The sequence below is a fragment of the Notolepis coatsorum genome (assembly GCF_963971535.1).
Source record: "Notolepis coatsorum genome assembly, chromosome: 11".
In the NCBI taxonomy this organism is placed as follows: Eukaryota; Metazoa; Chordata; class Actinopteri; order Aulopiformes; family Paralepididae; genus Notolepis; species Notolepis coatsorum.
Genome location: NC_140175.1, coordinates 111,817,377 through 111,961,555, shown reverse-complemented (window position 1 = coordinate 111,961,555; position 144,179 = coordinate 111,817,377). Strand labels below are relative to the sequence as shown.

The window sequence follows — 144,179 nt, the reverse complement described above, 5'->3', positions numbered from 1 at the left end:
ACTTCTCCATTGAAGGTAAACTAACATGGATGGCATTCACATCACAGCATGAATAATATCACAATATTAAAGACCGAATACTGTAGTATCCTGAATAATATCACAATATTAAAAACAGAATGGCGTATCCTGAATAATATCACAATATTAAAGGCAGAATACTGGAGTACCCTGAATAATATCACAATATTAAAGACAGAATACTGGAGTACCCTGAATAATATCACAATATTAAAGACAGAATACTGGAGTACCAATATCAACCAATAACCTCATCCATCAATCAATACCAACCAATAACCTCATCCATCAACCAATATAATAATAATAATAATAATAATAATAATAATAATAATAATAATAATAATAATAATAATAATAATAATAATAATAATAATAATAATAATAATAATAATAATAATAATAATAATAATAATAATAATAATAATAATAAATACCTATATGTCCTATATGTCCCTATGCCATAAATGTCATGTATGTTGTGTATGTCATAAATGTCTATATGAATTGAAAATGGGGGACCCTGATGTAAACAAGACAAACGTCTTTCTCTGGTCTGCATCCCCTTAACAATTGTGTGTATTGAGCTGTACTGTATTGTACCCGTTCTGCAATCTGTTAAATAAAGTTTTCATTCATTCATTCAGCACCAGCTGACCGATATGACGTCAGCATAAGAGCATTCAAGAGATTAATCGTTCACGACAGTTTAACACCCCCACTTGATCTTATTCTGACAAAGCCTTTGACATACATTTACACATTTGTTGAACTTCCAGCCCCCCGTCCAGAGCCAGGGCCAGCGGGCCGTCCGGACCATGGAGCTGTGGGACCAGTACCTTCCTGTAGGACCGCACCTCGGGCCGTATAGAGGGGACCAGGCATTTACATTTACATTTATATTTAGTCATTTAGCTGACGCTTTTATCCAAAGCGACTTACAAGTTCTGTACGACAAGCCATCAGGAAGGGCACAACTCTATCAGCTGAGCAACAATGTTCATCAAAGTGTTGAGTGCTACAGTGTAGGTTAGTTTATTAGGACAAGTGCATGACAGTACGGTTAGTTAGGGTTAGATTTTTTTTTTTTTTTTTTTTTTTTAATTCAGATAATGGTTGAAGAAGTGCGTCTTTAGTCGACGGCGAAAGATTGGACGTGATTCGGCTGTCCTAACTGGGGTGGGTAGTTCATTCCACCATTGTGGGGCAAGGACTGAGAATAGGCGACTTCTCTTTGATGACCCTCCCGGAGCTTGGATAGGAGTAGGTCTGAGGCGGCCAGAAGATGCAGAGCGTAGGGGTCTTGAGGGTGTGTAGTTAGAGACCATTGACCGGAGGTAGGCGGGAGCGGTTCCCTTTGCCGCACGGTATGCTAGGTCGAGGGCCTTGAAGCGGATTCGTGCAGCAATGGGGAGCCAGTGCAGGTCCCTAAGAAGTGGGGTGACATGGGCCGACTTCGGTAGGTTTGAGATCAGGCGGGCCGCTGCGTTCTGAATGAGTTGAAGAGGCTTAGTGGCAGTGGCCGGGAGGCCAGCGAGCAGTGCATTGCAGTAGTCGAGGCGGGAGATGACTGTTGATTGGACGAGGAGTTGGGTGGCTTCTTTTGTCAGGAAGGGGCGTATCCTTCTGACGTTGCTCAGGAGGAATCGGCAGGTTCTGGTCGTCGCTGCGATGTGAGCAGAGAAGTTCAACTGGTCGTCGAGGACAACACCAAGGTTCTTGGCGGTCGGGGACGCAGTCACAGCTGCATTCTCGACTGTGATTGAAAGGTCGGTTAGGGGGGAGGATTTGGCCGGCAGGTGGAGCAATTCTGTTTTGCTTAGGTTCAGTTTGAGGTGGTTGGACGTCATCCAGGCTGAGATGTCGGACAGACAGGCCGAGATCCGCACAGAGACGTGGATATCTGAGGGAGGGAAGGAGAGGAAGAGTTGAGTATCGTCGGCATAACAATGGTAGGAGAAGCCATGAGACGTGATAATGTTACCCAGTGATTTAGTGTAGAGGGAGAAGAGAAGGGGTCCTAAAACCGAGCCCTGGGGGACACCCGTCCGCAGGGGGCGGGTGGCCGACAGGGTCCCTCTCCATGACACTTGGTAGGAGCGGTCATTGAGGAGGAGGAGGCTGCCAAGAGTGGCTACTCCTGGATGGTGAGGAGGGAGGGAGGGAGGGAGGGAGGGAGGGAGGGAGGGATGGAGGGAGGGAGGGAGGTGGGGAGGGAGGGAGGGAGGGAGGGAGGGAGGGAGGGAGGGAGGGAAAAATTAGTGAAGCAATTCAAACTGTTGTGGTAACCGCCATAAATAAGACCCACATACTAGGGATGGGCGTGAGTAATCGATTACTCGCAGCTATGAGAAAATCGATCTTAAATTTTTTTTTTTTACATATTTGTTTCACATGTATGTGTACGATTATAACTGTTTGTTGGTTTCATTAAACATATACATGAATTAACAAAATTAAGTTTAAAAAAAAGAAATGCAAAAAAAGAAATTCAAAAAATATATATATATTTGTTTTTTTTTCTTCTTTACGAGTAATACACGTCACTCGAGTATAGCATGCGATCAATCAATCAGGATTTTTCTTAAAAATACCCATCCCTACCGCGTCTATATTAATCCCAGCCGAGGAGTGCAAGCGCGCTTCCGCATTCTTCCCCATTCGCCGGTAAGCAATGCGCATTTCCTTTTCCTTCGCCCAGGTGCTCGCCGTGCATGCGCATGAGGTCCTCGCTTGGTTCAGACCCCCATTCAACACGGTTAATCACAGATGCCAGAACGCGCCATATTAAAGCCTTTGGCTCATATTAGCAATGCTGGTCGCAATGCTGGTCAATCACATTAACGCTGGTCAATCACATTAATCACAGAACACGCCATATTAAAGCGATAATACGGTATATATATATGTCACACTGCTATAGTACGTAGCATCAATGGATTTGGAACTCCTATTGTACATTTGACTGCTTTTAATCCTTGCCAACTATTTACTGACTCATTTCTGTCTGTGTGACCCATTGTCTGGCAGTCCTGCTGAATATTTAGCTCTGCAAACACATGTAACTACTTCAGTTAGCTTATTCAATTGGGTTAAAGGGTAAATTGTTAAATGATTGTATTTGTAAAATGACATTACATCTCCATCTGGTAGTCTATATTAATGTCTTGGTTTTACCTTCACGTTATGGCGTTATGAAAGTACAGTTGACAGCTGCGTTGTGTTAATGTACAGCGAAATAACGTTATGGCGTTATGAAAGTAAGTTTGGATAATATGTAACGTTACAATGTACAGGGAAATAACTTTATGGCGTGTTATGGCGTTATGTGGTCCTCGTTTGGATAATATGTAAAGTACAGTTGACAGCTGCGTTGCGTTATCGTTGCAATGTAAGTTTGGATAATATGTAACGTTACAATGTACAGCGAAATAACATTATGGCGTTATGTGGTCCTCGTTTGGATAATATGTAAAGTACAGTTGACAGCTGCGTTGTGTTAACGTTTCAATGTACAGGGAAATAACGTTATGGCGTTGCGAGTGAATCTGGTCCGCGTCGCGGTAATATACATGTATTCCATTTCGGCGTCTGAGCGGGGAAAAAGAAAATGCGCATTTGGAGGGCGTTACCGGGGCCAATCAGGGCAAAATGCGGAAGCGCTCTTGCACTCTTCGGCTGGGATTAATATAGACGCATCCCTACCACATACCTCTTGCCCTGCAGTGGATCCTGGAGGAGAAGGAGGTGGTTTTGATTGATTGATTGAAAACTTTACGTTACCAACGCCAGCTACGGTGGTTTTGATTGATTGATTGAAAACGTTATTAACAGATTGCAGAATGGGGAGAGGAGCGGCTGGTCTGCGATGAAGATGAGTATGCTGACCTTCAAGGCATCATCGATGAACTTTGGGACAATAAGAGTTCTACTGAAGGTAATCTGTCTGTATGTGTGCATGTACATATCCTTACGTCTATTCATCTGATTTGGGGTGTAACACATCAGAGATCTGTAAATCACATGATTTGGAATAATATAGACCCCACCAACAAAAATCCTAATGTCTGTCGTAGTTGTATTGATTCATTACACAATAATTTCCATTACTCATCTGACTTCGCTCCTAATCTGCTCTCTGTCTCCATATCCCTGTATGTCTCTCTCTCTCTCTCTCTCTCTCTCTCTCTCTCTCTCTCTCTCTCTCTCTCTCTCTCTGGAGTGAAGACCCAGTCTCCTGTGTTTCCATGTCCTGCTGAGGGTCAGTACACTTCCTCTGGGACCCCGTCTGCCCCGCCCCCCTGCAAGGTAATTCAATGAAAGAAGGTCATTAGTCAAATAGTATCTGCAATTCATTTAAAGTGTTTGTTTCATCCAGTTTGGAGCACCGGGTATGTGGTTTACAACATGGGACAATACAATACAACCATGACTAGGAATCTGACTAGTTTACCAGTATAACTTTCAGCTTACTTGACAATATCTGAAATATTCTGATCATAATCACCAGCAGTTATCTGGTCCAGGTCCATCATCTGTGGCTTTGTTTCTCTACATGGAACACGGTCAGCTGGCTACTTTTACTATGTGTGTCCACTAGTCTCTTTCAGAGAGCTATTTCTTTCCTGTTGTTTTAAGATGTTACCCACTCTGCCCCTAGTGGTGACCAGGAGACATAGTCTTCTGCTCCTAGCAGTCTGACCCCTCCTTGTTTTCTGTTCCTAGCAGTCTGACCCCTCATTGTTTTCTGTTCCTAACAGTCTGACCCCTCCTTGTGTTCTGCTCCTAGCAGTCTGACCCCTCCTTGTGTTCTGCTCCTAGCACTCTGACCCCTCCTTGTTTTCTGCTCCTAGCAGTCTGACCCCTCCTTGTGTTCTGCTCCTAGCAGTCTGACCCCTCCTTGTGTTCTGCTCCTAGCAGTCTGACCCCTCCTTGTGTTCTGCTCCTAGCAGTCTGACCCCTCCTTGTGTTCTGCTCCTAGCAGTCTGACCCCTCCTTGTGTTCTGCTCCTAGCAGTCTGACCCCTCCTTGTGTTCTGCTCCTAGCACTCTGACCCCTCCTTGTTTTCTGCTCCTAGCAGTCTGACCCCTCATTGTGTTCTGCTCCTAGCAGTCTGACCCCTCCTTGTTTTCTGCTCCTAGCAGTCTGACCCCTCCTTGTGTTCTGCTCCTAGCAGTCTGACCCCTCCTTGTGTTCTGCTCCTAGCAGTCTGACCCCTCCTTGTTTTCTGCTCCTAGCAGTCTGACCCCTCCTTGTTTTCTGTTCCTAGCAGTCTGACCCCTCCTGGTGTCGCTCCTAGCAGTCTGACCCCTCCTTGTTTTCTGCTCCTAGCAGTCTGACCCCTCCTTGTTTTCTGTTCCTAGCAGTCTGACCCCTCCTGGTGTCGCTCCTAGCAGTCTGACCCCTCCTTGTTTTCTGCTCCTAGCAGTCTGACCCCTCCTTGTTTTCTGTTCCTAGCAGTCTGACCCCTCCTGGTGTCGCTCCTAGCACTCTGACCCCTCCTTGTGTTCTGCTCCTAGCAGTCTGACCCCTCCTTGTTTTCTGCTCCTAGCAGTCTGACCCCTCCTTGTTTTCTGCTCCTAGCAGTCTGACCCCTCCTTGTTTTCTGCTCCTAGCAGTCTGACCCCTCCTTGTGTTCTGCTCCTAGCAGTCTGACCCCTCCTTGTGTTCTGCTCCGAGCACTCTGACCCCTCCTTGTGTTCTGCTCCTAGCAGTCTGACCCCTCCTTGTGTTCTGTTCCTAGCAGTCTGACCCCTCCTTGTTTTCTGTTCCTAGCAGTCTGACCCCTCCTTGTGTTCTGCTCCTAGCAGTCTGACCCCTCCTTGTGTTCTGCTCCTAGCAGTCTGACCCCTCCTTGTGTTCTGCTCCTAGCAGTCTGACCCCTCCTTGTGTTCTGCTCCTAGCAGTCTGACCCCTCCTTGTGTTCTGCTCCTAGCAGTCTGACCCCTCCTTGTGTTCTGCTCCTAGCAGTCTGACCAGGGTTTCCGTTAGCCGGTAATTACCGGTATTTGACCGGCAAAATCTGTTGAAGTCCGAATATTTAAATCTCTCCGGTCATAATGTCCGGTGAAAATAATTCCTCTAAGCACAATTTGATTATTTGAATTGTATTAAAATAGGCTAAAATTAAATAGCTTATGCGATGAACGAAACAATCATTACATTTGTTTCATTGTTGCTTCACTCTGATAAAGCGCGGATGGCGCCGCTCAGATATGAATCTTTTTTTGAGCCTGTCTGGCCACCATAACGACAAACAGGTATACGAGCGAATAAATATTTCATGAAACCAAGCACAAGCAGGTCTAATAATAATGACAACGAAGATGAGTCTTCTGAAGTCACAGAGACCGCTGATGCCGTGGTGGCTCCCGCGGAAAAGAAACAAATGTCGAGCGTTCAGGCCCGAGTGGAAAGTCAACGTGCGGTGCTCCATTTCAAATAGCGCTCTAGTAGTCTAGCCTCTATGATGTACGAGAGATAACATTGATTGAACGTACACAAAGTACACTTTATTGATTGAACCACAAAGAGCATCCCCAGTCTGCTGCTACCGTTGCGAGCCTCGCAGACGTCCACCTGTTCCAATGGGGATCTATCAAAGTCAAACCAACCAGACGACCCCGCTGTTCTCACAGGTACAAAACGGATAGGCACAACGAGAGACGGGGTGAGCGAGTGTTGACATTTTTTTATCATATGCAACTGGTTGACCGCCGTGTCATAACATCCAGCAGAGTGAAAAGGTACCCAAATTCTCGGGCAATCTGGATAACGCAGACTCTCCTACCCTGGAAGAATGGATTGAACTGATTGAGAACCATATCCAGTTAAAATCGTCTGAAAAAGAAAAAGCTAATTGTGTGTATAACCATTTAGAAGGGGCGGCCCGGGTAGAGGTTAAATATCTTCCCAAACAAGAGAGAGAGACTGTTGGTGGAATAATTCAGATATTGAGAGAAGTGTATGGATGTTCACACTCTCTAATCTCTCTTCACCTGCCAGCGCGGACTCTCATTGGCGAGGTGTAACGTGTGGGAGGCTCACACTACCCCCGCTATTTCCTGTCTCTGCTGTGCAGGCGTCCCCCAACTGACCTGTAGGAGTCGCTGTCCAGATTACCACCCATCGACTTCCACCCGCTAACTCTGCCAATTGAGCCAGTATGACGGCCGGCCCAAGCCGGAGGCAACGCCGACAGCCAGATTTGAACCCGGTATCTCTTGCGTTGGTGATGAGCACAATGTCCGTTGCGCCACCCAGTCTAACTAATTGTCGGAAATTGGTTTTAAGCCATACATATTGAATCAGATTTTTTTTCTAAAAGTTAATTGAATTGAATTTTTTTTAATCTACTTTTTCTCCATTTTTCTATTTTTCTCCCGTCCCCAATTTCGTATTGTCCAATTCTACCCTCCCCTGTCTCGATCGTTGTTAGGCCCTGCCTCCCACAAGCCGGCTGCAATGTGGACGAAGCCTGACATCACGTGTCCCCTCCGGTACTCGAGGAGGCAGCCGTCTCATCTTTTCACCTGTACAGCGCGATCTCTCAGCGGCGAGGGTCTGCATGGGAGGGACACGCCGCCCCCGTCGCTTCCTGATTCTGCTGCGCAGGCGCACCAACCGACCTGTAGGAGTCGCTGTCCACAACGTCCGATCCCCACCCACCAGCTTCCCACCCCCTAATACTGCCAATTGTATTAGTATGAACGACCAGCCAAGCTGGTAGCAACGCCGAGAGCTGGGCTCGAACCCAGCATCTCCGGCGTTGGTGGCGAGCGCCTTGCCCACTGCGCCACCTAGCCGCCCTTGAATTTTATTTTTTAACCCTTCTGCCTTGTTAGGTAACTGACAAGAGTTGGCACATCAGTGCATGAAAAGATTGCATCACGTTCAAGGTCAAAAAACGTAATTTGTAATATTTCGTTCCAATAATTTTTTTATGAATACCACTATGAACCTAACTCAACATATCTATCAAAAGATTCCAAAGATTTCAGAATTGTAACTCCTTATATTCCCGTTTGTGTTAGGGATAGGGTAACCCTAACCCCTAATGGCATGAAATAAACCACTGGGGTCGTTTTGTCCTCTAATATTGGTAACTTTTTTTTGAGAGGTTTTCAAAATATAATCTTCTCAAATTCTGTAAATATATACAAAATAAGCAAACGGACCCAATTTCATGACATAATCATCAACACAGCCACCGTTGTACACACACACACACACACACACACAACAAAAAGGCTAAATACAGGAAATAGTTGCTGGTGGACACTTCGACACACTGCCTGGGAGGTGCGGGAATCGAACCGTGAACCTCCGGATCTACCTCTGACCCACTGTCGCTCACTCACCTGGCTTCTGTGTGTGTTTGTTTGTTTGTGTGCGTCCAGGACGTGGACCTGAGGAAGACGGTGGACCAAGACCACCAGGATCCAGCTACCTTCCACCTGACCACCAGGGGGCCTACAGCCTCTACTTCCACCTGACCACCAGGGGGCCTACAGCCTCTACTTCCACCTGACCACCAGGGGGCCTACAGCCACTACTTCCACCTGACCACCAGGGGGCGTACAGCCTCTACTTCCACCTGACCACCAGGGGGCCTACAGCCTCTACTTCCACCTGACCACCAGGGGGCCTACAGCCTCTACTTCCACCTGACCACCAGGGGGCCTACAGCCACTACTTCCACCTGACCACCAGGGGGCGTACAGCCTCTACTTCCACCTGACCACCAGGGGGCCTACAGCCTCTACTTCCACCTGACCACCAGGGGGCCTACAGCCACTACTTCCACCTGACCACCAGGGGGCCTACAGCCTCTACTTCCACCTGACCACCAGGGGGCCTACAGCCACTACTTCCACCTGACCACCAGGGGGCCTACAGCCACTACTTCCACCTGACCACCAGGGGGCCTACAGCCACTACTTCCACCTGACCACCAGGGGGCCTACAGCCACTACTTCCACCTGACCACCAGGGGGCGTACAGCCACTACTTCCACCTGACCACCAGGGGGCGTACAGCCTCTACTTCCACCTGACCACCAGGGGGCGTACAGCCACTACTTCCACCTGACCACCAGGGGGCGTACAGCCTCTACCGTTACCTGACCACCAGGGGGCCTACAGCCTCTACTTCCACCTGACCACCAGGGGGCGTACAGCCTCTACTGTTACCTGACCACCAGGGGGCCTACAGCCACTACTTCCACCTGACCACCAGGGGGCCTACAGCCTCTACTTCCACCTGACCACCAGGGGGCCTACAGCCACTACTTCCACCTGACCACCAGGGGGCGTACAGCCTCTACTTCCACCTGACCACCAGGGGGCCTACAGCCTCTACTTCCACCTGACCACCAGGGGGCCTACAGCCTCTACTTCCACCTGACCACCAGGGGGCCTACAGCCTCTACTTCCACCTGACCACCAGGGGGCCTACAGCCACTACTTCCACCTGACCACCAGGGGGCCTACAGCCTCTACTTCCACCTGACCACCAGGGGGCGTACAGCCTCTACTTCCACCTGACCACCAGGGGGCCTACAGCCTCTACTTCCACCTGACCACCAGGGGGCGTACAGCCACTACTTCCACCTGACCACCAGGGGGCCTACAGCCTCTACTTCCACCTGACCACCAGGGGGCCTACAGCCTCTACTTCCACCTGACCACCAGGGGGCCTACAGCCACTACTTCCACCTGACCACCAGGGGGCCTACAGCCTCTACTTCCACCTGACCACCAGGGGGCGTACAGCCTCTACTTCCACCTGACCACCAGGGGGCCTACAGCCTCTACTTCCACCTGACCACCAGAGGGCGTACAGCCACTACTTCCACCTGACCACCAGGGGGCCTACAGCCTCTACTTCCACCTGACCACCAGGGGGCGTACAGCCTCTACTTCCACATGACCACCAGGGGGCCTACAGCCTCTACTTCCACCTGACCACCACCAGGGGGCCTACAGCCTCTACTTCCACCTGACCACCAGGGGGCCTACAGCCTCTACTTCCACCTGACCACCAGGGGGCGTACAGCCTCTACTTCCACCTGACCACCAGGGGGCCTACAGCCACTACTTCCACCTGACCACCAGGGGGCCTACAGCCTCTACTTCCACCTGACCACCAGGGGGCCTACAGCCACTACTTCCACCTGACCACCAGGGGGCGTACAGCCTCTACTTCCACCTGACCACCAGGGGGCGTACAGCCTCTACTTCCACCTGACCACCAGGGGGCGTACAGCCTCTACTTCCACCTGACCACCAGGGGGCGTACAGCCTCTACTTCCACCTGACCACCAGGGGGCCTACAGCCTCTACTTCCACCTGACCACCAGGGGGCCTACAGCCTCTACTTCCACCTGACCACCAGGGGGCGTACAGCCTCTACTTCCACCTGACCACCAGGGGGCCTACAGCCTCTACTTCCACCTGACCACCAGGGGGCGTACAGCCTCTACTTCCACCTGACCACCAGGGGGCGTACAGCCTCTACTTCCACCTGACCACCAGGGGGCGTACAGCCACTACTTCCACCTGACCACCAGGGGGCCTACAGCCACTACTTCCACCTGACCACCAGGGGGCCTACAGCCTCTACTTCCACCTGACCACCAGGGGGCCTACAGCCTCTACTTCCACCTGACCACCAGGGGGCCTACAGCCTCTACTTCCACCTGACCACCAGGGGGCCTACAGCCTCTACCTCCACCTGACCACCAGGGGGCCTACAGCCTCTACTTCCACCTGACCACCAGGGGGCCTACAGCCTCTACTTCCACCTGACCACCAGGGGGCCTACAGCCTCTACTTCCACCTGACCACCAGGGGGCCTACAGCCTCTACTTCCACCTGACCACCAGGGGGCCTACAGCCTCTACTTCCACCTGACCACCAGGGGGCCTACAGCCTCTACTTCCACCTGACCACCAGGGGGCGTACAGCCTCTACTTCCACCTGACCACCAGGGGGCCTACAGCCTCTACTTCCACCTGACCACCAGGGGGCCTACAGCCACTACTTCCACCTGACCACCAGGGGGCGTACAGCCTCTACTTCCACCTGACCACCAGGGGGCCTACAGCCTCTACTTCCACCTGACCACCAGGGGGCCTACAGCCTCTACTTCCACCTGACCACCAGGGGGCGTACAGCCTCTACTTCCACCTGACCACCAGGGGGCGTACAGCCACTACTTCCACCTGACCACCAGGGGGCCTACAGCCTCTACTTCCACCTGACCACCAGGGGGCCTACAGCCTCTACTTCCACCTGACCACCAGGGGGCCTACAGCCACTACTTCCACCTGACCACCAGGGGGCGTACAGCCTCTACTTCCACCTGACCACCAGGGGGCGTACAGCCTCTACTTCCACCTGACCACCAGGGGGCCTACAGCCTCTACTTCCACCTGACCACCAGGGGGCCTACAGCCTCTACTTCCACCTGACCACCAGGGGGCCTACAGCCTCTACTTCCACCTGACCACCAGGGGGCCTACAGCCTCTACTTCCACCTGACCACCAGGGGGCCTACAGCCTCTACTTCCACCTGACCACCAGGGGGCCTACAGCCTCTACTTCCACCTGACCACCAGGGGGCCTACAGCCTCTACTTCCACCTGACCACCAGGGGGCCTACAGCCTCTACTTCACCTGACCACCAGGGGGCCTACAGCCTCTACTTCCACCTGACCACCAGGGGGCCTACAGCCACTACTTCCACCTGACCACCAGGGGGCCTACAGCCTCTACTTCCACCTGACCACCAGGGGGCCTACAGCCTCTACTTCCACCTGACCACCAGGGGGCTCACAGCCTCTACTTCCACCTGACCACCAGGGGGCCTACAGCCTCTACTTCCACCTGACCACCAGGGGGCGTACAGCCTCTACTTCCACCTGACCACCAGGGGGCGTACAGCCACTACTTCCACCTGACCACCAGGGGGCCTACAGCCTCTACTACCACCTGACCACCAGGGGGCCTACAGCCTCTACTTCCACCTGACCACCAGGGGGCCTACAGCCTCTACTTCCACCTGACCACCAGGGGGCCTACAGCCTCTACTTCCACCTGACCACCAGGGGGCCTACAGCCACTACTTCCACCTGACCACCAGGGGGCGTACAGCCACTACTTCCACCTGACCACCAGGGGGCCTACAGCCTCTACTACCACCTGACCACCAGGGGGCCTACAGCCACGACTTCACCTGACCACCAGGGGGCCTACAGCCTCTACTTCCACCTGACCACCAGGGGGCCTACAGCCACTACTTCCACCTGACCACCAGGGGGCCTACAGCCTCTACTTCCACCTGACCACCAGGGGGCCTACAGCCACTACTTCCACCTGACCACCAGGGGGCCTACAGCCACTACTTCCACCTGACCACCAGGGGGCGTACAGCCTCTACTTCCACCTGACCACCAGGGGGCCTACAGCCACTACTTCCACCTGACCACCAGGGGGCCTACAGCCTCTACTTCCACCTGACCACCAGGGGGCGTACAGCCTCTACTTCCACCTGACCACCAGGGGGCGTACAGCCTCTACTTCACCTGACCACCAGGGGGCGTACAGCCTCTACTTCCACCTGACCACCAGGGGGCCTACAGCCACTACTTCCACCTGACCACCAGGGGGCCTACAGCCTCTACTTCCACCTGACCACCAGGGGGCCTACAGCCACTACCTCCACCTGACCACCAGGGGGCCTACAGCCTCTACTTCCACCTGACCACCAGGGGGCGTACAGCCACTACTTCCACCTGACCACCAGGGGGCCTACAGCCTCTACTTCCACCTGACCACCAGGGGGCCTACAGCCACTACCTCCACCTGACCACCAGGGGGCCTACAGCCTCTACTTCCACCTGACCACCAGGGGGCCTACAGCCTCTACTTCCACCTGACCACCAGGGGGCCTACAGCCTCTACTTCCACCTGACCACCAGGGGGCCTACAGCCTCTACTTCCACCTGACCACCAGGGGGCTCACAGCCTCTACTTCACCTGACCACCAGGGGGCCTACAGCCACTACTTCCACCTGACCACCAGGGGTCTCACAGCCACTACTTCCACCTGACCACCAGGGGGCCTACAGCCTCTACTTCCACCTGACCACCAGGGGGCCTACAGCCACTACCTCCACCTGACCACCAGGGGGCCTACAGCCTCTACTTCCACCTGACCACCAGGGGGCGTACAGCCACTACTTCCACCTGACCACCAGGGGGCCTACAGCCTCTACTTCCACCTGACCACCAGGGGGCCTACAGCCACTACCTCCACCTGACCACCAGGGGGCCTACAGCCTCTACTTCCACCTGACCACCAGGGGGCCTACAGCCTCTACTTCCACCTGACCACCAGGGGGCCTACAGCCTCTACTTCCACCTGACCACCAGGGGGCCTACAGCCTCTACTTCCACCTGACCACCAGGGGGCTCACAGCCTCTACTTCACCTGACCACCAGGGGGCCTACAGCCACTACTTCCACCTGACCACCAGGGGTCTCACAGCCACTACTTCCACCTGACCACCAGGGGGCCTACAGCCACTACTTCCACCTGACCACCAGGGTGCTCACAGCCACTACTTCCACCTGACCACCAGGGGGCCTACAGCCACTACTCCACCTGACCACCAGGGGGCCTACAGCCTCTACTTCCACCTGACCACCAGGGGGCCTACAGCCTCTACTTCCACCTGACCACCAGGGGGCCTACAGCCACTACTCCACCTGACCACCAGGGGGCCTACAGCCACGACTTCACCGGGAGCAGTTAGTGCTTCAGGGTCTCTTCGTCGGGAGGAGCCGCTCTACCTCCGGGCTGCTTGTTCTGAGGACTACACCACTCTTATTAAAAGTACCGGAATATTTAATGGTGCTATTTATATATATAACATTCAGTTTTTGTTTGTTACAAATGCATTGTTTGTTATTTAATTATGTTTGTTGCGGTTGGTTCGATTTTCTTCAATGTTTTTATGAAGGCAAAATAAAGTGTTTTTTGAAGTACGTTGGTCTCTGTGCCTGCTCACACAAATACCACAAAAACAACACAACTAGAATTAAATATGAAGAGAAATATAGAAATAAAGTAAATAGAAAATGTAAAATATGAAACGAGTGTAATTATATATAAAGATGTTTTGGAGGTATTGTGTTATTGGACTGAAGAGTGATTTACAGAAGATACAGTAACAGCAGCGTAATAAATACAACAGTGTTTGCAGGGTTTAACCCTTTCACTGCGACAATACACAGAAGGTTAACCCTTTCACTGCCACACAACAGCAGGGTAGTTGATAGTAAAGGGCTAACCTTCTGTAGTGTGCCAGTGAAAGGGTTAAAAGAATATCTTTGCTGTACCGGTGCATCTCAACAAATTAGAATCTTGAGGAAGTATATTGTTTGCCTCTGTGGGATATTTGTGGATATCCTGATGAAGAATGTTCTCAGTCAACCGAGGTTTGGATAATAACAAAGGTTTATTAACCAAACAGATAGTAAGTACATAGAGAGAATGGCTGAGGGCTTCCCCCAGGTGATCAGCTGCAATGACCCAGGTAAGAAGACCCCTATTGTGGTCGGGAGGAGCCCTATATAGTTCAACAAGGGGGGGTGTGTGGTCCCATTTGATAGGTCAATTGGGGGGGGGGGGTACAGGTTTGGGGAGAAAGGGGAGGGGAATGTCTTATTCCACAGAGAGGGGGGGGGGGCACAGGTAAGGGGGATACAGGGGAGGGGAGTATATTTACATGAGGACATTATATTATACCACAATACTCACTTTTCTCTGTTATAATGTGGGTGAGATTAATGTATAATATACCAGGATTGTTTGGAACAGGTAAAAGTGAAACTAGAAAACAATTAAAATAATGAACATTTTGGCCAATGTGATCTGTTGGTTGGCCTAATAGTTTAAAATAGTATTATTTATATACATGATTCATGACATGATCGACTGGACTGCGGTCTGTGTTATTTTGATATCAGAGATGTGGGAATAGATATCACCCTTTTCTTTTATTAATCGCCTAAAATACCTATATCAATGAGTGGTCCTCAACTCTGATATCAAACAACAATTAACATAATCATTAGAAGCTATAGCTGTGCAAATATCTTGGCATACCTTCAGTCGTTCATGTCGTGACTCAGGGGAGCTAATGTGATGGTTGTGCATACAGGCATAGTAATAAAACTATTACATACATGTGAGCACTGTCTCTGTGTGGTCAGAGTGCACAGGGTGAAAAACAAAATTGTGTGCATAATTATTAGGAATAGGATTTACACATAAGGCTAATGTGTACAAAAACATTTTTAACAACCGTTAACCTGGTGGTTAATAAAACTAACATGATTGATTATGGGAAACTGTTCAAAAATATATATATGCACATTTTATAATGATTCTTGATGAAATTACTTAGGATTCAGTTGTATTTAACCTGAGTTTGAGTGTCACTTTCATCTGTGATTGCCTCAGTTTTGTTGGTCTTTACTTAGAATCAGGCAATTTTCTCCATTTCTTCTCTATAAATGAGGAGATAAAACGTCTTATGCATCGCTTCTGTATGTAATTCTAGTGCATATATTATCAACTGTTCACCATACAGGTGCAAAACAACAACGTTACATGTCCTCTTCTATGAGAGAATAAACCAACTGATTCTTTCTTGTCTGACAATACAATTTTGTAACCTAAGTAATTCAAATGTGATGTAATACAGTAACGCAGTAAAATTTAAATAAATACATAATAATGTGGTCAATGGTCCACAGGGCTCTGATGATGTCTCTTCTTGACGATGCAGTCGGGAACATTCACTCCTCCATCATTCAGAGGGGGCCTATAGGAGGTTGTCGTCCACTCCCTGTGTACCTTGTCAAGGGTCACCGGTAGCAGTATACTAGTAGTGGCCTTGCAGACTCTTTTCCTGGAGCCTATGTTGTTCTCCACCACCATCACATGTCTGCCACTGTGCTCACGCTTGACCTTTATCAGGCCTAGAGACATGGCGGTAGGGTGGTCTTGAACGTGCTGTGTGGTGGTTGGTCCCCCGCTCCCCGTCATCGCGGTACCAGAGGGGCGAGGGTTTGCTGGTGTAGTGGCCTGTCTGTAGGACGCTCTCTCTCACACGGATGACAATCTTGTCATGGGAATCCACCTTGATGGTCGGGGACTTCAGTTCCCTTTTGCAGATGGTCTGCCGCGGGTCGCCGGGGTGAGGCTGCATGTCGTCCTTTCTGTCTCTGCTCCCCTTCCTTTGGGGACGTCTGTGTTGTGTGGGCTGGTGGTTCTTCCACGGTTGTTGTCGTCGCCCTGGTTGTGTCCGCAGCTCCTTGGCGGCATCCCTGGTGGTCCTCTGCTGTCGTGGGTCGCTCAGGTCACTGGGTTGTGTTTCTCTTTGCCTGGTCCTGCCGTCGTTCGTGGTTCAGGTCACGCGTTGTCTCACTCGTCCTGTCCTCTCACCAATTTGTGATCTGAGGATGATAAAAACTGCCTTAGAAAACTCCTCACATAAATGATTCAACGCCTTTCTGCTACAGAGGAAAATCATTTAGGGTTAATTCATTTCATTGTGTAATACCATCGTGCATTTGATATCGTTTGGATCCGATCTTTGCATGGAATCAGATAATCTGTGATGTCAAATTTAATTTGATCTTACCTCAGGATGCGTGCGATGGGTGTACCTCAGGATACTTACCTCGTCACGACTTCTCTGGCTTTCCTCACACCTCAGTGTGGCTCGTCATAATTTAGCATGGGGAAAAACATAAATTCTAGGCAGCCAGTTAATTTTGCATGAAATACATCCATTCATTTTCTCGTCTACTCTTAAGTAGTATTAATTTAATTACCTCTAATATACCTTGTGCATTTTGATAATCATTGTGTAAATGATTATCCTGCTTTCAACTGATACAAATTATTCTAACCCTAGCTAACCTTACTGTCATGCATTTGTCCTAATAAACTAACCTACACTGTAGCACTCAACACTTTGATGACCATTGTTACTCAGCTGATAGAGTTGTGCCCTTTTTGATGTCCTGTCATACAGAACCTGTGAGTCGCTTTTGGATAAAAGTGTCAGCTAAATGATCAATGTACCTTTACCTTGTACATTTAGATAATTGTGTTTCAATTTTGGTGGTTGATATTTTGCAGTCATGGAAATGTATTAGTTTGTTAAAAGAATCATGCATGTTATTGGTTATAAGCAGAGAATAGAAGGAGGGGATAGCATGCAAGTTATGTTATTTTGTTAGTATGGGAAATATGGTGCCTTTCATGACTGCAAATTCTTCACCTGTGTCTGATTCATGTTAACTAAGTGGTTCTCTGTTGGTCCACCAAGTCTGTGGTCAGAGTGTAGGCATACCCTGTGGGTTTCAAGTGCCCATCTTGAATAGTGTCTGCTATCGTCTCACAATTGATTTCCCTTTAGCTCCAAACTGCTTTGTTCTAATGTAGATTAACTCAGTCCCTTTCTGTCTCTTGATTGTCTGTTTGCTTCTTGTAAACACAATTTACATGTGGGTGTTTGGATGCAGATTTGTTTTAACTGGTCAATCGATTGTCTTTCAGCTCCACACATGTTGACATGCAAATTGTTGGAGTTTCAGTCTTTTGTGATACAATTTGGGTGTAGGTCTCTGCATCTCGCCTCAGAGCTTGACTGAAAATAAAAACACATGTTAATTTTCCACTCTTAAGACCATTTGAGTGGGTTCTTTGTTGATTGTCTGTGAGCTTAACAAAAACATCAGCTAGTTCTCATCCATCCCATCCTAGGATGTAATGATAGTGTTATCATTTATCAATCATATCGCATATGTACACAAGCATCATTTGTTTAGCTCCCCGTATTGGTCAGTATGACCGGTACGCCCACAGATGTATTATAATTCTGAAACAGACATTGTAATTAGCTTTATGTGACTTATAATGTGTAAATTAAAGCAACATAAACACTCAAGTGATCTGAGATAGTTGTAATTTACTGTAACTGAGATGATAGTTGTGTATGTACAGTTTCTACGTCAAATGTATATACTCCCTTTTCTTGACTCCTTTTGTATCACAACCCGTACTGAATTTGCAAATCTGGTATGTCATAAATGTATAGATGTAGCAGTACTGACTATCTGTATGTCATGTATGTCATATATGTCCTGATGAATTGAAAATGGGGGACCCTGATGTAAACAAGACGAAAGTCTTTCTCTGGTCTGCATCCCCTTAACAATTGTGTGTATTGAGCTGTACTGTATTGTACCCATTCTGCAATCTGTTAATAAAGTTTTCAATCAATCAATCAAAGCATCTATATTTATGATTTTCATACTCACCGGGGAAAGCTGTTGTGTTGATGTCGTATATTATACGTGGATTTCATATACCTTCGGCCTCGGGCATATTAAACCTTACCGTTCGCCCAATGATAGTTTCATATCGCACTTTTGTATGACGTCATCAGTCCATGGGACGTTCACGCGTTCCCATTCATCTCGGAAATAACGCTTTGCAATTCATACAGTATTTTTTTTACGAGCTCTCAATAGCCTGGAATTCCTAAACCAGCGTTTTGTTACCGAATGAACGCGCCTGTGCATATGTGAAACGTAAACAAACTGAAACGATAAAACTATACTTCCCCAAATGGTCGTTCCCGTGGGCCGGTTTTGTTGATTCCGGAAATTACTATCCTAGTTTGTCTCGTGAGTTGCACCTCAATGTTATCCTCTGTATAACGGTACTCGTCTCCCTATGCTCGTCGCGCTATCCGTCGGTTTCTTTACTCAATACAGCACCGCGGCGGGTTCTATACTGTGCACATACAAACGAGACTTAAAACAGACAAACAAACGAAAATACATAAAAGTTAACGTGTGTATATACCTGGTCTGTATTGGATCGCTGTTCGTTTAGTCGACCAGCATTCTGCTGCGACAAGGCATTTATACCCTTGATCTATCTATACATCGTCTTTTAAAAAACATAACGACCGAATCCTGAACTTCGAAATTTAACAGCGATATATTAGATTATATATACCTTTTAATCATACTCTCGGTCCCTTCAACCCGCGACTAATGTCCCGTTAAATGTACATTCACGTACTGCCGAGGCATCGCCGGTCACCTTCCCGCTATCTGTATGATTAATTGGTTAATTCAATCCAAATACATCGTTTTCAGGAATGGAAGAGGTTGTGAGCTTAGTTTGAGGTTGCATCTATGAATATATGACGTTACTCTGTTAAATCTAATTAGATTATAACAGCTTCTCGGTCCTAACTTCCCGCCTCTTTGCCAAAAGAATCACAGAATAGTTTCTAAGAGAGTAGCGTTTTCCAATGATATCACTCTAATAAGCTCACGTATCTCCTTTTGTTGCCTATATTTCAGTCTGAATTAGACTTGGGTTAGCAATCCAACAACCTGTATTGTGTGCCTTAGCTTTTGGTCAGCTCCAACTCGACCTGGAATAGCACTTCAACCTTTGTGCCTAAACTTTTGGGAATAGCACATATAACCCATCCTCTCAGAACCGCCTGATAAGGACCCAGGTGCACGCGCGCCCTGGTAACGATTCTCAATACAGATCAGATATATTAATGCACATTATTCTTACTCAGCCATGATCTCAATATTTGACAACATTCTGTAATATTCACCTGGCACAGAGAAAAGCGGGAAGGTTTTAATTCCTTGCCATACATTTTTGGTCGACCATCTATTATACTCACTTTTCTCTGTATAGCTGAAACAATACAGCACGCCGGGAGGACGCAAGAGTCCGTCACAAGTTCGTAGACGCCAATTGTGGGATATTTGTAGATATCCTGATGAAGAATGTTCTCAGTCAACCGAGGTTTGGATAATAACAAGGGTTTATTAACCAAACAGATAGTAAGTACATAGAGAGAATGGCTGAGGGCTTCCCCCAGGTGATCAGCTGCAATGACCCAGGTAAGAAGACCCCTATTGTGGTCGGGAGGAGCCCTATATAGTTCAACAAGGGGGGGTGTGTGGTCCCATTTGATAGGTCAATTGGGGGGGGGTACAGGTTTGTGGAGAAAGGGGGGGGGAATGTCTTATTCCACAGAGAGGGGGGGGGGGGCACAGGTAAGGGGGATACAGGGGAGGGGAGTATATTTACATGAGGACATTATATTATACCACACCTCCATGCCACATTGATTCATGCAGAAGGAGCTCTGACAAGTATTGAGTGCATAATATACTTTTCAGTAGGCCAGCATTTCTATAATGTATATATTTATTTATTTGAATTATGTAATATTCAAATAGTCTCAGATACTGAATTTGGGGTTAAAGTTCCACCAGTGTGTAAACTTTGTCAATGGAGGAGCTTTTGTCAGGTCACCATTTCTGATGGCTCACAGATTCCGGTGTGATGCCAGTGATGTCACTAACTCGTTCACTCAGTCATTCAAGCAGTCAGTCATTCAATCACACTTAGCCATGTTGCCCCTAGTGGCCAAGTGAGACCAGTGCACGAGCACTCTTTGCATCTATGACACTGTTGTTAGGTCATGTAGCGCTGAGATTGTCACAGATATAAAGTGTGTTACAAATTGAATTTTATTATTAGTTTACAGTCGAGGGGATCCAGCAGAAGATGGAAGGAATAATGTAATTTTAACTGAATGTTTGAAAAATACAGATTTACTAAGAATGATTGTAAAGAAAGGGTTTTTTCAGTTACTGATGTTGACCACTAGATGGTAGTAATGTAACACATCTGGATGTCAACCACCAATACAGAAGAAGAAGCAGAAGCTACAGCAGCCCGCCCTGCCGTCTCTCCCCACCAGGAGGCGCAGCCCACCCTGCCGTCTCTCCCCACCTACTACCCACTTGACCTCTAATAATTACCTGCATCATCGTTGTGCATGCTAGTGGGGAAATAGTACACCCTGCCATAATGTCCATCTCTAGTCTCTGCTATGCATGTTGTAAAATCTGTAGTACTAAAACACATTCTAATATCTTGGAAGTATGCTTTCACCAAGTTTACAATCACCCCTGGCACTCTAAAGAAATCAAACGCACTCCAAATAAGGCTATGTGGTACGGAAACAAATGCATTAGCCAGGTCTACAAATACCACATGTAAATCTCCTTTCTCTATCCTGGCTGATTTCATCTGGTGCAATATCATGCTGGCGTGTTCTACTGTATGCATCCGGCAAACCCTGGGATCCCTGGTTTCTGGACTGTGGTGTCTATGAAACAATTCCCTTCTAGGTAGTTTGCTAGCCTCTGTGCCACTATACTAAAGACAATCTTACTTTCTACATTCAGGGAGATATCAATGCCTACATGCATGTGTCTCAGAGGGAGATATTAATGTCTACATGCATGTGTCTCAGAGGGAGATATTAATGTCTACATGCGTCAAGAGAGATATTAATGTCTACATGTATGTGTCTCAGAGGGAGATATTAATGTCTACATGTGTCAAGAGAGATATTAATGTCTACATGTATGTATGTCTCAGAGAGAGATGTTGAAATACATTCCTAATTCCCCCAGTGGCGAATCCTTATGGAAGCCAACGGAAGCCAGGCCTCCCTATTAAAATATGAATTCATATCAAATATGAAATATGAAAAAAAAATTATATAATTTTTTTTTTAATATAGTTTACATTCTTTTTCATCTGTGTTATATTTTTTTATTTTTTTTTTAAATGTCTCCCTCTTCTCCTTCTCACTCCCTCTAACACACTGTCAGACTCACTGTGCTCACTGCAGCTATAGAGGAGAGGAGGCAGGGGGTAGGTCTCTTTCTCCAGCCTCAACCATGTGATTCATGTATCTAGAGTCCAAAACCGATCCTAGCCAATCAGATTCGAGCTGACTGCCACACCCTAAAAGTTTAAAACGGGGCTGTGAGAAGAATCATGAGTGTGGAATCCCCTCTGCACACCTCCCCTCTGCACTCTGAACATTGTATTAACCCGTGACTGCTCCCACGGGCCGAATATTGCCCCGATCCTCGTGAGATTAAATCCACGGGTACCTCTCGGCGTGCCGAAACTTTTCCTCAATCACTTCCATCATCGAAAACGAGGGGAAAAGGTCGGCTCGCGACCCTGAAAATGTCACGTGATTTTAAAAACGCTGTATTAAGTGAGCCTATTATGGGATCCATGCAAGCTTTCTATCGTGGAAACATCTGGGCGTCCCGCAACTTTTACTCAGTCACATGTAGCCCCGAAAAATGCTTAGAAAAGGAAAGCCGCAAGCGTGGAATAAACTCGCCGAAACGGAAAAGTGTCCCACGGGCGCGCCGTGATTCCGATCCGCGTGAAAATATTCACGGCCATAGAGGAGACCGTGAGTGCCACCGAATATGTGTCTCGAATTTGCTCCCACGTGGCGCGCAAAATCGTGCAAGGAAAAATCGGACCAAAAATGAACCAATGCTCCAGCAGTATTAATGACCCTGATGTAAACAAGACAAACGTCTTTCTCTGGTCTGCATCCCCTTATACAATTGTGTGTATTGAGCCGTACTGTATTGTACCCATTCTGCAATCTGTTAAATAAATAAAAATAAAGTTTGACTGGCCGCCGAGCCATACTGTAGTGTACATGGTGACTGCTTGACTTAAAAAAAATATTAATACAAATATTTAATAATTTTTTTTTTAATACTTTTTTTTTGGCTTCCCCTGTTATTTTACCCACGCGACGCCACTGAATTCCCCTGGCTGGAAGATTGAGAGAAGAGAGAAGGGATCCTAAAAACAAAACAAATAAAAACGATTCAATGCTTTAGCATTTCCTTTTAATATTTTTGAATAAAACAATCACCACTATACCATCAGCTTAATGTCCATATAATAACAGATTCCACTGCTGAACATTTGACAACAAACTGACTGACGGCAGCAAACACACAGCAGAGAGGCTGGAACTGACGGCAGCAAACACACAGCAGAGAGGCTGAAACTGACAAGAGGAGAGTGCTGGTTGCTATGGTGATATGGCCAAGACATCATTGCACTATATTTGTCTTAGTTTTGACAGAATTATGGTATTGACTTTCAAATTACAATGTGATTAAAATGTAAAAAATTGACATTTTATTTTACATATTTTGAAACTGCTGAAAGGAACATATATATATATATATATACAATATGTATATGTTGTGGACGACAGTGTAGTACAGATCGATACCTTTGCATGGATCCATGACAGTATACCTTCATACCTCCCAGCCCTACCTTACATTATAACCACGATATCCTGGTTAAGGTCTTATTACAGTAGGTATAAGGTGTGTAACTGTGTGTACATTAATATTCCAGATACTAGCTAATATCCTGGTTAAGATCTTATTCAGGATAAGGGGCTTATATGTACATTAATATTCCAGATACTAGCTAATATCCTGGTTAAGGTCTTATTCAGGATAAAGTGCATCTTAATATCCTGCTCACCATATTCCTGTATACATGAATAAACAGATTATTATGAATATTACCACTGAAACAGAACTCACACAGATTAAACCCAGTGAAGCCAGATCATATTCAGGTTTCAGGTATCTTGAATAATATCACAATATTAAAGACAGAATACTGTAGGATCCTGAATAATATCACAATATTAAAGACAGAATACTGGAGTATCCTGAATAATATCACAATATTAAAGACAGAATACTGGAGTATCCTGAATAATATCACAATATTAAAGACAGAATACTGGAGTATCCTGAATAATATCACAATATTAAAGACAGAATACTGGAGTACCCTGAATAATATCACAATATTAAAGAGTGATAAAAGACCAAAAATAAATGTATTCAGACTGCAATCTAATAGATAAATGCTTGCTATTGCTATTGTGATGTCATCACACATGTAGCGACGTCACAGGGCACCAATAACAACAGCATACATTTAACCATTAAATGGGATACCATTAAATTAAATATTTGTTTCCCTTCTAAATCAGAGTTAGTGGAGTCCTGCGACGTAGACAGCCTCAAAGACAATCTTTAAAAAGAAGCATTGAAAAATAAATAGTGTAGAAATAGCCGCGTTTACATGAACCATCGTGTATGTTACAGTATTCAGAAGAACAAGTGCCAGTTGTGTCTGTATTGATAAGTTATCTGTACGACAGGAGTTTCACTGAGCCAGTTCCTCTGCCTGCCTCACGGGGGCGCTCACGGGGCGCTACAGGCTCAGCAGGAATAGGTCTTAAACGCACTTCATTTCAATGTTATGCTCCAAACAGCCCATAAACTGAAGAAAGTCACCATATTAGACTAATACGCCACGCAAACATCTTATACGTCACTTGTTTTCTGAAAGCGTTTGCCATTGTGATGTAATACAGTATCATTGTGATGTAATACAGTGTCATTGTGATGTAATACAGTATCATTGTGATGTAATACAGTGTCATTGTGATGTAATACAGTATCATTGTGATGTAATACAGTATCAGGGGAAGAATTCCCTCCTTTTTTTTTAGACATTGTATAAAAAGGCACAATACCATTTTCAGGAAAATAAATGCATGGTATGTGGCGCCTTTCATGGGTTCATGTGGTGTTTAAGACACATTTTCAGATGCAACGGAAGAAAATAACAGATGAAAAAAAAGAAGGGCACCTTGATTTTTGTATCAACGCAACACTGACTTGGAACCCGCGTGTCAAAAAGACTGGCCTGGTCCTTTAAGAAGAATGACTCGACTACTCCCTGGTCTCATCTCTCAGCCCACGGAAGGTCCGAGTCGTTTCAACTAGAATATCCGCTTCTTCAACAGCCTGTGGTCTGGCCGGCCAGTTTGCTCACGATCCACTCTGACTCGACAGATGAGCCTCGCTGCTTGCCGTAGAACGGAGCCCCCCCCCCCCCCTCTTCACTGAGCCACGTCTCCACGCCCGTCTCCCAGGGAGGCTCACTGGTCGATGGCGTCCAGGTTGTCCTTGAGTCGCCGGGTCATGCTGGGGATCATGTCGAGGTGGTCGCCCACGCAGGTGCCCACGCAGCGGTCCATCAGGACTCGAACCTCCGGCTCCTTGGCCCCGGAGTCGAACAGGTCCCTGGCCTTGTCGTTACAGTGCATGGTGCAGCGGGTCAGCCTGTCCTGTAGGGGGCGACACATGCGTGTTACAGAGCAGACAAACACGGACGTGACACAACTCACAGTCTGACCTTCACCCTAACCCACTCGTCTATTCAATGCGATTCAATTAATTTCAATGCGGTTTAAACATCTAGAAACGTCACCAGGCTAACGGGATATAAAAACGTGTTTTAAGTGTAGATTTAATTTACATCCAATTCAACCAACAGTTTCTAATGTGCCTCCTCCTTTTTAACTGCTCAGCTGCTCCATGGCCAGGTGTGTGTTATTCCCTCCTTATTGCTCCTCCTCATTAAGGAGCTAATTTCTAATTAAAGAGTTAATGTCAAGTGTAGTATTTGCATTTGGAATCTGTTGCTGTCAACTCTCAATATGAGGTCCAAAGAGCCGTCACCATCAGTGAAGTAAATGGTAAATGGCTGCTTTTATCCAAAGTGCTTTACAATTTGTTCCTCACATTTCTACCCATTCACTCACACACAGACGGCGGAGGCAACCATGCAAGGAGCCAACCAGCTCAGCGGGAGCAATTAGGGGTTAAGTGTCTTGATCAAGGACACTTCGACACGCTGCCCGGGAGGAGCGGGCCGGGAATCGAACCGGGAACCTCCGGATTACCAGACAACTGCTCTACCTCCTGAGCCACTGTCGCCCCAGTAAGCCCCATCAATAGGACCCAAACAAACCCAATAGAGTAGGGTTGGGTACCTTTCACATTTGAACAGATACCGGTACCTGTGAATCGATACCGGTACCCACCGGTACCTTTTTTCGGTACTTTAGTCTCTAAAAAGTAATCTACCTACCTCAGTTGTAAAAAAAAAATCCAAACTTCAAATTATTTATTATCATATATAATATATAATATTGCAGGGAGTGTTGTCTGCATCTAGCTTTGTAAAGTGTAACAACACCTGCAACCGTTTTCGGCTTGCCATTGCCCCGATTGATTTGTTGTTGAATCAAGTTAAATCCTAGGTAAGCGTATATTGTGCGCGTGAACATGAACGTGCGGCACACTTCATAGTGTGCTGTAAACGAAACATTGACACAGTCTGACACAAAAGAAAAATGCGGCACCGGCGGATCGCACGTGAATCGGTACTCGGTAGTACAGACGTGATTCGGTCGGTACCCTTAACTTTATATAAAAGAACATTGCTGCTGCTGTTGCTGAAGAAATAATATTTATTCATAATATTTATTTATAAAGTTATAAATAATAAAGCAATGTCGATTTTGTTCTTAATTAATTGCATTTCTTTCTTGCAAAATAATTAAAAAATAACCGATAAGAGTATCGATAAAGTACCGAACCGTTAAGCAGTAGTATCGATAAAATCCTAACGATACCTCCACTAAGACTACAGGATGTAATCTATTCCAACACCTCGATTAGAAAATGCCAATTAGGATTTGGTCCCATCATCTCCCATAAACATGGCGGATCTTGTACTATCAAATACCCGTGGCACCTCGACTCCCCAATGTTTCATAGCCAACAATTACTTGTTGGGCATAGACCCATTAACAACCCTCAGTGGGAAAGGAAGGGAGTCTACACTCTGGGGGATGTTTATGATGGAACCGTCCTTCGTGCGTTTCAAGACCTGAGAGATTATTATGACCTTCCCGGAGCACCCTTTTTCAAATAAAATCAAATGTATTTGTAAGGCCCGACAACACACGTTAATGTCCCCATGGGCCGGACACGTCTTCTTTAAACAAGTCAAGAAGAAACATCACAATAAATCAAGAACAAAACAAGAACACCATAAAGTCCAAACATTTTTAAATAGAATAAATGCAACACGTCCCAGACATACCCCACACGAAGGTAAGGAAAAACTCACTAAAACCTAGCAATAGGAAAAAATGCACCGAAACCTGGAGAGAAACCTTAGAAGGGCCATTCAAGGGGGGGGATCATCCCTTCTTAGGTGTCGGTGATAGTTCAAGTTTTCAAGTTTCTTTAATAGTTGTCATACAGAAGTACAGAATACTTTTGTACAAAATGCTTCTTACTGTTGCGCTCCAGAGACTGTGCAAGACAAGATAAGTATGAAATAAAAACATAGTAAAATTAGAAGTAAAAAAAGAGGTCACAGTGTTCAGTTTAGACATATGTACAATGTTCGATGCAGAATAGACGTAGTTACCATACAATATACAATACTGTGCAGTGTACTAATATACAATACTATATAGTGCAAGGCAGAAATGGAGAAATGGGACGAGGTGCAATTTAGGTACAATTCACAGTAGGTGTACGAGTTGTAGTGCAAATCCTTTATCAATAAATATAAAGTGTAAGTGTGTTTGTGTGATCTAAAGTGTGGAGAGTGGGTGCTGCAGTGTGTTGTTTGTTTGAGTGAGTGTGTGCGTGTGGGTGTGTGTGCTGTGTGCATTTGATGGTTGTTGCATAGTGATTATTGTTCGTTTAGCGATTATTGTTCGTTTAGCAGCCTGATGGCCTGGGGATAGAAGCTTCTTCTGAGTCTTTCTGTGCTCGCCTTAAGACTCCGGTATCGCTTGCCTGACCGCAGCAGTTCAAAGAGGCAGTTGTTCGGGTGGCTCGAGTCCTTAATAATTCTCTTAGCCTTCCCCTTGCACCGCTTGATGTAAATGTTCTGGAGGGTGGGAAGCCCCCCTCCAATTGTGCGTTCGGCTGAACGTGTCACTCTTTGTAGTCTGCTACGGTCTTGTGCAGTGCTATTCCCAAACCAGGAGGTGATGTTGCCGGTCAGGATGCTCTCTATTGTACATGAGTAGAAGTTCCTAAGGATCTTCTGACTGACTTGGAACTTCCTTAGGCGCCTGAGGAAGTAGAGGCGTTGTCGTGCCTTCTTCACAACACTGTCAATGTGTGTGGTCCATGTCAAGTCCTCGGATATGTGGGCTCCGAGGTACTTGAAACTGTTCACTCTCTCAACCGGTGCCCCGTCGATGCTGAGGGGGCTGTAGTCCTTGACCCCCGACCTCCTGAAGTCCACAATCATCTCTTTTGTTTTGCTGACGTTCAGGGAGAGGCAGTTCTCCTGACACCACTGTGACAGGTTCTCTACCTCTTCCAGGTAGGCCCTTTCGTCGTTGGCAGAGATCAGGCCCACCACTACTGTGTCATCAGCAAATTTGATGATGGTGTTGTTGTTCCGCTGTGCTACGCAGTCATGTGTGTACAGGGAGTAGAGGAGGGGGCTCAGAACACAGCCCTGGGGGGCCCCTATGTTGAGCGTGATGGATGAGGAGGTGCAGTTGCCGGCTCTTACCACCTGGGGTCTGCCCGTCAGGAAGTCCAAGACCCACTGGCACAGGTCATAGTTCAAGCCCAGGTCCCTGAGCTTGGCTATGAGTTTGGAGGGGACTATGGTATTGAATGCTGAGCTGTAGTCGATGAACAGCATTCTCACATAGTTCCCCTGCCTCTTGTCCAGATGTGATGCTGCTGTGTGCAGCACATGGGCTATGGCGTCCTCCGTGGACCTGTTGGGGCGATATGCAAATTGCAGAGGGTCCAGGTTGATGGGGAGGGAGGAACAGATGTAGCCCTTCACTAGCTTCTCAAAGCACTTCATGGCTATGGAGGTGAGGGCTACAGGGCGGTAGTCGTTGAGGCAAGCGGGCGTAGATTTTTTGGGTACAGGGATGATGGTGGACTTCTTCAGACAGGTGGGGATGACAGCCTGTTCCAAGGACAGGTTGAAGATGTCAGTTAATACCGGGGCCAGTTGGTCGGCACAGACTTTTAGGACGCGGCCGGGGATGCCGTCCGGTCCTGCTGCCTTCCTGATATTCACTTTTTTAAAGATCCGTCTCACCTCATGCTCTGTTACCCTGAACACTGAGTCTCCATCAGCAGACCCCCCCCCCCCCCCCCATTGCCGTGGTTTGTAGGCTGGTGTTGTTATTCACAGCCTCAAACCTCGCATAGAAGGAATTGAGATCATTTGCTAAGGAGATGTCACTGTTCAGTTTGAGGGGGGTTCCTTTGTAGTCTGTCATTGTTCTGAGGCCCAGTAGTGTTGCAACTAAGAGCGGCGCTTAGGGCGCATGGGGTCAGCCACTACATCGACACCCCTTTTTTAGACTCATCTGAGACAGAACAACCTCAAGGGGCTTCGTTTCAGACTTTTATACACTCTTACTCGAGTCCACATACAAGAACCTCCCCTTAAATACAATTACAAGTCCAGGAATCTAATATTAATTTGTGGACATCGGCAGCTGGGAGAATCAATCAGATTTATTTATATAGCACATTTAACATGACGCATGTCAACCAAAGTGCTGTACAGAGGGTAGATACATATAGACAACAATCACAACTCGGGCACACAGGCAAACAGGGCATGAGTCAGTGAACGGGAAATAGGGGAATAGGTAGAAGTGTTTTTTTTTTACTTTTGAGTCTAGATTTGAAGGCATCTATCGAGGGGGCGAGCCTAATGGAGGTGGGGATGCTGTTTCACAGTGCAGGGGCTGCGACAGCAAAGGCACAGCCCCCCCTGAGCTTAAGGTTAGACCTCCGGACTGTCAGGAGCCTCTGATCGGCTGACCTGAGGGACCTGGTGTTGGAATAGGGGGATAGGAGGTCTGAGATGTAGGAGGGGGGGTGACCATTAAGGGCTTTAAAAACAAATAGGAGAACCTTAAAATCTATCCTGTAGCGTACTGGAAGCCAATGAAGGGAGGCAAGGACAGGGGTGATGTGGTCTCTCTTGCGGGTTCCGGTCAACAGTCTGGCAGCAGCGTTTTGTACCAGTTGTAAGCGGGACAGGGAAGACTGGTTAATGCCTATATAGAGGGAGTTGCAGTAGTCTAATCTAGATCAAATGAAGGCGTGGATGACTCTCTGAAGGTCTGCAGGGGAGAGAAGGGCTTTGAGTTTAGTAATGGTGCGTAATTGGAAAAAACATGCCTTCACCACTGAGTTCACTTGTCTGTCGAATTTAAATTGGGGATAAAAAATTACACCTAGGTTCTTGACATAAGGCTTGACCAGGGAGGACAGGTTGCCAAGGCTGTTGGTAAGGGTGGTGACAGCGTCTGGGGGACCGAATAGGATTTTGTCACATTTGCTTTCATTTAGTTGTAAAATGTTTTGTGCCATCCAACATTTAACATCATCAAGGCAGGACATGAGACTGTTAAGTAAAGACTGGTTGTTAGGTTTCACAGAGACATAAAGCTGTGTGCCATCAGCATAACAATGAAGAGATGTTGTGCTTCTGAATGATTGAACCCAGGGGTAGCATGTAAACAGGGAGAACAGGATCGGGCCAAGGATGGACCCTTGCGGGACCCCACAGGAGAGGGAGGTTGAGGGGGAGGAGCAGTTGGCGATGTTGACAGCAAAGCTTCTATTTGTGAGATAGGAGGAGAACCATGCTAGTGCAGTGCCACTGACACCAACCCCATGTTGGAGACGATCTAGTAGAATGGTGCGATCAACAGTGTCGAAAGCTGCGCTGAGGTCAAGCAGCATTAACACTTTGGATGCCACGCCATGTTTTCCTTTTTACCCCCTTGATGCCCAAACCCACTCCAATGTTAACACTATGGGTGCCGGAGGTTAAATTCATGCTATACCATGGGTTGCCAGCTCTATTTGTCTATGGAGAAGTTCCCCTTCTTTGCATGGCTATAACTTTTTTAATTCTATTGCTACATTGCCATTATTAGGGCCCATTCAAAGTCCTATATGTATTGTTCATTGTGTAGCAACGTTAAACTTTTTCATTCACATATTCATAGTAAAGTATGGTCTAATGCAGACCTGGGCATTGTACGGCCCGCGGGCCGCATCCGGCCCGCGGGATGATTCTGACCGGCCCGCGAAAGATTACATGATAATAAAAAAAAAAAAAAAAAATTTTTTTTTTTTTTTTTTTCATGTCAACGTTCACACGCACAATATACGCTTAGGAGACATGCTCAGAAGATGTTGGTTCTCTTTGGATCCACCTACATATGTGAACAGACATTCTCATTCTCGTTTACCAAGTCCAGGTACAGATCCTCTCTCACTGATGAACATCTGGCAGCTGTGCTTCGCATCTCCACCTCAGACATGCAACCTGACTTTGATGGACTTGTTAAAGCTCAACAGAGACTGGATTTCTCACACTGAATGAAACAAAAAAGAACTGAAGAACACTAAAATGTGGAAATATAACAAGTGAAATGGGACACTTGATATTTTTTTTTCTTAAATGTTTAATATAGGCATGTAAAGTAAAAAAGGCTACAAAACTGGGACACTTTTCTTTACACAGTTCAGTGACATGTCTTGTTTATTTTTGCTATAAGATGAAGTGATGTCTTTAGAAAGCTAAGAAAATCCTTGTTTCAATAGTATATGAAACTCAAAATGCCCTTTGTTATTAAAGTTTCACATTTTGTTTATCATTTTGGAAATAAATTCTATTTGAATAAATTCTATTTTTGAAAGCTAACCTCACCTTTTAATTGCCAAATAATAACATACATTCTTACCAGGGGTCAAAACAATGCCATTTACTGCTTTTTATATAGAAATAAAATGTATATTATGCATAATTGAGTTTGGAATTTTGGCCCGGCCCCCCAACATATTTTCAGTTGCTCATTCGGCCCCCCGGGAAAAATAATTGCCCACCCCTGGTCTAATGTATAAGTATGTTTTCATCTCTTTCTGCAGCTTTCTCCAGAACGTGATCTATAGCCCCAAATGCATTATATTGATGATGAAATACAGTTTGATGGCAATCGGGGCGATATAATAAAAAATTTCAATTGGACGTACTTCTAGAATGATCTACGTATGATCTGATGATGACCGGATGGGCGGGGGATCGTTTATAATTCCGTGGGCAGCGTTATATCATTCATCTAGTGTGGGTCATATGTTCATCATAACAGTTTATATGGAACACGTTCAAGAATAACGCTGAATCTCACCGGATCTTCCTCGCGCCGTTGGACGATCAGCGTGGTGTAGACAGTTTTCGATTATGGGATGTTTATCCTGATGAACCATTTCCAGCTTGTATAATACTATATACGTCCAAATCATGTTGTTTATCGAGTTATTGGCAATGGATCGCTATTATATTGTGACGAGCGAGTGCCGGCAGCCAAACCGAGTGCCCGGAAGTAATATGGCCGACCAGCACAACCTCCATAGCACTTCCTGTTTGGCGATTGCGCCGATCGGCCACCAGATGGCGCTCCTGAACCGCCAGAGAGCTCAGTGGGTCCTCCTGGTGGATATCAGGCCAGCGGAGGGGAAATATGAATCCGATCACAGATTTTTGAAATATTGATATTAAAGACGCTGTAAAGCGTCCTTCGGCAACTTGAGCATGGCCGGGAATGACGCTGTAAAGCGTTTCCCGGCAGTTAAAGTGTTAACTTAATATCGCCTAATCTATGTTTTAAATTATGGCTAATCTATGTTTTAAATTATGGCTATGTGTCTAATCTTCCCGTCACTTATCAAAGACTCATTTTCCAGTTAACATTGTCAAGGCAGATTGTTTTTTTATCGCTTCATTTCCGTTTGATAGCATTTTGAAAATCACTAGTTTTCGCGGAAAAAACAACCCTATGATGATAATCGTCTTTTACTGGAATATTCCAGAACGTTGTCATTTGTCTGCCTATTTATGAATCGTTTTCAAATAAACGCTAGATGATTGATAGTATATGTGTGCGCACGCACGCTCGTGCCGCGCGCTGATAATCGCTGCTCTTATTTCCTGATGGAAACAGGAAATACAGTGAAACAGCAATATCACATATAGTGGAAACGCTTATATCTCCGTGAAAACGAGTCCGATTGTCCTAAGACTGATAACACAGATTCCTTACCTGACATCAGATGGTATCCAAATGGTTTATTCCAATTTCCGATCGCCATTAGAAAAAATCAATAATTGTATTGATCCATCGTGTGTACAGTAGAACACATATTCGCCGTGGCACCAAGGTTCCAGAATTAACTCTGGTAGACCCCGGTCACATCAGTGAGAAGTAAAATGTGGAGTCAGAAATCCATTCTCCCATTCACTTTCATTGAGTCCACTCCAAAAGGGTGATTTACCATCTGGGAGACGATAGGGGCGCTTTTTTCCACATCTGAGCGCCGGCGGTGCCTGGATATCCAACGGTAGGCTCGCTTGATGCAATATGATTTCAGAACGCTAATACATTTTTTATTTTATTTTTAAACAGAAATCTCGTGATGGGCATTCAACGGTCGGAGGTAAACCCGAGAAATCTCGGGTGTGGCATCCAAAGTGTTAAAACAGAGCAGTCACGGTTGTCAGCGACGAGGAGTAGGTCGTTTGAAACTTTAGGGAGGGCTGATTCTGTGCTATGGCCAGTCCTGAACCCTGACTGAAATGTCTCCAGGATGCTGTTCTGGTGCAGGTAGGGAGACAATTGGCACAGAACGACCTTTTAGAGTATTTTTTGACAGAAAAGGAAGCTTGGAAATGGGCCTGTAATTACTGTGCTGGGTGGGTGGGGCATGGTTTGTTTTTTTCAATAGGGGCTGGACTACTGCATGTTTAAAGCAGGATGGAACAGTACCAGTTGCCAGGGAGCTGTTAATAATAGAGAGGATGCTGGGACCGGTTGTGTGAAAAACCTGTTTCAGGAGAGCAGTCAATCAGATGTAAAAGGCTAACACCATAGGCTTGGAAGGGCAGCACACATGAATGTTAAAGTCACCAAGGATCAAAGCTCTGTCATGTTTTGACATAATATTAGAGAGAAAGTCCGAAAATTGTAAAATAAAGTTCTTATAAAGTTCTTATAGCATAAAGTCCATGGTCTAGGGGCGGGCGAGGGGTACCGTCTTTTAGTATTTTCATAATTTCTTTTACATATTTAATTTTTATATATATCTTTTGTATTTTTATAAATTATATTGTCTTGTGACCTTAGGTGTTATTGTTATATATTTTTTTTTTTATTCGATTGCTCTTTCGTTCTTTATATTATTTATTGTTGGGTTCTGTTATGTCTTGTTGTATGTGATTTTATTTATTTTTTATAATAATAATTTGATCGCAAAAAAAAGGAAAAATATATACGTATATATATTCATTCATCTAAGCAGTCTATGTATGTGTGACGGTGTTCAGACCTGGAACTTCTCCAGCTCGGAGGTGACGAGGGCCTGGGCTCGAGCCAGCGGGGTGTGGCAGCGCTCGATGCACTGGTGGACCTCCGACATGGTGCTGGAAGAACTCCCACAGCAGTCAGCACTGCAGCTAAACATCTTCCCCTGAAACACAACACATACAAGTCAGCACTGCAGCTAAACATCTTCCATGAAACAACATACAAGTCAGCACTGCAGCTAAACATCTGCCCCTGAAACAACACATACAAGTCAGCACTGCAGCTAAACATCTTCCCCTGAAACAACACATACAAGTCAGCACTGCAGCTAAACATCTTCCCCTGAAACAACACATACAAGTCAGCACTGCAGCTAAACATCTTCCCCTGAAACAACACATACAAGTCAGCACTGCAGCTAAACATCTTCCCCTGAAACAACACATACAAGTCAGCACTGCAGCTAAACATCTTCCCCTGAAACACAACACATACAAGTCAGGACTACAGCTAAACATCTTCCCTGAAACAACACATACAAGTCAGCACTAGGGCTGTCTTAAATGCTTCGAAGCTTCGAACGTTCGATTCGATGGCACAAGCTTCTAACATTAAAAAAAAATTGAAGTAAAAAAAATATAAAAATTAATTTTTTTTTCAAAAAAAGTTTTCACTTTTTCTTTTTTTTTTACTTCGATTTGTGTGTGTGTGTGTGTGTGTGTGTGTGTGTGTGTGTGTGTGTGTGTGTGTGTGTGTGAACTACCCATCCCAGTTAGGACAGCCGAATCCCGTCCAATCTAGTCGACTAGACTCACTTCTTCTGAAATGATAAAAAAAAAAAAAAAAAAAAATCTAACCGTGACTAACCTTACTGTCATGCACTTGTCCTAATAAACTAACCTACACTGTAACACGCAACACTTTGATGAACATTGTTACTCAGCTGATAGAGTTGTACCCTTCTTGCTGTCTTGTCGTACAGAACTTGTAAGTCGCTTTGGATAAAAGCGTCAGCTAAATGACTAAATGTAAGTGTGTGTATGTGTGTGTGTGTGTAGGTGTGTGTGTAGGTGTGTGTGTGTGTGTGTGTGTGCGCGCACCTTGTAGAATTCCACACATAAGAAAGAAAGATACTGGGATGAATAAACAAAATAGGAAATAAAATGTAGAAATGCATGCAATACATAAATAAATATGAATCTCCATATATGAAATATAACATTTAGATAAGGTGCTACTGAGATGTTTTGGTGAGTTCTTTGTTTTTTTGTGGAAGTTGCCCTTCTTAAAAATGCATGAACATTCACTGATAATTGGTCTGTAGTGGAGTCTACAAGGTCTACATTGCCGGACCATGTAGAATCCGGACCTTGTAGACTGACATAATTCTGTGCATAGTTTAGTCTACACAGGCCATATTTCAAATAATCAAAATCTTACTTCATTCATCTTAAACATTCTTGATTTGGGGGATTGGTAGTTCCCATGAAATCTGAAGTTGTTCAAACGACAACAGCGATCCACCTTGAATTAAATCACACAGCCGAGTGAAACCTTGTTGGATGCGTCAGTCACGAAAGGGGCTACTTAATTAATTAATCCAACCCACTTTATTTATAGAGCACATTTAAAAACAACAACGTTTACGAAAGTGCTGTACAAGTCCCACAACATAAGATAAAAAAAAAAAAAAAAAAATCAATAAAAAATATTAAAAAAAAATATTTTTTTTAATTTTTTTTTAATTTTTTTTCGAAGCTTCGAATTAAAATCGAAGCTCGGCCCCGAAGCTTCGATTGCCAAAAAAAGCTTCGAAGGTCAGCCCTAGTCAGCACTGCAGCTAAACATCTTCCCCTGAAACACAACACATACAAGTCAGCACTGCAGCTAAACATCTTCCCCTGAAACACAACACATACAAGTCAGCACTGCAGCTAAACATCTTCCCTGAAACACATACAAGTCAGCACTGCAGCTAAACATCTTCCCCTGAAACACAACACATACAAGTCAGCACTGCAGCTAAACATCTTCCCCTGAAACACAACACATACAAGTCAGCACTGCAGCTAAACATCTTCCCTGAAACACAACACATACAAGTCAGCACTGCAGCTAAACATCTTCCCTGAAACAACACATGCAAGTTCAAAAACAAAAGTATACATGAGTATATTTTCTGAAAGTACACATTGTATACCCTGTACCGTACGTATTCAGAACATATACTAAAGTTGTGTTAAATTTAAACCACTTAAGTTGTACTTGAGATGTGCTTAAATATACTGAAATGATACTTTTTTGGGTTACCAAAATGGTAAAAATGTTATGTAAGGTTTACTCCAGTACAACTTAAGTCTCTTATCTTAAAGTGCACTACATGTACTAAACATGTGCTTTGAATTAGTACATAAGTACCAAAAAATACATTGCAAGTATACTCTCAGAAAAGTACATATGCATAGAAATATACTTTATATAAAATGAATATACTTTAGTTTCAGTATGAAGAAATATTATAATTTTTTATTTAGGTAAAAAAAACACTTAATACATTATGCAGTTCTATTCATAATATTCCCAGGATGCATCCCAGCTCAGTTGTCATTCAATGATAATCAACGGTCTATAATGGAATACTATGACATCATCACACTTTTATACATAATGGGTCTGGGTGACATGACCAGGGTAGAGTTCTGACAGTATTTAGTATTCCAGTACAAATTACAATGTGATGACATCTAATTTGTATTATTAACTATGTATTATAATATATATATTAGTGTATCTTGTAGACCAGGCCCATTGCAAGTTGCTGTACTGTCGTCTACTCTAAGCCATCCTAGGTTGTCAAAGTGGGCAGCAGGGGTGAGGTGGGTTCTAGGAGTAAGGTCAAGCAGTAGTCTGACCAGTTTTTTTATGTTTGTTTTGAGGTGCTTTGGTACCATGAGGTGCAAGCATAGAAACCTTGAATGAGTGCTCCCGTTAGAGTCTTCAAGGTTTTATTTACCAGAGGAGATCCTGTAGGGCTGGACGGTATGGTCTAAAATGTATATCACGGTATAATTTGAAGCATAGACGGTAACGGTATATATCGTGGTATATATTAATTTATCTTAAAATGGCTAACGTTAGCCCGTTGCTGCGCTAAAGCAAGTCTCCTCTCAGCCTCCTTAGCCAAATTGAAATGCCCAAACTATATGACAAGGTCTGTGAGCAAGTGGAGAAGTACTGTTAAACACTATGCAACAACCACTGCAAACGTTGAGTGAATCGTCAAGTAACGTCATTGCTACTGCTGTGACTAGCTGCTCTAGTCTACCGGTCACAAGGTATGAAGGTATAATCAAAATCCATACCGTAGCACAAATTCATACCGTTTATACCATCCACCCCTACAAAAAACATGTTCGTTGGTTGACTTTTTTTATTACATTGGTTGCCATTTTGTCACAGGAAAGATTTGCCTCTCAGATTGAGCCCAGGTAGGTAATTTTCATTAACCAGGCTATGATGATAATTAAAGTGGTGGTGATTTTCACTTTGCACAGATCTGTCCAGACACCCCTGGTGTACGTTGATTGATTGATTGATTGATTTGATTGTGGATTAGAGACATCCAAGGGATAAAAACATGATAAAATGCAAGCACTTATTTCCATCATGGTCCCTGGTATTAAAAAACAGGACATACATCAACATAAAACAACATCAAGATACATATACAGTTGAAGATAAAAGAATAATAAATAAAATATGCTACCCTCTCTTTCCTATGCCGATAGCCATGATCGTATATGCTTTTTGAAGCCAGTTAACCCGGGGGCCTGTTTAATGCTGCTGGGCAGGCTGTTCCACAGAACTGCTGCTGAGTAAAGAAAGGTCTGCTGGCTGTAGGAAATGAGTTTGAATTAGGGCTGGGCGATATAACGATAACGATAAATATCGCGATATATTTTAATAATCGATATCGAAATAAAAAAAAAATCGAAAAATCGTTTTTTTTTTTTTTTACTTTTTTTTTTTTTACCTGCAACAGGGCAGTTTTAAAACTTTAAAACAGAGACAGTGGACAGACTTGTCTTTCTTGCCTGCAACTTAAAGTAATGGCTTTGCTTGTCCAAATGACAATACTGACCAAATTCAGATTTCTTTTTCTCTTGTCCATTTATTTTGTTTGCTTTCTAATTTAAAATACATTTTGAAACCGTCTGTACACAGTAGGCTATGTGTGCTAGCAGAACTAGACTCCAGTCACGAGTCACGGTGCACATGTGCGGTGGTTTGTCCACCAAAAAAGCGCCAAAAGATCGAAAATAAACTAGCAGAGCCAGAACTGTTCAACTCCTCTGGAGCCACAGCCAGCAGAGAAGCCGGTTTACTTTAGCTTTTAAACCAGCTGCAGCCTGAGAACTGGAGTGTGAGGGGATGTAACACTAAAGATGGCGGCAATGACAAAGAATTGCTGCAAAATAAACATACATCTGTTAAAAAAAAAAAATAAAAAAAAATGTTTTTTTTTTTTTTTAATTTTTTTTATACTTATAACAATTCGATAATTATCGATATCGAGAAATAAAATAAAATTATCATATCGTTATCGCGATATGATTTTTTTCCATATCGCCCAGCCCTAGTTTGAATCTAAACGGAACTATGTTTGTGTCTCTACCTCTGGTTTCATGGCTATGATTGTTTTGTTTTTTTTACATATTGAAAGTAATTGTGAAGGTAGCTTGGCACCTCCCATTTATAAATCCTATAGACTAGGCATAGTTGTATCATGGATACTCTTGTCCACCCTGAGCCACCCCAGGCTGTTGAAGTGGGGCTGGTCTAGGTGAGTACGAGTGGGGAGCTGCAGGACTATCCTAACTAGCTTGTTCTGGGCAGTTTGAAGTCTAGTTCTCAAGTTGCTGGGGGCACTGTCATACCAGGACAAGCAAGCATAGTCAAAATGACACTGAACCAGCCCATGCAAGTGCTCTAAGAGCTTTCCTGTCCAGGTATTTCGAATTTCTTGCTAGGAATTTGATTCTGTTGTTAACCTTGGCTATTACTTTTTTCGACATGCTTTCCCCTGAGAGTGTGTTTTCTAATGTACACCCAGGGGGCGAAACTAGAGCCCTCCACCCGCCATTGGCGCTCAGTTTTTACGTTTGGCGCCTCCCACTGAGAGGTCTGCCCGCCGTGTGGCGGGCAATCAAATAGTCATGTGAAAACCGAAAATCATGATCCAATTCTGAGCGGAGTTCTCACTCGCTGTCTCAGCACAGACATGCAGTACACCGCGCACTGCTGCTGCTGCTCCTACCCCTACCCGTTTCTGTATGCTGCATGTAAACAGAGGACAGTCACCGTGACTGACGTTAGTCTAGTCAGAGGGACCTCCGTGAGCTGATGTTAGCTACTGTTACAAAATGACCCAGTGAACTATTCACTTTTAGTTTAATACATGAGGCATTGTGTACCGTTATCCAGCTGGCTAGCTACTGATAGCTCCCGACATCAACAACTGCTCCAGCAAGTGTCCAGTGCATAATACCTCCGTTGGCTAGGTAGCTCATGTTAGCTCACTAGTCACTACGAAATGTCCCAGTAAACTAAATAGTTCAGAGGCGTTGTCCCAACGCCATCCAGCAGTAGCTACAGATAGCTCCTGACATCAATGTCCTACAACATGCGTATTCGAGCCCCTGGCTTACATCGCATGAGGGCTGCTGAATAGGGTCGAGGTGCAGCGCAGGAGAATCCTTTCATGCTGAATGTAAGAGTTTAGGGTCCAGCTGCAGCGCCGGAGAATCCTTGCTGGAGCTGGAGGCCACTGAGTATACACACAGACAGTGGAGCTGTTTGCAGACAGCGAGGTGGCGATGTCTCGCAGATAATACAACTACAAGTATGATTATATAATATATATATTTTATTAAAAAAAAATGTATATAAAATAATAATAATAATTTTTTTAATCAAAAAAAAGTTGGCAGGTAAGAAATATGCTTGGCGGGTAGATTCTTCCCATCTACCCGCCACTGGCCGGTGAGTCAAAAAGTTAATTTCGCCCCCTGTGTACACCCTTAGATACACCACTGATTTGGTACTGGTGACCACTGAGCTGCCTAACTGTATCTTGAAACCTTCCTGTTTTTTCTGTTTCCAACCATTTCCTTAGTAGAACATATTATGATTAAACTGTGAGCCTCCTGGTTTGGAAAAGGACATGTATCGTGTTTTAGAGGCTAGAGGTGGACCGCCCTGCCTGGTGAGAGGAGGCAGCACCCTGTACTAGTCACCATCATAGAGACCATGTTGTAAAGAGGTGGACCGCCCTGCCTGGTGAGAGGAGGCAGCACCCTGTACTAGTCACCATCATAGAGACCATGTTGTAAAGAGGTGGACCGCCCTGCCTGGTGAGAGGAGGCAGTACCCTGTACTAGTCACCATCATAGAGACCATGTTGTAAAGAGGTGGACCGCCCTGCCTGGTGAGAGGAGGCAGCACCCTGTACTAGTCACCATCATAGAGACCATGTTGTAAAGAGGTGGACCGCCCTGCCTGGTGAGGAGGCAGCACCCTGTACTAGTCACCATCATAGAGACCATGTTGTAAAGAGGTGGACCGCCCTGCCTGGTGAGGAGGCAGTACCCTGTACTAGTCACCATCATAGAGACCATGTTGTAAAGAGGTGGACCGCCCTGCCTGGTGAGGAGGCAGTACCCTGTACTAGTCACCATCATAGAGACCATGTTGTAAAGAGGTGGACCGCCCTGCCTGGTGAGAGGAGGCAGCACCCTGTACTAGTCACCATCATAGAGACCATGTTGTAAAGAGGTGGACCGCCCTGCCTGGTGAGGAGGCAGTACCCTGTACTAGTCACCATCATAGAGACCATGTTGTAAAGAGGTGGACCGCCCTGCTTGATTGATTGATTGAATGGATACAGTACAGTACAGCTCAATACATACAATTGTTAAGGGGATGCAGACCAGAGAAAGACTTTCGTCTTGTTTACATCAGGGTCCCCCATTTTCAATTCATCATAACATATATGACATACATGACATACAGATAGACAGTACTGCTACATCTATAAATTTATGACATACCAGATTTGCAAATACAGTACTGTTTGTGATACAAAAAGAGTCTAAAAAAGGGAGTCATTTGACATAGAAACTGTACATTGGAGGAGGTTGGGGGGGGGGGTAGGAGGAGTGTGTGGGGCGGGGGACACTGTACAACTGAACAAGCAAAACTGTACATTGGAATATTGACAAGACCATACTTGGTCATTTACTGTACATTGGGGGGGGGGGGTGCTGCCTAGTGAGAGGAGGCAGCACCCTAGCTGTACTAGTCACCATCATGCTGGAGACCATGTTGTAAAGAGGTGGTGCACCAGGGTTCAGAACCACCAACCTGCATCTTGCGGATGTGGTTCTGCTCCAAGTCCTGGACCATCCCCTCCACCACAGCCTGCATGCGCGTCTGGTGAGCTTCCGCCATGATGATGATCAGCTCTGCTCTCTGTTTAAATGTAGATATATTATATTTCTACCATGAATAATAATTAGATTAAAAATAATAATCCTCCGCTCCGGTTCCAGACGACAGAAGGTCACCTCGGACACAGTTCAGCAGCGTGCTCAGCTCCAACACACACGCCGCGCACACACGTCACTTCCGCCTTTCTTCCGGTACTGTTTTTGATCCAATTTCCGGTTCCGTTTACTTTCAGACGTCGAGCCCTTTTTAAATATTATTTATATGTGTAGTTTATTATATAAATTAATATCTGTCTCTTTAATTCACTATTAGATGTCTTACATTATATAAATTCACTAATGGACTCTTAAGTGTAAAAGATAATTAGATGTTTATGAATGAACAGAATAATCCTTTCATCCCTGTAAAGTGTACCTCTGGGGGATTTGTTTTTTCTTTCAGTCTTTTTTGTGTGTGTTTTATTTACTAGTTTTCATGTTGTTCATGTAAACTGCTTAATGTTCTGTTATTGACAGTGATGTCAATAATCCATGATGTCGATATTCCAATGTACAGTCCCCCCCACCCCACCCACCCAACCTCCTCCAATGTACAGTCCCCCCCACCCCACCCACCCAACCTCCTCCAATGTACAGTCCCCCCCACCCCACCCACCCAACCTCCTCCAATGTACAGTGCCCCCCACCCCGCCCACCCAACCTCCTCCAATGTACAGTGCCCCCCACCCCACCCACCCAACCTCCTCCAATGTACAGTGCCCCCCACCCCGCCCACCCAACCTCCTCCAATGTACAGTTTATTCGTCAAATGTATATACACTCTTTTTTAAACTCTTCTTGTATCACAAACAGTACTGTATTTGTAAATCTGGTATGTCATAAATGTATAGATGTAGCAGTACTGTCTATCTGTATATCTGTATGTCATATATGTTATTATGATGAATTGAAAATGGGGGACCCTGATGTAAACAAGATGAAAGTCTTTCTCTGGTCTGCATCCCCTTAAGACAATTGTGTGTATTGAGCTGTACTGTATTGTACCCATTCTGCAATCTGTTAATAAAATGTTCAATCAATCAATCAATCAATATTGTTATATGGAGCGGAGCGCCCTCATGTGGTTTGTTTTGGTGAAGCGCCTATGCGCACTTCCTTTGGGAATTTGGGTGATGAATAATACATTAATTAATTAATAAGAACAACTTCTTGTCTTACAATAGCAATACGGCTACATGCATGACCTTTTGTGACCGTTGTTAAAATGAGTGGGGGATAAAGACGGGGACAGGGACTCTTATTGTGAAGCCTGACAGCTCCACGTGACCGGAAGTGTTTGATTGTGTGGTTGGTTTTCTGAGCGACTCGACTTCATTACAAACTCGGAGAAACTGGACCATCATCATCATCATCATCATCATCACACTCGTAGGTTTCCACCACAAACTAAAGTAACCAGGTTGACCTGCACGTTTTAGACCAACAGACCAACTTTCAACACATCAACCAGCAGAGAGTTTTAACCTGTTAAACATTCAGCCTTCATTCTCAACCTGCTGGATCTGGAAACGGTGAGTTAAACAAACAAAGTGACACACTACAGACACAGACACAGAGCCAACATGACCTCACACTACAGTATATACTACAACACACACATGGTACAATGACAACATGACTCACATACAGTAGACAGGACAACAGACACACATGCTACAGTATATACTACAACACACACACATGGTACAATGACAACATGACCTCACATGCTACAGTATATACTACAACACACACATGGTACAATGACAACATGACCTCACATGCTACAGTATATACTACAACACACACATGGTACAATGACAACATGACCTCACATGCTACAGTATATACTACAACACACACATGGTACAATGACAACATGACCTCACATGCTACAGTATATACTACAACACACACATGGTACAATGACAACATGACCTCACATGCTACAGTATATACTACAACACACACATGGTACAATGACAACATGACCTCACATGCTACAGTATATACTACAACACACACATGGTACAATGACAACATGACCTCACATACAGAACACAGTACAACACAGACACAGACACACATGATACAATGACAACATGACTCACATACAGTACACTTGGACAGCATCGCAAACGTATAGCCTACATATCACTCTCTAATGTATTTATTATTATGTACATTAAACACAGTAGAGTATCACTCTCCATGTATTTAGTATTATGTACATTAAAGTTCTGAGTTTGTCACACCACAGAAAAATGTGTACGGAGTATGGCGTGGTTAGCATTAGCTTAAATGTTTAGCTATAAACTACCAAATCTATCAAATGGACCCTACTTGGTTAGAAAGCTAATTGACTAACTACTAGCAAACTAGGTTCGACCACCCAAATCTCTCTTCTTATTTAACTATACCCTCTGGAGTATGGCACACATTGTTTTAGAAAATCTCATTTCATTTGAACATTTCATTCACATCAAACGTGTCTCTTCTCATGTTTTCAGTAACTATTTTCTAACATGTAATGTGTTTGGAAACACATCTCTGAATTACACAATAGACGGTAGACTATCACTCTGATTATCCATTTATTTAGTAGTTTAATATGTAGCATTGTAGCCTACATCAGACAATAGATAGTAGATACTATTGTCTCACTCTCTGTACAGGACCAGTAATACTACTATTGTCTCACTCTCAGTACAGGCCCAGTAATACTACTATTGTCTCACTCTCTGTACAGGACCAGTAATACTACTATTGTCTCACTCTCTGTACAGGCCCAGTAATACTACTATTGTCTCACTCTCTGTACAGGCCCAGTAATACTACTATTGTCTCACTCTCTGTACAGGCCCAGTAATACTACTATTGTCTCACTCTCTGTACAGGACCAGTAATACTACTATTGTCTCACTCTCTGTACAGGCCCAGTAATACTACTATTGTCTCACTCTCTGTACAGGCCCAGTAATACTACTATTGTCTCACTCTGTGTACAGGCCCAGTAATACTACTATTGTCTCACTCTCTGTACAGGACCAGTAATACTACTATTGTCTCACTCTCTGTACAGGCCCAGTAATACTACTATTGTCTCACTCTCTGTACAGGACCAGTAATACTACTATTGTCTCACTCTCTGTACAGGACCAGTAATACTACTATTGTCTCACTCTCTGTACAGGCCCAGTAATACTACTATTGTCTCACTCTCTGTACAGGCCCAGTAATACTACTATTGTCTCACTCTCTCTGTACAGGCCCAGTAATACTACTATTGTCTCACTCTCTGTACAGGACCAGTAATACTACTATTGTCTCACTCTCTGTACAGGACCAGTAATACTACTATTGTCTCACTCTCTGTACAGGACCAGTAATACTACTATTGTCTCACTCTCTGTACAGGCCCAGTAATACTACTATTGTCTCACTCTCTCTGTACAGGACCAGTAATACTACTATTGTCTCACTCTCTGTACAGGCCCAGTAATACTACTATTGTCTCACTCTCTGTACAGGCCCAGTAATACTACTATTGTCTCACTCTCTGTACAGGACCAGTAATACTACTATTGTCTCACTCTCTGTACAGGACCAGTAATACTACTATTGTCTCACTCTCAGTACAGGCCCAGTAATACTACTATTGTCTCACTCTCTGTACAGGCCCAGTAATACTACTATTGTCTCACTCTCTGTACAGGCCCAGTAATACTACTATTGTCTCACTCTCTGTACAGGACGAGTAATACTACTATTGTCTCACTCTCTGTACAGGCCCAGTAATACTACTATTGTCTCACTCTCTGTACAGGCCCAGTAATACTACTATTGTCTCACTCTCTGTACAGGACCAGTAATACTACTATTGTCTCACTCTCTCTGTACAGGACCAGTAATACTACTATTGTCTCACTCTCCGTACAGGCCCAGTAATACTACTATTGTCTCACTCTCTGTACAGGACCAGTAATACTACTATTGTCGCACTCTCTGTACAGGCCCAGTAATACTACTATTGTCTCACTCTCTGTACAGGACCAGTAATACTACTATTGTCTCACTCTCTGTACAGGCCCAGTAATACTACTATTGTCTCACTCTCTGTACAGGACCAGTAATACTACTATTGTCTCACTCTCTGTACAGGACCAGTAATACTACTATTGTCTCACTCTGTACAGGCCCAGTAATACTACTATTGTCTCACTCTCTGTACAGGCCCAGTAATACTACTATTGTCTCACTCTCTGTACAGGACCAGTAATACTACTATTGTCTCACTCTGTGTACAGGACCAGTAATACTACTATTGTCTCACTCTCTGTACAGGACCAGTAATACTACTATTGTCTCACTCTCTGTACAGGCCCAGTAATACTACTATTGTCTCACTCTCTCTGTACAGGCCCAGTAATACTACTATTGTCTCACCCTCTCTGTACAGGCCCAGTAATACTACTATTGTCTCACTCTCTCTGTACAGGCCCAGTAATACTACTATTGTCTCACTCTCTCTGTACAGGCCCAGTAATACTACTATTGTCTCACTCTCTGTACAGGCCCAGTAATACTACTATTGTCTCACTCTCTGTACAGGACCAGTAATACTACTATTGTCTCACTCTCTGTACAGGCCCAGTAATACTACTATTGTCTCACTCTGTGTACAGGACCAGTAATACTACTATTGTCTCACTCTCTGTACAGGCCCAGTAATACTACTATTGTCTCACTCTCTGTACAGGCCCAGTAATACTACTATTGTCTCACTCTCTGTACAGGACCAGTAATACTACTATTGTCTCACTCTGTGTACAGGACCAGTAATACTACTATTGTCTCACTCTCTGTACAGGCCCAGTAATACTACTATTGTCTCACTCTGTGTACAGGACCAGTAATACTACTATTGTCTCACTCTCTGTACAGGACCAGTAATACTACTATTGTCTCTCTCTCTGTACAGGACCAGTAATACTACTATTGTCTCACTCTCTGTACAGGCCCAGTAATACTACTATTGTCTCACTCTCTGTACAGGCCCAGTAATACTACTATTGTCTCACTCTCTCTGTACAGGACCAGTAATACTACTATTGTCTCACTCTCTGTACAGGACCAGTAATACTACTATTGTCTCACTCTCTCTGTACAGGACCAGTAATACTACTATTGTCTCACTCTCTGTACAGGCCCAGTAATACTACTATTGTCTCACTCTCTGTACAGGACCAGTAATACTACTATTGTCTCACTCTCTGTACAGGACCAGTAATACTACTATTGTCTCACTCTCTGTACAGGCCCAGTAATACTACTATTGTCTCACTCTCTGTACAGGACCAGTAATACTACTATTGTCTCACTCTCTGTACAGGACCAGTAATACTACTATTGTCTCACTCTCTGTACAGGCCCAGTAATACTACTATTGTCTCACTCTCTGTACAGGACCAGTAATACTACTATTGTCTCACTCTCTGTACAGGACCAGTAATACTACTATTGTCTCACTCTCTGTACAGGACCAGTAATACTACTATTGTCTCACTCTCTGTACAGGACCAGTAATACTACTATTGTCTCACTCTCTGTACAGGACCAGTAATACTACTATTGTCTCACTCTCTGTACAGGACCAGTAATACTACTATTGTCTCACTCTGTGTACAGGACCAGTAATACTACTATTGTCTCACTCTCTGTACAGGACCAGTAATACTACTATTGTCTCACTCTCTGTACAGGACCAGTAATACTACTATTGTCTCACTCTCTGTACAGGACCAGTAATACTACTATTGTCTCACTCTCTGTACAGGACCAGTAATACTACTATTGTCTCACTCTCTGTACAGGACCAGTAATACTACTATTGTCTCACTCTCTGTACAGGACCAGTAATACTACTATTGTCTCACTCTCTGTACAGGACCAGTAATACTACTATTGTCTCACTCTCTGTACAGGCCCAGTAATACTACTATTGTCTCACTCTCTGTACAGGACCAGTAATACTACTATTGTCTCACTCTCTGTACAGGACCAGTAATACTACTATTGTCTCACTCTCTGTACAGGCCCAGTAATACTACTATTGTCTCACTCTCTGTACAGGCCCAGTAATACTACTATTGTCTCACTCTCTGTACAGGCCCAGTAATACTACTATTGTCTCACTCTCTGTACAGGCCCAGTAATACTATTATTGTCTCACTCTCTGTGTACAGGACCAGTAATACTACTATTGTCTCACTCTCTCTGTACAGGACCAGTAATACTACTATTGTCTCACTCTCTGTACAGGACCAGTAATACTACTATTGTCTCACTCTCTGTACAGGACCAGTAATACTACTATTGTCTCACTCTCTGTACAGGACCAGTAATACTACTATTGTCTCACTCTCTGTACAGGACCAGTAATACTACTATTGTCTCACTCTCTGTACAGGGCCCAGTAATACTACTATTGTCTCACTCTCTGTACAGGACCAGTAATACTACTATTGTCTCACTCTCTGTACAGGACCAGTAATACTACTATTGTCTCACTCTCTGTACAGGACCAGTAATACTACTATTGTCTCACTCTCTGTACAGGCCCAGTAATACTATTATTGTCTCACTCTCTGTGTACAGGACCAGTAATACTACTATTGTCTCACTCTCTCTGTACAGGACCAGTAATACTACTATTGTCTCACTCTCTGTACAGGCCCAGTAATACTACTATTGTCTCACTCTCTGTACAGGACCAGTAATACTACTATTGTCTCACTCTGTGTACAGGACCAGTAATACTACTATTGTCTCACTCTCTGTACAGGCCCAGTAATACTACTATTGTCTCACTCTGTGTACAGGCCCAGTAATACTACTATTGTCTCACTCTCTGTACAGGCCCAGTAATACTACTATTGTCTCACTCTGTACAGGCCCAGTAATACTACTATTGTCTCACTCTCTGTACAGGACCAGTAATACTACTATTGTCTCACTCTCTGTACAGGACCAGTAATACTACTATTGTCTCACTCTCTGTGTACAGGACCAGTAATACTACTATTGTCTCACTCTCTGTACAGGACCAGTAATACTACTATTGTCTCACTCTCTGTGTACAGGACCAGTAATACTACTATTGTCTCACTCTCTGTACAGGACCAGTAATACTACTATTGTCTCACTCTCTGTACAGGACCAGTAATACTACTATTGTCTCACTCTCTGTACAGGCCCAGTAATACTACTATTGTCTCACTCTCTCTGTACAGGACCAGTAATACTACTATTGTCTCACTCTCTGTACAGGACCAGTAATACTACTATTGTCTCACTCTCTCTGTACAGGCCCAGTAATACTACGATTGTCTCACTCTCTGTACAGGACCAGTAATACTACTATTGTCTCACTCTCTGTACAGGACCAGTAATACTACTATTGTCTCACTCTCTGTACAGGCCCAGTAATACTACTATTGTCTCACTCTCTGTACAGGCCCAGTAATACTACTATTGTCTCACTCTCTGTACAGGACCAGTAATACTACTATTGTCTCACTCTCTCTGTACAGGACCAGTAATACTACTATTGTCTCACTCTCTGTACAGGACCAGTAATACTACTATTGTCTCACTCTCTGTACAGGCCCAGTAATACTACTATTGTCTCACTCTCTGTACAGGACCAGTAATACTACTATTGTCTCACTCTCTGTACAGGCCCAGTAATACTACTATTGTCTCACTCTCTGTACAGGCCCAGTAATACTACTATTGTCTCACTCTGTGTACAGGCCCAGTAATACTACTATTGTCTCACTCTCTGTACAGGCCCAGTAATACTACTATTGTCTCACTCTGTGTACAGGACCAGTAATACTACTATTGTCTCACTCTCTGTACAGGACCAGTAATACTACTATTGTCTCACTCTCTGTACAGGCCCAGTAATACTACTATTGTCTCACTCTCTGTACAGGCCCAGTAATACTACTATTGTCTCTAGCTAGTAAACGACCTTTGACCTGTATTCACAGAGACACACCCAGACGTTAGTAATGATCTCTCTGTAGGCGTAGAACAATTCAGTCCAATAATAGTTTAAATAACTGTATAGGTTAAAGTGATGTCACATCTTACCTGTGCAATGGTATAGGTTAACATGATGATATCACACCACTTTTACATGTTTTTATGTGTCTATTTTATGTGATGTGTTGTGTTGTGATGTAAAAAATACCTACCCACAACCCCACTTTGGGTCGCGACCCGTAGTTTGAGAACCGCTGCTATAGATGAATTAAATGGATAAACATACATTAATTTAGATAGATGAAGGATTTCAGATCAACGCTAACGTCTTCTCTCATGTTTCTCTCTCTGTGATTGGTCCTGTCTAGATGTGTCTCCCGGCTGCTGCGTGATGATTGGTTCCAGAATGTCCTTTCAGACCCTGCTGGTCTTGGCTCTGTGCCAGACCGGTAGGAGGGGCTTAGCTTCAACTCCACCCCTCCGAGACCCCCCCCGCAGGATTGGTAAGAGAGACCGCTAGAGAGACCGTTGGAGAGAGAGACCGCTAGAGAGAGAGACCGTTGGAGAGAGAGACCATTAGAGAGAGAGACTGTTAGAGAGAGAGACCGCTAGAGAGACCGCTAGAGAGAGAGACTGCTAGAGAGAGAGCGTTAGAGAGAGAGACTGCTAGAGAGAGAGAGACCGCTAGAGAGAGAGACCGTTAGAGAGAGAGACTGTTAGAGAGACAGACCGTTAGAGAGAGAGACCGCTAGAGAGAGAGACCGTTAGAGAGACAGACTGTTAGAGAGAGAGACTGCTAGAGAGAGAGACCGTTAGAGAGAGAGACCGTTAGAGAGACAGACCGTTAGAGAGAGAGACCGTTAGAGAGAGAGACCGCTAGAGAGAGAGACCGTTAGAGAGACAGACTGTTAGAGAGAGAGACTGCTAGAGAGAGAGACCGTTAGAGAGAGAGACCGTTAGAGAGAGAGACCGTTAGAGATACCGCTAGAGAGAGAGACCGCTAGAGAGAGAGACTGTTAGAGAGAGAGACTGTTAGAGAGACTGCTAGAGAGAGAGACCGTTAGAGAGAGAGACCGCTAGAGAGAGAGACCGTTAGAGAGAGAGACCGTTAGAGAGAGAGACCGTTAGAGAGACCGCTAGAGAGAGAGACTGCTAGAGAGAGAGACTGCTAGAGAGAGAGACTGTTAGAGAGAGAGACTGTTAGAGAGACTGCTAGAGAGAGAGACCGTTAGAGAGAGAGACTGCTAGAGAGAGAGACCGTTAGAGAGAGAGACTGTTAGAGAGACTGCTAGAGAGAGAGACCGTTAGAGAGAGAGACTGCTAGAGAGAGAGACCGTTAGAGAGAGAGACCGTTAGAGAGAGAGACCGTTAGAGAGACCGCTAGAGAGAGAGACCGTTAGAGAGAGAGACCGTTAGAGAGAGAGACTGTTAGAGAGAGAGACTGTTAGAGAGAGAGACTGCTAGAGAGAGAGACTGTTAGAGAGAGAGACTGTTAGAGAGAGAGACTGTTAGAGAGAGAGACTGCTGGAGAGAGAGAGACTGCTAGAGAGAGAGACTGTTAGAGAGAGAGACTGCTAGAGAGAGAGACTGTTAGAGAGAGAGACTGTTAGAGAGAGAGACTGTTAGAGAGAGAGACTGCTGGAGAGAGAGAGACTGCTAGAGAGAGAGACTGCTAGAGAGAGAGACTGTTAGAGAGAGAGACTGTTAGAGAGAGAGACTGTTAGAGAGAGAGACTGCTGGAAAGAGAGAGACTGCTAGAGAGACCGCTAGAGAGAGAGACCGTTAGAGAGAGAGAGACCGCTAGAGAGAGAGACCGCTAGAGAGAGACTGTTAGAGATACCGTTAGAGAGAGAGACCGTTAGAGAGAGAGAGACCGTTAGAGAGAGAGACCGTTAGAGAGAGAGAGACCGCTAGAGAGAGAGACCGTTAGAGAGAGAGAGACCGTTAGAGAGAGAGACCGCTAGAGAGAGAGACCGTTAGAGAGAGAGACTGTTAGAGAGAGAGACCGTTAGAGAGAGAGACCGTTAGAGAGAGAGACCGTTAGAGAGAGAGACCGCTAGAGAGAGAGAGACCGCTAGAGAGAGAGACCGTTAGAGAGAGAGACCGTTAGAGAGAGAGAGACCGCTAGAGAGAGAGACCGTTAGAGAGAGAGAGACCGCTAGAGAGAGAGACCGTTAGAGAGAGAGAGACCGCTAGAGAGAGAGACCGTTAGAGAGAGAGACTGTTAGAGAGAGAGACCGTTAGAGAGAGAGACTGTTAGAGAGAGAGACCGTTAGAGAGAGAGACCGTTAGAGAGAGAGACCGCTAGAGAGAGAGACTGTTAGAGAGAGAGACCGTTAGAGAGAGAGAGACCGTTAGAGAGAGAGAGACCGCTAGAGAGAGAGACCGTTAGAGAGAGAGACCGCTAGAGAGAGAGACCGCTAGAGAGAGAGACCGCTAGAGAGAGAGACCGTTAGAGAGAGAGACCGCTAGAGAGAGAGAGACCGTTAGAGAGAGAGACCGTTAGAGAGAGAGACCGTTAGAGAGAGAGAGACCGTTAGAGAGAGAGACCGTTAGAGAGAGAGACCGCTAGAGAGAGAGACCGTTAGAGAGAGAGAGACCGTTAGAGAGAGAGAGACCGCTAGAGAGAGAGACCGTTAGAGAGAGACCGCTAGAGAGAGAGACCGTTAGAGAGAGAGACCGCTAGAGAGAGAGAGACCGCTAGAGAGAGAGACCGCTAGAGAGAGAGACCGTTAGAGAGAGAGAGACCGTTAGAGAGAGAGACCGCTGGAGAGAGAGACCGTTAGAGAGAGAGACCGTTAGAGAGAGAGACCGTTAGAGAGAGAGACCGCTAGAGAGAGAGACCGCTAGAGAGAGAGACCGTTAGAGAGAGAGACCGTTAGAGAGAGAGACCGCTAGAGAGAGAGAGACCGTTAGAGAGAGAGACCGTTAGAGAGAGAGAGACCGTTAGAGAGAGAGACCGTTAGAGAGAGAGACTGTTAGAGAGAGAGACCGTTAGAGAGAGAGACCGTTAGAGAGAGAGACTGTTAGAGAGAGAGACCGTTAGAGAGAGAGACTGTTAGAGAGAGAGACCGTTAGAGAGAGACCGCTAGAGAGAGAGACCGTTAGAGAGAGAGAGACTGTTAGAGAGAGAGACCGTTAGAGAGAGAGACCGTTAGAGAGAGAGACCGTTAGAGAGAGAGACTGCTAGAGAGAGAGACCGTTAGAGAGAGAGACCGTTAGAGAGAGAGACCGCTAGAGAGAGAGACCGTTAGAGAGAGAGACCGTTAGAGAGAGAGACCGTTAGAGAGAGAGAGACTGCTAGAGAGAGAGACCGTTAGAGAGAGAGACCGCTAGAGAGAGAGACCGTTAGAGAGAGAGACCGTTAGAGAGAGAGACCGTTAGAGAGAGAGACTGCTAGAGAGAGAGACCGTTAGAGAGAGAGACCGCTGGAGAGAGAGACCGTTAGAGAGAGAGACCGCTAGAGAGAGAGACCGCTAGAGAGAGAGACTGCTAGAGAGAGAGAGACCGTTAGAGAGAGAGACCGTTAGAGAGAGAGACCGCTAGAGAGAGAGACCGTTAGAGAGAGAGACCGTTAGAGAGAGAGACCGCTAGAGAGAGAGACCGTTAGAGAGAGAGACCGTTAGAGAGAGAGACCGTTAGAGAGAGAGACCGCTAGAGAGAGAGACTGTTAGAGAGAGAGACCGTTAGAGAGAGAGACCGTTAGAGAGAGAGACCGTTAGAGAGAGAGACTGTTAGAGAGAGAGACCGTTAGAGAGAGAGACCGTTAGAGAGAGAGACCGTTAGAGAGAGAGACCGTTAGAGAGAGAGACCGCTAGAGAGAGAGACTGTTAGAGAGAGAGACCGTTAGAGAGAGAGAGCGTTAGAGAGAGAGACTGTTAGAGAGAGAGACCGCTAGAGAGAGAGAGACTGTTAGAGAGAGAGACCGCTAGAGAGAGAGACCGTTAGAGAGAGAGACCGCTAGAGAGAGAGACCGTTAGAGAGAGAGACCGTTCTAGAGAGAGAGACTGCTAGAGAGAGAGACCGTTAGAGAGAGAGACTGTTAGAGAGAGAGACCGTTAGAGAGAGAGACCGCTAGAGAGAGAGACCGTTAGAGAGAGAGACCGTTCTAGAGAGAGAGACTGCTAGAGAGAGAGAGACCGTTAGAGAGAGAGACTGCTAGAGAGAGAGACCGTTAGAGAGAGAGACTGCTAGAGAGAGAGAGACCGTTAGAGAGAGAGACTGTTAGAGAGAGAGACTGCTAGAGAGAGAGACTGCTAGAGAGAGAGACCGTTAGAGAGAGAGACCGTTCTAGAGAGAGAGACTGCTAGAGAGAGAGACCGTTAGAGAGAGAGACTGTTAGAGAGAGAGACCGTTAGAGAGAGAGACCGCTAGAGAGAGAGACCGTTAGAGAGAGAGACCGTTAGAGAGAGAGACCGTTAGAGAGAGAGACCGCTAGAGAGAGAGACCGTTAGAGAGAGAGACTGTTAGAGAGAGAGACCGTTAGAGAGAGAGACCGCTAGAGAGAGAGACCGTTAGAGAGAGAGACTGCTAGAGAGAGAGACCGTTAGAGAGAGAGACCGCTAGAGAGAGAGACCGTTAGAGAGAGAGACTGTTAGAGAGAGAGACCGTTAGAGAGAGAGACCGCTAGAGAGAGAGACCGTTAGAGAGAGAGACCGCTGGAGAGAGAGACCGTTAGAGAGAGAGACCGTTAGAGAGAGAGACTGCTAGAGAGAGAGACTGTTAGAGAGAGAGACTGTTAGAGAGAGAGACCGTTAGAGAGAGAGACCGTTAGAGAGAGAGACTGCTAGAGAGAGAGAGACCGTTAGAGAGAGAGACCGCTAGAGAGAGAGACTGTTAGAGAGAGAGAGCGTTAGAGAGAGAGAGACCGTTAGAGAGAGAGACTGTTAGAGAGAGAGACCGTTAGAGAGACTGTTAGAGAGAGAGACCGTTAGAGAGAGAGACCGTTAGAGAGAGAGACCGTTAGAGAGAGAGACTGTTAGAGAGAGAGACCGTTAAAGAGAGAGAGACTGTTAGAGAGAGAGACCGTTAGAGAGAGAGAGACTGTTAGAGAGAGAGACCGTTAGAGAGAGAGACCGTTAGAGAGAGACCGCTAGAGAGAGAGACCGCTAGAGAGAGAGACCGTTAGAGAGAGAGACCGTTAGAGAGAGAGACTGTTAGAGAGAGAGACCGCTGGAGAGAGAGACCGTTAGAGAGAGAGAGACCGTTAGAGAGAGAGACCGCTAGAGAGAGAGACCGCTAGAGAGAGAGACCGCTAGAGAGAGAGACCGTTAGAGAGAGAGAGCGCTGGAGAGAGAGACCGTTAGAGAGAGAGAGACCGTTAGAGAGAGAGACCGCTAGAGAGAGAGACCGCTGGAGAGAGAGACCGTTAGAGAGAGAGAGACCGCTAGAGAGAGAGACCGTTAGAGAGAGAGACCGCTAGAGAGAGAGACCGCTAGAGAGAGAGACCGCTAGAGAGAGAGACCGTTAGAGAGAGAGACTGTTAGAGAGAGAGACCGTTAGAGAGAGACCGTTAGAGAGAGAGACCGTTAGAGAGAGAGACCGTTAGAGAGAGAGAGACCGTTAGAGAGAGAGACTGCTAGAGAGAGAGACCGTTAGAGAGAGAGACCGCTAGAGAGAGAGACCGTTGGAGAGAGAGACCGTTAGAGAGAGAGAGAGACCGTTAGAGAGAGAGACTGCTAGAGAGAGAGACCGTTAGAGAGAGAGACCGTTAGAGAGAGAGACCGTTAGAGAGAGAGAGACCGCTAGAGAGAGAGACCGTTAGAGAGAGAGACCGTTAGAGAGAGAGACCGTTAGAGAGAGAGACTGTTAGAGAGAGAGACTGTTAGAGAGAGAGACCGTTAGAGAGAGAGACCGTTAGAGAGAGAGACCGTTAGAGAGAGACTGTTAGAGAGAGAGACCGTTAGAGAGAGAGACCGTTAGAGAGAGAGACTGTTAGAGAGAGAGACCGCTAGAGAGAGAGACCGTTAGAGAGAGAGAGACTGTTAGAGAGAGAGACTGTTAGAGAGAGAGACCGTTAGAGAGAGAGACTGTTAGAGAGAGAGACTGTTAGAGAGAGAGACCGCTAGAGAGAGAGACCGTTAGAGAGAGAGACCGTTAGAGAGAGAGACCGTTAGAGAGAGAGACTGTTAGAGAGAGAGACCGTTAGAGAGAGAGAGACCGTTAGAGAGAGAGACCGTTAGAGAGAGAGACCGCTAGAGAGAGAGACTGTTAGAGAGAGAGACTGTTAGAGAGAGAGACCGTTAGAGAGAGAGACTGTTAGAGAGAGAGACCGTTAGAGAGAGAGACCGTTAGAGAGAGAGACCGTTAGAGAGAGAGACTGTTAGAGAGAGAGACCGTTAGAGAGAGAGACCGTTAGAGAGAGAGAGACCGTTAGAGAGAGAGAGACCGTTAGAGAGAGAGAGACCGTTAGAGAGAGAGACCGTTAGAGAGAGACCGTTAGAGAGAGAGACTGTTAGAGAGAGAGACCGTTAGAGAGAGAGACCGTTAGAGAGAGAGAGAGACCGTTAGAGAGAGAGACCATTAGAGAGAGAGACCGCTAGAGAGAGAGACCGTTAGAGAGAGAGACCGTTAGAGAGAGAGACCGTTAGAGAGAGAGACCGTTAGAGAGAGAGACCGTTAGAGAGAGAGAGACCGTTAGAGAGAGAGACCGTTAGAGAGAGAGACCGTTAGAGAGAGAGACCGTTAGAGAGAGAGACCGTTAGAGAGAGAGACTGTTAGAGAGAGAGACCGCTAGAGAGAGAGACTGTTAGAGAGAGAGACCGCTAGAGAGAGACCGTTAGAGAGAGAGACCGTTAGAGAGAGAGACCGCTAGAGAGAGAGACTGTTAGAGAGAGAGACCGCTAGAGAGAGAGACTGTTAGAGAGAGAGACCGCTAGAGAGAGAGACTGTTAGAGAGAGAGACCGCTAGAGAGAGAGACTGTTAGAGAGAGAGACTGTTAGAGAGAGAGACCGTTAGAGAGAGAGACTGTTAGAGAGAGAGACCGTTAGAGAGAGAGACTGTTAGAGAGAGAGACCGTTAGAGAGAGAGACCGCTAGAGAGAGAGACTGTTAGAGAGAGAGACCGCTAGAGAGAGAGACTGTTAGAGAGAGAGACCGCTAGAGAGAGAGACTGTTAGAGAGAGAGACCGCTAGAGAGAGAGACTGTTAGAGAGAGAGACCGTTAGAGAGAGAGACCGCTAGAGAGAGAGACTGTTAGAGAGAGAGACCGTTAGAGAGAGAGACCGCTAGAGAGAGAGACTGTTAGAGAGAGAGACTGTTAGAGAGAGAGACCGTTAGAGAGAGAGACCGTTAGAGAGAGAGACCGTTAGAGAGAGAGACCGCTAGAGAGAGAGACCGTTAGAGAGAGAGACTGTTAGAGAGAGAGACCGTTAGAGAGAGAGACCGTTAGAGAGAGAGACCGCTAGAGAGAGAGACTGTTAGAGAGAGAGACTGTTAGAGAGAGAGACCGTTAGAGATAGAGACCGTTAGAGAGAGAGACTGTTAGAGAGAGAGACTGCTGGAGAGAGAGAGACCGTTAGAGAGAGAGACTGTTAGAGAGAGAGACCGTTAGAGAGAGAGACCGTTAGAGAGAGAGACCGTTAGAGAGAGAGACCGCTAGAGAGAGAGACCGTTAGAGAGAGAGACCGTTAGAGAGAGAGACCGCTAGAGAGAGAGCGTTAGAGAGAGATACCGCTAGAGAGAGAGACCGTTAGAGAGAGAGACTGTTAGAGAGAGAGACCGTTAGAGAGAGAGAGACCGTTAGAGAGAGAGACTGTTAGAGAGAGAGACCGCTAGAGAGAGAGACTGTTAGAGAGAGAGACCGCTAGAGAGAGAGACCGTTAGAGAGAGAGACCGTTAGAGAGAGAGACCGTTAGAGAGAGAGACCGTTAGAGAGAGAGACCGTTAGAGAGAGAGACTGTTAGAGAGAGAGACCGTTAGAGAGAGAGACCGTTAGAGAGAGAGACCGTTAGAGAGAGAGACTGTTAGAGAGAGAGACTGTTAGAGAGAGAGACCGTTAGAGAGAGAGACCGTTAGAGAGAGACCGTTAGAGAGAGAGACTGTTAGAGAGAGAGACCGTTAGAGAGAGAGACTGTTAGAGAGAGAGACCGTTAGAGAGAGAGACCGTTAGAGAGAGAGACCGTTAGAGAGAGAGACCGCTAGAGAGAGAGACTGCTAGAGAGAGAGACTGCTAGAGAGAGAGACCGTTAGAGAGAGAGACCGCTAGAGAGAGAGACTGCTAGAGAGAGAGAGACCGTTAGAGAGAGAGACCGTTAGAGAGAGAGACCGTTAGAGAGAGAGACCGTTAGAGAGAGAGAGACCGTTAGAGAGAGAGACCGCTAGATAGAGAGACTGTTAGAGAGAGAGACTGTTAGAGAGAGAGACCGTTAGAGAGAGAGACTGCTAGAGAGAGAGACCGTTAGAGAGAGAGACCGCTAGAGAGAGAGACTGTTAGAGAGAGAGAGACCGTTAGAGAGAGAGACCGCTAGAGAGAGAGACCGTTAGAGAGAGAGACCGTTAGAGAGAGAGACCGCTGGAGAGAGAGACCGCTTGAGAGAGAGACTGTTAGAGAGAGAGACTGTTAGAGAGAGAGAGACTGTTAGAGAGAGAGAGACCGTTAGAGAGAGAGAGACCGCTAGAGAGACCGCTAGAGAGAGAGACCGTTCTAGAGAGAGAGACTGCTAGAGAGAGAGACCGTTAGAGAGAGAGACCGTTAGAGAGACCGTTAGAGAGAGAGACCGTTCTAGAGAGAGAGACTGCTAGAGAGACCACTAGAGAGAGAGACCGCTAGAGAGACCGTTAGAGAGAGAGACCGTTCTAGAGAGAGAGACTGCTAGAGAGACCACTAGAGAGAGAGACCGTTAGAGAGACCACTAGAGAGAGAGCGTTAGAGAGACCACTAGAGAGAGAGCGTTAGAGAGACCGATATCTGACATCCCTGCCTGGTTGCGACGTCCCTGCCTGTCCCTTTGAGGTCTTCCCCAATAACCAATATTGACATTTATGCTTTAGTTTAGGGAATGAAACAACACCCTGTTCCTCAGGTACATCTTTTAAACATACTTTTAAATATATTTTAAACATACTTTAAATATCTATTAAACATACTCCGCTGCAAAACATCCATGTACTCTCCATATAGTAGAAAATAATTGCTTGATGTTTGTCAAAATATAGCCAAGGCAGTCGCCAAGCTGTTGCCAAGGTAGGCGGGGCTTATGATTGATCAGTTATTAGTAGTGCTGTCAGGCGATTACATTTTTTTATCTAATTAATTACAGGATTTGTAATTAATTAATCGCATAACCATTTTAGGCCTGATATTCTATATTCTATAATCATATTTCAAATGGCATGTGTCCGGATGGCAGAATTCAGTACTGTATCTACAAAACCTTCTGTTTAATCATCTTCCATTTATTCATAGATAGATTAGATTTTTCAGGTCTGGTACATTTTAGCATGGTGTTATTCACAGTCAAAGATTAAAAAAAAAGTTATTGATATTCTCATTTGATTCATTACAATTAGAATTTGCTCAAGCCTAGTAACAGACACAGTATTTCTGACACTGGGAATACATTCCCTGAGATCCATAGATGTCCCTAGAATCAGATGCCAAGAACATGCAAATGGCCATATTAAAATAAAAAAACATTATTATTATTATCTTTTAATGAATTTTGAGTTAATTTTCATAACGCGATAATTTGCTGTGTAATCAATTAATCTAATTATCGCGATAAACTGACAGCCCTAGTTATTAGTATTGGTGCTTTTTCCAGCTGTGGTAGGAGCAGGGATTGGAGGAACAGCAGCCGCCTACTTCCTGCGACAGGAGTTCGGAGCGGCGGTGAAGATCGATGTGTTTGAGCCGGGCAGCGTGGGAGGCCGCCTGGCCACCGTGAAGATCGGAGATGAAGAATATGAGACGGGAGGCGCCGTCATCCACCCCCTCAACCTCCACATGAAAAGCTTCATCGACAGGCTGGGTAAGACGCCCTCTGCTGGCCACTCTGCTCCCGCAGGCAGTTTCTTGTGATGATGAACAGTATTCTGTTTTGGGATGCCATCGTTCTGAATGAGCATGTTTTATTGAACTGTCTTGGTCTCTGTTTATAGATGCAACATTAGTTAAAAGTTAGAGTTAAAGCTTCCCATGACCGAGTCATGGTGTCTCACTATCAGAAGGTCTCATTGAGTCATGGTGTCTCACTATCAGAAGGTCTCATTGAGTCATGGTGTCTCACATCAGAAGGTCTCATTGAGTCATGGTGTCTTTACTATCAGAAGGTCTCATTGAGTCATGGTGTCTCACATCAGAAGGTCTCATTGAGTCATGGTGTCTCACTATCAGAAGGTCTCATTGAGTCATGGTGTCTCACTATCAGAAGGTCTCATTGAGTCATGGTGTCTCACTATCAGAAGGTCTCATTGAGTCATGGTGTCTCACTATAAGAAGGTCTCATTGAGTCATGGTGTCTCACTATCAGAAGGTCTCATTGAGTCATGGTGTCTCACTATCAGAAGGTCTCATTGAGTCATGGTGTCTCACTATCAGAAGGTCTCATTGAGTCATGGTGTCTCACTATCAGAAGGTCTCATTGAGTCATGGTGTCTCACTATCAGAAGGTCTCATTGAGTCATGGTGTCTCACTATCAGAAGGTCTCATTGAGTCATGGTGTCGTCACTATCAGAAGGTCTCATTGAGTCATGGTGTCTCACTATCAGAAGGTCTCATTGAGTCATGGTGTCTCACTATAAGAAGGTCTCATTGAGTCATGGTGTCTCACTATCAGAAGGTCTCATTGAGTCATGGTGTCTCACTATAAGAAGGTCTCATTGAGTCATGGTGTCTCACTATCAGAAGGTCTCATTGAGTCATGGTGTCTCACTATCAGAAGTAGAGATGTTCCGATACCATTTTTCCTTCCAGATCCGATTCCGATACCTAAGCTTTGGGTATCGGCCGATACCGATACTGATCTGATACCAGTGCATACATTATATATATATATAAATTAAATTATAAAACTTTTTCTTTCTTTTTCTTTTTTTACAGCTACAGATACTGTTTTATATATACTGTTTTTTAGTAATAACTAGAAAGTAATGGTATTTATTCAACAACAGGTGATTGATTGTATAGATTAGTATTAGTATCATTAATTGACAACTATGCTCAATGAGGTCACCCACGGAACGGTTGTTGGGACATTGGTTCCGCACGGACGTTATATGTTGTTGCACTTGCTATCCAGGTGCTCCGGTTCAGTTAGCTAGTAGTAGAGGCTCTGTTGTGATTTTTAATGCACAATAAATATTCAACATTCTCTTTTGAGACTCCGCCTCAGACTCTTATCCTTTGGCACTAAAAGCTAAACATTGTCACCGGTATGTATGGCTGTCCGCAACATGTCATTAATTGCGTGCGAGAGGTCGATCAGTGACGACAGTTAGGTTAGCCACGTTAGCGTGAGCTAGATGGAAAGACAATGTAACGTTACTGGTGAAAAAGTGATTTACCTTGGAATACTCCTTTGCCAACTTGCTGTACTTTGCTTGCAGGTCTGCAGCCATTATTGCTGGATTATGAATAGCCCCAACTTTAGCCAAGGTAACGTTAAGCTAAAACTAGCTTTTCAGCTAGCTCTTCAGCTAATGCTAACACCAGCAAGCGAACACATCAGAGCTCCCCGTCACACCGCTCTGTCGGGACGATGGCATTTAAGAAAGTATCTGCTGTTAAAATGACAAACAGCATTGACACTTTAATTCACGGTCGATCAAAAACACGTTTGTTTTATAATGCTCACTCTCAGCAGGAGGATACCGCGTGTTGTTGATAAATTACGTCATATGGGATCGGAGCATAGTATTGACGTATACTCGCCGATACCAGCATTTTAGGCTGTATCGGAGGCATTTCCGATACTGGTATCGGTATCGGAACAACTCTAATCAGAAGGTCTCATTGAGTCAGAGTCTGTTCTGTATTGGAAGTGTCACAGGGAGTTTTATTCTGTGTCACGCTCTTCCATGTTTGTTTGTTATTCCAGCATACGTGCGCTGGGTCGGGAATTACGTCAAATACTGCCGTAAAGCAATTCTGTCGTTTTCTTGCGACAATAGTATTAGAAACGATAGAGGAAAATATCTACCGATAGACATTTTTCTCTCGTCCCACAAATATATAAGATATTTGTTTAATGATCTCCTCTGGGAAATTCGGGCATCTCAATCCTATTGAACATCCAGCCAATCGGAGCTTTGTTCTCAATCAGGTCTGTCCCAGAGGAGGGACGTGCCCGGTAAGATGGCGATCTTCGATGGGAAGGAACTGACTTTTGAGGAGAGCGACTGGTTCATCATCAACTTCCTGCGGCTGCTGTGGAGATACGGCTTCAACTTCCTGCGCATGCAGATGTGGGTCGAGGGAGTCCTGGACAAGTTCATGAGGTCAGTCGTCTCCCGTCAACCTGCCCCAAGAATGTTTTTCCCCTTACCTTTTAGTGTGTTATGTAGCTGTGTTTTCCCCCTTACCTTTAATGTGTTATGTAGCTGTGTTCCCCCCCTTATCTTTAATGTGTTAGGTAGCTGTGTTTTCCCCCTTACCTTTAGTGTGTTAGGTAGCTGTGTTTTCCCCCTTACCTTTTAGTGTGTTATGTAGCTGTGTTTTCCCCCTTACCTTTAGTGTGTTATGTAGCTGTGTTTTCCCCCTTACCTTTAGTGTGTTATGTAGCTGTGTTTTCCCCCTTATCTTTAGTGTGTTATGTAGCTGTGTTTCCCCCTTATCTTTAGTGTGTTATATAGCTGTGTTCCCCCTTACCTTTAGTGTGTTATATAGCTGTGTTTTCCCCTTATCTTTAGTGTGTTATATAGCTGTGTTTTCCCCCTTATCTTTAGTGTGTTATGTAGCTGTGTTTTCCCCCTTACCTTTAGTGTGTTATGTAGCTGTGTTTTCCCCCTTACCTTTAGTGTGTTATGTAGCTGTGTTTTCCCCCTTACCTTTAGTGTGTTAGGTAGCTGTGTTTTCCCCCTTACCTTTAGTGTGTTATGTAGCTGTGTTTTCCCCTTACCTTTAGTGTGTTATGTAGCTGTGTTTTCCCCCTTACCTTTAGTGTGTTAGGTAGCTGTGTTTTCCCCCTTACCTTTAGTGTGTTAGGTAGCTGTGTTTCCCCCTTACCTTTAGTGTGTTAGGTAGCTGTGTTTTTACTGTGTTAAGTAGCTTGTTACGACCCCTGAGGTCTAAGGGTAACAGGGCGGTAACAAAAACATTGGTTGACAGAAAGGATGACCAGGTTTGTAAACAAAAATTATATTTACTGACATACAAGGAAGCACAGGTAACTCAAGGGTGAGCCAAGGTCAAAACAACAAACAAAACACCACTATTCTCCAAAACAAACAAACCTAATCTATGGTAAATAGAAATTACATTCCATAACCTAAAGCCTTACCTAACAAAAACAGGAGAAAACGATACCCAAATGAAATGGCAGCTCACCCCATCAGTGCTTCCTGCAAAGGCGAAAATAACACACATTAACTCAATGGCCGCCAACAACGATTTAATACGTGTTAGTCCGACAATCGTTGAACGCCAACCACGTATATATACGTTATTGGATCGTTATTTCTTTTATTCGCTATTTCCATTCATAAATCATCCAGGCATGCTGTGGTACTGTGTGGCAATCAGTGTTAATTTTGTCAACTAAAATGGTGACGAAAGATGTTCGTCAACGAAGGTTTTTTTCATGACGACAACGAGACGTGTCGTCACGTTATTGAAGACTGTGTGACGCTAACGAGACTAAATAGTTTATTAAATATCGTTGACCACAACTGAGGACACAAATGTAATTTACAAAAACCAGGACGAAATTTCTCTTCATGTATGTTGATATTGTTGACTAAAACAAGACGAGACAAAATAATTATAACTTTTCTTAATGCCATCGTCCCGAGTCAGAGCAGTGTGACGGGGAGCTCTGTTATTAGCATTAGCTGAAGAGCTATTTGAAAAGCTAGTTTTAGTTTAACGTTACCTTGGCTAAAGTTGGGACTATCCAGCTGCAGACCTGCAAGCAAAGTACAGCAAGTTGGCAAAGGAGTATTCCAAGGTAATCACTTTTTCACCAGTAACGTTACATTGTTTGTATTTCCATCTAGCTCGCGTTAACTAGTGGATAACCTAGCTCACGCTAATGTGTGGCTAACTGATCGACCTCTCGCACACAATTAATGACATGTTGCGGACAGCCATACATACCTGTGACAATGTTTAGCTTTTAGTGCCAAATGATAAGAGTCTGAGGCGGAGTCTCAAAAGAGAATGTTGAATATTTATTGTGCATTAAAAATCACAACAGAGCCTCTGCTACTAGCTGACCTAAACGGAGCCTTCTGGTAGCAAGTGCAACAACGTATAATGTCCGTGTGCCAACAACCTTTCCGTGGGTGAAGCATAGTTGTAATTTAATGATACTAATACTAATCTATACAATCACCTGTTGTTGAATAAATACCATTACTTTCTAGTTATTACTAAAAAACAGTATATATAAAACCGTAGCTGTAAAAAATAAAATAAAAAAAAAGTTTTATAATTTATATAATATAATTTATTTTTTAGTACATTAACTAAAAATAGACAAATGTCATCCGTTTTCGTCGACAAAATCTAGACTAAAACAAAAAAGACAAAATTGAGACAAAAACTGACTAAGACTAAAATGCTCAGACATTTAGTTGACTAAAACTGACTAAACGAAAAATAAATGAAGATGACTAAATATGATGAAAACTATAAAAATAGCTGCCAAAATTAACACTGGTGGCAATGTGTCTGAGATTGCAACGGCCCGATACCGCCGCCTGGTGGTATGCGGCTGATGTCGCACTTCCTTTCTGACTGTATGTGGCTGTGCGTTGTGCGTCATTGAAAGTCATCTGGGCGGAATTTTCTTGTAACATGGATCAATATATTCACCCGATCGCATTGAATTGCTTTCGGGACGCCAGATTCATTATGCTGTTGGGGGTTATGGCGTCGGCCAAATGGACATACAATCTAGCAGATGGTAATCAAATAATTGGAATATTCTTTTTGGAGTCTCATCGGCCAGAGGTAAGAGCAATCTAACGTAAATTTCAGCTTGGTTGTCCATTGCCATAATTGCCATCGCCCTGATCAGCGTATGCTGTTGTACTAACGAATGCCATTATTGACAATCAATTAATCAGAAACGACCCCCCCCCCCTTTCATGCATGCATGATGGAACATAATATACCGATCATATGCATTTGAATTTTTTATTGTAGCGTGTATAGGGACGAAATGCCAATGGATTAAGTATAATATGCGTCGCAGGCTATTACTAGCCTCTGCAGGAATGATCCTAGACCACTCTAAAACTATACTTATATTCACCACGGTATAAAACGAGAATGTATGGATGGAAAAAACATTCCTTTTTCACATCTTGAACGATAGATACTCGATGTCAAATGGGCCATAGTATTGCGTATATAGCTATAATATTTAAATAGTTATAGCCCTGCAAACAAGGTGAGCGACTCCATTGGTTTAATGCGTGGCAGGCAGCACATAGTCATATCCGGTTCCCAGCGTGGCAGAGAAAGAGTTAATGATATAATACCGGACAGGATATATATGGCAGGACAGCAAACTACTGCCAACTACACGTATAACAAAACAATATATAACTTCAAGGATACAACGTACATATCATTAAGTCATTCAAGCTCTCTATGGCCACACACGGTGGTACAAACAACTGCTCAACCCTGAGCACATAGCAATTACACAAAGGCACAAAATACAAACAAGCCTCATGCCAGAGAGAGTGAATGAACTGAGCAGCCAGGTTTAAAACAGGGTGTGGTGATCCGGGATTGGGTGGTGGCCGGGTGGCCTGTACGTTAATGCCAAGCAAGCAGTGCAAAAATGCTTCCGCATTCGTCACCGCACGCTAGTGCGGTAAAGCGCCCTTCTTTTCAGACAAATGCTACCGTGCGTGCACCGGCGGCGGCGTGCTCGCTCAGGTGCGTGCGTGCGCCGGCGTGCTCGCGCGAGGTGCCCGCGCATGCGCATGAGATCCCGCCTTGAGCGGAGCTCAATATATATAAGTCACCGCCCCTTATTCAGTATCTACCAATAGCTCAATTGGCAAGGACACATGGCTGTGGATCCTATGGCTTGTTTGCTGGCGAGTTCGAATCCCATCGAAAATATTTTTTAACGTGATTTTTTTTTAACGTGTATTATTTCGCCGGTTAAGGTTATTTCGCCGGTTAAGGTTAGGCATGGTTAAGGTTAAGGTTAAGGTTAGGCATTGTTTCGGAGTTGGTTAAGGTTAGAACGGTTAAGTTTAGGCGCTGTTAAGGAGCTGGTTAAGGTTAGAGTTTGTCAAAGAGAATGGCAATATAATTTCTATGGTTAAGGTTAGGCATGGTTTCGGAGTTGGTTAAGGTTAGAACGGTTAAGTTTAGGCGTTGTTAAGGAGCTGGTTAAGGTTAGAGTTTGTCAAAGAGAATGGCAATAGACAGCCTATTTCCGCGCGACCTGGGCGCTGGGCGGCGGAAAATGAAAGGCGCATTACTGCATGCCACTACGGTAAATTTTTGCACTGCTTGCTTGGCATAAAGCTACACGCGGCCGGGTGATGGTTCAGGATTGGGTGCAGGAATCCTGAAACCCATCCACCAATCGGTGATGTGCTGGATAGTAGTCCACCAATGGAGGGGCAGGACTGGCAGGGACCAATGGTGGAGGACGGGTTCCGACTGAAGGGAGGAAACAAAATGGAGACAAGACAAACACTGGGGAAGCAAATACATTGGGATGTAACCAATGTTCCCTCTAATTTATTTTCGGTCTGAGCAAACACTCAAACCTCCTGAGCAGACATCAGCAACTACTGAGCAACATAAGTCACCTGCCGATTAACCGGTTAGTTGATAAGCGGCAGTTTGTGAAAAATCTGAGCATCTTAATTTCCCTCAATGTCTAACATAAAAATATATACATTTTGCTGATACACAGAGAAATAATACAAAAAGGCATATTATATTCCTTAATCAAATATTTATTTGACCACTAATTGACGATACAGAGCAAAGTCCTTACTTTGGTGTGAGTCGTGTCACTAACTTTTGTCTTTTTAGGAGGCTGACTCGTCATTATTTTATTAAGTGAATTATCATGCGACTTCAAGGGTGACCATATTGTGATTTTTTTTAAAGAGGACACTCTGCCTTCAGCCTCAAGATACTTAATGATACTCAAAGTTTACTCAAAGATGCCTTATCATTATAATATATTTAAAGTATGCCTCCTCTGTATTGATATAAAATTATTGTTTATATAATTTTATAATACAAAATAATATCTCTCTATAACCAAAGTTACTCAACATGCTGTATTATGCCTAAAGTAATCTATCTCACAAATCTCAAGAAAATAACAAAATCAACCTATGACAAAATAATATATATTTTCAAGTCTTACTGGACAAAATAAATAACAAGAAAAATATGAAGTAATGTTCTAAATAATACCTCTTCTGTATTAGAAAATCCAGCTTTAAAAAATATATCTTTGTATCTTTTCAATGTAATGTATATTATAAAACAGTAATCTCACAAAGATACTAATTTAAAAGTGCACTATGCAGTTTCAGATTTGTTGCAATTAGTGTACTAAACTAATTTATTACACACATAATCCTTAGAATGATTGTATCATAAGCATCTTATCAAACCAAAACATCATTTTGAGGCATCAAAATAGTTTTCAATTATTTTCTTTCTCTCTCTATATAGCTGGAGGTGCATGTATGTTGATGTTACGACAAAGTATTCAGGTATTCAGCTTAGCCCCAAGCTCTAGTCGTAACATTGAAGTAGAGTATAGTAGTGGGGAAAAGGCAAGAAAGTAGGACAAAAAGGCTGGTTTTCAATGAACGGAGAAATAATGATGGGTTAACTTACCAGAACCAGCACACAAGGTCTCTGGCCTGGTTTCTCTTACCAGAACCAGCCCACAAGGTCTCTGGCCTGGTTATCTTACCAGAACCAGCCCACAGGGTCTCTGGCCTGGTTATCGTACCAGAATCTTTTTACTGCTCCTTTGCACTCCGGTTAGATGACAACTTCATTTTGTACAACAACAATACATTTAATCTAATCTAATGTAGAACGTCTGCAGAGTTGCAAAGTCCATGCCACAGTTATTCTCTCAGACAGAAATCACTGTTGACTGTTCATACACTCTCTATTTTCCCACCTAAACGGTTTACTAAAATATGTTTCTGACAACATTTTAGGTGAGAAATAAGAAATGTGTTTGATTGATTGAGTGACAGATTGCAGAATGGGTACAATACAATACAGCTCAATACAAACAACTGCTAAGAGGATGCAGACCAGAAAAATACTTTCGTCTTGTTTACATCAGGGTCCCCCAGATCGCTGGTTCTGATCTGCAACTTCTAGTTTTACAGTTTGATCTGCATTTCGTGAACCAGGAAGTGCAGCAGCACAAGAACCAGGAAGTGAACCAGGAAGTGCAGCAGCACAAGAACCAGGAAGTGAACCAGGAAGTGCAGCAGCACAAGAACCAGGAAGTGCAGCAGCACAAGAACCAGGAAGTGAACCAGGAAGTGCAGCAGCACAAGAACCACGAAGTGCAGCAGCACAAGAACCAGGAAGTGAACCAGGAAGTGCAGCAGCACAAGAACCAGGAAGTGCAGCAGCACAAGAACGAAGCAGCTCATTTTCATTTAAAGAGACGGGAGCCAAAAATGGCTGTTTTGAGGCTGACTGCTGAGTGACGCAGCCTGTACAGCTGTAACGAAAGGTTATCCTATAACCTAGTTATATGAATACTGGCTGAGCGTCTCGCTCTTCGCCATAATGAGATATCTCTTATCTCCAGTACCTACTGTACTCATGAACAAAACAATTGCATGACGCCGGACATGGTCACACTCCCCCTTCCTCAGAAAAGTTTCCAACACTGAAAACCCAACCAAGGGACCTCAGGGCGCTAAGAGCGAGACGCTCAGCCAGTATTCATATAACTAGGTTATAGGATAACCTTTCGTTATATCTCATACTGGCCAATCGCGTCTCGCTCTTCGCCATAATGAGATATGGGGCAGAGCAGACGCATGTCTGCTGAAGACCCGCAAGCCCTACTACCAGGGGGGAGGGGAGTCCCATCCACCCGCCCGTCCACGCGCTTAGCGGAGGTGATGGCCAGCAGGAACGCAGTCTTGAAAGACAGCTGCTCCAACGACGTCTACAAGATACACTATACGACCGGGGTGCCCATGTACATGTCAAAATACTTCCCAAAGGTCAGTGAATACCACAACCACTACACCAGAGGAAGCTCAACAAATCATGTTAAACCCAGATTCGGCTCAAACAAGGGACTAAACACGTTTTGCAATTATCACAACAATGTGGAACGCCCTACCCAAAGCTGTAAAGGAATGTGAATCCCTGCCCACATTCAAAACCGCTCTTAAAGAGCACCTACGGGAGGCTGCAATTCGAAACTGGCCACCGTAAATGCCCAAAACCCCCACCACCTCCTAATAGACAGTCTCCTCCCCACCGCATGTATATATTCCCTCCCCGCCGTATGTATATTTCTCTCCCACCCACCCACCCCCTCCTAATGTACAGTCCCCTCCCCATCATATGTATATACTCTGTCAGGATCTAGGGGTAACAGTACTGTATATTTGAATACCGTTTGTCACAAATGTATCAGTACTAAATACCTATACATTTGTGTATGTCATAAATGTCTATATGAATTGAAAATGGGGGACCCTGATGGAAACAAGACAAACGTCTTTCTCAGGTCTGCATCCCCTTAACAATTGTATGTATTGAGCCGTACTGTATTGTACCCATTCTGCAATCTGTTAAATAAAGTGTTCATTCATTCATTCAGCCTGCTCAAGAGGCTCAAACGGGGCCTCAGACAACCGGCCAAGGACCAGTTGGAGGTCCCAACTCGGAGACAGAACGTTCCACCGGCATGAGACGCCGAGCGCCAAGCAGGAAACGTTTCACAAGAGGGTGGCTGAACAACGTAACGCCCTCAAACCCCACATGACAAGAGGATATAGCTGCGGCATATACCCTCACCGTCGAGGCCGACAGTCTACCCAAAATAGACTGAAGGAAGGAAAGGACAGCGTCCAGGGGGCAGGACACCGGGTCCCAGCCCCCCACCTTACACCACTCTAGAAAAGTATGCCACTTACTAGGGGTGGACGGTATGGTCTAAAATTTATATCACGGTATAATTTGAAGCATAGACGGTAACGGTATATATCACGGTATCAGTGTTTCCGTTAGAATAATTTTTTTTGCCTGATAGGCAGGCTATATAAAGAGTGACATCCTCAAGGCATGTAGATTTATAATATTTTAACTTAAAACTAGGTTACTTTTGCGTATAAAGTCATTATATTCCAAATAAAAAAAGTCCCGAGTCCGTGCTGCTCCCATTGCAAACAGCGGGCTGGATGCTGGATTTTGCTAGAAGCATATGTAGCTGCAGAGCCGCAGAGCCAGTGGCGCTTTCAGGTCTGGTCACAGCTTTCAGCCGTTGGGTGGGGGGGGCGCTGTTGAGCGGGCCTGTGAGACCTGAAAGCGCAGCTGGCTCTGCGGCTCTGCAGCTGCATGCTATTCGCAAATCCACTGCTGCAGCCGTCCTCCCGTCCTCTCGTTATCATAACACTACACGCATATCATAATGTTTACAGCAAACTGTAGTTGATCACCAGGTATGTTTTATTAACGTAGAATAATTCATATAAGAAAAACGATAGGGACATCTCTTACCTTTCTCCACTGGTTAAAAATGCCAGGAACTGAAATTGAAACTTGCTGTGCGCCTCGGTGATATGTGTTTATTATGAAATGACAATTGCGTGTTGACACGCCCACTGCGCGAAGCCTCCTAAATAACTTTTTCCAGTTTGCACATATCTATATACGTATACCGTATACCGTTTATACCGTCCACCCCTACCACTTACCCGCGTAAACCGCGATAGTGGAGGGAGCATGCGCGTTTCGGATGGTGTCGACCACAGAAGGGTCAAGACCCATCCCCTCCAGACTCACCCTCTCAACAGCCAAACCATCAGCGGCTGTCCCAGAACAGGGAACAGCCACAGAGATCCGTGTGCCTGAGAGAGGGCCCGCGGTAACCAAGGAACAGGCCACGGCGGGGCTACCAAGAGCTGGATCAGGACCGGGAACCACACAGCCGTGCCCCGGTCAGGCGCGATCAGGATCAAGGTCCTGTGCTCCCGACGTATCCGCTCCAACAGCTGAGCTATCAGATGTATGGGGGGGAACGCGTACAGAATCCCGGGCGGCCATGGATACATCGAGAAGGCATCCACCCCCAAGGGAGGATTGTCCCCCCGACTGACCGAAAACCATAAGGGCACTGGTGAGACTGTCTGCTTGCAAACAGATCCACATGGCTTCCCCGAACCGGTCCCAGACCTGTCTGACTATGTCTGGACGTAGTCCCCATTCGTCGGAACGTGGACCGCCCCGCAACATCGCATCCGCGCCCACATTCTGCTTGCCAGGGATGTGGAGCGCCCTCAGGCTGTGCAGATTGAGAGACGCCCATAGCCAGAGCTTGACCGCCGCCCGGTGCGGACGGATGGAGCGTACTCCACCCTGTCTGTTGATATACGACGCTGTCGTCGTGTTGTCCGTCCTGACCAACACGTGCTCGCCCACCACCAAGTGGCCGAGCCGCTTGAGGACCAGAAGGACCGCCTTCAATTCCAACACATTGATATGCAGTGCAGACCGGGTAGCATGGCACGTCCAGCTGCCCCCTACTGCGTCGGTCCGACATGTCCCCCCCCCCCATCCCGTGAGGGAGGCGTCTGTGAAGACCGTGACGTGTGATAGCCTGCTGCCCATGGAGATCCCGCTGGTGAGGGTACCAGTCCTCCCCCAGTGGTCGAGATCCCCCAGTATTGACATGGGAACCTTCAGTCGTTTCCACTTGCCTCCCACCAGGTCTATTCCCATACTGGAAAACCACCTCTGTATCCTCATGAAGAGGAGGCCAAGAGGGACCACAGAGTGAGCAGATGCCATCATACCGAGTAGGCGCATCACGGACAGCGCCGTAACCGTCCTGCCAGGACGGAGCCCCCTGAGCGCGTCGAGGATAGCCACTCGCCGCCGCTCCGAGAGGGTTGCCCTCATGGGCCTTGAGCTTAGAACCAAGCCCAAGTACTCCACCTGTTGACTGGGAAGAGGAGTACTCTTCTCCCAGTTCACAGCAAAACCCAGACTGGTGAGGAATTCCACCACCAGCCTGGTATGAGACCTGGCGACCTCCTCCGACCGGCTGAGGAGCAGAATGTCGTCGAGATAGAAAATAACTCGTATCCCCTGACGACGTAGAGGCTCCAGCGCGGTCTCTACGCACTTGGTGAATGTGCGGGGGGCCAGAGAGTAGCCGAACGGCAGCCTCTGGTATTCGTACGCCACACCCTGAAAGAGGAAGCGAAGGAATTTCCTGTGAGGAGGGAAGATCGGGATGTGAAAATACGCATCCTTCAGGTCTATGGAGGCGAACCAGTCTCCCACTCTGACGGAGCTTATCAGGTGTTTGACGGTCAACATCCTGAACCGCCTCGTCACAATCAGCCGATTGAACGCAGACATATCCAGAATAGGTCTGACACCTCCCGATTTCTTGGGCACCAGAAAATACCGGGAGTAAACGCCACACATCGCGTCCTCCCTTGGGACCACGACTATGGCTTGCTTCGCTAACGGAGATTGGATCTCGTCAGCCAGAGCTGTCACTGCTGCTGACCCTGACAACAAGGTCTGCACCAAACTTGAAAACGGAGGGTGGGGTAGCGCAAACTGCAACACAAGCCCCCGCCTCAGCATTCTCTCCATCCACCTCGACATACGGCACTGCTGTAGCCATATGTGATGATAATCCCAAAGCGCCCCCGCCGCCACTTGGCGCTGGTCCGCTAGGAACCGTAGATAGGCGGCCCGGTCCCACCCGCTGTGCGTTGCCAACCCTGGACCCGCCAACCGCGCGAGCAGGGTGTCTCTTGCAGTCGGGATAACAGACCCTGACACTACCAACGAGGCAATCGCACCCAAGGGGGGACCCCGACAGAAAGGGCCGGTTTGATATGGGGGAAGCTGACATCACACTGGGTGACAAAAGCTCCCCCACTGAACACCTCGCCAGCATGGATTGCTGAAGAACTGTTCTACAGCTGGACATGCAAGGTGTGAGGCCCCCACACTGCCCGATAGGGTGGGTTCCTACACACCGTAGCCCTGCAGTGATATTACTACCACCCAAATCACAAGCGCCTGCCAGACCACTGCCGGTCATCCGGCCGTGGGAGGCACTAACGTGATACCCGGCCTGGCGAAGGCGAGGTTGGGGGAACCCGTGCTGTGCCTCAAGAGGCCTCGAGCCCCCCCGCTGACAACCTTTGTTGTTGACAGAATCTGATGTAACACCAGGCTCACCAACCACAGACGCAGAACGCGTGGGGTGGGAGCCGCTTGACAGCACAACATTCTCACGGACAGACCCAGGCCTAGCCATCAACTGGGTGTCAGCCCCTGTCCCCATGAGAAGCGAAACGTGGGGCCGCTTGCGCTTCATTGAAAGCACGCGGCACGCAACCAAAGGAAACAAATCAAAGCCCTTATCCCGCTGGTGTTGGGGGGGGGGGGGGGGTGACCGGAGAGCGAGCTAGACACAGCTAGATGGCAAGGTTTTTTTAGGGCGTGCTCATCTAACGTAGCCGATCCCTCGGCCGCCAAGGCTGTCGGCCTTGCGATCACCTGTTTTCGTTGTGTCCAGGGTACCTCAGGCGGGGGAAACATGGCCGCTGGTTGAGGGCCTCGCCACAGTCGTTGACGAGGCTGCGCTCTCACCTCTGGCTGCATGGTGTGAGGCGGTGTGGGGCCCAGGTCATATACCGCCCGCGTTTCCGCGGAAAGACCAAAGAGTCCCTCTGCGGAAAGGGGAGCCCTAAGGAGGAGAAACCTTTTCTCCTCCTCAAGGGAAGACTGCTCCAACCAGAGATGCCTGTGAATAAGAGTTGATAGCATCCTGATCCTCCCTGCGGTTATAGCCTGCGACTGAGTTAAAAGTTCTATAACCCCAAAAACACGTGCAATGTTTTCGGGGGCCGGCTGGCCCTACAGCCCCACTACCCGACACCAATGTGGACAGAAAAACAGTCAACTGAGCAATGACACTGGTCGCTGCTAAATTCCATCCTGTGGTGGTATAAACTTCATCAGCCCATACCGCCACCTGCCGGGCCGACTCGCCCTCAGCCGTCGGCTTCCGGGTGGGACACCGTTCAACCAAGCCAGGGCAAAGGATCGATGCTACCTGGCTCTCAAGCCAGGGCACACCTGCCTTGTGCCCTGTTGTCAGCCCATTCACCCATAAAAAGGGTAAATAAGCCTCAGCAAAACCCCCCCACATTAGCTACCGACTGACCTTCATCAATGAACCGGTTAAGAGGAGGGAAAAGAGGTGACAGCCCACGGCGGGGAACAAAGGAACAGTGACCCAGCATCGTAGCATTAGCCGCAGGCTCCAGGATAGCTGGGAAAACATCCAACTCAGAGTCATGACGACAACGTTTACCCAGATATCCTGCCCCTTGCGCCAATACACAACTCTGTTGTCTCACGGGACAACGAGCAGTATCACAAATGCTAGCATTGATGCCTGGTAGCGCAGGCCCTACCTGTGCGCGACCTAGCCCGACAGCTAGCCGCCGCGCGACGTCCCTCGATCCGCTGTCACGAGACGAGGAAACCCCAGGCCAGGCCCGATGCGCTGTTAGGATGTGCCGAGAAGATTCCAGGGGATAGCGAATCTCCGGCGAAAACCCAACATTGTTTAATTTCTCTCTGCATTTCATAACGACTAGTTCATGGAGTGCACTGCAACGTCCGTGTTGGAAACAAAAAAAGAGGAAGGGGGAGTGTGACCATGTCCGGCGTCATATAGTAGGGCGTGGCCTGGTCACGTGCATGAGAGTGCAATTGTTTTGTTCAGTAGGTACTGGAGATAAGAGATATCTCATTATGGCGAAGAGCGAGACGCTTCTGACCATTAAAACATGCACAGTCGGGTTATCTCGCCAGCGGTTGAGCGCCATACCCGAGTATAGTCGGGTTTTGGCCGTTTTTTCTTTTATTCGATTTTTTTAATTGATTACAGGCTCACGGACCTCTGTGTTACCATAGGAAACCATTCTGAGATCCCGAGAGTGCAATACCGGCCGCATCCTGCTAGGTGGCAGTATCGCCCACCCTTTGAAACCTTATTTCACACTGTGTGTCACATCTAATTTCGTCCGGGCGGAGAATTTAGACCAAGCCAAGTAAATCGCTTCAGCCGAGCACTTGGAAACGTGTTCAGCACACTTGAGGCATATCTTGTGCCACTTCCTGTCAGGGACCCGATCGACATCAATACTGGAAATCGTGATCAGACAATTGGAATATTCTTTTTGGAATAACCCCAATCAAAGGTAAGGACTATCTGACGTCAATTCCACCTTGATCCTACAATGATTTCATATCGATCCAGCCGATCAACGTATGTAGTATTCAAAATGAATGCCGTTGCTGGCGATCAAAGCATAAAAAAACGAAAGATAATACCTATTATATACCTTTGATTTGGAAATGGTAGCGTGTCCAGGCAACGCAAACGCTTTTAGAAAGATTCACATATCGCTCCATAACGCAGTTACCAGGAATTAGCCAGGATCACTCTGAAACTATACAATATTCACCACGGTATAACACGCGGACGTATACATGAGAAAATTTATTCTGTTTCACATGTTGAACGAGGGATAGTTAACACAATGTCTGCCACACAATATACGCATCCTTAGCAGCTGACGCCATCACTGTAAACCAGGGGTCTCAAACTCGCGGCCCGCGGGCCAATTGCGGCCCGCGGGATGATATTTTGCGGCCCCCTACTGGACTTCAAAGTGTAGTGTTAATGCGGCCCGTGCACTACTGTTTGCCGAGTCGTTGCGCGAGAGTTGGAAGTTTTATTTATTTGATCACTTGTAGGCTACCATAGCGCAGGCTCATGACAGCAACGTTATGTTAGTGACTTGGTTGAAACGTGATTCCGGAGTGATATGATATCAAGTAAAGTGGAATCTCTCTCCTCTGCGAGCAGTGCTGCGCGCTGTCCGCCTACACTGCCACCGTCTGTCTGTGTACGAGTCTGTTCCAATCACATACGCGTCCCGTCAGCGTTTTTCCCCCTCACCCACAGTCTGCGAATCAGAGGCAGAGTAGGGGAGTAGGGCGGGTCTTCACGGACTGCATGTCGTCTCTCTCTTTCAGTCGTCGGAGCAGAGTTGACAGCGCTGCGCATCTACAGTAAACTCACTCTCAGTTTTATCTCTGTGAGATAAATGTAGCTATTAGCCTATTTTCGCCAGCAGGCAGCCAGCAGAAAAATATGGCATTTTCAAAGATGGTCAGTAAAAGAAAAGTCGACTGCAATTCAAAGGTGAATTTACGATGAATTGAAAATGGGGGACCCTGATGTAAACAAGACGAAAGTCTTTCTCTGGTCTGCATCCCCTTAACAATTGTATGTATTGAGCTGTACTGTACTGTACTGTACCCATTCTGCAATCTGTTAATAAAGTTTTCATTCATTCATTCATTCATGGACGGAAAAAGTCCCAGCCAGGGGCGTAGCTGGAGATTCTGGGCCCCATGAAAGAATCAATTTGTGGGCCCCCAATCTATTAAAAAATGTGGGGCCCCCAATCTATAAAAAAAATTGGGGCATTTATTTATTGATGAAAACGCATAATATGGTTTTTACCTATTTTTTTTATAAACAGCTTTGTGATAGAATAAAAAAAAAATGCACAGTGCATTTCCATAGCTGTGGATGAGTCCACTGACACCACTGAGAAGCCTGAAGAACCGTTCATGTTCTGAAGAACTGTTCATGTTCTGAAATGTTATTGCTAAAGATTGAGAAGATTGGATCAGTTGTACTTTTTTTTTGAATACTTGAAACCCTTTTTTGTGGAATATTTTATGCGGCCCAGCTCCACCCAGACTCTACCTCCAGCGGCCCCCAGGTAAATTGAGTTTGAGACCCCTGCTGTAAACGGTGGGAGTCGCTCACCTTGTTTGCAGGGCTATAACTATTTAAATATTATAGCTATATATGCAATACTATGGCCCATTTGACATCGGGTATCTATCGTTCAAGATGTGGGAAAGTAATATTTTTTCCATCCATACATTGTCGTTTTATACCGTGGTGAATACAAGTATAGTTTTAGAGTGGTCTAGGATAATTCCTGGAACACTAGTAATAGGCCGCAACGCATATTATACCTAATCCATTGGCATTTCGTCCCATGCATGCAGGAAAGGGGGGGGGGGGTCGTTTATGATTAATTGATTGTCAATAACGGCATTCGTTAGTACAACAGCATACGTTGATCAGAGCGATGGCAATGATGGCAATGGACAACCAAGCTGAAGTTAACGTTAGATTGCTCTTACCTCTGGTCGATGTTGCCATCTGCTAGATTGTATATCCATTTGGCCGACGCCATAAGCCCCAAAAGCATAAATATTCTGGCGTCCCGAAGGCGATTCAATGCAATCGAGTGTATATATTTTTTTTATCTACTTTTTCTCCCCATTTTCTATTTTTCTCCCATCCCAATTTCGTATTATCCAATTCTACCCTCCCCTGTCTCGAACGTTGCTAGACCATGCCTCCCACTGGTCGGCTGCAATGTGGACCAAGCCTTGCATCACGTGTCCCCTCCGGTACACGAGGAGGCAGCTGTTGCATCTTTTCACCTGTACAGCGCGATCTCTCAGCGGCGAGGAGTAACGCGTGGGAGGCTCACGCTGCCCCTGTTGCTTCCTGATTCTGCTGTACAGGTGCACCAACCGACCTGTAGGAGTCGCTGTCCACAACGTTCGATCCCCACCCACCGGCTTTCCCACCCCCTAATACTGCCAATTGTATTAGTATGAACGACCAGCCAAGCCGGAAGCAACGCCGAGAGCTGGGCTCGAACCCAGCATCTCCTGCGTTAGTGGCGAGCGCCTTGCCCACTGCGCCACTTAACCGCCCTCGAGTGTGTATCTTGATCCATGTTACAAGATAACTCCGCCCGGAAGACATTCACTGACGCACAGAGTCAAGCTTCCTTCAGAAAGTAAGTGCAACATCGGCCGCATACCACCAGGCGGTGGTATCAGGCCGTTGCGATCTCAGACAGAGTGCCAAACATTCCCACAGCATAGCAGGATGAATTATGAATGGAAATAGCGAATAAAAGAAATAACAATCCAATAACGAGTTTACTCGTTGTTGGCAGAATTCCATTGGCGGGCTATAACGAGTTAACTAGTTTTTGGCGCAGAAACGGTTAATGTCAAATGAGCCATAGTATTGTCTCCGTAGCTATAATATAGAATATACAGTAGATATAGCCCTGCAAACACCGCAACGCACAGTGAAAACCCCTATCTTTTACAGCAGTGGCCCATTGAGTACAAGGATGGCTAAGACGGCTTGCACTGAAAGTGTTAAACACCATTTTACCACAACAATAATAACAACATTAGCAATAATAAATACAGAACATAAAAACCAACTTGTACTATTACAGATACCACAAAAGACACCACAAAAGACAAAGGACCCCCTCGAAAACGAGATAGCATATCTCAAGGGGTTTATCCTTCTAATGCATTTCTAATTTCCTCCCCCACTCTCACCCCCCCACCCCAGGACCCCCCCACCCCAACCCCGCTCCGCTGCTAGATAGTGGCCTTTACTTTATCGGCCGCTTATATAATATTACAATATTATAGACAGAATACTAGAGTATCCTGAATAATATCACAATAATTAAGACTGAATACTCGAGTATCCTGAATAATATCACAATAATTAAGACTGAATACTCGAGTATCCTGAATAATATCACAATAATTAAGACGGAATACTGGAGTATCCTGAATAATATCACAATAATTACGACAGAATACTGGGTTAGAGCTAGGGTGGTGGTAATGATAATGGTGGTTTATGAAGATGATGAAGATGATGATTGTTTATGAAGATGATGGTGATGATGGTGGTTGATGATGATGAAGATGATGGTGGTTTATGATGATGATGATGAAGATGATGGTGGTTTATGGTGATGATGAAGATGATGGTGGTTTATGAATATGATGATGGTGGTGGTGGTTTATGAAGATGATGATGGTGGTTTATGAAGATGATGATGATGATGGTGGTGGTGGTTTATGAAGATGATGATGGTGGTTTATGAAGATGATGATGATGGTGGTGGTTGATGATGATGATGGTGGTGGTTTATGAAGATGATGATGATGGTGGTGGTTTATGAAGATGATGGTGGTGGTTTATGAAGATGAAGATGATGGTGGTGGTTTATGAAGATGAAGATGATGGTGGTGGTTTATGAAGATGGTGATGGTTTATGAAGATGATGGTAGTTTATGAAGATGATGAAGATGATGATGGTCACTGGTGGTGGTTTATGAAGATGATGAAGATGGTGGTTTATGAAGATGATGGTAGTTTATGAAGATGATGAAGATGATGATGGTCACTGTTGGTGGTTTATGAAGATGATGAAGATGGTGGTTTATGAAGATGATGGTAGTTTATGAAGATGATGGTTTATGAAGATGATGATGGTGGTGGTGGTTTATGAAGATGATGAAGATGGTGATGATGGTGATGATGATGGTGTTGTGTTGTGGCTCTCCAGGATCTACCAGTACCAACAGTTTGGATATTCCTTCTCCTCCGTGGAGAAGCTGCTGCACGCCATGGGAGGAGACAACTTTCTGACTCTGGCCAATCAGACGCTGGAGGAGGCCATGATGGCGGAGGGGTTTTCTCAGGTGTTCCTGAACGACGTTGTGGCACCGATCACCCGCGTCAACTACGGCCAAAGTGTCCGCATCAACGGCTTCGTGGGTATGTAGAGTATAGAGCCATGATGTCACGCAGTCACTCTACCGTTTACAATCCCTTAAGTAAGCAGGGCTTGACATTAACTTTTTGGCTCACCAGCCACTGTGGCTAGTGGTTTTCCAAAGTCATTTTCACCAGCCAAAAATCACACACACACACAATCTATCCAAATATCCAGTTAATTTTTATAGTGTAAAGTTTGGCTACTACTCGCCACTGCCGAATTCTACCCGCAATTTGGCGGGTGTTAATGTCAATCCCTGAATATAAGGTAAGAAGAGTCATAACGGTAATAACCGTTGTAACAAGTAGTAAATACTTTGGCTGAAATTCTCTTATTCTTCATAATTGGTTATTTCCTTTTCTACTCAGACCGCTTGTACCATGTCTGGTCTGCAAATATACCACCAAGTAAAATAATTTAAATGTACTCCGGAAGATGAAAGTGAACTGTGCCAGGAAGCATTACACCAGAAGACGCATGACGTTTAGCTGCAGACCAAGTCTGATGTGGATGGCTACACTGACTAGACTGTGATAACATGGCTCCACAGCAGCAGCTACACTGACTAGACTGTGATAACATGGCTCCACAGCAGCAGCTACACTGACTAGACTGTGATAACATGGCTCCACAGCAGCAGCTGCTACACTGACTAGACTGTGATAACATGGCTCCACAGCAGCAGCTACACTGACTAGACTGTGATAACATGGCTCCACAGCAGCTACACTGACTAGACTGTGATAACATGGCTCCACAGCAGCTACACTGACTAGACTGTGATAACATGGCTCCACAGCAGCAGCTACACTGACTAGACTGTGATAACATGGCTCCACAGCAGCAGCTACACTGACTAGACTGTGATAACATGGCTCCACAGCAGCAGCAGCTACACTGACTAGACTGTCTGTAGGTGTGTCTGGGCCCATGCCGATCTCAAAATGCCAGATATCAGCCTGATTAATCAGCCCGATCAATTTAGCAATATATATAAAAAAATAAATTTAAATGCCATAATTATTTTAAATAACCACTCAAATTGGCAAAGTGAGACTGCTTGTAGCATCGTGTTAACTTTGGCTGAAATGTGGAGTGTGTTGTTGTACTGGACGCAGACTGTGGATTACGTGAGTTGAACTCTGGATGAGAAGGTGGAGACATCTGTCCACTAGGGGTCTGCCACGATGCGATTCGATTCAGGTGCCTGCGATCGATATGAGGCGATATTATGTGCCCATTTAACACAATCAGTCACATTTAGATCAACTAAGAAAAGGCTACGGAAATATCAATTGATGTTTTTATTTTTGAGCTCTTCCAAACATTTAAATGAAAAACAATCTATTGTTTTTAATACAAATAGACCTCCTGTTCACTTTTTATATATTGAGTTTTAAACTTTAAGTAAAATGTTTTGGAACTCGCAACACGCAAGCTAAAACCCCTTCCTCTCCCAAACTTCCTACACTTGTTTTATGTTGCATGATGATCATGAATACATTTATTATGTATTCATGTTTAAATATTATCTGTCCATCCTCAGTAACACACACACACACACACACACACACACACACACACACACACACACAGAATGCCCCTCAACCCAGTCCCCCACAGAAAGGTAGACTGCCCCCACCCCTTCTCCTTCCCAAGTCCCCTCTCCTCTCTCCTCTCCTCTCACGGTTAGCTGCTTAGCTTAGTTAGCTCACGCTAACGCAACGTTAATTTCGGTATTTAACGCGACATGGTCATAAAGGAATGGAGAGGATGGAAAGCATGTTAGATGCATTTGACCCCTTGTGGGGGAAAAAACAACAGGCACTTATTTCGGGCAAAATAGGCAGACTCTGAAGCAATGCTTTCTAACGTCTACACACGCTGAGCTGCACTGAGTTACTGATGTTGTTGTTGCGGCCGGGCGGAAATGCTCACGAGGGGATTTTCAAAATAAGAGCATCGCAATATGAATCGATCTTTTTACGTTGCATCGATCCTATGTCTATACTGAACACTGTGACCTAATTTGTTTTACTTCTAATTTACATGCTATACTATGTTATTTTATTTCATACTTATCTTGTCATGCACAGTCTCTGGAGCGTAAGAAACTTGAAACTATTTGATTATTGATAATAGATCGATATATCGATCTGGATCGATGTATCGTCCCACCCCTACTGTCCAGTATGGAGAACTAACCCTACCTACATACTACATGAGCGCTGAATTAGGGCTGGGCGATATGACCAAAAACGTTATCGCGATAAAATTATAAAATTATTTTCATATAACTCGATATCGATAATTATCGTCGATATAATGTCTGTCAAGTTTAATTAACTTCTTATGCTGCTGCGAATGTCTCGAGTCGAGTTGATGTCGTCATCAGTCCGCGCACGTTAGCAGTTAGCCGACAAGCGGAGTATCTCATGACAATGTAATAAATATGACACTAAAATACTCTCTTCCGCCACAATATATTGAAACGACGTCCACTGTATACCCCACACTACTATAAACGTGGCCTCAGAATTCACGCCACACACATACTCGGCACGTAAATATATAAAACAGCGCCGTGCAAGCTAGTTATCCTAGCCAGCCTGTTGTTTCTAAGCGGTGTATTCCATGACAATGTGCTAAATATGACACTAAAATACTCTCTTCCGCCACAATATATTGAAACGACGTCCACTGTATACCCCACACTACTATAAACGTGGCCTCAGAATTCACGCCACACACATACTCGGCACGTAAATATATAAAACAGCGCCGTGCAAGCTAGTTATCCTAGCCAGCCTGTTGTTTCTAAGCCGTGTATTCCATGACAATGTGCTAAATATGACACTAAAATACTCTCTTCCGCCACAATATATTGAAACGACGTCCACTGTATACCCCACACTACTATAAACGTGGCCTCAGAATTCACGCCACACACATACTCGGCACGTAAATATATAAAACAGCGCCGTGCAAGCTAATTAGCCTAGCAAGCCTTGTTGTTGAGTGAGTCCTACCTCTGGGTCTCCTTCCGGGTCTCCTTCGCTCTCGGCCATCTCCTTCACTGATTGGTTGTTAGTGCGTGTGCTCATATCCAAGCTTGGAAAATCGATATATCGAAACTTTGCGACTAGGGATGCCCCGATCGATCGGCCACCGATCGTTATCGGCCGATACTCAGTATAAATATGCAATCTGTGAATTCCGATAATGAGTCATATTCGCCGATCGCGGAAACCGATCAAGCGAAGATCTCACTCGCTGTCTGTCTCAGACACACACAACCTGCAAACTGCCGCTGCTCCTCCTCCCTAGCCCCGCCCGCCCCCGTGTAGAGTTTGTAAACACTGAGGACTGAGAGGAGGCTCCTCTGCTCGAGTCTGTAGTGCATTCGACCTGAGCTAACGTTAGCTACCTAGCTATCGTTACTGTTTAAACAAAATTACCCAGTCAACTATTCACGTTTAGTAGGCATTGTCTAACGGTATTTAGCCGGCTAGCTACTGATAGCTCCTGATATCAACAAATTATCCAGAAAGTCTAGTAGTCCATGTTCATACCTCCGTTAGCTTGCGTTAGCTGACGTTAGTTCTCTGTTCAAAACGAAATGTCCCATTGAACTAAAGTTCTGTCTTAACGTCATCTAGCCGGCTAGCAGTAGCTACAGATAGCTCTTGATATCAATGTCTTATAACATTGATTTAATGCGTATTCGAGCTGAGGGCTTGCTGAATGTGAAATGACCAAAGAACCGTAACGTTACCAATAGGGTCCAGCTGCAGGGCAGGAGAATCCTTTTTGGAGCTGGAGGCTACTAGAGTACACACAGACAGTGGAGCTGTTTGCAGATAGCGAGCATTTTGACTTGTTGCGTGGTGGCCATGTCTCGCAGATAATACAAGTACAAGTCTAATTATATAATATATATATTTTATAAAAAAAATAAAAAATAAAAATTATATAAAATAATTTTTAATTTCTTTTTAACACTATGGGTGCCGGCCAGAAATCCGGAAAATGACTGTGGATTGCCAGCGCTATTTGTCTATGGAGAAATTCCCCTTCTTTGCAGGGCTATAACTTTTTAAATTCTATTGCTACATTGCCATTATTAGGGCCCATTCAAAGTCCTATATGTATTGTTCATTGTGTAGCAATGTTAAACTTTTTCATTCACATATTCATAGTAAAGTATGGTCTAATGTATAAGTATGTTTTCATCTCTTTCTGCAGCTTTCTCCAGAACGTGATATATAGCCCCAAATGCATTATATTGATGATGAAATACAGTTTGATGGCAATCGGGGCGATATAAAAAATTTCAATTGGACGTACTTCTAGAATGATCTACGTATGATCTGATGATGACCGGATGGGCGGGGGATCGTTTATAATTCCGTGGGCAGCGTTATATCATTCATCTAGTGTGGGTGATATGTTCATCATAACAGTTTACATGGAATACGATCAAAAATAACGCTGAATCTTACCGTATCCTCCTCGCGCCGTTGGGCGATGAGCGTGGAACAGTCATTTACCTATTATGGCAGGGCAGTACAGTGCGATATATATGTCGCACGTGCGACACTGACGTCAGTCTGTGCGATGAAAGGATTGACTTCAATAGCACTGGTGCGATCGCCATTCCTTTATGCCCACATCGCCCGAAATGAACGTTACATTAGCATAAGCTAACAAGCTAATCCTGATCAGAGGCAGAGCCATAGAGACAGTGTGGACTGGGGAAAGGGTGTGTGTGTGTCGAGAGGAGTGGAAGTTTGAAGACAGACTAGATGATGCGGGGGTGGTGGTGAGTTGAAACAGTGTGAATGAATGAAAACTTTATTTAACAGATTGCAGAATGGGTACAATACAGTACGGCTCAATACACACAATTGTTAAGGGGATGCAGACCATAGAAAGACTTTCGTCTTGTTTACATCAGGGTCCCCCATTGTGTGTGTGTGTGTCCCGACTCCCAACCGACCCCACTTCTATGTTTCAATAAATTATTTGCATTTAAAACTATTAACGCTGACTCATTCCTTCAGTCCACTCAAAATTATGCTAATATTCCTTGTTGTTTATGATATTAATTGAAAATAGCATATGAGAGTATTATAGTAATAATAACACATGGCGATATACTAAAAAGCAATTTATAATTTTTGGCTGGTAAAAAATCTGCCTTTTTTAAATCTACCAGCCAAATGGCTGGTAAGTCAAAAGGTTAAGTTTGTTCCCTGACTGCAACTAAATAACACAAATACAATAGGCACATTTGTGACTGTTACAAATATAACACGTTTTATACTTGTGCTACAAGATTTTGGCCAGTGCTACAAAACTATCAACCTCTGTAGCACCAGTGCTATGTGCAAAAAAAGTTAACGTACAGCCCTGTATTATGGTATGTAGAAATATCGGGTCCATTTCCAGCTTGTATAATAGTATATATGTCCAAATCATGTTGTTTATCGAGTTATTGGCAATCGATCGCTATGTATTGTGTCGAGATCGAGTCCCGGGAGCCAAACAGAGTGCCCGGAAGTAATATGGCCGACCAGCACAACCTCCATAGCACTTCCTGTTTGGCGATTGCGCCGATCGGCCACCAGATGGCGCTCCTGAACCGCCAGAGAGCTCAGTGGGTCCTCCTGGTGGATCTCAGGCCAGCGGAGGGGAAATATGAATCCGATCGCAGATTTTTGAAATATTGATATAAGGACGCTGTACAGCGTCCTCCGGCAACTTGAGCATGGCCGGGAATGACGCTGTACAGCGTTTTCCGGCAGTCAAAGTGTTAATCAAAAACAATCGGTATCGGATCGGTATCGGCCGATATGGCTCACGACGATCGGTATCGGTGGCAAAAAACGTGATCGGGGCATCCCTATTTGCGACCACGTTTCATGTTTATTTCGAGGAAATAATTTATCGCAATAGTTATCGTTATCGTTTTATCGCCCAGCCCTACGCTGAATATATAACACATCTGTCCAGTATGGAGAATTAAACCTACCTACATACTACATGAGCGCTGAATATATAACACATCTGTCCAGTGTGGAGAACTAAACCTACCTACATACTACATGAGCGCTGAATATATAACACATCTGCCCAGTGTGGAGAACTAAACCTACCTACATACTACATGAGCGCTGAATATATAACACATCTGCCCAGTATGGAGAATTAAACCTACCTACATACTACATGAGCGCTGAATATATAACACATCTGTCCAGTGTGGAGAATTAAACCTATACCTACATCCTACATGAGCGCTGAATATATAACACATCTGTCCAGTGTGGAGAACTAACCCTACCTACATACTGCATGAGCGCTGAATATATAACACATCTGTCTAGTGTGGAGAATTAAACCTACCTACATACTGCATGAGCGCTGAATATATAACACATCTGTCCAGTTTGGAGAACTAAACCTACCTACATACTACATGAGCGCTGAATATATAACACATCTGCCCAGTGTGGAGAACTAAACCTACCTACATACTACATGAGCGCTGAATATATAACACATCTGCCCAGTGTGGAGAACTAACCCTACCTACATACTGCATGAGCGCTGAATATATAACACATCTGTCCAGTGTGGAGAACTAACCCTACCTACATACTGCATGAGCGCTGAATATATAACACATCTGTCCAGTGTGGAGAATTAACCCTACCTACATACTGCATGAGCGCTGAATATATAACACAGGGACCCACTAGAGAAACCCTTGAACCTCTCCTTTTTTAATGTGTGTGAATGAGTTAATTCTGAATGATGATGGATGGATGAGTCGTAGTGACTGTTGTTGTCTCTGAGGTGAGGTCTGCTAATCAGTCCCTCCTGGTTGTCCCTAAATCCAGGCTAAAAAACAGGGGGGGGCCGTGCATTTACTGTTGCAGCCCCCAAACTGTGGAACGAGCTGCCCCCCCCACATTAGGCTGGCCCCAACGCTCCCAGTGTTCAAGTCTCATCTTAAAACACATTTGTTCTCCCTAGCTTTTAAGAAAATGTAGTCTGCTGCTGTAATTTTGTTTGTAGTTCTGTGTACTTTGTATTGTGTTTGTGTGTGTGTTTTTTTTTTACTAGTATACCGTATTATGGTTTTTACTGTGAAGCACTTTGGTCAACCATGTTGTTTTTAAATGTGCTATACAAATAAAGTTGGATTGGATTGGTTGTCTCCAGGCGCTGTGTCTCTGGCCGGGGCAGACCCAGGCCTGTGGGCGGTGGACGGGGGCAACAAGAGGGTGTGCTCAGGCCTCCTGTACCACAGCAAGGCTCAGCTGCTGCAGGCTACAGTCACCTCCATCTCCGTCAAGACTCGGCCCTCCAAGTCAGGTGGGTGGGCACCAGCCAGAGAGGGCATAGTTATTATATAGATATTATATAGATATTATATAGATATTATATTTATTATATAGAGGGCATAGAGTTATTATATAGATATTATATTTATTATATAGAGGGCATAGAGTTATTATATAGATATTATATTTATTATATAGAGGGCATAGAGTTATTATATAGATATTATATAGATATTATATTTATTATATAGAGGGCATAGAGTTATTATATAGATATTATATGTATTATATAGAGGGCATAGTTATTATATAGATATTATAGTTATTATATAGAGGGCATAGTTATTATATAGAGGTCATAGAGTTATTATATAGATATTATAGTTATTATATAGAGGGCATAGTTATTATATAGATATTATATTTATTATATAGAGGGCATAGAGTTATTATATAGATATTATAGAGTTATTATATAGAGGGCATAGTTATTATATATATGGCATAGTTATTATATAGATATTATAGAGTTATTATATAGAGGGCATAAGAGTTATTATATAGATAGTATAGTTATTATATAGAGGGAATAGTTATTATATAGATATTATAGAGTTATTATATAGAGGGCATAGAGTTATTATATAGATAGTATAGTTATTATATAGAGGGAATAGTTATTATATAGATATTATAGAGTTATTATATAGAGGGCATAGAGTTATTATATAGATATTATAGAGTTATTATATAGAGGGCATAGAGTTATTATATAGAGGGCATAGTTATTATATAGATATTATATTTATTATATAGAGGGCATAGAGTTATTATATAGATATTATAGAGTTATTATATAGATATTATATTTATTATATAGAGAGCATAGAGTTATTATATAGATATTATAGAGTTATTATATAGAGGGCATAGTTATTATATAGATATTATAAAGTTATTATATAGAGGGCATAGAGTTATTATATAGAGGTCATAGAGTTATTATATAGATATTATAGTTATTATATAGATATTATATTTATTATATAGAGGGCATAGAGTTATTATATAGATATTATATTTATTATATAGAGGGCATAGTTATTATATAGATATTATAGTTATTATATAGATATTATAGTTATTATATAGAGGGCATAGTTATTATATAGAGGGCATAGAGTTATTATATAGATATTATAGAGTTGTTATATAGAGGGCATAGAGTTATTATATAGATATTATATTTATTATATAGAGGGCATAGAGTTATTATATAGAGGGCATAGTTATTATATAGATATTATATTTATTATATAGAGGGCATCGTTATTATATAGATATTATATTTATTATATAGAGGGCATAGAGTTATTATATAGATATTATAGAGTTATTATATAGAGGGCATAGAGTTATTATATAGATATTATATAGAGGGCATATAGTTATTATATAGATATTATAGCGTTATTATATAGAGGGCATAGTTATTATATAGATATTATAGAGTTATTATATATAGAGGGCATAGAGTTATTATATAGATATTATAGAGTTATTATATATAGAGGGCATAGAGTTATTATATAGATATTATAGAGTTATTATATAGAGGGCATAGTTATTATATAGATATTATATTTATTATATAGATATTATAGTTATTATATAGATATTATAGTTATTATAGAGTTATTATATAGATATTATAGAGTTATTATATAGAGGGCATAGTTATTATATAGATATTATAGAGTTATTATATAGAGGGCATAGAGTTATTATATAGATATTATAGAGTTATTATAGATATTATAGAGTTATTATATAGATGGTATAGAGTTATTATATAGAGGGCATAGAGTTATTATATAGATCTTATATTTATTATATAGAGGGCATAGAGTTATTATATAGATATTATAGTTATTATATAGAGGGCATATAGTTATTATATAGATATTATAGTTATTATATAGATATTATAGTTATTATATAGATATTATAGTTATTATATAGATGGTATAGAGTTATTATATAGATATTATATAGAGGGCATAGAGTTATTATATAGATATTATAGAGTTATTATATAGATATTATAGTTATTATATAGATGGTATAGAGTTATTTTTTTTCTTCTTGAGGACATAGAAATTCTAAGTATATGTCTGCATATATACATTATTGTATTGTCATTGTCCACTTAGAACAGATAACAACATTAAACAGAAGAAAAGAAAAGAAAAAAGAAAAAACAAGAAAAAAAGTTCAAAAGTAAATAATAATACAAACAAACACTGACTTGGTCGCACGACAGTCGTCTCAAACGTATATCAAATATATAGCACATGTTTAGGTACCCAAATATGCTTCTCCAATGTATATCCGGTATATCAAATAACTCACGTTGAATTAACGTTCACACAGATGAATACCAACAAGCAGCATACAAATTGCTATTCTGGAATAGTATGGAACTGTACATCATCCACAAGTACAAGGAATGAACCCCACATTTTCTTGAACATAGATGAATAACCTCTCAGAGTGCATCTTATCTTTTCAAGTTTGATAAAGTATAGTATGTCTCTAATCCAGTGAAGGTGAGTGGGGGGAGCAGCGGACTTCCATTTAAACAGAATCAGCCGCCTGGCCAGTAGAGTGGTAAATGCCATAACGTGTGCTTTGTGCTTTGAAAGTGATAACATAGGTGGGGAGTATCCAAAAAGCGCTGTCAATACATTTGGTTCAAGATTTGTCTCAATACTTCCCGAGATGGTTTCAAAAATATTTGTCCAATACCTGTGCAAGGAGGGGCATGTCCAAAACATGTGAGTATATGTGGCTGGGGCCGAATGACATCTATCACATATAGGATCGATATCTTCATACATTTTGGCTAATCTGACTTTCGTCAGGTGTACTCGATGAACAATTTTGCATTGTATCAGCCCGTGTCTTGCATAAATAGAAGAATGAACAAGACGTAGAATGTCAACCCAAATGTCATCCGAAATCTCCTCTAAATCCTCCTCCCATTTACTTTTAATATTGTGTATTGTGGTGGGACATAAGGAGAGAATGAGATTGTACATAGTCGATATCATGCCCTTGATGGAAGACATCAGGGTTAAAAAGGAGTCGATGGGTGTTACCTCTGGAAGGTTGGGAAATATAGGGTTAATGCTACAGACATAGCTACGAATCTGTAGATACCGAAATAAATGTCGGCTATGGATTGAATATTTCTCTGATAATTGCTGAAAGGAGGCAAAAATATTATCTATATACAGGTCACCTAGTGTGTTAATACCGAGTGAGGCCCATAAGGAGAATGCTCCATCCATCAATCAGGGGTGAAATAAAGGGTTAGCTGCTATCGGGGCCAAGTGGGATAGAGTTTTAAACCCAAAGTGGCGTCAAATTCTGAATGTAGTTTTAACGATTATATTTTTGAAGTAGGGGGCCAATGGAGAACTAATGGGGGCATGTATAAGACCGGTTAGTGAAGCAGGTTTGACGGATGAGGCTTCGATGTCAACCCACATAGGGCACACCAGAGGTTTGTCTGACTGTAGCCATTGCTGTATGATTCTGAGATTGGCTGCCCAATAGTAGGCTCTGAAGTTAGGTAGAGCCATGCCACCCAGAGATCTACTCCTTTGTAATAGAGCTTTACTAATTCTGGGAACTTTGTTATTCCAAATAAATTTGGACACTAGGCTGTCAATTTTTTTAAAGAATGAGTGGGGAAGAAAGATAGGCAGGCACTGGACAAGATAAGAAAACCTTGGGAGAGAGTTCATCTTAACGCAATTGATACGTGCAGCAAGAGAGAGAGGTAATAATGACCAACGTTCAAAATCTTCCTGAAATCGAGTCAGTAGAGAGCCAAAATTAAATTTGAATAGGTCCCCAAATGTATCCCTAATTTGGATACCGAGATATTTGAAGCCATGGGGGGAAATTTTCAATGGGAAGTTATGCAGTGGATAACTTCGAGCTTCTGCATTCAATGGAAGAAGTTCACTTTTGTCTAAATTTAGTTTATACCCTGAAATACGGCCAAATCGGGTGAATATGTCAAGTGCAGCTGGAATAGATGTGGAGATGTCAGACACGTATAGAAGCAGGTCATCTGCATATAGGGAGGTCCTCTGTCCAACACCCCCTCTGATTATACCTTTTATACGAAGGTCTGATCGAAGTGCGATGGCCAACGGTTCAATGGTAACATCGAACAGGAGTGGGCTCAAATTGCAACCCTGTCTCGTGGAGCGGTGTAGATGGAACTGTGCTGAACGTGTGTTGTTAGTCCTTACTGAGGCAGTGGGAGAGGTGTAAAGTAATTTCACCCAGGCTACAAAGTTATCCCCCAGTCCAAACTTTTTCATGTGTCGAAAAGATATCCCCACTCCACATGGTCAAAAGCTTTGGCCGCATCTAGTGAGATGACAGCCTCCGGGCTAGTTGTGGAGGAAGGGCTATATATAACATTAAAGAGACGCCTAATGTTGGAAAATGAATATCTGTTCTGGATAAAAACCTGTTTGGTCTGGAGAGATGATAGTGGGAAGGACAGGTTCTAAGCGCATAGCTAAGAGCTTTGATAGAAGCTTTAAATCTACCGTCAACTGACTGACAGGACGATAACTTCCACAGGATAGGGGGTCTTTATCTTTTTTTAGCAACAGAGAAATCGAGGCTTGAGTAAGGGATGGGGGTAACTTAAGTGACCTAAATGAATCTGCATACATGTCAATTAAAATGGGTGCCAGTTTATCAAAGAATTGGTATAGTTATTATATAGATATTATAGAGTTATTATATAGATGGCATATAGTTATTATATAGATATTATAGAGTTATTATATAATAATAATAATAATAATAATAATAACTTTATTTGTATAGCACTTTTCATACAGAGGTTGCAGTTCAAAGTGCTTCACAACAGTAAAAAATACAGGCATAAGCGAGCATAAAAATTAAAAATGTAAATACAAAGAGGTAGCAAGGTTATGGGATTGCCCACCAGTTAAGATATTCTGGAAAGAAGTGTCCCAGCAATTATCAAATTTCTTAATTCTGGATATACCTGTACACCCCTCTGTATTGCTGTTGAATGATGTTTTTGAGTTTGCAGTCCCTATACAGCTAAAGAGATTAGTTTTATCTGGTATCACAGCGGCTAAAAAGCTGATAGCATCACAATGGTTTCAACCGGAAAAAATGTGTAGGAAGGTTTGGATTCTTACATATCTCGATGTGATTTATCTAGAAATATCTACAGCAAGGATTTTAGGTGTCAGTGAATCCAAAATTGCAATGTGGTTAGAAGTGGTGGAGAGAATAAAAGCTAGCATATGAATTGTAGTGCCTGGTAAGGAGCGAATGATAATGGATGGATTATCCAAGTGGGGGTCCGGGGGGGGGGAGCGAGCGAGAGCATATTGTTTATTGTTTAAAAGGATCCCCATTAGCTGTCACCTAAGTGGCGAGCTAGTCTTCCTGGGGTCCACATAGAAAGACAACAGAAAACACAAAACATAACAACATGAGATACATATGACAATCACAATTAACAATGATAATCTAAAAACAGTAAAACATTGTAGACATCATTATCTAAAAACATTGTAACATTGTCTAAAAACAGTAAAACATTGTAGACATCATTATCAACATCAGAATATTTTGCTCACATATTTAAGTAGTGCATTCTCAGGTGGTATTTGAAAGACACTTTACTATTCAATTTACTTATGTTCAGTGGGCAGTTATTCCAATGATTGATGGCACGATAAACAACAGTCCTCTTTAAAGCATTTGATTTTGGACGTGGTAACATAATCTGTCCATCATCAGCTGACCTAGTAAAATAAGAATGAACCTGACTGCATACCATATGTGTGTAGGGTATTAGATAGCAAGTATTAGGTATATATCTCGTATAATACATTTATTTAAATGGTGATTTAATTGGATGTGTACTGTTAATTAATGCTTGTATATCTAATTTTATGTTGGTATGTTTATGTTTATGTGTATGTTTAAAAAATAATAAAAAAAAAGAAAATATAAAAAAAAGAGGTAGCAAGGTTAGGCAAATCAGTTCTTCAGCAATACAAATAATAAAATAGAATAGATTAGATAGAGTAAAAAAGTGCGGTTTGATTCAGTTTAAAATAGGCAAAAAATTATAAGATATAACGGACAGTAAAAAGTGTTCAATAAAGAAAAATATATAACAACAGAGCAGTGTATCGCTCTTAGTACTTTGAGTTTCCATCGCTCTTAACACTTCTAAGTTACCTTATAGAACAACAGAGCAGTGTGTCGCTCACAACAACAGAGCATCACTCTAACATCATAGAACCGACATATGAATTTCATTGGAAGTGTATGAAAGTAGGTAGGGTACAGTTTGATTCAGTAATAATACAAATAATAAAAATAGTTTAAAATTATTCAGTTTAAAAATAGTCATCAGTAAGAAGTAAAAAGTGTGATAAAATAGTTCTCTTAAAATTACAGTGCATACAGTAGGAGGTAGTGAGATAAAATTAGCATAGAACCGGCATGAATTTGATAGGCAGTGTATAAAAGTAGGCAGGGTAAGAATAGTGCAGGTAAGTACAATTTGTGTCAGGATATCCCTGATGTTTCTATAATAATATTTCCCCTTGCCACTAGGTGGTAGCAGATATCTATCTTCAAATATTTGCCTGCATTACCCCACAGTGAAATGCCTGAGTCTTTTTTTTTTATCCACTTTTTCTCCCATTTTCTATTTTTCTCCCATCCCAATTTTCATATCGTCCAATTCAACCCTCCCCTGTCTTCAAACGTTGTTTCTTGCCTCCCACAAGCCGGCTGCAATGTGGACTAAGTCATACATAGCACGAGTCCCCTCCGATACTCGAGGTAACAGCCGTCGCATCTTTTCACCTGCGCGGCTCGATCTTTCAGCGTCGGGGGTCTGGGCTTTGGAGGGGCCCCGCCCCCGTCGCTTCTTGATTCTACTGCGCAGGCGCACCAACCGACCTGTAGGAGTCACTGTCCACAACGCCCGATCCCCACCCTTCAGTTTCCCTCCCCGTAATACGGCCAATGTGTATTACTGTGGACGACCAGCTAAACTGAAAGCAATGTGGAGAGCGGGGCTCGAACAGGAGGCATCCTGTTCGAGCCTAGTCTCCAGCATTCGTTGCGAGCGCCTTGCCCACTGCGCCACGTAGCCGCCCGGTTTTAAGCTGTCTTTTAAAGATGTCTAGCGAGTTGGCTTCTCTGATGTGTTGGGGTAGTTTGTTCCACAGTTTAGACTAGAGTGTTGGCGATGTAGCTAGGTCCCTGTCCATTTAGAGCTTTGTATGTAAGGAGAAGGACCTTAAAGTCAATTCTAAATGTTACAGGAAGCCAGTGTAAAGCAGCTAAGACTGGACTAATGTGCTCTCTCCTTTTGGTTCTAGTTAGCAGTCGGGCTGCAGAGTTTTGGATTAGCTGAAGCCTCTCTGTGGTTTTCTTAGGGAGACCTGTGAAATGTGCATTACAGTAGTCTAACCGGCTAGATATGAATGCATGAATTAGCTTCTCAGCATCGTTCTGATTAATAAATGGTCGTACTTTTGCTATATTTCTGAGATGGAAGAACGATGTTTTCGTCACTTTGCTAATATGAGAATTGAAGTTCAGTTCTGAATCTATGATAACCCAGAGACTAGTGACCTCAGATTTGATCCAAGGGGTTAGTCCTCCCAGGTTCTTTATTAATGTTTCTTTTTTAGTTTTGGGGCCGATAATTAGAATTTCAGTTTTGTTCTCGTTTAGTTTCAGGAAGTTCTTACTCATCCATTTATTTATTGCCAGTAAGCAGTCTGTAATGGAGCTAATCGCTGTATTATTTGGTTCAGCAGATATGTACAGTTGTGTTAGTTTAGGTTTGTGTTAACGTTAGATAATGTACAAAATAAACTTATTTCCGCTGCTATAGACGTCGCTCTTTTATTTTGGAACCCCCCCCGACCGGAAGTTATTACCCGCGTTATCTGCTGAGTGTCCGGTTGTTGGTTTTCGTTAGCTACAGTAGCAGCATATCAACACCAGCCATGGGAATACTGTTTTCTAAATTGGGGAGGCTTTTAATCGTCAAGGTAAGAGGATTTTAAATCATGGTATCCATAAACTTCAATCGGTTCGGATCCTTTGAATGAAATGAGAATGTAAACAAACATGGCGTCACGTTAGTAAGTATCACTGCGTTGCGTGAGTGGTTCGGCAAAAAATTGTTCAGAGTATATTTGCTTAGAAAACGTAATTGTCGAATTCAATAATTTTTTATTTCTCCACATGGTAAATACACGGGTCACAACATGTTTACAGGAACGTTTTGGAGTGTATTTCGTGACTGTAGGGCACTGTAGGGAACGTCAGGGTACAGGGCTGACCCACTTCCAGTGATGAAGCTAAGCTCCGCTAACGGAGCGGCTGTTCCCTAAGCCTAATGCACGCACAGAGAAGAAAAGGGTATGTATCTTCTGGTCTAACTCCAGGGAAGATGGCAAATAAGCAAATTTCCCAAAATGTTGGCGTTTTCCTTTAACTGGAGAGGGAAATAGCCTTGGACCTCTCCTATCTCATCAAACCTTGATTCGTTGTTAAAGAGACAGTCAGACTGTAGAAATAGTCTGCTGTAGTCAGACTAGTTTACTAGTTGGTCATATTAAACTAGTCAAGCTGTACAGAAATGTAACACCGATGGATTGGACATACAGTAGATCACATTTCCATTACAGAGACTAGAGAGTGTAGAGTTATTATATGGAGAGACTAATGTGTATCTCTCCTCCCTCTCCTCAGGCTCCACAACCAGCTTCTACGAGCTCAGCTACGTCGGGGAGTCAGGCTCTGCCCACGCCCTCTATGACATCGTGATCGTAGCCACACCCCTCCACCAGGGCAAGTCTGACATTGCCTTCTCGGGTTTCTCTCCACCAATCCCGTCTCAGTTCCCCGGCCGCTTCCAGCAGACCGTGGCGACGCTGATCTCCGGCCGGCTGAACGTCTCCTTCCTGGGGAGCCACGCCCCCGCGGACCACTTCACTGTGTCTGACATCCTGACCACCGACGCCAAGGGCTCCGTCATCATGAGGTCAGTCTGACGGATGGATGGATGGATGGATGGATGGATGGATGGATGGATGGATAGATAGATACGTAGATAGATAGGGAGGGTGGGTAGCTAGGTAGGTAGGTAGGTAGGTAGATATCTAGATATGTAGATATGTAGATATGTAGATAGATATATAGATAGATAGATAGATAGATAGATAGATAGATAGATAGATAGATAGGTAGATAGATATGTAGATAGATATGTAGATAGATAGATAGATATGTGTAGATAGTAGGGGTGGAACGGTTCACAAAATTCACGGTTCGGTTCGTATCGCGGTTTTGGTTTAACGGTTTTCGGTTCAGTTCGATATACGTTTTTTTTCTTTTTTTTGTAACACTCCAAAAAGACCATACATCAGCATAAGATATATAGTCTAATAATCCAACTTTTCAGTTATTCTCAAGGACGTAGTCATGCAAAATCTGAAAGAATGAGGCAGTTTGACACCAGGCACATTATTTTGACAGTGACCGGTTAGAGCTAGGAGAGATGTTGGTACAGCAAGAGGGGCATTGCTGATTTAAACATGCTTCTCATTTATTTGGTAAAAAATAAGGTTTACAGCGGTTTGCCTTAAATACAAAGACTGAACTGGCACACAAAGACCGAACTGACTGAAAAATATAGGCAATAAAAGTATTAACTTAGTGCAAACAAACAAATTAATTCTATTTTTTGTGGCCACATTATAGACAAAGGCCATCAACATAAAGTATTGATTGTTTGAAAATTGTATTAACAGATTGCAGAATGGGTACAATACAGTACAGCTCAATACACACAATTGTTAAGGGGATGCACAGAGGATGCACAGAGTATGCATATGCTCAACAAGCACTAGACTTTCTTATCAAAAAGGAAAAGTCAGTGTTATTTTAAATAAATAAATCATGTGTACTAAATATATATTTACTTTTTAATTGCATAAAACATTATAAAGTATTCTCTTATGCTGTTTTTCACTGCATGGTACCTAATCAACTTGACTCGCTTTTGCTATTTGAGTCTTGCTAGCCGTATTTGAAGTGACATCACACCAGGAAGTAAATAGTCAACAATAACACACATCATTGGAACCTGGAGAAGCCCTTATGATATAATATAAACGAACAGCTAATAAACGTGAAGTTATCTTTAAACCTCTGTTGTCAAGCCTTGTCAATATACCCCCCTTCCCCACTAATGGATCTTGTGTCGTGGAGTCACTTCGCTGTGAGCATTTCCGCGGTTAGCTGGCGGCTAACGTTGGTTAGCTTGTGGCTAACGTTGGTTAGCTTGCGGCTAACGTAACGTTAGCGTAGCTTGCGGCTAACGTTATAACCGAACAATACACACATGCCCCGAACCGTGGAGGTTGTATCGAACGGTGCACGGTTCAAATGCGAACCGTTCCACCCCTAGTAGATAGATAGATACGTAGATAGATGGATGGACGGACACTGATTTATTTTGTCCAAAATCACATTATATTTCAGATTATTATTCATCATTCTTCATAATACAGGAGTACAGGAGAGTGAAATCCTTAGGTTTAACTGCACCAAATAAACTGCACTTTACACACACCGTATCCACACCATTATTACTGTAGTATATTATTTTGTATATTCTATACAGTATTATAGATCATACCCCCTCCGTCGGTGTTACTGACATCAAAACCTCATGAAAGCTGCTCAGCTCCTCCAGTGGGGAGGCAGCGACGTGAGTCATGCTGCTGGGTCTCCTGTTAACACTTTCAATGCCAACAACGATATACTCGTTTGTTCATGCCGACCGTTCAGTGCCAACGACAAGAGATCTCTCCTTTTTCTTTTATTAGCGATTTGAATTCATATTTCATCAATCTAGTCTCACGTTAGTGCTGCAAACTCTCTCTGAGCTCCATTGGGAAAATACCACCCCCTATTGTCTCTCCCTGTGGTACTGCACCCCTTTGGAATGGATTGAATGAAACACATGGGGGGGGGGAAGACTTGTTACTTCTCGGTCAAGTCACCCGAGAGGATCGGATTCATTGCCGAGCCAAAGAACAGCGTGGAATACATATTTCCAGTACCCAGCGTTGGATCACTAAACGCGATCGATATTTGGAATGGCAATCAGGAATTGGAATAATCTTTTTGGAGAACATCTGATCTGAGGTAAGGAATCTATTTTACCAGTCTTAGGATAATCAGAGCTTTTTTCACAGAGATATCAACGTGTGCCCTATGTGTGTGTGTGTGCTGATCAGGAAATGAGAGAATCGATTTTTCAGCTCGCTTCTATAGAGTGCATAAGTATACATATACTACAAAAATGATTATTTTACTAGGTCAGCTGATGATGGACAGATTATGTTACCACGTCAAAATCAAATGCTTTAAAGAGGACTGTTGTTTATCGTGCCATCAATCATTGGAATAACTGCCCACTGAACATAAGTAAATTGAATAGTAAAGTGTCTTTAAAATACCACCTGAGAATGCACTACTTAAATATGTGAGCAAAATATTCTGATGTTGATAATGATGTCTACAATGTTTTACTGTTTTTAGATTATCATTGTTAATTGTGATTGTCATATGTATCTCATGTTGTTATGTTTTGTGTTTTCTGTTGTCTTTCTGTGTGGACCCCAGGAAGACTACATGTAGCTCGCCACTTAGGTGACAGCTAATTGGGATCCTTTTAAACAATAAACAATAAACACATATACTATCGATAATCTAGCATTTATTTGAAAACGATTCATAAATAGCCCGAAAAATTGCCGGCTACGCGGCGTAGTGGGCAAGGCGCTCGCCACGAATGCAGAGACGCTGGGCTTGCCTGTTCGAGCCCAGCGCTCCACATTGCTTTCAGTTTAGCTGGTCGTCCGTACTAATACACATTGGCCGTATTATGGGGTGGGAAACTGATGGGTGGGGATCGGGCGTTGTGGACAGCGACTCCTACAGGTCGGTTGGTGCGCCTGCGCAGTAGAATCAGGAAGTGTCGGGGGCAGCGTGAGCCTCCCACGCGCTACTCCTCGCCACTGAGAGATCGAGCTGCGCAGGTGAAAAGATGCGACTGCTGTTACCTCAAGTACCGGAGGGGACTTGTGCTATGTATGACTTAGTCCACATTGCAGCCGGCTTGTGGGAGGCAAGAAACAGCGTCCGTGACAGGGGAGGGTTGAATTGGATGATACGAAAATTGGGATGGGAGAAAATATATAGAAAATGGGAGAAAAAGTGGATAAAAAAAAAATATTTTTTGTGTATTCCAGAATATTCCAGTAAAGGGCGATTATCACAGAATCTTTATATTTTCCTGAAACTTAAAAAAAAACTAGCGTTTTTCAAAATGGTATCAAACGGAAATGAACCGATTAAAAAAAACAATCTGTTTCGACAATGTTGACTGCAAACAAGTCATTGATAAGCAACGGCCAGATTAGACACATAGCCATAATTTAAGACATAGTTTATGCGTTTGCAAATATGAGAGCTCTATCATTGAAGTGGGTGGTGGCATTCAAGGGGGGTAAGGTGCACCGCATGGCTGGCACTGAGTGTGTTAAGGTCCCATGTTGTGTGGAGTCTCTGCCACAGGCTGCTCAGCTGTGTCTCCATCTTCTCCCTGTATTCCCGTCCGGCTGCTGTGAGTCACGCTGCAGGGATTGTGTTTTGCTTCCTCATCTTCCTCCTCTTCTCTCCTCCTCCTCCTCTCTCCCTCCTCTTCCTCCTCTTCCTCCTCTCCCTCCTCGTCCTCCTCCCTCTCTCTCCCTCCTCTCCCTCCTCTCCCTCCTCTTCCCTCCTCTCCCTCCTCTCCCTCCTCTTCCTCCTCTCCCCTCCTCTCCCTCCTCTCCCTCCTCTTCCTCCTCTCCCTCCTCTCCCTCCTCTCCCTCCTCTCCCTCCTCCTCCTCCTCCTCTCCCTCCTCTCCCTCCTCTCCCTCCTCTCCCTCCTCCTCCTCCTCTCCCTCCTCCTCCTCCTCTCCCTCCTCCTCCTCCTCTCCCTCCTCTCCCTCCTCTCCCCTCCTCTCCCTCCTCTCCCTCTTCCTCCTCCTCTCCCTCCTCTTCCTCCTCTTCCTCCTCCTCCTCCCTCCTCTCCCTCCTCTTCCTCCTCTTCCTCCTCTCCCTCCTCTCCCTCCTCTCCCTCCCTCTCCCTCCTCTCCCTCCTCTCCCTCCTCTCCCTCCTCCTCCTCCTCTCCCTCCTCTTCCTCCTTGCTTCCCGAGGCGAAGGCACCGTCTCTTTCCTTTAGGGGCCACACACACACAGAGCTGTTGACCCTCCTGGGGCCCATGTACCACTGCTGCTTCTCTGTACCGTAACTCTTTGAGTATTTGCTCTATCGAAAAATGATCAGCGCCGTCTGAAAGCCAAGGAGCTGAGCTTTCCTTCTCATACATTGCAAAATACTTCTCATACAAAAACTGTGTGGGAGTTATTGAGGAGGTAAACACAAGTAGAATTCTACCTGCTTCAAGGTCAACCACTAAGGTAAAAATTCCGCCTAGAAGAATGTGAGTAACAATTGGCCTAAAAAGCATAATCTAAAAGGCCAGGATTAAAAAAAAAATTATTGCAGTGGCATAATAGTTCCATGTTCAACATTTACACCTGATAAGCTGAATTGCAGTGTCGGTCTACTAAAAACCTGTAAAAATCCCATTCCGATTTTTTTTTCTTGTCTAATAACAGTTTGATACACACTCAACACATACAGTAAAGTTCAAACAATAACAGACATTGAAAGCTGAAGAAGTTCTGAAAAAAGGGTGAGAAGCACTTATACTCACAGCCAGTGTGCGATCCATAGCATTATCTTTGGGTGAGCCTCGTCGGGGGGGGGCGCCTCTCAGCGGAAAAAAACTCAGAGCGTGTTTTTATAGTCACATATTTGTCATGTGTAGGTGGGTTTTCCAGCAAACTCACCACTCTCGCTGCCGTTGAATTCGTAAGGGCTGCTACCACATAGTAGTACTTGGTGGCATCCGCGGTAATATTCCTGAGAGCGAATTGGGCTTCGGCTTGCGCGAACCAAGCGTTGGCACTCTGCGCAGCTTGAGTGAAACTGCGTTCTGCGATCTGCGTTCTGTTGTTCAGTTGACATGTTCGATATAATCTCCGAAATACGTCCAAGGGTCACAAATGTAGGAATGCAGTAATGATAGCGTAGACTGAGTCGTGTTCCGATGCAAAAACGCTAGTTTATTACGCACTCTACTGTCGCACAAACAACACCCATTCAACTTTCACTGTCTCTCTTTAACTACGTCATCCCCCGCTAAGGGTCATGGGAGATGTAGTAAACACCACAAAAGGCTAGAATGCCGTGAATTATGTCCCAGTAAGTAGCCACTACACGCAAATCATTAATCATACATCCAAAATAGCATACGTTTATTATTATACACGATGATGATACAGCTCCCAGGGGAGCTTTAGAGACCCCCAGGGGAGCTGATGTCTGATCTAGGGGAGCTATAGCTCACCGGGCTCCCCTCGTGGATCGCACCCTGCTCACAGCACATTCTCTGACAATCACACAGCAATAACAACTACATTATTATACCCAGGTGGACTGTTTCAGGCTTAGGCTTAACCCAGCAGTGCAAGTCGTGCAATATTTAGTATGTTAGCAGAAGCATCAGTCAGATCTAGTTTTTATTGACTGTGTGAACGGTCTTCTCTCCTCCTCCAGTCTGAGCTCCATCGACCCGGTCAGTGTCTCCTCAGACTACCGCCGCCCCCCCGCCAGCCAGGCCAAGGTGTGGAAGGTCTTCTCCCCGCTGCCTCTGACCCCGGACATCCTGCAGAGCATGTTCCTCTCCTGGGAGGCCGTGTCGGAGACCCGCTGGCTGGCCTACCCGTCCTACCGGCCGCCCCAACGCAGGACGCCTCCCTTCGTCCTCCACCACCGCCTCTACTACCTCAACGCCGTGGAGTGGGCCGCCAGCGCCATGGAGATGAGCGCCATCTCTGCCAGAAACCTGGTACTGCTGGCACACAACCACTGGACCGGAACCGCGGCCAAGATAGACCAAGAAGACCTGCATACCAGGCTGAGAGGAGAGCTGTGAGGAGGGTGCAGCCTGCAGACACCCCTCTCTCTCTCTCTCTCTCTCTCTCTCTCTCTCTCTCTCTCTCTCTCTCTCTCTCTCTCTCTCTCTCTCTCTCACCCTCTCTCTCTCTCTCTCTCTCTCTCTCTCTCTCTCTCTCTCTCTCTCTCTCTCTCTCTCCCTCTCTCTCACCCTCTCTCTCACTCTCTCTCTCTCTCTCCTCTCTCCCTCTCTCACACACACACACACACAGAGCAGCAGGCATGTGGTGCTATCTGTAGTCTTATCAGGTATGGAGGTAATATTCTGTCTTTCATATTGTGATATTATTCAGGATACTGCAGTATTCTGTATTTAATATTGTGATATTATTCAGGATACTCCTATACTATTTGGTTTATTCATGTATACCGGAATATGGTTATCAGGATATTAAAAGGGAATTCCAGTATTTTTAAGTATAAAATATATATTTAAATATATAATATACGAATAATAGGGATTTGTAATTGTCCGGTATTGAGGGAGATCGCCGCAAAATAAGCTGCAATGTAATCAGACGGGGGCAAACGTGCACTTATTGTTTTGTGTCTGACAACATCATGTAAAGGATCCCTACAGAGAGAGATCTTTGTGTTGACATTGATTGATTGATTGATTGAAAAGTTTATTAACAGATTGCAGAATGGGTACAGTACAGCTCAATACATACAATTGTTAAGGGGATGCAGACCAGAGAAAGACTTTCGTCTTGTTTACATCAGGGTCCCCCATTTTCAATTCATCATAACATATATGACATACATGACATACAGATAGACAGTACTGCTACATCTATACATTTATGACATATCAGATTTGCAAATACAGTACTGTTTGTGATACAAAAAGTGTCCAGAAAAATAGTGTATATACATTTGACGTAGAAACTGTACATTGGGGGAGGTTGGGTGGGTGGGGTGGGGTTGGGTGGGTGGGTGGGGGCTGTACATTGGAGGTGGGGGGGGGGGACACTGTACACTGTACATTGGAATACTGACAAAGCCATACTTGGTAATTTACTGTACAACTGGGTTAGGACATTTGTAGGGGCCAGTTTCGAATTGCAGTCTCCCGTAGGTGTTCTTTGAGAGTGTTTTTGAAAGTGGGTAGTGATTCACATTCCTTTACAGCTTTGGGTAGGGCGTTCCACATTGATGTGGCATAATTGCGAAACGTGTTTAGTCCCTTGTTTGAGCCGAATCTGGGTTTTACATGATTTGTGGAGCTCCCTCTGGTGTTGTGATCGTGGTATTCACTGACCTTTGGGAAGTATTTTGACATGTACATGGGTACCTTGGTCGCGTAGTGTATCTTGTAGACCAGGCCCATTGCAAGTTGCTGTACTCTGTCGTCTACTCTAAGCCATCCTAGGTTGTCAAAGTGGGCAGGGGTGAGGTGGGTTCTAGGAGTAAGGTCAAGCAGTAGTCTGACCAGTTTGTTTTGAGATGTTTGTAATTTTGTTTTTAGCGCCTTTGAGGTGCTTTGGTACCATGAGGTGCACGCATCATGTAAAGGATCCCTACAGAGAGAGATCTTTGTGTTTACATCATGTAAAGGATCCCTACAGAGAGAGATCTTTGTGTTTACATCATGTAAAGGATCCCTACAGAGAGAGATCTTTGTGTTTACGCTTGTTCCGCTCTCTGTTGATCCAGTCCACTGTTTGAGGCCAGGGGCATGTTTACTGATGTTTACAAAATAAGTCGTCAAGGGGAAATAGATCTATATATAATAACTTTTGATACTACTGGCTTACTGGATGATTGTTTATGCCGTTATCCTGCCATGCTTTTGTGTAATACTGATGCCAGGTCAACACAATAAGTGTAGCTAATAACATTACCTCCACTCTGTCTGCAGCAGGTCTCCACTCTTGGAACAGCGTTTCTCTTCAGGAAAGGTAGCTTTGGTCTAGTATTTCTTCTCCTCTTTGACTGGCATCAGGGTCAAAATGATCACTACAGTAGCATAACCAGCGACACTTTCAGCATGACCCTATCTAACTAAGGTAGTCTATGAAAATTGCAAAGTGTGGCATGATACAAACCATTGTTTCATATATTTTAGATAACGTGACGCTTTCTGTACAACGTGAGCTTCCTCACCAACTCACTCAAGTTTCCACTGTAATGTTACTCGTCCTGCCTCACGCCTCGCAGGATTTCAGAACAAGACTTCTGGGCCAGACTGGAGTGAAAGAAATAGAAGAGTCTTCAGACTGGGACTATAACAGTCAGTGGCAGAGAAAAGTGTGATTACATTGCAGCGATCTCCCTCAGTCCTGGACCTGTTACACTGTTGTCCCCGTTATTAATTTAGACCCTGACTTTAAAAGGGTCCAGCTTTAAAAGATACCAGAATTCCCCTTTAACCCTTTCACTACCACACTACAGAAGGTTAACCTTTCACTACCACACTACAGAAGGTTAACCTTTCACTACCACACTACAGAAGGTTAACCCTTTCACTACCATACTACAGACGGTTAACCTTTCACTACCACACTACAAAGGGTTAACGCTTTCACTACCACACTACAAAGGGTTAACGCTTTCACTACCACACTACAAAGGGTTAACGCTTTCACTACCACACTACTGTACTGTAGTGTGGTGGTGAAAGGGTTAACCTTCTAAATAAACATCAACAATTAATGAATCGCTTGTTTTGTTCAGTGATCAATACATATGTTGACATTCCATAATCTCATATTTCACAGTACATTTTCTACAGATTCAAAGTCTAACTTCCCAAAGTAACACAGATCAAACGATGTTGCCAGTCTTCCGGCTGTGTGGTCGTCGTCCAGATGACTCCAGGTGGAGGTTTATGTGCGTAGAGCTACTGTAGACGACTTCTTCTGTTAGTTAGACTCTGTCTCTAGTGTCTTCCTTAAAGCTGCAGGATGTCCGATGTATAGCCTGTATTATGTCTGTGAAATGTAAATGTCTGTAAAGTGTAAATTACTGTAAAATATTGTGATGAATGATGGAACTCTGCTTCGCTGCCGCAAGACTTTTTTAAACATGTGCTGGCAGGTCATCTTAATGCTCCTAAAAACCCGTTCCATGGTCTAAACAGTGAGGACGGCACACAGGGTCTCTGAGCGTCAAGTCGTCTCGTGCTTCTTGCCGTCACCATACTCCAAAGATTCAAAAGGCAGCCATCTGATTGGTCAGTTCTGTCGTCGGGGGCCAGTGGCCTATAACAGCCAGCGGCAGCAAGGTTGGAACTGTCAGCTGACACAACAACAAACAATGTCGTCCAATGAGGCGAGAGCTGCGGCAGTCTCTCCTAGCTTAATGTCCTCACTAACTACTGAACTAGACCACAAATACAGGAGCCAGTAGGGGAGACAATCGGGGAAGTAAGTAAGGGAAACCGAGGGGGGGCAGGGGGCAGGAGAGTAGAGAAGGTAGGGAAGGGGGTGATACCACTCTTCATCTTTCCTCTGAGACAGAATGATCAACAACTCTGTCCCAGAGGCCAGAGCCTGTGATGTCATGGAGATATTACATCTCTGAATGTGGAGTCGCATCATGTCTTCAGAGCCTGCTATGAGCCTCATGTTGCAGATCAAATATGACTCTAAAAATGTTGTCGGAAACATAGTTTAGGTACAACTTTTAGGTAGAAAAGAAGATTTACGTGTGAGGCCACCATCTTGTATTGCACATTTTATCAAGATATCTTCACATGCACGTTTATTAACTACGGCGATTGTGGCTTCAATTCTGAGTGGCTTGTTTCAAGAGGGGAGGGTTCTTGTCACAGCTGAACTGCAGAAAAGGCACAATGCACATATTTAGCATTGTCTCTGTGTTGAGACAACCCCTCCTTCTGTAGGAACAATGCAACACACAGGTCAGAGGTCCCATCATCACCTGGTGGTTCTCTAGGGAGCAGGTCAAAGGTCACACCACCTGGTGGTTCTCTCTAGGGAACAGCTCCAGACTGTATTTCCTGATGACATCACAGGGTCACATGTTCGTTCTGCGGCCTCTGGCTCTGGGAGAGAGTTATTCATGGTCAGTAATATTGACTGGGCTAATAGAGGAAACTCCTAAACTGAGTATTTAGCTGAATAACTGGTATTTTAATAGTATGTGTGTTATTAGCTGCCCTTGGTGCCTTTATAGATAGATAAGCATTCTGTCTCTTTAGTGGAAGACTCTGCACAGAGAACCAGCTGGGTTCACACCAGCAAGTCCAAACGTAGCCTAGTTATAACTTAAAGTTCTGACCTACGCATGACTCAAATAAAAGCCACCACGGAGATTAGTTCCAACGTAACTCTATGTAACAACTAAATAGTTACACATGTCCTATAGGGTAGGACCGGTGATAAGTTACAACGTAACTATGTAACAACTAAATAGTTACACATGTCCTATAGGGTAGGTGATAAGTTACAATGTAACTCAAAGTAACAATAAATAGTTACACATGTTTAGAACATCCGTAATCAATTAAAGATTTAGTTTTATTATTATTTGTATCTACTTCTTCTCCCCATTTTCTATTTTTCTCCCTTCCCCAATTTCGTATTGTCCAATTCTACCCTCCCCTGTCTCAAACGTTGTTAGGCCATGCCTCCCACAGGCCGGCTGCAATGTGGACGAAGCCTTGCATCACGTGTCCCCTCCGGTACTCGAGGAGGCAGCCGTCGCCTCTTTTCACCTGTACAGCGCGATCTCTCAGCGGTGAGGGTCTGCGTGGGAGGGACACGCCGCCCCCGCTGCTTCCTGATTCTACTGCGCAGGCGCACCAACCGACCTGTAGGAGTCGCTGTCCACAACGTCCGATCCCCGCCCACCAGCTTCCCACCCCCTAATACTGTCAATTGTATTAGTATGAACGACCAGCCAAGCTGGTAGCAACGCCGAGAGCTGGGCTCGAACCCAGCATATCCTGCGTTGGTGGCGAGCGCCTTGCCCACTGCGCCACCTAGCCGCACAGATTTAGTTTGTTGATATGATATTTCAGTAGCAATCAGGACAAGGCCATGTGGTTGTTGACAGCAAGTGAACGTGTTGGTAGTTCTAACTGCCTGGTTGTAGTTTGTTTTACTTCATTCCTGACAGGCGACTGTTTGTACATTTTCAGCCATTCTGTTGTGAGCCATCAGTTCCCATTCTGAAGGTTGTCACTTAGATGAGTGGAGCCAGTCTGACAGGAGCTGAGTTTTGTTTATGTTTACAGACTGTCTCTCAGGTTAGAACATTGAAACAGTCTCAGGTTAGAACATTGAAACAGTCTCAGGTTAGGGTTAGGTACGCCCATATTAATATAATTATAAAGGTCTGATAGTGTAGAAGCTGTCGTCTCATCCTAATATGATTATAAAGGTCTGATAGTGTAGAAGCTGTGGTTACGCTCCTCTCCTGCTACTATCAGTCAGGCCATCATTTTTATCTTTGGACAACTTGGCAACGACGATGCAACACCTTGTTTGTGTGGGTGCAGCCATGCCAGGCCATGTGAAAGATGTGTTTTACCAGTCTACCGTGTTGTTTTCTTGCCACAGTAGCCAATTTAGAAGGTAATGAATGAATGAACGCATCATTTATTTTAAATAAATATAAACAAGAAACAACAATGTACAAAAAAATAACTAAGATAATTTGCTGTGAAAAGAAAAAATTATAATAAAGTGAGATAAAAATAATAAACAAAACAGTCTTTTTGTCCGAAAAGGAATAGAAAGAAGCGACATGCTGATCAGGTCCTTCCCCCTTATTGCAATAATTATAGCCTTAACCATTTTTCTAAACACAGCGTTGGAATTTTCTTCCAGTAGCAAGTGTGTGTCGTACGCTGAAGTGAAATGGTGTGGAAGCCGCGCCTATCCGTCACCGTGTAGGAGGGGTTTTAGAGCCGGTATCTCCTGTCCTGACCTGTGGATGAGTCACGGCCACGCACGCGGGGCAGACACTCTGTTCTAAGAGCTCGTCGTGTCGCTGAAGATACTGTAGGTATAACCATAATGACCAGAGTAGATGGTGCACTTTAACCTGGAGACCAGAGCTCTGATATAGAATATAGGTTTACGGTTGTTGTTTTTAAATCCCTTTGACAAGATTTTCTACTGATTGTCAGCAATAAAAAGAAAAGTCTTATATATTAGTAATATTTGTACTGTTATTGGAAATTAATGTTTATACAATCACAATAAAGTAATGAAAGAAATGTTGCCTTTCTGTTTTTTCTAAGATGTGTTCTGCCTTGCTGCAGGTACATTATATTATTATATATATTACATATAGCAGGTACACCGTGGAATGAGGAAACAAACTGGATGGATTATCTGACTCGGACCGACCAACCCTTCCTCTCCAGAGATAAATATGTCTGCACTATATGTGCTCATTTTATGTCTATTCTATTCTACAGTACTACTTATTGCACCGCACTATTTTACTCCGTCTATTCTCTCTTACTCTTTTTATTATTGTCTCTTTTTAAAACTGAATCAAACCATAAACAAGGTGGCCTGTTGGGATGGTAGATCCTAATGTGAAACACTGATTTTATATATGTCTGCACTTTACAGGTATGTGCTCATTTTATGCCCCATGTCTTTTTTCTGTTGTGAAGCACTTTGAGCTGCAGTTTCTGTATGAAAGGTGCTATACAAATAAAGTTTATTATTATTATCTGAGGTACTGGATGAGCTGTAAATGCCCCCCAACACACACACACATAAAAGACATTCATGCAAGGTACACCTACATAATCCTAGCCTTGGCTAAGGCGCTGGCATCAGAACTGCAGTTGGTCCCTGCACTGTGGCTGCCCGCCCACTGCTCCTGGTCCTAAACAGGACGGGTTAACTTCCCGGTAGATATCAGAAGCGTTCTGGCAGATGGATGGGCACGCAGCGGCACTACCCAGACACCGGGGGGCATGTGATGGCAGAGAGCGCCGACAAAGGCTGGCATTGACTCCTCGGGATAATGACTGGTCTGTGTGGCGCCGCCCGCCCGCGACGTGCCGCCCAGCTGGGCTGGCAGGTAGGCAGGGATGGCACGGCCTGACATGTGATCCGAGCGAAGGTATAAGAGACGCCGGGCCGACGACACAGCGCCCATCTGAGTCAAACGGTTCTACATTATTATCTCCAGCGACAGCGACCCGCAGACATGACCAACATGAGAGTCCTGGTTCTGGTTCTGGCCACGGCAGGGCTGCACCGCGGTAAGAGTTCTGTTTCTGTTGTCTCGCCTCAGATGACTTGATGATTGATCTGCTATCAGTAACACCTCAGTACAGATGACTTGATGATTGATCTGCTATCAGTAACACCTCAGTACAGATGACTTGATGATTGATCTGCTATCAGTAACACCTCAGTACAGATGACTTGATGATTGATCTGCTATCAGTAACACCTCAGTACAGATGACTTGATGATTGATCTGCTATCAGTAACACCTCAGTACAGATGACTTGATGATTGATCTGCTATCAGTAACACCTCAGTACAGATGAATTGATTGATCTGTTATCAGTAACACCTCAGTACAGATGACTTGATGATTGATCTGCTATCAGTAACACCTCAGTACAGATGACTTGATGATTGATCTGTTATCAGTAACACCTCAGTACAGATGACTTGATGATTGATTTCGTATCAGTAACACCTTAGTACAAAGTTGATGATTGATCTGTTATCAGTAACACCTCAGTACAGATGACTTGATTGATCTGTTATCAGTAACACCTCAGTACAGAGTTAATGATTGATATTTTTTTATTTTATTTAACCTTTATTTATCTAGGCAAGCAATTAAGAACAAATTCTTATATATTTGTATCAGTAACATCTCAGTACAGATTACTTGATGATTGATTTCGTATCAGTAACACCTCAGTACAGAGTTGATGATTGATCTGTTATCAGTAACACTTCAGTACAGAGTTGATGATTGATCTGTTATCAGTAACACCTCAGTACAGAGTTGATGATTGATCTGTTATCAGTAACACCTCAGTACAGAGTTGATGATTGGGGGTCGCGGCCTGAAAAGTTTGGGAACCCCACTATGTGGTGTGCTGGGTGGGAGGGATCGTTGACTATGTTACCAGAGCGGGTGACTGTGCGTGAGGTGTAGATGGAGTCCAGAGAGGGGAGGGGGCAGCCAATAATTTTGGAGGCTGTCTTGGTGATGCGTTGAAGTTTGTGTTTGGTGTGTTTGTCAGTGGAACCGTACCAGACTGTGATGGATGAGGTGAGGATGCTTTGAATAATGGCGGTGTAGAATTGGACCAGCAGGCGTTGTTGGACTCTGTACTTCCTCAGTTGCCTGAGGAAGTACAGGCGCTGCTGGGCCTTTTTGATGATAATAATAATAACTTCGTTTTATATAGCGCCTTTCAGAGGACCCAAGGTCGCTTTACATAGGGGGGTGGGGGGGGGTGACAAATTAACAAACATAGTGGACAGACACAACATATACATATAAAGTGAGAAAGTTAGGGGTTAAAGGCCAAGTTGAAGAGGTGGGTTTTGAGCAGTTTTTTAAATGAGTCCAGAGTTGGGGCGGTGCAGAGTTCTGCGGGGAGGGAGTTCCAGAGGGTGGGAGCTGCCACACTGAAAGCTCTGTCCCCGAACGTCCGTAGTCTGGTTCGGGGGATGGAGAGCTGACCAGTGTCCGTGGATCGCAGGGACCGTGACTGAGTGTAGGGGTGGAGGAGGTCAGTGAGGTACTGAGGTGCCAGAGCGTGGAGGGATTTGTAGGTGAGCAGGAGGGTTTTGTAGGTGATGCAGGATTTGATGGGGAGCCAGTGGAGGTGGATGAGGGTGGGGGTGATGTGCTGCCAGGGTTTGATGGCAGTGGTGTTAATGTCCCATTTGAGTTTATTGCTGATGTGGGTGCCGAAGAACTTGAATGATTCAGTTAGGGTTATGGGTTGGTCTGAGATGGTTATTGGGAGTATAGTCCTGAAGTCTATGGCAATGTCCATGGTTTTGGAGGTGTTGAGCAGGAGGTTGTTGGTTCCACCTCCTGCCGGTAAATGGATGAGGCCCAGGATGGTGGTGTCGTCGGCGTACTTGAAGGCCTTGACTGAACTGTCCAGAGGGGTGAACTGGTTGGTGTAGACTAGAGGGAGAAGAGCCAGGGGGAGAGGACGCAGCCCTGGGGGGCCCCAGTGCTGAGGGTCAGAGGGCGGGATGATTTATTGTTCACCTTGACTGTGCACCTTGACCTCAGTTATCAGTAATACCTCAGTAAAATGACTTGATGATTGATCCGTTATCAGTAACACCTCAGTAAAATGACTTGATGATTGATCCGTTATCAGTAACACCTCAGTAAAATGACTTGATGATTGATTTGTTATCAGTAACACCTCAGTAAAATGACTTGATGATTGTTTTATTCTCATGGAGATATAGATTGTATTATTCTCATGGATATATAGATTGTATTATTCTTAGGGAGATATAAATAGTTTTATTCTCATGGAAATATAGATTGTTTACTTTTATTCTCATGGAGATATACTGTAGATAGATTATCTTGTGCTTTGACAATAAGTACTTTGATATTTCATGCCAATAAAGCCTATTTGAATTAAATGTATAATTGAACAGATAGACACGTTTCAGTTGAAGTTTAATAAATGTTTTTCTATTTAAATGTTGTTTAATCTGCACACTGTGAAATAATCCATGTCTGTCAACATGTAGTCCAGCTGCTGCCGACTCTAAACCGTGTGTGTGTGTGTGTGTGTGTGTGTGTGTGTGTGTGTGTGTGTGTGTGTGTGTGTGTGTGTGTGTGTGTCTCACAGTTCTCTCAGCATCTCTGGAGTCGGCAAAGAAAGATGACACCATCATGGAGCAAGGTCAGTTAAAAAGACACAATGATGATAATGATGGTAATTGATGATGATGATGTCTGTGTTGCTAAAAGCCGATGAAATCTGAACCTAAACTGTCGCGTGTTGTGTTTTCCTACAGCAGGGGGCTTGACTGAGCTGCAGAAGAGAGGTAGCTTCATGCTATATGTTCTGTCACCGGGCTAAATGGTTACATGCAACTATTCCTCATTTAGCCGGGGAGCTCCTAGTGGTAGAGAGTAGCTGAGCATGTAGACTGGATATCTAAATGACTCACTGCTCCCTCTACTGGTATATATCTAAATGACTCACTGCTCCCTCTACTGGTATAACTAAATGACTCACTGGTCTCTACTCTAGTGGTATATATCTAAATGACTCACTGGTCTCTACTAGGGGTGGGAATCACCAGTTTCATCATGATACGATACGATATCGATTCTTTGGACAACGATACGATATTTGCCGATATCACAAAGTCTCTCACGATACAATACGATACGATTAGATTCAGGTGCCTGCGATCGATATGAGATGATATCATATGCCCATTTAACACAATCAGTAACATTTAGATCAACAAAAAAAAGGTAATGAAAATATCATTTGACATTTGTATTTTTGAGCTCTTCCAGACATTTAAAGGAAAATCAATCTATTGTTTTTAATACAAATAGACCTCCTGTTCACTGTAAAGTGCCACGTTTTTATATATTGAGCTTTAAACTTTAAGCTACATTTTTTGGAACTCAAAACTCACAACCTCCCTCTCCCAAACCGTTCCTACAACAATTTATTGATGTTGCATGATCATGTATAGGCCTACATTTATTATGTATTATATTGTTTATGTTTAAATAACATTTAAACATCAAACTCCTCTGACCTCATCTGGTCTTTCCAAAGACGCGCGCACACACACACACAGAAAGGGAGAATGCTATGCTGTAACGTCTACACACACGGAGCTACTGCTGTTGTTCTTGGGCGGATATGAGACTCGCCACAGGATTTTCAAAATAAGAGTATCGATATGAATCGATCTTATTACATCGCATCGATCCGATTCGATTGTTGATAATTACATCGATGTATCGATCTGGATCGATGTATCGTCCCACCCCTAGTCTCTACTCTAGTGGTATATATCTAAATGACTCACTGGTATCTAGTGGTATATATCTAAATGACTCACTGCTCTCTCTACTGGTATATATCTAAATGACTCACTGCTCCCTCTACTGGTATATATCTAAATGACTCACTGGTCTCTACTCTACTGGTATATATCTAAATGACTCACTGCTCCCTCTACTGGTATATATCTAAATGACTCACTGGTCTCTACTCTAGTGGTATATATCTAAATGACTCACTGGTCTCTACTCTAGTGGTATATAGCTAAATGACTCACTGCTCCCTCTAGTGGTATATATCTAAATGACTCACTGGTATCTAGTGGTATATATCTAAATGACTCACTGCTCCCTCTAGTGGTATATATCTAAATGACTCACTGGTATCTAGTGGTATATATCTAAATGACTCACTGGTATCTAGTGGTATATATCTAAATGACTCACTGGTATCTAGCGGTATATATCTAAATGACTCACTGGTCTCTACTCTAGTGGTATATATCTAAATGACTCACTGCTCCCTCTAGTGGTATATATCTAAATGACTCACTGGTCTCTACTCTACTGGTATATATCTAAATGACTCACTGGTCTCTACTCTAGTGGTATATATCTAAATGACTCACTGCTCCCTCTAGTGGTATATATCTAAATTACTCACTGTATACTGTACTGTCCATCTACAGTCTTTGCATAAAAACAAGTAATTCTCTCTGTTTTCAGATCAGATGGAGTTTGAAGCAGCTCAGAGCAGTAAGACAAAGCATCCCACCTAACCACAACCCCCTGGCCATACAAACCAGCCCACCTAACCACAACCCCCTGGCCATACAAACCAGCCCACCTAACCTCAACCCTCTGGACATACAAACCAGCCCACCTAACCACAACCCTCTGGACATACAAACCAGCCCACCTAACCACAACCCTCTGGACATACAAACCATCCCACCTAACCACAACCCTCTGGACATACAAACCATCCCACCTAACCACAACCCTCTGGACATACAAACCATCCCACCTAACCACAACCCTCTGGACATACAAACCAGCCCACCTAACCACAACCCCACTTACTATTATAATCTATAGGGTGGCAGGGTCACAGTATATATTACTATTATAGGATGGTAGGATCACAGTATATATTACTATTATAATCTATAGGATGGTAGGATCACAGTGTAATTCTGTCTTTGTATTGTTGTGTTGGGGTCAAGGTTTTTTAATGACTTGTTGATAATGAGTGTGACAGTAAGTGTTAACATAACTCTTAAAAGATATTAGATGAAACATGTTGTGTTTTGTTTTCCTTCCCAGAGGAGCAGAGCGAGGAGACCAGCTTCCTGGGTGAGCTGCTGATCAGTCATTAACCCTTTCACTACCACACTACAGAAAGTTAACCCTTTCACTACCACATTACAGAAGGTTAACCCTTTCACTACCACACTACAGACGGTTAACCCTTTCACTACCACACTACAGAAGGTTAACCCTTTCACTACCACACTACAGACGGTTAACCCTTCACTACCACACTACAGAAGGTTAACCATTTCACTACCACAGTACAGACGGTTAACCCTTTCACTACCACACTACAGAAGGCTAATCCTTTCACTACCACACTACAGACGGTTAACCTTTCACTACCACACTACAGAAGGTTAACCTTTCACTACCACACTACAGACAGTTAACCTTTCACTACCACACTACAGAAGGTTAACCTTTCACTACCACACTACAGAAGGTTAACCCTTTCACTACCACACTACAGAAGGCTAATCCTTTCACTACCACACTACAGACGGTTAACCTCTCACTACCACACTACAGAAGGTTAACCTTTCACTACCACACTACAGACGGTTAACCTTTCACTACCACACTACAGAAGGTTAACCCTTTCACTACCACACTACAGACGGTTAACCTTTCACTACCACACTACAGACGGTTAACCTTTCACTACCACACTACAGAAGGTTAACCCTTTCACTACCACACTACAGAAGGTTAACCTTTCACTACCACACTACAGAAGGTTAACCCTTTCACTACCACACTACAGAAGGTTAACCTTTTCACTACCACACTACAGAAGGTTAACCTTTCACTACCACACTACAGAAGGTTAACTCTTTCATTACCACACTACAGAAGGTTAACCTTTCACTACCACACTACAGAAGGTTAACCTTTTCACTACCACACTACAGAAGGTTAACCCTTTCACTACCACACTACAGAAGGTTAACCTTTTCACTACCACACTACAGACGGTTAACCTTTCACTACCACACTACAGAAGGTTAACTCTTTCATTACCACACTACAGAAGGTTAACCTTTCACTACCACACTACAGAAGGTTAACCTTTTCACTACCACACTACAGAAGGTTAACCTTTCACTACCACACTACAGACGGTTAACCGTCTGTAGTGTGGTAGTGAAAGGGTTAACCTTCTCTACCGTCTGTAGTGTGGTAGTGAAAGGGTTAACCTTCTGTAGTGTGGTTGTGAAAGGGTTAACCTTCTGTAGTGTGGTTATGAAAGGGTTGACCCTTTTTCGTGTGGCAGTGAAAGGGTTCACCTTCTGTATTGTCGCAGTGAAAGGGTTAACCATTTGGTAGTGTGGTAGTGAAAGGGTTAACCCTTTCAGGTTCTTTGGAACATTTCCCCACAGTTCTACATGGAGTTCTAAAACTCTATAACGTTGAATTCCCCATTTGAGATTGTACAAATGAAAGGCCTAGATAGCTATAAATTAACTCTGCATCTCCTTACATTACTGGATTTAGAGATGATTTGAGTTTAAAAGTAGAATCTGTAATGCTGTCAAACAGCAGCCAAAAGAGCCCTGCATGGTATTGCACCGTTTTCTTTATTTTATTATTATTATTATTATTATTATTATTATTATTATTATTATTATTATTATTATTATTATTATTATTATTATTATTATTATTATTATTATTATTATTATTATTTTTTTTTTTTTTTTTTTTTTTTGTCTGACGTGTGTGTTGGAGTTTAACACATTCGGGCCATTGGGATCTGTCTAACTCTAATCCCAATCTATAGGGCCAGCATATCAAAACAAACTTTCATTGTGCGTGAGGCTGTTTGTAGAGCTAAATCTATACTTTATATTATTGCTATCTGTCCATTCTCATTGTCAATTGACACTATAAACCGTCCCTTCAATATGCCTTAAATAAATAATTTTTTCATCAATACGTTCCCATTTTATAGCGTAGTGAATATGAACGTTATAGCAGAATTTTCTGGGGTATTTCCTGGAATGCGAGATAAAGGGTGCTAAGCTAATAACGTTAAATCAAATGGCGTTTCGGCTATAGACAAGCTAGAGCTAAAACTCAAAATGCATATTGTCGGTATCATGGTCCACCATGAATGCATGAAAGGGGGGGGGGGCGCGGGACGTTGTTTCTGATTATTGATTACCAATAACGGCATTAGCCTCAGTAGCCTTATTCCCTGATCGCCTGGTTGGCTATGATAACAAGGCCTGATCAGCATGTAATTTACGTGAAAAAGATCTTACCGTGGGCCGGTTGGATCCCCCAAAGCATTTCCCAGTTATCGATCGCCATCTGATAGATCCATATGTCCATTGGCTGATGATATATTCCTTTACTGCATACTGAATTCAGCGTCCCAAAAACTATTCCAGGCCATCGGCTACACGCATAGCTTTAGGCTAACAGAAAAGCCCATGCATACTAAAAAAATTAAAAAACACCGGTCTGTAACAGGGAACACTGCATTATCGAGACAGCGCCCCTACGAGGATCTGGCTGGTAATGCACTTTTCCGAATTCCAAGAGTAGGGTAAATCTGCAGTGCTGCTCGGTGACATTGAGTAGGATATTACAATGAAATAAAAGCCAAAACAACCTTACCACGTATGTATACGTGGTTGGCTGTCAAGCGTTGGATCCGAAACACGTATATATATACGTGGTTGGCCCCGAATGTGTTAATAATGTATGATACTGTGCATTTCTCCAGACCTCTCTTGGCAGAGCCTGAGCCAACACACACATCTGACCACAACAAAAAAATGTTAACAAAGATCAGGCAGGGATCTTTTTTGCTTTACAGATTCTACCGTTAAAGGGGAACTACACTCAATTTCAGAATTCATACTGTATGTTATTCCTCTGGTCTAAGACGGTACAAAAATATTAGTGAATATGAGCAACTCTCCCAAATCCAAAAACGAGTGTTAAAACACAATTTAATATTTATAATCTATGAATTATACAGACCTACCATCTATAATCTATTAATGATACAGACATACAATATATAATCTATTAATGTTATATACTATAATCTATTAATGATACAGACCTACAATATATAATCTATTAATGATACTATCATCTAATAATGACATAAACCTACTTAATATCTATAATCTATGAATTATACAGACTTACTTACTATGTGTCATCTGTTTATATTTTATATGTAGAGGCTGCACACATTGAGACTGGTAAGTTTATAAATGTTTACACCATAAGTTAATAAAAATTTGTGCTGTCAGGCGATAATTTTTTTTTATCTAATTAATTACAGGATTTGTAATTAATTAATCTAATTAATCGCATTTAAATCGCATAACCATTTTATGCCTGATATTCTATATTCTATAATTATATTTCAAATTGCATGTGTCCGGATGGCAGAATTCAGTACTGTATCTACAAAACCTTCTGTTTAATCATCTTCCATTTATTAATTTGCTTAGATTTTTCAGGTCTGGTAAATTTGAGCATGGTGTTATTCACAGTCAAAGATAAAAAAAAAAATGTATTGATATTCTCATTTGGTTCATTACAATTTACTCAAGCCTAGTAACAGACAGTATTTCTGACACTGGGAATACATTCCCTGAGATCCATAGAATCAGATATCCAAGAACATGCAAATTATAAAAAAAATAATAATAATAAAAAATTGTAATAAATTTTTTGTTAATTTTCATAACGCGATAATTTGCTGCGTAATTAATTAATCGAATTAACGCGATAAACTGACAGCCCTAATTAAAATAACTAGATATTTATAATGTAAATTAATTCAAATAATTATATAAGTCAATTAATCATTACTTACTATATACAATCTATTAATAAACCTACTGTATAATCTATTAATGATACAGACCTACTATCATCTATTAATGATACAGACCTACTATCATCTATTAATGATACAGACCTACTATCATCTATTAATGATACACGCATACTACTCATCGATTAATGGGACAGACTTACTTAATATCTATAATCTATGATTTATACAGATCTACTTATTATGTCATCTTTTCATATTTTATATATAGAGGCTGCGCACATTGAGACTGGTAAGTTTATGAATTTTTACACCATACGTTAATTAAAATAACTAGATATATTTATAACAAGTTCATTTAAATAACTAGATATTTACAACGTAAATTCATTCAAATAATTAAGTGAATTAATCATACATACCTACCTACTATATAATCTATTAATGACACTAACCTACTATTTCTCATCTATCAATGATACAAACCTATTATATATAATCTGTTAATGATACAGACCTACTATATATAATCTATTAATGATACAATCTACTTATTATGTGTCATCATTTCATATTTTATATAGAGGCTGCGCACATTGAGACTGGTAAGTTTATACATTTTTTACACCATAAATTAATTAAAATAACTTGATATTTATAACAAATTAATTTGAATAATTATATGTATAAGTTAATTAATGATACAGACATACTATACATAATATATTAATGATACAGACTTATCTGTAATCTATTAATGGGACAGACATATTTTATATCTATAATCTATGAATTATACAGACTTACTTATTTTGTGTAATTTCATATTTTATATGTAGAGGCTGCACACATTGAGACTGGTAAGTTTATTCATTTTTACACCATAAGTTAATTTAAATAGCTATATATTTATAACAAATTAATTTGAATAATGATATTTATAAATTAATTAATGATACAGACCTACTATATATAATCTATTAATGATACAGACCTACTTAATATCTATAATCTATGAATTATACAGACCTACTTATTATGTGTAATCTTTTCATATTATATATGTAGAGGCTGCACACATTGAGTTTATACATTTTTAATCTATTAATGATACAGACCTACTATATATAATCTATTAATGATACAGACCTACTATATATAATCTATTAATGACAGACCTACTATACAATCTATTAATGATACAGACCTACTATATATAATTTATTAATGATACAGACCTACTATATATAATCTATTAATGACAGACCTACTATACAATCTATTAATGATACTACTATAATCTATTAATGACAGACCTACTATATATAATCTATTAATGACAGACCTACTATACAATCTATTAATGATACAGACCTACTATATATAATCTATTAATGACAGACCTACTATACAATCTATTAATGATACTACTATAATCTATTAATGACAGACCTACTATATATAATCTATTAATGACAGACCTACTATACAATCTATTAATGATACAGACCTACTATATATAATCTATTAATGACAGACCTACTATCAACTGTTATTGATACAGACCTACTATTGCTCATAATCTCAGCGACGTACTTACTGTGTGTCATCTGTTTACTGTATATTTTATATAGAGACTGTGCACATTGAGGCTGGTAAGTTTATTCATTTTTACACCATAAGTTAATTAGAATATATATAACTAGATATATTTATAACAAGTTAATTTAAATAACTAGATATTTATAACATAAGTTCATTAATGATACATACACTACATATCATATATTAATGATACCGACCTACTATATATAATCTATTAATGATACAGACCTACTATTTTTCATCTATTAATGATATACTATACCTACTATCATCTATTAATGATACAGTCAGACCTACTATCGCTCATCTATTAATGACAGACCTACTTAATATCTATAAATTATATAGACCTACTTACTTATAATTATGTCATCTGTTCATATTTTATATAGAGGCTGCGCACATTGAGACTGGTAAGTTTATTCATTTTTACACCATAAGTTAATTAAAATAACTAGATATATTTATAACGTGTTCATAATTAAATATATTTATAACATGTTAATTTAAATAACTAGATATATATCATAACGTGAGTTAATTTAAATAACTGGATACATTTCAACCTCTGAACCTAATGCCGTTTTCCCCAACAGAGGAGCAGGAGGTTGAGTCTGATGATGACAGCGTGGGTAGGTGACCTCTGACCTCTCATATGACTTTAGTTAGAGTTAGGTAGGGGTACGTTTAGGTGGGCTTAGGTAGGGTTAGGGTTAGGTAGGTTTAGAGTTAGAGTTAGTTATGTTTAGGGATAGAGTTAGGTAGGGTTAGGTGGGGTTAGGTAGGGTTAGACCCGGGTAACTACCGCCCTGTTTCTATCCTTACATCCATCTCGAAAGTCATGGAAAAAATAGTATACGAACAGATCGAAAAGTACCTCGCGGAAAGAAATCTAATCTACGAATTCCAATCTGGCTTCAGAACATCCCACTCCACGGACACATGCCTTCTCTACTTGAACGACCACATCAAACAAGAGGTGGACGCGGGCAAATACTGCGGCATGGTCATGCTGGACCTACAAAAGGCCTTCGACACTGTCAATCACACCATTCTGATTGACAAGCTAAAAGCAATTTTTGATAGTTTATCAGTGAGCTGGATACAATCCTACCTGGAGGGGAGGGAACAGATGGTGGAAGTAAACGGTACCCTATCCCCCCCCCCTCACAGTGAGCTGTGGTGTTCCTCAAGGAAGCATACTAGGACCGCTACTATTCCTAATTTATGCAAATGACATGTCGTCAGCTTGTGACTGCAACTTGTTCCTGTTTGCGGACGACTCAGCCCTGCTGGTCTCTGACAAGAACAAGTTACAGGTTGAAAAAGCCCTCAGCTCGGAACTAGGCAAAATCTGCATATGGCTCGCCGACAACAAACTATCATTACACATGGGCAAAACAGAGTCCATTCTCTTCGGTTCAAATAACAAACTCAGCAAGACCGACGGCTTCTCGGTTGCAGTGGGTGACAATATTATCACAAGGAAAGATGAAATTACCTACCTGGGTTCCATCCTAGAGGCTAATCTTTCCTGTGACAAAATGGCATCCAATGTAATAAAAAAAGTCAACCAACGAACGCGATTCTTGTACCGGATCTCCTCTCTGGTAAACAAGAATACCCTGAAGACTCTAGCAGGAGCACTCATTCAAGGGTACTACGACTATGCTTGCACCTCATGGTACCAAAGCACCTCAAAGGCACTAAAAAACAAATTACAAACATCTCAAAACAAGCTAGTCAGACTACTGCTTGACCTAACTCCTAGAACCCACCTCACCCCTGCCCACTTTGACAACCTAGGATGGCTTAGAGTAGACGACAGAGTACAGCAACTTGCAATGGGCCTGGTCTACAAGATACACTACGCGACCAAGGTACCCATGTACATGTCAAAATACTTCCCAAAGGTCAGTGAATACCACGATCACAACACCAGAGGGAGCTCCACAAATCATGTAAAACCCAGATTCGGCTCAAACAAGGGACTAAACACGTTTCGCAATTATGCCACATCAATGTGGAACGCCCTACCTAAAGCTGTAAAGGAATGTGAATCACTACCCACTTTCAAAAACACTCTCAAAAAACACCTACGTGAGACTGCAATTCGAAACTGGCCCCTACAAATGTCCTAACCTAGTTGTACAGTAAATGACCAAGTAAGGCTTTGTCAGTATTCCAATGTACAGTGTAAAATGTGTGTGTGTCCCCTACCCAGGTAGCGTTAGATAGGGTTAGAGTTACGTAGCGTTAGATAGGGTTAGAGTTAGGTATGATTAGAGTTAGGTAGGGTTAGGGATAGAGTTAGGTAGGGTTGGGGTTTGGTAGGGTTATGGTTAGAGTTGGGTAGGGTAGGGTTGGGTTAGGTTAGGTTTAGGGCTCCAGTTGATTGTAAACAAGAACATAAACAAGACGTTCATTGTTGCTGAGTCAATGTGTCTTCTGTCCAGCAGAGGGCGATGGTATGACTGCTGCTGCTCAGGAGGGTAAGACAACATCTGTTCCAGAGCAGGCCTCTAGATGGTGCTCAAGTTCCGTTTCCAACAGATAGAGGACTATCTTTTGAACTGACAGTTCACCTGCAGCTCTGTCAGTCCTCTGTCAATCTTCTGTCTCTTCTCTTGTTTTTCTCCTACAGAGTCTGAGTCAGACGAAGACACTGATGGTGAATCCTGCTGCCTCTAGTCCTGGAGTTACTGATAGTTCTCTAGAGTTACTGATAGTTCTCTAGTCCTGGAGTTACTGATAGTTCTATAGAGTTACTGATAGTTCTATAGAGTTACTGATAGTTCTATAGAGTTACTGATAGTTCTCTAGTCCTGGAGTTACTGATAGTTCTCTAGTCCTGGAGTTACTGATAGTTCTATAGAGTTACTGATAGTTCTCTAGTCCTGGAGTTACTGATAGTTCTATAGAGTTACTGATAGTTCTATAGAGTTACTGATAGTTCTATAGAGTTACTGATAGTTCTCTAGTCCTGGAGTTACTGATAGTTCTATAGAGTTACTGATAGTTCTATAGAGTTACTGATAGTTCTATAGAGTTACTGATAGTTCTATAGAGTTACTGATAGTTCTCTAGTCCTGGAGTTACTGATAGTTCTATAGAGTTACTGATAGTTCTCTAGTCCTGGAGTTACTGATAGTTCTATAGAGTTACTGATAGTTCTCTAGTCCTGGAGTTACTGATAGTTCTATAGAGTTACTGATAGTTCTATAGTCCTGGAGTTACTGATAGTTCTAAGACCCGTCTGGTTCCTATATAGACCTAGGGATATTTTCTAGAGATTAAGTTAAAACATTTACCTTTATTGGTTGTAACAGTATAATAATTAAATACTATTTATACCTCTGTCAAAGATTATGAACCTACACAGTACAGACAGATAGTCCTATTGATATATAGTCATATTGATATACTAAATAGTCCTACAGACAGATAGTCATACTGATATAGTTCTACAGATATAGTCCTACTGCCTATAGATAGTCATACTGCTTACAGGTAGACCTACGGCCTTGTATAGTCTTATAGTTGTGTTATATATAATCCACTATAGTTTCATATAGATGTATATAATCGTATATAGTTGTATGTAATTCTATATATGGTAGGTTTACATAAACCTATATAGCCCTATAGTTATAGAACAGTAGGCTGATGCGGCTGGGTGGCGCAGCGGACATTGCGCTCGTCACCAACGCATGATACACCGGGTTCGACTACGGCTGTCGGCGTTGCCTCCGGCTTGGGCCGGCCGTCATACTGACTCAATTGGCAGAGTTAGCGGGTGGAAGTCGATGGGTGGTAATCTGGACGTTGTGGACAGCGACTCCTACAGGTCGGTCAGGGCGCCTGCACAGCAGAGACAGGAAAATGGCGGGGGCAGTGTGAGCCTCCCACACGTTACACCTCGCCAATGAGAGTCCGCGCTGGCAGGTGAAAAGATGTGACAGGCTGCCTCCACATGTATCGGAGGGGACACGTGATGCAAGGCTTCTATCCTCCCTACAACCGGCCAGTGGGGGGAATATGCGAGCAACGTTCAATACAGGGGAGGGAAGAATTGGCACGGCTAAATTGGGATGGGAGAAAAATTGAAAAATAGGAGAAAAAGTGGATTAAAAAAAGAACAGTAGGCTGATTTCTACCATGTCTTTATTCTCTGGCAGCACCAAGGCAGAAGAGGGGTGAGTTGTATAGATATACTCTGCAATAGAATACATATTAGTATATGTATTATATATATTCAACCTCTTTCAATATAACTGATAACAGCTGGACTGAATGTATATTGATTCTATTTGTAAAGTACTTAACAGGCCTTCAAGTTTGGCTGCTAAATGTATGCAACACATGCAGGGTTTTTTAAACGGCCATCTATTACCACCCAACACTACCTTCACTGTACACGCAACGTTGAACTGTATATTTAGAAGGCCTACATTATACTGGGAACATCAAGTTATGTTGTAATAAAAAAACCTGTCAATCCTGTATTTTCAGAGCACCATGAAGTAGCAGAAAGCCTGACAGTTCTGGGTAAGATAAGATCAGATACAATAAGACAAGATCAACGTCCTTATTTTAGTCATCTTATTTTATTCTATGCTAAATTTATTGTATTTTATTATTGGAAGCTGCTATGGTCGAGGGACCACAATACATAGAATTTCACTCTTCTTGCTGTAAAGTACTGAAATAAGTGACAATAAAGGAATCTGAATCTGCCCATGCAGGTGTCAATCAGGATTACATGTCAAGAGATGCTGCAAATAATAAGATAAGAATAAATAGATAATAAAAAATAAACAGAATTCTCCAGATTCATAGTTATATTAACTTATTCAGCGCCAGCCATGATCTCCATTCTTGTAGAGTCAATGGGCCACGCTTTAAAAGATAGGCATTTTCACGGTGCGTCACGATGTTTGCAGAGATATCTATATTCTATATTATAGCTATGGAGACAATACTATGGCTCATTTGACAGTCACTATCTCTCGTCCAACATGTAAAAAAGAGTAAATTTCTAATTCCTGGAAGCTGAGTTATGGAGCATTATGTGCATTTTGCAAAAGTCGTTCGCGTTGCTCGCCTGGACACGATATTATTTCCAAATCAAAGGTATATAATAGGTATCATGTTTCATCATGAAGGCATCAAAGGGGGGGGGGGTCGTTTTGTGATGCTCTGATCGTCAGCAATGGCATACGTTTTGAATACTACATACGTTGATCGTTGCGATCGATGTGAAATCATTGTAGGATAAAAGTAGGATTGATGTCATATAGTCCTTACCTTTGCTAGGAGGTATTGCAAAAAGAATATTCCAATTGTCTGATCACGATTTCCAGTATTGATGTCCATCGGGTCCCTGACATGAAATGGGACAAACTATGCATGAAGTGTGCTGGGCTTGAATGCATCCAAAGGGCTTGAATGAAGCCTTTCACTTGCCCGGGTACCATTTCTCCGCCCGGACCATATCAAATGTAACACACAGTGTGAAATAAGGTTTCAAAGGGTGGGCGATACTGCCACCTAGCAGGATTCGGCCGGCATTGCAACCTCGGCGTCTCAGAATGAGTCCCAATGATACACCAAGGTCCGTGAGACTGTATAGAATTAAAAAATAATTGAATAAAAGAAAAAACAATCGAAAACCCGACTATACTCGGGTTCTGGCGCTCAACGCATGGCGAGATAACCCGACTATAGTCGTGGTTGGCCCTGAATGAGTTAAAGATAATACTCCCTCCTTTCCTAACTTGATGGATGAGTCGCTCATGGAATCTCTTGTTTTCCTTTGAGCCCTCAAGTAGTGAAAGGGTTAACCTTCTGTAGTGTGGTAGTGAAAGGGTTAACCTTCTGTAGTGTGGTAGTGAAAGGGTTGCATCGCCTGCATTTTATTCAAAAACCAAACTGTGACAGATGCAGTCTTTCTGCGGCATCTCTAGCGCACTGATTATGACCGTGTCTCTCCACTTACTGGAGTTTTCAATCTTCAAAACGCTGTCAGATGTCTTTGAAATGGTCCTTCAGCCAGATCCTACCATAGCTATTTTTGACACAGGAGGGGAAACCAATGAGAATCTGTCTGGAACTAAACTCCAGATACCAAAACGTGTTACACTGCTAGCAGGGAGACTGATGCTTCTTCACCAGCCGCCTCCTCGTCCACCGAGCTGATGCAGCATCTTACATCTTAACACTCAGTTTCTCAGATTCCATTATTGTCACTTATTTCAGTACTTTACAGCAAGAAGAGTGACATTCTATTTATTGTGGTCCCTCGACCATAGCAGCTTCCAATAATAAAAAAAATACAATACATTTTGCATAGAATAAAATAAGATGACTCGCGTTTATGAGTCTGATGGCTGGGGGGGGGGAAGACGGTTGGTCCTGGCTGTGTGGCTGCGGTAGCGCTTTCCAAATCGCATCAGCTGGAACAGTCCATGGTTGGGGTGATTAAGGTCCTTGATCATTTTCCAATACTTTCCTTGATAAATTTGATAAAATCTGGAATCCATTTGTGTAATCTTTTTAAAAGAGAAGCTAAATGTCCCATAGATCTGAGACAGCTTCCTGTTGTTTTTTTATTTCGACTGTTCTCTGTTTTGTCGTCCTTTTATGCTTCAGTTGTTGTTATTAAAACATCTTGAAAATGATCAACAACAAAAAAAATATATAGTATATCATAAACAACAGATACAAGATGTAGAAACATATCTACACACCAACATATCTACAGGAAGGTAGAATAATATTGATATTAATAATAATACTGACATTAGTAATACTAACTGATGATAATAATGCCAGTGAATGTGAGACTAGTATTTCTTGTCTTTTGCTCTTCAGAGGTGCCAGCACAGGAGCAAGGTAAACACTCTTATTATATTATATTTAGTAACATTACACAATAGAAACCACACTGTCTATAGTAGAATCACAGTCTCTATAGTAACATTAATAATATACTTCCCATCATTAATACTATACATCCTATCATTAATAATATACATGTTGTCTACCATTAATAATGTACTTCCTATCAGTAATAATATACGTCCTATCTTTAATAACATACTTCCTATCATTAATAATAGACTTCCTATCATTAATAATAGACTTCCTATCAGTAATAATATACTTAATATCATTAATACTAGACTCCCGATCATTAATAATCTACTTCCTATCATTAATACTATACATCCTATCATTAACAATATAAATGACTACCATTAATAATGTACTTCCTATCAGTAATAATATACTATAATATACCCAGAGCATCTCTAGGAGAGTTGACCTTTACTGCAGTCTGGCCTTTAGCTAGGAGAGTTGACCTTTAGCTAGGAGAGTTGACCTTTAACTGCAGTCTAGCCTTTAGCTAGGAGAGTTGACCTTTAGCTAGGAGAGTTGACCTTTAACTGCAGTCTAGCCTTTAGCTAGGAGAGTTGACCTTTTACTGCAGTCTAGCCTTTAGCTAGGAGAGTTGACCTTTAGCTAGGAGAGTTGACCTTTAACTGCAGTCTAGCCTTTAGCTAGGAGAGTTGACCTTTAACTGCAGTCTAGCCTTTAGCTAGGAGAGTTGACCTTTAGCTAGGAGAGTTGACCTTTAGCTAGGAGAGTTGACCTCTACTGCAGTCTAGCCTTTAGCTAGGAGAGTTGACCTTTAGCTAGGAGAGTTGACCTTTAGCTAGGAGAGTTGACCTCTACTGCAGTCTGGCCTTTAGGTAGGAGAGTTGACCTTTAGCTAGGAGAGTTGACCTTTAGCTAGGAGAGTTGACCTTTAGCTAGGAGAGTTGACCTTTAGCTAGGAGAGTTGACCTCTACTGCAGTCTGGCCTTTAGGTAGGAGAGTTGACCTTTAGCTAGGAGAGTTGACCTTTAGCTAGGAGAGTTGACCTTTAGCTAGGAGAGTTGACCTTTAGCTAGGAGAGTTGACCTTTAGCTAGGAGAGTTGACCTTTAGCTAGGAGAGTTGACCTCTACTGCAGTCTGGCCTTTAGGTAGGAGAGTTGACCTTTAGCTAGGAGAGTTGACCTTTAGGTAGGAGAGTTGACCTTTAGCTAGGAGAGTTGACCTTTAGGTAGGAGAGTTGACCTTTAGCTAGGAGAGTTGACCTTTAGCTAGGAGAGTTGACCTCTACTGTGTCCAGCCTCACTCAGCATGTAGCTGCATGTAGGGCAGACATCCAGGGGCTGAGATCTCCTTTAATCAGCCACTGCATGAGGAGTTATTTTAGGATGACAGACTGTTTCAGAGCCCATGTGGGACACAGATAGATAATAAGGAACTAGTTATAACCAGGTTATAGGAACTATATAGTTATAACCAGGTTATAGGAACTATAGAGTTACAACCAGGTTATAGGAACTATAGTTATAACCAGGTTATAGGAACTATATATTATATAGTTATAATCAGGTTATAGGAACTAGAGTTATAACCAGGTTATAGGAACTATATATTATATAGTTATAATCAGGTTATAGGAACTAGAGTTATAACCAGGTTATAGGAACTATATATTATATAGTTATAATCAGGTTATAGGAACTAGAGTTATAACCAGGTTAAATGAACCCAGTAGGTAGGTCCCACATCTGATAAGATTCAGATTTAGTCCCAGGGATCCCATCTGATTTTAGTTTAGTTCCATAACTAAACTGTAGGGTTAGTGATGGAAAAAGTACCCAAATCATGATCAATGTGAAACCTGATTAGAATAGTAATTCTTTTATATTCTCAGTCAATAAAATACTTTGAATACAGGTCCCCTGGATCCTACTTTGTGAAACAAACAATGCTGTCAACTGTTCCAAGAGTCATTGATGGTTCACCTTTGACCCAATCTCTCAGCTAGGGTGTATTCTGGGCGTGAATGTGTTGTTGAGCATTATCTGCTGCAGGGGCGTCGCACGTGGCTGAACCTGCCCTCTGGTTACACGTGTGTGCGTGTCTCAGAGAGATATTAATGTCTACATGTGTCTCAGAGAGATATTAATGTCTACATGTATGTGTGTCTCAGAGATATATTAATGTCTACATGTATGTGTGTATCAGAGAGAGATATTAATGTCTACATGTATGTGTGTATCAGAGAGAGATATTAATGTCTACATGTATGTGTGTCTCAGAGAGATATTAATGTCTACATGTATGTGTGTCTCAGAGATATATTAATGTCTACATGTACTGTATGTGTCTCAGAGAGAGATATTAATGTCTACATGTACTGTATGTGTCTCAGAGAGAGATATTAATGTCTACATGTACTGTATGTGTCTCAGAGAGAGATATTAATGTCTACATGTACTGTATGTGTCTCAGAGAGAGATATTAATGTCTACATGTACTGTATGTGTCTCAGAGAGAGATATTAATGTCTACATGTATGTGTGTCTCAGAGAGAGATATTAATGTCTACATGTACTGTATGTGTCTCAGAGAGAGATATTAATGTCTACATGTACTGTATGTGTCTCAGAGAGGGATATTAATGTCTACATGTACTGTATGTGTCTCAGAGAGGGAGGTGGAGACAGCAGTTCAGTTCTGGTTGAGTCAGCTGAGAGGAGCATGTACAGATTGATGACTCATTGTTTTGAGACCCTGGAAAAGTACAGAGTAATTGTTAGCGATGTAGAGATGGTGTTAAGGAATGCTTTTCCTTATAGCAGGAGCTCAGTGAGGCAGCAGGCGTGCGCACGTGAGGAGCAGCAGGCGCACGTGAGGAGGCGTCCACCCCCCATCACCCCATCACCCCCCACCAATAACCCAAACACTCTACTGGAATCAATAAAAACCTATCTATATAACCTGTGTCTGACTTCCTGTGTATATGATTAGATAACATTATGTTGTTTTCAGGCATTAACCTGTTCTCTCCTTTGGCTCAGCTGTTTAGTAAGACTTTAATATGACATGTGCTACTTCAGTACCTACACAATCAGACAGAAGCTACTAACACTACTACCATCAGTAATAATAACATAATCAGACAGAAGCTACTAACCCTACTGACACTACTACCCTCAGTACCTACACAATCAGACAGAAGCTACTAACTCTACTACCCTCAGTATCTACACAATCAGACAGAAGCTACTAACTCTACTACCCTCAGTACCTACACAATCAGACAAGCTACTAACCCTACTACCCTCAGTACCTACACAATCAGACAGAAGCTACTAACTCTACTACCCTCAGTACCTACACAATCAGACAGAAGCTACTAACTCTACTACCCTCAGTACCTACACAATCAGACAGAAGCTACTAACTCTACTACCCTCAGTACCTACACAATCAGACAGAAGCTACTAACTCTACTACCCTCAGTACCTACACAATCAGACAGAAGCTACTAACTCTACTACCCTCAGTAACTACAGTACACAATCAGACAGAAGCTACTAACTCTACTACCCTCAGTACCTACGCAATCAGACCGGTTACTAACACTACTACCCTCAGTACCTACACAATCAGACAAGCTACTAACACTACTACCCTCAGTACCTACACAATCAGACAGAAGCTACTAACCCTACTACCCTCAGTACCTACACAATCAGACAAGCTATTAACCCTACTACCCTCAGTACCTACACAATCAGACAGAAGCTACTAAAGTAAACCTACTATCCTCAGTACCTACACAATCAGACAGAAGCTACTAACTCTACTACCCTCAGTACCTACACAATCAGACAGAAGCTACTAACTCTACTACCCTCAGTACCTACACAATCAGACAGAAGCTACTAATCCTACTACCCTCAGTACCTACACAATCAGACAAGCTACTAACTCTACTACCCTCAGTACCTACACAATCAGACAAGCTACTAACTCTACTACCCTCAGTACCTACGCAATCAGACCGGTTACTAACACTACTACCCTCAGTACCTACACAATCAGACAGAAGCTACTAACTCTACTACCCTCAGTACCTACACAATCAGACAAGCTACTAACCCTACTACCCTCAGTACCTACACAATCAGACAGAAGCTACTAACTCTACTACTACCCTCAGTACCTACACAATCAGACAAGCTACTAACTCTACTACCCTCAGTACCTACACAATCAGACAAGCTACTAACTCTACTACCCTCAGTACCTACACAATCAGACAAGCTACTAACCCTACTACCCTCAGTACCTACACAATCAGACAGAAGCTACTAAAGTAAACCTACTATCCTCAGTACCTACACAATCAGACAGAAGCTACTAACTCTACTACCCTCAGTACCTACACAATCAGACAGAAGCTACTAACCCTACTACCCTCAGTACCTACACAATCAGACAGAAGCTACTAACTCTACTACCCTCAGTACCTACACAATCAGACAGAAGCTACTAATCCTACTACCCTCAGTACCTACACAATCAGACAGAAGCTACTAACTCTACTACCCTCAGTACCTGTGTCACCAGACCCCCATGGGAAGTATCCAGGTCGAAGGTTAAAGTGTGCACGTGCACGGATACACTTCCCAAAGGGCTCAGCTGACCTACCACAATGAATTTCCCCAAGACCACAAACAGACACGGGAGAATGCTTTAAGAAACAATAAGAAAGATTTTATTATAGGAAAAATAGATATCTGCATACAAGGTTATACTCTAAATAAATAACTACTAGCTAACCTATTTCTAAAAGACCCACGCACCTAGGCCTAGGGTAATTAAAATGAGGAAGCTCTCAATGCCCTGACGGCCAACCCCAGGCTGCTACTCCCACCCACACTACCTCTCCCCGCCCCTAAGGCACTACACACGTGAGGAAGAGTACTCACACTGCACACAGGTCTAAGACTATCACACAACTAGTCCAGAATCACACTACACCTCAAAACACAGTTCACTGCAAATAGCCTGAAATATATATATCACACCATATCTCGGGGAGTCACGGCAAATGATTATAGAGAACACATGTTATGTCAATACACACTTGGTGTCACACAGCAAACTAAGGGGGCTTGTATAGGATAGTGGGTGCTGTTCACCACTAGGGGTTATGGCCAGGGCTAGAATGCTCCTCTCATCCTAACCTAGGTTTGGGGCAGTGGAAGCGCTGAGTCACAAACAATACAAAAAGGTTAATTATGACCGGGGCCCGAAGGTGAGGGGGAGGACTCCTCCCCCTTCCGCTCCCGTAGCCCCTCACGCCTTCGGGCTAAAAACGTTCGGTCGGTAATGGGGGCTTTTAGTGTACTCCAAGCGAGGGCGTATAGTAATGTCCTCCCCGCCTGAAATGGAGAGCACAGTCAGTAAAAGCAGAGTCCCCCGTTCGCGGGTTAGTCACAATGCACAATCATATATCCTCCACACTGGTTTACTGCATGCCGTTCTTATAATCCACAGCTCCACACAGTTAATATCATTCACAATTCCAATGCAGTCACTGTTCTTCTATTCCTCCACTGACCGCTCGGGAAACAGTTCGCTTGTCAGGCGCGTATTCTGATATCTTGTATCCATTTACTCACGGCGTGCAGCGTTGCGACAATGTCTCTCCTGTCTGAGGATCCACCCGTTCCACAGCAGGGTGAACACAGCAGTCTGCAGCAGGAAAATGTTCCACTGGAAGAAAGCACAAGACAAAGAGTTGCGTGTCCCAGTATTCCCGCAGCTCGCCGTCCTCCGGTGTCGTCCTCTCGACTCTCGTTCTGTCTACTGTCCACCATTGATCCTCCTTTCAACAGCGCCCGTCCTTCCGGGCACCGCCCCTCCACGCCAGCCAGCCAATCCACCTCTTGCTCCCTCCAGCGGCACCCCCCAGCTGCGTAAGAAAGAGGGAGCACATGTGTAGACTGCATGACGGTAATTAGGCTACCCCCCCCTGGTGGCCCCGCACTCGCCTGCTGTCGCTGTCTTCTGCACAAAATCACCATCCCCATAGGACGGCTCCCACCGGGACTTCATGGACTCCATCTAAACAAGGAAGAAGGGACAGCATGGTTCGAATACTCATCATAGGCAGATATACACTTGCCTGTTACACCGGCCAGGTAAGCCTTTAGGTCCTCCTCCAGACCATCCCGGGGCGTGTCCTCCTCTTGGGATCCCGCAGGTACATCAACACCCCCATACAGACACCTACACAATCAGACAGAAGCTACTAATCCTACTACCCTCAGTACCTACACAATCAGACAAGCTACTAACCCTACTACCCTCAGTACCTACACAATCAGACAGAAGCTACTAATCCTACTACCCTCAGTACCTACACAATCAGACAAGCTACTAACTCTACTACCCTCAGTACCTACACAATCAGACAAGCTACTAACTCTACTACCCTCAGTACCTACACAATCAGACAGAAGCTACTAACTCTACTACCCTCAGTACCTACACAATCAGACAGAAGCTACTAACCCTACTACCCTCAGTACCTACACAATCAGACAGAACGCTACTAACCCTACTACCCTCAGTACCTACACAATCAGACAGAACGCTACTAACTCTACTACCCTCAGTACCTACACAATCAGACAGAAGCTACTAACTCTACTACCCTCAGTACCTACACAATCAGACAGAAGCTACTAACTCTACTACCCTCAGTACCTACACAATCAGACAGAAGCTACTAATCCTACTACCCTCAGTACCTACACAACCAGACAGAAGCTACTAATCCTACTACCCTCAGTACCTACACAATCAGACAGAAGCTACTAACTCTACTACCCTCAGTACCTACACAATCAGACAGAAGCTACTAATCCTACTACCCTCAGTACCTACACAACCAGACAGAAGCTACTAGGGGTGGAAAGGTACACGTATCCGTACCGAACCGAACCGTTTCAGTGTGTACCGTACCGTACCGAATGGCTGTGTAGTGTACCGAACGAATACAACGGTATGTTAACCACTAATGACCGCCCACCAGGGGCTGTTTTTTTCACAATCTAATATTTTTTTACAAGCCGATTATTAATTTCAATATAGAATATTCGTTGACAGCCCTACAAGTACAATTAGTTACTGCACACTACATCACCCGAGTGGAACATGGAAAGCCAAACTTTCCCCCACTGTACCGAAAACCGTACCGAACCTTGACTTCAAAACTGAGGTACGTACCGTACCGTGTTTTTTTTGTGTACCGTTACACCCCTAGAAGCTACTAACCCTAATATCCTCACTCTATGCTTTTGGAGCATACTGTTCTGTAGGTTCACAGGAGGTCAAAGATCTGCTCCTACCGTGCAGTAGAGAAGATCAGTTTTTGTCCCGCCCCTTGTCATGGGAATAACTAGAAAGGTGCACTCAGTGGAGCACAAAACTCTGCCAAGGAACACAATGTGTGTGGAATTTCTATGATGAATAGCAACCATGGTGATTTTACTGGAATATTGGCTACATTTTATATGGAATATAAATGCTACATTTGAATAAAACTAGATATATTATTGCTGTATATATATATTGTCCAATATATATACGCATTAGGCCTGTCCCCGACTAAGGATTTGTATAGTCGACTTTGATTGGCCAAAATTTGCTGATAGTCGACTACCCCCTCCGAATGCAATATATATATATATATATATATATATATATATATTTTGTATCATTCCATTTGGGCTGTGGGGGGTGCTTAATGTCTGAAGGAGTCGACTGAAGGCTTCTTGTCCTCTGCGAAAGCATGCAATTGGTCCACTGATGGATACATCTTGATATTGGTTTACTCTAGTGTGTTCATTAGACTCTGTGCCCGTTTTCTTAGGCAGTTAGCCTCTGTGGTATGCGCTCTATTAGCGTTAGGCCTCTTTGCTTTTGGAAAGAATGATCCAAAAAAAATAATATATATACATATATATATATATCTTTTTTTTGCATTCGACTAAGAGGTTGGCAGTCGACTACGGCTCCTTTCGATCGATTAGTCGACTATTCGTCAGCCCTAATACGCACATTAGAGCTATATACTAACTTATTATAGTGTGGATTTCTCCAGACCTCTTGGTAGAGCCTGAGGTCTGGCCAGCAGTAGCAGCCCCTCCTCCCTAAACCCACATCAGACCAAAAGAAAAAAGGAAAATAAAGTGAAATGCCAAGCAGAGGTCTTGCGCTTAGAGGTCCGCAACCTGCCAGCATTACAGATCCCAACTTTACAGAAGTCTACTCTGTCAAAGTAGACATTAGACATTGCTTACCTTCCTGTCCTCGATTCCTCCGTGACCCGGAAACTGAAATATAGTCGCCATAGAAGGACTACAGGTATATTCAGAAAGATGTGTATACACATGAGGCGATCAGAATCACCATAGAATGATAGAATCTTTATCCATATTTCATTAGTAATGTAACCTGGTCATGTCCACCCTGTAGACAACTAGGGTCAATTGTCTCTCTTGCACTACTAGTATGTAGGCCTGTCCCCGACGAAGGATTTGTATAGTCGACTTTGATTGGTCAAAATGTTTTTTTTTGTATCATTCCATTTGGGCTGTGGGGGGTGCTTAATGTCTTTTTTTTTTTTATCCACTTTTTCTCCCCATTTTCTATTTTTCTCCCATCCCAATTTCGTATCATCCAATTCTTCCCTCCCCTGTCTTGAACGTTGCTAGACTATGCCTCCCACTGGTCGGTTGTAGTGAGGACAGAAGCCTTGCATCACGTGTCCCCTCCGGTACACGAGGAGGCAGCTGTCAACCCCCCGCTGCACGTCGGGCCTAACAACCACCCCTAGGCGTGATCTAATGAGTATAACACACTCCTGCGCGTGATGTAATGCTTAAATACATTGACTTCTTAGAACATTCTGTAACCAAAAGGGCAATAAAATATGAACTAAAATGGAAACTATACTTGTCTGTCTTTCTTATTAACACTGAGATGTGATTGTAACAAAACAAAATGCTAAACACAAACAAAAGGTGAACAAAAAGTAGGTACATTTGTCAGGATGAAGGAAGTAAAGAACTGATTTTAGTCTGGCTCCTCCCCCTTAATTCTCGGGTTCATCGGAGCACTCGAGCCCCCTGACCGCGTCAAGGTATCAGTAAGCAGGGGGAAAGAGGTGAAGGGAGAGAGAGATAGAGGTGAAGGGAAAGAAGACAAGGGAGGAACCCAAGATGGACCCGGAACCAGCAATGTGGGCCCCTTAGCTTGCACAGTCCAAGGCTGTTTTCAACCAGTAGGTGTAGTAGGTGAACCAACCTCCACCCCACGTGCAAGGCGCTCCGAGTCCCCCAGAGACGCGCACTTCAGTGGCATGGCCGGGCTTTATACCGGAGCTTCCGCATGTCCGTCCACCGAAGACACGCCTCTCCGAAAGGACCCAAAGCACCCTACAAGTGCAGAGAGGAACCTGCCCCCCCACACACCTACTGTGATACTCACAACCTTGAACATTGCAGGCTGAAGGGCTTCCATCACTGCAACATGGTATGAGTTGCCTGCAGTCAACCTCTTGGGTAGCATGAGAGAAGGATAGAGTGGGAGGGAGAGAGAGAGATAGGAGGGGGAGGGAGAGAGATAGATTTGCAGCCCAATGCTGTTTTCAACACCAGTAGGATAGTTGATTTAACTTCATTAGCTGAACTATTCTAAGATCACTTAATCTGCTATAAGCATAAGAGAGCCCGACAAATGCACCCGCTGAGGTCCCCTACAACCATCAGAACACCAGGGAGGGTCCGGGGCCCCCCACCCCCCATAGTGAGGGGTGGGGGGGGGGGGGAACAGGACACCGACTGTGCGAAAGAGGGGACAGCACCCAACAAATGCACAGGGTGAGCAGACTACGGGACAGAAGGGCCCGCGACTACCCGACCGCGTGCCCCACCCGCCACCAGGGAACGTACGTGAAAACATAAGCCTGTGTTACCGCTTCCACACCTCGTGGGGTCGGGGTCGTTAAACCCTGACGCTGCCAGTGAGGCGTCCCGAGGGGTCGGGATTTCAAACCCCGACCCCCGGGCAAAGCCATAGCAGCGGGCACGAAGGAGGTCACAGCCCCAGGCCACTCAAGGCAGGCTTACTGCAGAGGCCAGGGGCCAGGACCCGACAAAATGGACCTGGTGAGGTCAACGAGGCTGCGGCATCGAGACTTCTCCAGGCGTTTACTCATGACACCACCCTCTACACCGCCGTCGTGTCACGTGAGGTAAAGAAGTGGTCCGACCAATCAGAGGCCACGCTACAGGATGCACTTGATGACGTTGACTGGCTGATGTTTCAGTCAAGCGCAAGTGACATCAGTGAGTTCGCTGATGTTGTTATCAGTTTCATAACAACATTAGCAGATAGCATTGTACCCACGAAGAAAGTGAGGGTCTTCCCGAACCAGAAACTGTGGGTTGACAATACTATCCGAAATGCTCGCACCACTGCTTATAACCTGGGCAGAGCGTCAGGAAACATGGAAGAGTATAAGGCTACAGTCTATACTCTGCGCAAGGCTGTAAAACTTGCTAAGAGGTCATATGCTGATAAGATGGAGGCACAAATGGCCCAGAACGACACAAGAGGCTTATGGCGAGGGCTACGGACGATAACTGACTACAAAGTCAGTGCCCCCTCAATGGGGAGTGAATAGAATAGAATAGATCTTTATTTGTCATTGTTGGTACAACGAAAATTTGTTAGGAACATCACCACTGGCATACAAACATAAGATATAGCATGTGCAAAATAATAATGTCAATAATAATAATAATAATATAGTAATAAAGTAACAATGTCCCAATGTCCTCAATATATAACATACCATCATTGTCCCAAGTGCATTTAGTGCTAGTGCAAATAAATTAATAAATATAAATATTTATTCACCGGGGGTGGGATGCGGGGGGGGGCAAGTTGATGTTGATCGTTGAGCAGCCTGACAGCCCGTGGGTAGAGGCTGTTGGTCAGTCTGCTGGTTCCGGACTGGATGGATCTGTACCTTCGACCAGAGGGCAGCAGTTGAAAGAGATGGTTTGCTGGGTGGTACTGGTCTTGTAAGATGTTATTTATACGCCGTAGGCAGCGGGAGGTAAAGACTGTGGAGATATCTGGGAGGCTAGCTCCAGTGATCCTCCTCGCAGCCTTGACCACTCCGTGGAGGGCCTCCTTCTCTGCCCTGGTGCAGCTAGGAAACCACACCAGTAGTCCGTACGTGAGTACACTCTCTACTGCGCAGTGGTAGAAGTTGGCCATCAGTCCCTGTGGGAGTTTATCCCATTTAAGCTTCCTAAGATAGAAAAGGCGCTGCTGTGCTTTGCCCACAGCAGAGGCAATGCTGACCCCCCAGGACAGGTCATCAGACATTGTCACGCCCAGAAACTTAAATTTTGAAACCCTCTCCACCTCCTCATTCCCAATGAGGAGTGGAGAGTGGCTGAGGTCACCAGTCCTGCGGAAATCGATGATCATCTCCTTGGTCTTCGTGGGGTTGAGAGCAAGGTTATGACCATCGCACCACTCCACTAGTTGCTCAACCTCCCTCCTGTATGAGGTCTCATCATTCCCTCTGATGAGGCCAAGCACTGTTGTGTCGTCTGCAAATTTTACTATGAGGTTAGATGGAGAGGAGGAACAACAGTCGTGTGTGAAAAGTGTGTAGAGAAGTGGGCTGAGTACACACCCCTGAGGGGCCCCGGTGCTAATGGCCAGGGTGGGGGATGTGTGCTTGCCAATCCTGACATGTTGTGTGCGATTTGTGAGAAAGTCCAAGATCCAGTTGCATAGTGTGGTGTTCAGTCCGAGTTTGTGCAGTTTACTGTGGAGCTTGTTGGGTAGAATAGTGTTGAAAGCTGAACTGAAGTCAACAAAAAGGAGTCTCTCTCGCCGAGTGCCGACGCCTCTCTCGCGGATCAACTCAACTCCTTTTACGCACGGTTCGGTGCTCACCAGCTAACGACGTCACTGACGCACACTGGCTGTCATGGAGGGAGGGGGGCATCCGCAGGGGGGGGGCACTCTCTCATTGACGGAACACAGTGTGAGAAGAGCGGGGAGGGAGGGGTAAAATGAATGGAGAAAGGAAAACCTACTTAACAGTTTGCAGAAAGGGTACAATACAGTACGGTTCAATGCACACAACTGTTAAGGGTATGTAGATCAGAGGAAGACGTTTGTCTTGTCCACATCGGGGTCCCCCACTTTCAACTCGTAGTTACACTTATGACACACAACATTCATGACCAGCCCCTGTGGCGTCCGGCCCGCCCCGGCATTTCCCCCCCCCCGGGAAAGCCCAGGGCCCTTTTGAACAGAACATATCTGTGACCCGGCTTGAACTGATCCGGTCCGGCGCGACCAGGATGAGTCCCGTGCCATTTCACGCTGCCGACCCTCTTCAAAGGAGAGGGGGATAGGTACATGTTTCGATCAAAACCTCACAGGAGGCGCCACCAAGAAGGTCTGAATACGCGAACACACAGCTCCCGGTGGCCCACCTAACGGGCGTGAAAACCCCCCTGTCGACGCTTGATCTGCCCCATCATTTCCCCCCGGAGATGCACGCGAGCCCTTGAGCTGGCCTAGTGAGCTGGCGCTCAGCAGAGATACAAAAAAAACTCCTTCCCAGCTGACCGCATTAAACGCCGTTTATGCCGTTGGACAGACCAGGGCGCGCTGGCCCCAAAAGGCTGTTTCAAATAAATACCTGAGAACACGCCCGGGCCAGTCGCTGATACCGGTCCCGTAAGACCAAGCGCTGATATCGAACAGCATGCAGGCACGTAAAACCTGAGAACAGTAAGTAAGTAAGTAAAGTTTATTTATATAGCACTTTTCACAGAGAGAACTCACAAAGTGCTTTACATACAGCAGAAATAAAATATAAAAATACAATTCTGACAAGAAAGAGCCCCCACAACGTTTCTTCCCCCTGTCTGGGTAGAAATAGGAGGGAGCTGGTCCCCGAAAGGACCTGACACAGGGTTTATATACAGAGCCTGGGAAAAAAACATCCATCACAAATTCCGCTCACACGAGAGGGGAAGATGCCAGGTTTTTCCCGGAGAGACCTCCCAATTGACATCTTGAGTCGGGACCTGCCACGCAGCTCTCAACTCACGGATATATCTCTTGGGCCAATAAGAAAACGCGAAAGCCTGCAACCTTTTCAATGGCCGCACAGGGTTTACACACAAAGCCTGAGGACTCATATGACTAGGGTTACAGAATAACCCTTGTTATACCCCGTTTCAGGTGCACGTCCAAATATATTCGGACGACATCGCTGAAATATTGGGAGTAAGCACCACTAATCGCGTCCCCCCGTGGGACCGCAACGATGGCCTGCCTTGCCAACAGAGATTGAATCTTGTCGGCCAGGGCTGTCCCTGCCGTGGACTCTGATAATAGTCTGTTTCAGAACCCAAAAAAAAGGAGGGCGAGGGCGTGCAAATTGCCACACGAGCCCCGCTCTCAACGTTCCCTCCATCCACACCGACATGTGGTACGGTTGTAGCCACACGAGGTAAGAATCACAAAGTGGCCTCGCAGCCAACTGGCGCTGGCCTGCTAAGAATCGTAGATAGGTAACCCGGTCCCTCCTGCTGTGCATTGCGAACCCTGGCTTCGCCGACGAGGGGTCCAGTGGGGCAGGGTTCCTCCCGACTACACCAGCAAGGTATCTCGTGGGGTTTGGGTTTTGTACCCTGACTCAGCCAACGAGGCTGGGGTCGGGGCAATTGCACCCAAGGGGGGGACAGAAAGGTGCGGTTTGAAACGGGGGGAACAGCAGTCATTACTCCTGGTAAATGAGGCGGCTCCCCCGCTGAGCATTGTCCCGTTTCAGCCAAGCGATTAGCCCGCTGGGGACGGCCTGCTCTACGGCTGGACATGCATAATGTGTGGTTTTCACTCTGTCTTGGGTGAAAAAACTCCCCACATACCGGCAGCGCCAGTCCCGCGATGCCTACAAAGGGAAAAAACATACGCCATACGGCTTCATCCCACAAGATAGACAATTGTCTACTTGACATGAACTCTTATAACTAGGGTTACAGAATAACCCTCGTTATATCCCATTTCAGGCGCATGTTCAAACATATTTGGGTACATCGCTACATGTTTGTTCCAACCAAACAACGACCTGGGTGCCTGTGACGTTTTACAATGGCCGGGAACCCCAGCCCCCCCCCCCATGACGAGCAGGATATGCAAATATTTGCCCTAACGTCTCGGGAGCCGACGGGGTGGAATCCTACGTACCAGCGTGACGCTAATGTGCACGAAGGATCCCCAAATGAAGAAAGGCACGCTTGTTTTGAGCTGCGTCGTCCCCCTCCGTCGCCAGTATTATCCGGGATACAAACATCCCAAGGGGAGGGTTCATCCTCACCCCAACCAGCCTCACGTAAATACGAAAGCATGTATGAGGTGAAACAGAAAGCGGCGCCACTAGCCGTGCGCTGTGTTTACAATGAAAAGACACATATAAGCGTGTGCTCGCCTTATCGTCTTGAAAACACCCAAAACACACCAGCTAACCACCAACCGCGGGGCCAGGCGGTCGTGTCTGTTTAAAAGACACGTCCACTCGGAGCCCAGCTGTTTCATAAGCGAAAGCTTGTCGCCCGGCATGTTTTTTACCCTAGCACGTAAGATAACACACAGACAGGTGGGGAGAGGGGCCACGCCCTTGGTTGTACGCTAACAAAGTAGCAAAACCACTCGCTGATTCAAGGTCTACGTCTGTTTAAAAGACGCGTTCCCATATGAATCCAGTAACTCTCCTCACAAGAAAAATGCTGCTCGCCAGCCCTTAGCTGTTCAACAGAAAGGACAGCGAGCCCTCATCGGCATTATCCCAAAATACACAGTGAATAATCACAGGTTCGTTACATCAAAAAATCGCCCTCTTTTAGAGGGACTTTTTATTTGAAAACGTAGTATTTTGAGGAGGGGGGGAGAAGAACAGGAGGTTAACTAAGACAGGGAGCATGAGCCCCGTCCTCTCGTTACCCCCCATTCTACGTTTGAGGTATACACAACACACTCAGTGAAAAGTTTTACACATTGCTTCAATAAAAAACACCCTTCTTCGAGGGGGAATATGGAGGTTTTTAGGCATGAGAGCTGAAACACCAGAGGGAGAGAGATATGGAATTAATTAAGCATTACATCACACGCAGGAGTGGTTTGTGAAAATTAAACCATGCCTAGGGGTGGTCGTTAGGTGGGAGCGGGCAGAGGCGGGGGGTTTGCAAATTGCACCGCAACCGTGCGGCGCGCACCCAGCTCTGCATGGAGCTCACCACCTCGCCACAAGTGTGGGATTAGGGAGCCTTGTGGCGTATGGAGGAGGTCGTGATGGTGACCGCTGGCATTTCCCAGGTGGTGGTGATGCCATTTTGACAAAAAATAGCAACACAAGAACCTAAACTAAAATATACTAACTATCACTGCTGACGTGTGCCTGTAGCAAAAACACTTCCGCTGTGAAAGATTAGGGAAGGCGGAAGTACAGTCACACCCCTCTCTTAAGTGCATGGTCGAGAGTGGGTGTGGCCGGACAGGTGCAGGTTGCATTGTAGCTAAATTCTTTCAGGTTGCCCTAGGCAACAGGGGATTTCCACAATATAGAGCAGAGCGCAGACCTATTGCGAAATATAACTAGAGGTTTATTGTTCTTAGTGTCTAAGAACAAGGAGATCTGTGCCTTAAGGAATTCCTTGAAAGGAGCTTGGGCCAACACCGACGAGTTGAGCCTCCATTGCCTGGAAGGGGGAACATGACTAGAAAAGGTAATATCAACCGATGTGGGGGCGTGGTCTGAGATCACAATACTATGGTAATCACAGGAACGTACATCTGACAAGTAGCGGTTGTCCAGAAGGAAGAAGTCAATCCTAGAATATGAATGGTGAACATGTGAGAAAAAAGAAAAAGCTTTGTTTGAATGTGGTTTAGCTCTCCAGGGGTCGAATAAGCCTAAACTTTTGTTAAGAACTTTAGATGATTTGGATACGACGTGGGGATTAGACGACGACCTATCTAGGGTGGGGTCCTGGACCAGATTGAAGTCACCACCGATAATTAAATAATGGTCATCTACCTTGGGAAGGGAGGAGAAGTTAGATATGAATTTATCATCATCCCATGTAGGTGCATATGTAACGGAGGTACCGCATGTCTATCCACAGTCACGAGGGACTTGTATAGTGAAGTGGCTGTGGACGTTAAGCGGTACTGCAAGTTAAACTCACTCTCCCTTAAAAAAAGGCATCCAGACCCATTACTTAGAAGTGAATTCACCTCTTGGTATAGTGGTCTGTGATGCTTCCCGCGATGCGGGAGACCGGTGTTCAACTCCCACTCGGGGCAATCCCTTAACAGGGGTCGAATCTGAAACACAACGCAGAGCAATACGAGACCGGCTACACGTGGTGCCGTGACCCGGATGCCCTGGGTGGAGTGAGTTTAGGGGGGTGAGTGTAACGGAGGTACCGCATGTCTATCCACAGTCACGAGGGACTTGTATAGTGAAGTGGCTGTGGACGTTAAGCGGTACTGCAGAGCAATACGAGACCGGCTACACATAGACACAGGCCATAATCCAGGGCTGTACAGTACGTTAACTTTTTTTGCACATAGCACTGGTGCTACAGAGGTTGATTGTAGCACAGGCCAAAATCTTGTAGCATGAGTATAAAACGTGTTATATTTGTAACAGTCACAAATGTGCCTATTGTATTTGTGTTGTTATTTAGTTGCAGTGCCATGTTTGGTCAAGTGGTGCTCCATTGTTTGTACCTGATGTAGCTACAGGCTTAATTTCATTTAACCTGAG

General features: G+C 43.9%; 3 protein-coding genes across 6 annotated transcripts; 2 read left to right on the top strand and 1 right to left on the bottom strand.

The window, feature by feature from the left end:
- Window positions 1-22,881: 22,881 nt before the first annotated feature.
- fam136a (family with sequence similarity 136 member A) lies at window positions 22,882-41,991 on the bottom strand. Its single transcript, XM_084324275.1, has 3 exons — window positions 41,759-41,991; window positions 34,359-34,499; window positions 22,882-25,225 (listed from the first exon to the last, which is right to left on the bottom strand). The coding sequence occupies exons 1-3, from the start codon at window positions 41,843-41,845 to the stop codon at window positions 25,037-25,039; spliced, it is 417 nt and encodes a 138-aa protein (XP_084180401.1). The 5' UTR covers window positions 41,846-41,991; the 3' UTR covers window positions 22,882-25,036.
- Window positions 41,992-43,238: 1,247 nt separating this feature from the next.
- On the top strand, window positions 43,239-103,543 carry pcyox1 (prenylcysteine oxidase 1). The gene is made up of 8 exons (XM_084324632.1): window positions 43,239-43,415; window positions 50,304-50,438; window positions 59,700-59,906; window positions 62,200-62,374; window positions 79,850-80,061; window positions 87,293-87,445; window positions 96,280-96,571; window positions 102,270-103,543. Exons 2-8 carry the CDS (start codon window positions 50,327-50,329, stop codon window positions 102,646-102,648), a joined length of 1,530 nt encoding a protein of 509 aa, XP_084180758.1. The 5' UTR covers window positions 43,239-43,415; window positions 50,304-50,326; the 3' UTR covers window positions 102,649-103,543.
- Window positions 103,544-109,708: 6,165 nt separating this feature from the next.
- Window positions 109,709-130,194, top strand: LOC311237354 (uncharacterized protein). 4 transcript variants are annotated; one of them, XM_084325176.1, is made up of 18 exons: window positions 109,709-109,866; window positions 112,468-112,521; window positions 112,637-112,666; window positions 114,378-114,407; window positions 114,978-115,007; window positions 118,169-118,189; window positions 119,045-119,065; window positions 119,358-119,378; window positions 119,613-119,633; window positions 120,408-120,428; window positions 120,771-120,791; window positions 120,975-121,010; window positions 122,838-122,870; window positions 123,023-123,049; window positions 124,557-124,574; window positions 124,891-124,926; window positions 127,252-127,272; window positions 130,078-130,194. In XM_084325176.1, exons 1-18 carry the CDS (start codon window positions 109,812-109,814, stop codon window positions 130,089-130,091), a joined length of 510 nt encoding a protein of 169 aa, XP_084181302.1. In that variant the 5' UTR covers window positions 109,709-109,811; the 3' UTR covers window positions 130,092-130,194. The 4 variants fall into 4 exon arrangements, with proteins under 4 accessions (XP_084181302.1, XP_084181303.1, XP_084181300.1 ...); XM_084325177.1 differs by lacking the exon at window positions 118,169-118,189; XM_084325174.1 differs by lacking the exon at window positions 118,169-118,189 and having other exon boundaries at window positions 119,006-119,065.
- Window positions 130,195-144,179: the final 13,985 nt, after the last annotated feature.

What these genes read in the sequence shown, in the direction of transcription:
- fam136a (XM_084324275.1), bottom strand. Translation starts at nt 41,845, where the DNA reads ATGGCGGAAGCTCACCAGACGCGCATGCAGGCTGTGGTGGAGGGGATG. An exon ending in ACCACATCCGCAAGATGCAG is followed by an intron (nt 34,500 to 41,758) that starts GTTGGTGGTTCT and finishes GTTGTGTTTCAG; the next exon opens with GGGAAGATGTTTAGCTGCAG. An exon ending in CCGAGCTGGAGAAGTTCCAG is followed by an intron (nt 25,226 to 34,358) that starts GTCTGAACACCG and finishes CGCCCCCTACAG; the next exon opens with GACAGGCTGACCCGCTGCAC.
- pcyox1 (XM_084324632.1), top strand. Translation starts at nt 50,327, where the DNA reads ATGATTGGTTCCAGAATGTCCTTTCAGACCCTGCTGGTCTTGGCTCTG. An exon ending in AGACCCCCCCCGCAGGATTG is followed by an intron (nt 50,439 to 59,699) that starts GTAAGAGAGACC and finishes TGCTTTTTCCAG; the next exon opens with CTGTGGTAGGAGCAGGGATT. An exon ending in CCGCATCAACGGCTTCGTGG is followed by an intron (nt 80,062 to 87,292) that starts GTATGTAGAGTA and finishes GGTTGTCTCCAG; the next exon opens with GCGCTGTGTCTCTGGCCGGG.
- LOC311237354 (XM_084325174.1), top strand. Translation starts at nt 109,812, where the DNA reads ATGACCAACATGAGAGTCCTGGTTCTGGTTCTGGCCACGGCAGGGCTG. An exon ending in GGCTGCGCACATTGAGACTG is followed by an intron (nt 119,379 to 119,612) that starts GTAAGTTTATAC and finishes TTTTATATGTAG; the next exon opens with AGGCTGCACACATTGAGACT. An exon ending in GACTGTGCACATTGAGGCTG is followed by an intron (nt 120,429 to 120,770) that starts GTAAGTTTATTC and finishes TATTTTATATAG; the next exon opens with AGGCTGCGCACATTGAGACT.